The sequence below is a fragment of the Canis lupus genome, chromosome 11 (genome assembly GCF_011100685.1).
Source record: "Canis lupus familiaris isolate Mischka breed German Shepherd chromosome 11, alternate assembly UU_Cfam_GSD_1.0, whole genome shotgun sequence".
Classification (NCBI taxonomy): Eukaryota; Metazoa; Chordata; class Mammalia; order Carnivora; family Canidae; genus Canis; species Canis lupus.
The window spans coordinates 12,837,663-12,976,480 of NC_049232.1; the positions used below are offsets into that span (position 1 = coordinate 12,837,663).

At 43.4% G+C, this 138,818-nt stretch overlaps 1 protein-coding gene across 1 annotated transcript; it reads left to right on the forward strand.

Moving 5' to 3' along the window:
- Window positions 1-444: 444 nt before the first annotated feature.
- PRDM6 (PR/SET domain 6) lies at window positions 445-103,745 on the forward strand. Its single transcript, XM_038551971.1, has 8 exons — window positions 445-590; window positions 1,047-1,653; window positions 10,652-10,959; window positions 71,181-71,308; window positions 74,820-74,944; window positions 85,844-86,186; window positions 94,737-94,913; window positions 101,895-103,745. The coding sequence occupies exons 2-8, from the start codon at window positions 1,062-1,064 to the stop codon at window positions 102,007-102,009; spliced, it is 1,788 nt and encodes a 595-aa protein (XP_038407899.1). The 5' UTR covers window positions 445-590; window positions 1,047-1,061; the 3' UTR covers window positions 102,010-103,745.
- The last annotated feature ends 35,073 nt before the right edge of the window (window positions 103,746-138,818 follow it).

The following is a 138,818-nucleotide window of genomic DNA, read 5'->3' on the forward strand; positions in this document are numbered from 1 at the left end:
GATGCAGCCGAGTCAGAACTTCCCTCTTTCCCTCTCCCCTCCCCTTCGATTATTCTGGCCTGCCTCCCGCCTCCCCCCACTCCCCACCTCTCTCTCTCTCTCTCTCTCTCTCTCTCTCTCTCTCTCTCTCTCGCCCTCTCCCTCTGTCTCTGTCTCTCCCTGTCTCTCTCTGTCACACACACACACACACACACACACACACACACACACACACACACACACACTTGTATTTTGTGCTGTCGTAAAACCCACGTGTCCAGCCGGGAGGCTGCCAGAGCGCGGAGCTGAGGAACCGGGACCCGGCGGCGGCCGAGCGCAGCAGCCCAGCGCGGCTCCGGTCCGCGCCCCGCTCGGGCCGCGCTCCCCCGCGCGCTCGGCTCAAGCGCCCCGGCGCGCTCCGCCGGCCTCCGCGGGCCTCCGCTCGCCTGCCCGCCCGCCGCCCGGGAGGGTTCCGGCGGCCCGACCACATCTAGGGCTTTCCTTTCCCGCGGCGCAGGGGCATGTAGTGCACCCGGGACGCACACTCTCCCGCACGCTCACCGACACACACACACGCACGCACGCACCCGCCGGCGGCCCCGAATTTCCAGGTAAGGCGCGGCTGGTCTGGGGCCGGGGTCTGGGGCCCCGGGGACAGGAGGCTGGAGGTCCCGGGCTGGGGGCGGGGGGCGAGACTGTCCCGCCTCCTGGCGCCGGAGGCCAGCGCGGCTCCGGGGCTGCGCCACTCCGGCTCGGGTCGGCTCCGGGCGCGGGCCGCGGGCGGGGGCTGCGTCCTGCCGCCGAGTCCTGCGGGCGAGCGCCCGAGCGCCCGGCTTCCACGGTGCGAGGCGGGGTGCACGGAGCTCCCTGCGCGCCGCGCCGCGGCTCCAGAGTAAACTTTGCGCCCTAACGGAGTTGGAGAGGGGGAGCGGCGGCTCCGGGCTGCCGCAGGCGGAGCCCGGGCTCAGCCCTCGCCCCAGGGTCTGGGCGGCCATCCTCCCGCCCCTCTCGCCCCCGGCCCGGGGGCCCGGCTCAGGCGCCCTCTCCTCTCTGCCCTCTGCCCCCAGCTTGAGAGGTCGGACATGCTGAAGCCCGGAGACCCCGGCGGCTCGGCCTTCCTCAAAGTGGACCCAGCCTATCTGCAGCACTGGCAGCAACTCTTCCCGCACGGCGGCAGCGGCGGCCCGCTCAAGGGCGGCGGCGCCGCGGGTCCCCTGGGCGCGCCGCAGCCTCTCCAGCCGCCGCCGCCGCCGCCGCCGCCGCCCCCGGAGCGCGCCGAGCCTCCTCCGGACCCCTTGCGCCCGCGGCCCGCCTCGCTCTCCTCCGCCTCCTCCACTCCGGCGTCCTCCTCCACCTCGGCCTCCTCTGTCTCCTCCTGCGCCGCCGCCGCCGCCGCGCTGGCGGGTCTGTCGGCCCTGCCCGTGGCGCAGCTGCCGGTGTTCGCGCCTCTGGCCGCCACCGCCGCCGCCGTCGCCGCCGAGCCGCTGCCCGCCAAGGACCTGTGCCTGGGCGCCGCCTCGGGCCCGGGGCCCGCCAAGTGCGGCGGCAGCGGCGGAGACGTGCGGGGCGGCCCGCGCTTCCGCTGCAGCGCGGAGGAGCTGGACTATTACCTGTACGGCCAGCAGCGCATGGAGATCATCCCGCTCAACCAGCACACCAGCGACCCCAACAACCGTACGTAGCCGCAGCCCGCGCGCGCTCTCCAGGGCCGCTGGCGCCGTCGAGCGCGGGCGCCCATCCGGGAAGGGGGTCGCGGGGCCGGGCTGCAGGGGGTGGGCTGCCCCAGGCCGCGGCCCCGCACCTCCCAGACCGTCGTGGCAAAATTTTTCCAACGTTAGAGAAGGAGAGAGAACGGATGGGATGCCGGGTGGCACCTCAGGGTTACCTCTACCTCGTCCCCACCCCCCCTCCCTGCTTCGCAAGCCTTTAGACCCCAGCGGCTCGAGGACCCGGCGGACAGACCTCTGCCCTCCCGCGGGATTGTGCCCGGGGCCCGGCGGGCGCCAGCAGCGCACGCTGGGGGCTTGGCCCGGCCTCGGAGGGACGCGGGAGGGACCCTCAGCGTTTCTGGGGAGCGTGCACTCCTCCTGTCCCTCACCTCGGGAGTTAGCTACAGCAGCTCACTTTCCACCCGTGGGGTGGGCAGGGGACGCGCCGAGAGCTGCTGGCTGGCCGGGCCTCGCCCGAGTAGGAATTTTGCATGACACTGGGTCAGTCTCTCCCTGCAGGCAGGCATTATTCTTAGGTCTTCTATTTATTTAGAAAAGGAGGAGAAGAAAACTTGCAGGCTGCTTAATGAGAAAACGTTTCCGACTTCGGGGTAGGGTCATTCCCAGCGGATCCCGCGTACTCCGCGCACCCTTGGTCGTTTAAACGTTTGTTCGCAATCCGTAGGCACGCTTGATTTCCTTTTTTGTTTTTTGTTTTTTTTAATGACTCTGACAGTAGTTCTGTATTAGCAGTGTACGCTCCTTGTTCCCGAGTAAATGGCAAATGCCTAATTGAAAAATTAAGTAAGTGCCTAATTCAAGCTACACGGTTCTCCTTCCTCTAGCTTCGATTCCTGTATTCAGATTTTCAAAGGCTTCTCGCAAGTACAGCTCCGTTTTGCGGTCTTGAGACAAAACGCTAAATGAAGACCAAGAATATGTATTGCTCTGTATCCAGTCCTTTTGGTCGTATCAGAAGTTAGGATACTCTTTACACCTAAGGCATTGGTGTCAGTGCTCGATACACTTCCAGAGATCTCTGGAGAGAGTATTAAAGGTTAAGAGAGTCAAGTTGAAAGCAGTAGAGGATTTGAAAGATCAGCGCTCACTTAGCTCCTTTCATCTCATTCCCTCGTTTAGTTTCTGCATGAGGAAAGTTGATGATAAACGTGTATAATCATTCTGTTCTGAATAAGCCCCTTCTTGTAGAATGTCTACCGCTCCATGAACTTCTTAATTCGTTGTAAAAGCAAAATAACTACACATTTTAGTTAAAGGACTCTCGTTGTCACTACTTTGATGAGAAAACACTAGCCACGAGCCTAGTGATGGCGGTGGTTCAGTCTTTTCAAAAGGGATGGGGATCATTTTTCTGATGGAGATAATTATTACTAACCATAAAAAGCAGTTGTATTTACTTTTTTCTCTCCAGAGTTTGAGGGTAAAGTACTAGTTTAAAATGAGGGTTTCAACTCAAATTTGCCCTGCTGTTAGGAAGACGTTTGTATTCCAGAGTTTAGAAAATTTTATATAATGATATCGTCCTAATGGACTTCAAAAAAAATACTTCTCTTCCTCCTGAATTTCTTGAACGTGTTGTTTTCAAAGCAGTTCTTTTAAAAATGTGAATTAAAAAGACAAGAAATGCTTTGGAAAAGACAGTTCTTACTGCTAAGTGAAATACAGTCACTGTGGGCTGAGAGTACTTTATCAAACTTGCACTTTCTCTTCTGCATTAAATGATTGTTGGCAAAGATGCCAGCAGCACACCCCAAAGCCCTGGCTGTGCTCTGAGTGCCTGTATTGTTCACAATGCAATCTTGAGGTTCAGTGCATTTTCACCAGAGAAAACCCTAGATTGATCTGAGAAAGAACTGGGATAGATTGCTAATTAATATATGGCTATCGAGCCAGTTTATCATCCAGGTAACGTTTTCCTCTGACTGGAGGAAATGAATTATGATGTATTTAAATTATTCCCATTGTGTTATCTTCTGGTATCTCTTTTTGAGTCAGCTGGACTGCGTCCCCTGTGCGAAGTGCAAGGGAAAACACAGAAGGCAAAGAAAGTCAGATTGCCCTGTTAGAGTTACACTTCACATTGCTTCCTCATTAAAGGGCATTTGAGAAAGAAAATAGAAAGCTGAGGTAGCTTTGTGTAATGCTGGCCAGCCAGGCCTGCCTTTCTTGCAGAAACTTCTCTGGGCAAGAGCACACACTCGTTTGAAACCTTGGGGTGCATGTTTTGCAAAGATGGATTGAGAAGTGATTGGGTTTAATCTAATGAGGGGATCAAAACCAAACAGAAATGCAAAGGGTGGGAAACTGTTGGTCCCCCTTGGCGGGGGAAGTTGGTCTGCTGTTTGCAAGGTGGTGAAAAGCAGAGCTGCTCCCCATTCCCAGGTTGTTTGCAGGTGAGGGTGGGGGTGGGGTGGGGTGAGAGGCTGCTCAGAAGGGAAGCGCCCAGTGATTTTTATCCCTACCCCCCACCCACGTTTTCCTAGTTTCAGGTTCCTGCCATCCATCCTCTTGTAAGAGCATTCTGTGAAATGACCACTCAGCATCGCTTCCCTTTATTACTTTGTATTTAAAAGGGTGTTGAGTCATTTTCTCTTTTGCTCAGGAGGCAAAGACAGGGACCCCCTCACTTCTCTTCCCTTTAGAAGAGTCGCTCTTTGCCTGCAAGCCGCAACCCAGTAACACGTGTGAATCATTAACACCCGCTTCACCTTGAAACTTTATTGGCATCTTTGGCAAAGGCCACAGTGAAGGCATAGCGGAGGGTCCTTAAAACACACACACAAAGACTTAAAAACAGCAGACGCGGTATAAAGCTAGCCGGGTGAACTCTTCCAGTACATTGCTCTTATCTGTGTGGGTTAATTTATTCCACGGTGGAAGGACACTTTCCACGGACCCTCTGCAGGCTGCTGTGCCTCCTGCTTTCATCTCCCAAACACCGGTGGGCGGTTTGCAACAGAAAAGGACGATGGGGGTGGGGGGCTTCCTTCCCTGTCCTGTGTTACCGCCCGCACGCATTTGCTGCCTGGTTGCCTAAAGCCATTGCTTACGTCAGGCGCCTTCGCTGTGGTCTCCTCCCGGGTTCTGGGAGCCGGTGCCTTGCCTGAGACCCTGTCACTCTTCTTGGAAGATAGCGAAAGGCAGCCACAGGGCGCCCCTGGTGTTTGTAGGCGCGATACCTGGCGGTGTGTTGGGGGGCGATCACCTTTCCAGACCTTTCAGGGAAGGTGCTCCTTTTACGTATCTGGGAAGGGGTTGGGGAGCTGAGTCCTCCCGGGGTCTCCGCGGAAGCGAGACGCTTCGCAGCTTCCCCAGCTGGAGGTCTCTGCCACTTTCCGTCTCGGGGGAGCTCTGCTGCGCAGGGAACAGTGGTGGGAACAGCACGGGCAGATGCTCCGGTGTAGGAGTCGGGCGCGAGGCTCTCCGGCTGGGTAGCGCCAGCCTTTCCGAGGGCTGGGGAGGGGCTGTGGGCGAGAAGGAAATGGGGGGTTCGTCCAGCAGAGGGGTTAAAGAGGGAGCTAAGAGGAGAGCGAGTATTTTCTGACCTTCCCTAATCTCTTCGCACCCAGTTGGGAGACGCAGGTCCGGTCTTCGGGAGCCCCCGAGCCCAGCAACCCCGCAGTGGGGTCTTCCTGCCACCGAGGCACGGACTGCGTCGGCCACTCCCGCCCAGCGTCCCCGCTGTCAGCCGCCAGCGACTTAGATTCCAGACCTGGTCCCCGGTGGGAGGGAGGCTCGGAGTCAGCGTGTGGGCTTTTGTGTTGTTCTATTTTTCTTTTTCTCTTTTCTCTCTTTTTGTGTGCAGGCCCAGCCCCATCCCGTAACATACATGATTTAGCTATTTTACATCATTCGTTATCTAGCGCCCTGAAACTGAACATAGAGCCATATATTAGATTGAGGTTAGAAGAGGTGGCGACTGTTTATTTAAGGTGATAAAATGGTCCATCAGCAGTAATCTCCATCGATATGTGCCACCAGGAGATGAAGGATGAGGGGACAAGCCACAATTAATTGCCCTATAGTTTTGTAGGAGAGAGTGGAGCCAGCCCAGACCCGCTTCGATCCCCTCTCCGTCCTATTCATCATCTCCGCATTGTATACGGCGGCCTCGCCGGGGCAGGGGCTGGCCAGGTTTATCTCGGCGCAATATTCTCTCGCCCGCACGCACACCCTGGCGCTCCCATTTAATTTATTAATACGGTCCTCGGAAGACAAATAAAATCCACATTGCCTCCCCCGCCCCTCCGCTTTCTTTCCCTCCCCCTTTGTCTCTCGCCCTCGGTCCCTGGGCCAGGCCGGCAGCCAGGCGGAGCGGGGGAAGCCCAGCGCCTGTGCCATTCGCGCGGGGAGCTTTCTAGCGCCCCACGGAGAGCCCTCCCGAAGGTTCCGTGCGCCCACGGTCGGCTCCCCTTCCCCGCCGTGGCGGCGCTCAGCCCGCACGGCCTTCCGGACGCGCCTCCAGGACCCCGCGGGAGGCGAGGCCCTTGCCCGGCGGAGGCAGAGCCGCCGTGGGGGGCGGCGCGCGGGAAGGCCGGGGCCGGCAGGCGGGGGCCGGGGCCTGCGCGGTTCCGACCGGGCTGCGGGGCCTGCCGCGGGCCCGGGCCCAGCCGCCCACCCCGCCCCGTCTAGCGGCCGGCCCCGGGGCTGGCGGAGAGGGCAAGGCCGCAGCCCGGGGGCGGGATCGCGCCGACGTGCTCCGCCGGCCCCGGACCCCGCCGGGCCTCGGGACCCCGCGACCCCGCGCCCGCAGCGCGCACGGCGCGGCCAGCAGGCGGCACTCCCGGGGCGCTCGCCGGCGGGATCGATGCGCGGCCGCCCCGCCGGGCTGGCCTGCGGGGCCGGGGGCCGCCACCTCCGCGGCGGTCGGGGAGGATTTATAGCTTAGTTGTCCCTGCCGCCCGGGCGGAGAGGCAGGCTTCTCGGCTGCTCCTCGGTGTCCTTTCCAGAGGGGGCTGAGGGCAGGCGCAGGAGGCCCGGAGGCGTCGGGGAACCCAGGGTCTGGGTGTGGGGCGGGGGGGTGGGGGGCTTCCCGCGGGTCCTGGCTCCGCCGGGCCCACACGAGTCCGTCAGCCTCTGCAAACAGGGGGATAAAAAAAAAAGTCTCGAAACGTTTTAAATTTCACCTTTCCTAGAACAAGAAATGAAACACCAGAAAAGAAAACCATGCCTGTTTTGCCCCCCTTTACCTTAAAAAATAGAGCCGCTTTCAATTGCCACAGTAGTGTACGCACTTGGGGAAATACTCAAGCAATCCACGAAGATGGGAAAGAAAGAGTGGAAGTGCGCTCTTCGTGACACTTGGGCTGGCCTTCCGAAGTCAGTAGGTGGATAGGTCTGTAACCTAGAGATACCTCCTTCCCTTATTCAGGGCCACAGAAACAGGAGCCCTGACAGATCCATTCACGATGAGAGGAGGGACCATGATCTCTGATATTGCCTAATTCGAAAATGGCATTTCAAAGTATCTTGCTTGGAGAATCTGATATTTCTCACAGATAGAGAAAACACTTTCCAAAGAACAATTATGGACTTTCAGAAAATAACCCTGATTTTAGGATAATCTAGGAACATTTATTTGCTTATTCTTTATGAATACAAATACACTTGTATTATGTATTGCTTGGCGTGGAATGCTGTATGTAATGTATGCGTTTATTATGTGTGTGTGTGTATATATATACATGCACATATATAAAATACATTTGGGGGGTGCACTTTGGACATCTAGCCAGCCTTCTCCCTCCAACCTTTTCTTGTAGGCGTTTATGGCTCCTTTCTGGAAAACACTCTGCTAGGATGTTTGTCTATCTATGCCACATTTGTCAACCCCGGAGTAAGAACTTGCTTGTTTTAAGCATCCTCAAGCTCCTTTGGGACCCTGAGACACAGAGTCAGAGGCCAGTTATTTTCAATGGCAGGGGTTTTGTGTATTAAAAAACATCAGGATATAATATGTATTTGGATGTAATTGGTCAACTTCTCCAGCAGAATATTTTGATATAGCACAAAGTGGTTTATCAATTAAGACTCATGTAATTAAAGTGGATTAGCCTCCCTTACTCTCTGGACTTTACACACAGGTAGTCTTCTGTATATTGGGAGAAACTCAGCTTTTTCTTTGGCAAAATGCCACTATTAAGTTTTTCAACACCTGCTGGAGGCAACTGAAATTTAGTTGGTAGAAGAGAGTTTTAGAGGACTTCTTAGAGAAAGGGCTAGCTGTAGTTTTATCATGCATAACAAATACAGGGAGTGAGTTTGCTGTCTGTGGGATTGGTGGCTGGAGTTCCTCCTTATTTTATTACTGATGTAGTTGGGGTGATAGTGCGTGTTGTGGAGATGTTGGAAGTTGATGTAATCTCTGGTGTGGACTGGTAGGGAGTGAATACCAACTGCTTTTGCTTCTCACCATATGCCTCATTGAGCCAACCAGAAAGGGAAAGTAGCTTAAGCAGCTCCTTAGGGTGATTTGAGTTTTATTTTTACCGGACATATTGTTTTTGCTTATTGTCATTTGTTTTAAGCTATTTTTGCTAATGTGCTGAAAGGTCATCTCTGAGGGCAGAGGCTAAAATTCAAAGTTATGGACATAATCTGTTCACTTTGCAGTACATTTAACCTCCCCAAACTCACAAGCGTGGGAGAGAGATTTGGAAATTTCTGTTATTCACCGATGCTAGAGCAATTTTTGTGGCCTGCCAAATAGTGCTTTCAGTGAAATACTTCAATTGTACTGATTATGAGTTTGGATGTAAAATTTTCCCAGCTTTCATTAGTCTCCCTAGATCTTTAGATTTGGAGGCTTTGAAGTCAGGCAAACTCGACCGAGAGTCTTTCTCTACCACTTTCTGGTTTCTGATCCTTGGTCTAGCTACATTGCTCATGAAGCCTCAAATTACCTCATCTACAAAATGGGGATCATGATATGGTGATTATTCTGAGATAGGTGTCTGGAACACTATAGACACTGGGTGACTTTGAATATTTATTGTCTTTTTTTCCATTCCCCCCTTGGTCTTGAGGTAGTTATTTTCACAGTCAGAAGCAAGAGAGGATGTGTGAAGTGTATCTGGAAGGGCTGACATGTGGTAAGGGTAGGAATACTTTCTGTCTAGGCCCTAAAGGCAAAAGTAGAGCCTGACACAGTATTTACATTAGTTGGTATCACTGGGAGAGGGGGCTTTTGTGGGATGGAGGTCCAGAGCATGGGCACCTCCCCACCTGTAGAAACAGGTTGTCTCTTGTCGCTTGAGAGGCCTGGGGATATCAGAAGCTGCAGTCAGAAGGTCCTGTCATTTCCTGCCCTCTTGGGAGGAGTGTGGGAGTAGGGGACTGAGGGGAAGGCACAGCCTGCTGGAGCCTTCTCCACTGAGATAGGATGTTCACATGGTCAACCCTGGGCTTGCTTTGAAAGAAATGGCAAAACCAGGGTTTGCTCTGGGCGGCTGGGTTGCCCTTGGGGATTCCTTCCTTGTAGATTCCTCCCTGACTCACTTTGTGAAAAGTTAGGTAGGCTTGCCTCTGTTTTAGGATGGATGGAAGCACACTGAGAGTGACAGTGCCCTGTGCCCCCAACCCCAGACCTGGCGGACCTGAAGCTGGGTGCAGGTGCTAGGAGGCTTCGAGGGCCACCCGTCGCCCACCCATGCCCCAGCTCCCACCACCCACCAGTTGGTACCCATCCCACCTCCTGCTCGGTGCCCTAGGGCTCAGTTGCGTGGGGGCGCCGTGGCTCCCCAGGGAGGCTGGGCCAGGGAGGCTGGGTTGTGCTGGCCGGCGCCGAGGCTGCCTCTCTGAGGCAGGTCTGCAGGGCCGGGGCGCAGACACCGCGGCTCCGCCAGGCCCATTAATAACCCAGAGGGCGCTGCGATTCGACAGCGCGGTCGCCGCAGGCTCTGCTTCCTGCGGCCGCCTGGCTTTTTCCCATCCAGTTTGAGTCGAGGGACACTGGGCGTCCACAGCCACCCGACCCAGAGGGAGGGTGAGGATCCCCTCCTCTGGGCTGCTGGCTGCCGGGGAGGGGGGGGACGTCGGAGAGAGCCGGGTTCACGGCAGTTCTTCCCTCGCGTGTAATGCACGAGGAGGATCGCGTGCAGCCTGGGGACCCATCATCTGGGCAGCAGCCACCCTCTCCACTCAGCCATTACCCAGATCCTTAAATTCACTATGTAGTCCTTTTTGGCTTCTGGTAAGAGCTTGCACTCCAGCACAGGCACCCCAAACCCGCTAGAATGGTCCCCCTTTTTCCACCCTTTCCTCTCTGGCTGGAGTGGCCGGTGTCTGGGGTTCTGCACCACCAGGGGCCAAGGACGGCTCCCCACTTTGGTGCCGGCTGCAGGCCGTGGGGGCGGGTGCTTCCCCAGGAGTCGGGAGGGTGCTTCGTGCTGGATGGGTCGCCCGCCTGCCCCGGTGATTTTGGAAGCATCTTCTCTCATTGTCGGAAGAGGAAAACCAAATATACCCAGGCGACCAAAGTAGAATCTCTCTGGGACATAAGGTTGAGCAAGAGATAGGCTCTTTTCATGGGACAGTGATAAACACACCTGGAAACACCCTGGAGTGAGAGGACAGGGGAGAGAGTCAGAGGGAACTAGAGAGAGAAGGGAAGAGGGAGAGAGAGACACCCCCCCCCAGAAGCAGAAGGGAGCTGGGGGTTCCACAGAGACAGCCATGCCACCCACACCCAGCAACCAAGGCGTTTGGGGCGCTGGGGGCTCGACCCCTATCAGGCCGATTTGGGTGCCACGATTTCCAAGGCAGGGGTGCAGATGAACCTCTCCCCTATTCCTAGTGGCCCGGGTGCCCTGAAGGTGTCCCCTCCCTCGCAGGTGGCATACCGGGGAGGGGATGTGGTCGTCTCAGGATTGGCCCGAGGATGGGCCGCCTTGAGCGGCGGGTTAACCGTCTTCCTTCCCTCCCTCCCGCTCGTTCTCTGGCAGGTTGCGACATGTGCGCGGACAACCGCAACGGCGAGTGCCCCATGCACGGGCCGCTGCACTCGCTGCGCCGGCTTGTGGGCACCAGCAGCGCCGCGGCCGCCGCGCCCCCGCCCGAGCTGCCCGAGTGGCTCCGGGACCTGCCGCGGGAGGTGTGCTTGTGCACCAGCACCGTGCCCGGCCTGGCCTACGGCATCTGTGCGGCACAGAGGATCCAGCAGGGCACCTGGATCGGGCCCTTCCAGGGCGTCCTCCTGCCCCCGGAGAAGGTGCAGGCCGGTGCCGTGAGGAACACGCAGCATCTCTGGGAGGTAAGTCACCCATGGCTCAGCACCTCCCAACCAGAGCTTTGGCCGGCAAACAGCCTGGCCCTTGGTGGTGGGGGTGGGGCAGCTTACGGGAGAGCCTTCCCTGTTCTTCAGGGGGTAGGGGAGGATAGATTTCTCAGGTCATGCACATGCCGGGTGTCTGCCGACGTACAACTCTTAGGTGCAGAGCTTGGCCTGGCACCTCAGCAACCCAGCCAGGAAGACAGGGCCTACAGGTTCCTGAAGGTGGGATCCCCTTAACAAGCCTCTGTTCCAGCTGGGATGGATTTGATGTTTTGGTCTCCCTGGATCTTGGGAAAAAGAAAAGCCAGCTGAGGTTGATAGAGCAGAGGAGGCCTGGCATTTGGGGTGTCAGCTAGGTGAATGTCCCATTCTGAGCTCTTCCACAGTATGTTTTTTGGGCACTGGGCAAGAAGGGACATAGCATAAACAGGAGGAAGAGAGTCAGGCTCCTTTTCTCAGATAAAAACAATTTTGTAAACGCTGAGCTTAAGAGACTGGGGCATGTTTCATAACTTTCAAAGCATCCCGAGTAAGCAAATTACATCGTGAATCTGAAATCACAAATTCTGCTTCTTTTCTGACAAAGTACAATTAGGCAGCCTTCAGCAAGACAGAAAATCCAAACATAGGAAAACTTGGAGCACTTTGATATCACCCAATTCATGATAATACTTCAGTGGCACAATGTCATGTCATGCTATGATTTAAAAACAAGGAATGTATTTGAAAAATGTTCATCTGAGATTTCTTCCAGAGCTTGGTTGTTATTGAGATCCAGTTCTGAAGAGGCAGATTCTTAGCCGTAGGTAATCCCCCCACCAGGTTTAGCCACCCCTCTCACCCAGGGGGTGATTTATGAAATAGAAGATGGTGGAAGTCTTACTCTTAGGGCCATATGTAAATCTGCCTGAGGCCAGGCGGTACAATAGAGTGGGAGTAGCCAGAAAAGAAAGTCACTTAAGTGCTAGAGGCCAACTTGGCAAGGACCTTAGGTCTCCATTAATGGGTCATTTCTACAGCAGCTTGTCTCATACAAGGTTCAGTGGCCTGTCAAGATGGGCATGCTGGCTGTGAGCAGCCTCGTAGTCACTAACTAAAACTCATGGGACTTGGTAATCCACTCACATTTTTGCTGAGCGCTCTGGACGGCACTATCTTGGGCTCTGGAGACACAGTGTTGTGAAAAACAAACCTGGTCTCCACAGCCATTACATGACTGTTGGCATGGGATGCTGGGGCTGGGGCCTGTGCCTGCAAAACCTTCTTTGATGGTGTAGGAGCTACATGGTGAGCTTACAGCCCAGGAGCCCAAGATGGCCTCATGGCGGCCATGGGCTGCATAGCCTATGCTTATCTTCTGGGGCCCTGTGCCCAGGCTCCCAGGTTCTGTTTCACTTCTAAATTGGAAAAACAATTACACATTTTTAATCTCTCAGGATAGGATTCTTGAACGAGGAAGAAAACGTTGGGCATGTTTATGTCACCAAATAGTGCCCCCCCCCTTCCTTTTTTTAAACAGAATTTTTTATAGGGAAACAGGGCAGAAGAGAATGGCTCGGTACATAGAGCCAGGTTAGAAGTGAGAGCTTTTTGGATCGGAAAAACTGACAAGTGGGAAATAATCAAAGCATCTGGTTTTGAAATATTTCCCAGTTGGTTTTTGTTTCTGACTAATTAGTTGTAACCTCCAGTGCGGTTTAAAGTTTATAAAACACTTCCAGGCACTTTTCATGTTCCAGTAGTGTTATTAGGAGCTCTAATACCATACAGTTAAAGGTCTGCCAATACTTTTCTGAGGAGATTGTTAAACGATTGTTCAATGGTACAGATTCACTCTATCGGCAAATGTTAAAACCAAACACTGTTATATTGCCCTCTCATGCCCCAGGTTTTGAGCTCATCTGTTTTCACAGTACCAGGGGATGAAGCCATAAACATGAAAAAAAAATCCCATAGTTCATAGTTTTGTTATAAAGGATGTGGATGCTTGTGATGTTGGCTGGAGATCACTATGCATATAGAATATAATGATACATATTAATACTGAAAGCTGTGGAACCTTCCTTTTGTACCTTTCCTTGAGCTTGATTAAGTTAGCACTGTTGAGAGCAGGGATTGAGAGTTGTTGATACCTCAGTGGAGAGGAAATGCGTCTTACCTATTGTTTCAGGTACTGAGTTGGTTCTGTGTTAGAAAAAAGACTTGCTGGGTGTATGCATGCTTGTAGGATCTCCAGATCCCTCCTTCTGAATTCAGAACATGACCTATTTATTTTTATCATCTGTAAGAAGAGTTAGAATAAGCAAACATTTCGGGGATTGAAGGGATATTAAAACTGCAGTGGTGCAAAATGTATCAGTCTACTGGGAGATCCTATAAACTGTGACAGAGTACGGCCAGGTACCTTAGTGCCAATGTCCATTTGTTAAGATGAAACTCTCATAGGGTTTCAGGTTTTTATTAGTATGATTATTTTTAAGCTATGAAGTCTTGAGTTTTTAATTTTTAAGCATTATGATTTATTTTTTTATGAAATGTGATGATTTGAATTTAAATTTATAACAGGAGAGTCTAAATGTTGGATTGTTCCTTAAACATTAGTCTTTGCTTTCAAACCTCAATTTTATTGTGAAAAAAAGTGTAGTTATCATATTATTCATATTAGGAAAGAATCCATAGTCGGAATACAAGATAGATCTATAGGAAACTTTTGGCAATAATTGTTTAATGACTCACATAATAATTATCCATTAAAAAAAACACATTCTTTTAGATATCTTCCAGAATAGCAGGTCGACATAGAGCAGATCTTTAAAAACTTAAAAGCAGTTGAATCATTACCATTTCATTTTAAAAGTCAACTGGAAGCGTCTCTCTTCCTCACATTTTTTTAAGTCACTTGCTGATGAAGAAATGTCTTTATATTTAGAGTTCAATACTCAGGTCCTGATGGATCTTACCAGGGTTACTTATCTTTATTTCAGTACAATAAATGGATTGCTAATCTTTTCCCGTCACTGTTTCCAAGTAGATGATGGATTTTTGTTTCAGTTTACAGTTCATTGTTTTTAGTATGGCTGTACTTTATTATACACATGAAGGCTTATTACAGAAACAATCAGATTCACCTTAGTTACTCCCTTTGTTTAATCATTAAAAGCTCTCTTTGTACAAAATGACTTTTTAATATTTAACGTACCTCAGCCATTGAGAGCTTATTTGATTGTTTTGTCAGTGTGCTTTTAGTTAATATTTTCTTTGTGCTAATCATCCTGGTTCTTAAAAAATATAGCAACTTAAAGAAAGTTCAATATCATTCCATTATCTGCAGTATATTTTGACTCTTTGGGGTATCTATGGGCAATTCGAAGAGTTTTTTCTTTTTTTTCTCTTTTAAAGCAAGAAGCCCAGGGTTTTTTTTTTTGTTTTGTTTTTTCGTTTTTGTCTTTTAAGGAGATGAACAAACTGAAAGCCCGATTACTAGTCTTTTTATTGGGGGGGGGGGGTCAGTTTCTTTTAGAATCAGATTTCACTGTGTTTTACAAAAAATAATAAATTCACAGAGTCTAAAACAAAAACATTACAGGACGGATTAAACAATCACTCGTTTTGCTTATATACATTTATTCCAGCAAGACTTGGATGCATGGTATATTTCTAGCTATTTGGCCATAATGAGAAAAATCTTTCTGAATGTTTCGCAAAGAAAACATACTCTTTCTCAGCAATTAGGTCTTATTGATGAGAGTGAGATAATTTTGCTCTAATGTGTTTTCTAATAAAGAAGTGAAAAGACACGTTTGATTTCAGCATTTATGAAAACATTATCTCAATTATTAATGTGCCCTTTTTCCCTTGAGATAAATTAATCTAGTTGCACATGGTTTCCCCTTTCTGCTTAACATCAGAATTTAATATGACTGGACCTGAGGAATGTACATCGTGTAAACTTAAAATTCTAGTGGATAGAAAATACGGAAGTTTAAAATAAAGTAACAGTTTAAGATAGGCCAGAATTACCCAGGCCTTTCAAATCAAAGTCTAATTTGACAGGAAATTTTAGTGACAATGACAAAATAAATTGCACTTATTTTCATCCTAGAAAAATTATTCTGCTAATTGAAGTATGTTGTGACTTGTTAGGATTACGGTCAAGGTACTAGAAAGGGCTTTAATTTTATAGAATCTGTCTTTGCCTCTGTAAATTTGAGTGTCTCATTTTCGTTTACACTATGTGAAAACCTTCATTATTTTTCTTCAGAAAATCAAGGGGGAATAACATAATATGGGGTAGGATTTTTTTTGTGGTTTGATTTTATGCCATAATATTTTAGATTTAATAAGAGATTTGCTTTTAAGCAAATGGTCTATTTTTCATCATTACCATTTAGCTTAGGTCAAAAGACATTGATGAAACCAATATTAAAAATATATTACACATTGCTAAATGTTTATATTTCAAAACCATCATAGGAAACTGGTGCTTGGAGGAAATGATATGACTTCATATTTTAAACGCATTACTTAGGTTTTGTATAATCACCCAATTCCATGTATAGTACTGTACTCATTTGTATATAAATATTTAGATGTTAAAAAATAATTTAAAATTAATTATTTAAAATGAAATTAAAACCACTTAAAAATTTAACAGAAACCATTTTAAAATTGTTCTGGTGATAGCACTATAATTATATAGTCCATAGTTTTGCTTAATAGATTTTGGCTTGTTGGGTCTGATTCACCAAAGCACTAGGGGTTAGAATTATGTGGCTGTTCCAGTTACAGTGAAGTAGAAATTGTGCTTCTTAGTAATTTATCATTTAATATACTAGACTGCTTGTCAGCTTGGCTTTGAATATGTCAATTTCGTGAACTCCAAATAAATTCTTCCTAAAAAGAAGCCATAGTCATGTTGCTGTTATGTTTTAAATTTACAGAGGAACAGCTGGTGTATCTCTCTGGCTTTGCCTCATTTGATTTGAAGATGTCTGCGATAGTGGTGCCCATTTGATAGAGTGTGAGCATTTTGTAGTTTTACATAAACTATAAAACCATCTGCCGCCTCTTGGAATGGTTTCCAGCATTGTGTTCAAAATCAAAACTTGGTACTTAAAGTTGGCTTGGCAAAGGCCCGTTCAAGTCCTGGTTCTCTTTGGTTTATGTATCACCCTGCACAGTGCCACTCGTGGTTTTCTAAAATTCAAAAGTGATAGTGCTTTTTTTTTTTTTTTTTAAAAAAAGACATCTATTGTAGCCATTTGGAAATTCTCACACTAGTGAGGTTCAATCCAAATATGCATGTGATGAGACAGTGTTTCAGTCGCAAATACTTTATGAAGAGTGATATGTTCTGTATCTGCAGGATGATTTCTCTCATTAGTTCATTTTATCTGTTGTTTACAGATCACTTCTCTTATTGATAATATTTTGTCCATGTGGAAAAAAAAAACCTCATAAGTATTTCCTGTCACAACTGCATATTTCCTTACATCAGGTGATTCTCTCTGCCCCCCCCCCCTTCTTCCACACTGACTGGAAAAGAGGATCAAGGAATTAAAATCAGAACCTCAGTCTTCCCCACTGGTAGCCAGCGAGCCGATGAAAATGTGTTGATGGTCATGTTGGACCTGAGGAACTTGCACAGGAGACTCTTTGTTTTATTATTTTACTGTGTCACTTAAGGCACTTTGAATTATTTGATTAATCTCTTTTGTTACCCAGAAATCACTTCATGGTGGTAGGGTAATATTACGGGTCTGACAAATGTCATGGAATACAAAATGGTGCTTGGTAGTTAGCTGAAGAATCAGGCCCACCATCTCCAGATCCAGCCCCCATCTGCCGATCTGAAGAATGCTGGGCCTGGAACCATGGCGGGGACTGCCTTGCGTGCACTCTCTCTCTCTCTCTCTCTTTCTCTCTCTCTCTCTCTCTCTCTTTTTTAGAATCTTATAGACTCCCAGATTTAATGAGTTTAGACATTCCTTGTGTATTTACACAAGAAATACAGACCCCGGCATCACTACTTAGCATAAAAGCCAAGAGAAGCCAGAGCAGAATATACTTTTCCTTGTAAGCATTTGCCACCTCGCTCAGATAAGTTACAGAATTCCATTATCCAAATTGTTACACATGTGTGACAGAGGTTGACCTTTTGTCATGTCAATCCTTTTTTGTGTAGGCTCCAGGCTCCAGCCTAATGGCTCAAACCCTGATTTACTCACTGTAATAAGGGCAGGAGGTCGAGCAATTGTCAGGCTGCCTGTTCGTACTCTTCTCGGAGTCTGGTTGAAGGCTGTTAACACAAAGCTTTTCAAAGTGAATTTACAACCAGCCCCACTGACAGAGGCCAATCAGTGCACCATAAATGTCAGGTTAGTGAGATTGAGCAGTAAGTAAAGTACTGACAGTACACCATTGGCTGGAATCAATTGGCCAGGGTTTAACCCAGAAGAGCAATCTACGCGTGGCGGGTTGAGGGAAGGAGCCAAGCGTGCCGCCTGGGTGTCCAGGTGGGAGAGCATCCGTGTACCTGTTAGGGGGCATGGGAGGGTGAGGATCAGGTCTCCTCCGAGGGGCCGTGCTGCACAATGCCCTGACTTCGTGGGGGGCTGCTGGCCGAGCCTGCTGACTCCGAGGCTGGGTGGCGAGGAAGGGCTCAGCGTTAGGACAGGGAGGAGAACTGATCCAGTGTGGTGCTTTCAAAACCAGAGGACGCAGGCAGTGCCTGACTATCTAGCCAAAAGGTGACTTTTGCTGCTCAAAACTCCAAAACCGTGACCGGGATGTCCCCCGAGGCCTAGACACAGGTCAGTGGCTTCCTCCGCCCTTCCAGAGGCTGAGCAATGCGAAACTTTGGTGGAGGTCACTAATGAATGATCATGGGCTGAGGGCCTGAATATCCATGCGGTGTGGCTTCCCCACCACGCGGAATGTTTTTATCATTTTGTGTCCTGACAGCCTGGACAACAATTCATTCTGCTCTGAAGGCATCAGCATTAAAATGGAGGAATCCATTAAAATGCTGTATGCAAGGATTTATAAATTAGGCAATTTCCTTGATTATTGCAATCATTTACAAAATTGATTGTCCCAGTGTGGTATAGACAGATTTCAGCAACTGTCATTGACAACAAACACATTCTCTGATATCTATAGCTACTGGCCACTAAACCAGGTCACTGGTCCTCACTGCCCCTCCCCTGTTGTGTGTGGTCTCAAGGTCAGGCCGACTTCTAGAGAACCTTACAATGATCAAGTTTCAGTTGCCTTCAGAGGTGACTCACTTAGGCAGGCGCAGGTTCTTATAAAGGTTGTAGCATTGTTTGCACAGGTTGAGTTCAAATTTTGGAGGCAGGTGCTGAGGATCCTAATGTGCTTGGGATCAGAAGCGCAGATTCTGAAACGATGCCAGCTTAAAAGGAGATGATTTTTGCAAATTGCAGCTATAAATATTTGTTTGATTGAAGATCTGAAAGTCAATAATGTGTTTTATTCGTTGGTCCTTAGAGTTCTAATTATCCAATAGATATATCGTAGAGTCACTGGATTTTAGGTCAATTAATTCTGGAAGGCATAATAAAGACATTGTTACAAGTGTGAGGCTCTCAAAACGCTGTAGATTTTCCTATAGGGGAACACACACAGCAAGTCCACTTGGTGCTTAATCACTAACCACAAACCACAGAGTTGCCTTTATTCCTGAAATATCAGAGGTGGGCATGCCAAATGTGTCTGCAGAGCTGCGTCCAATGAAAGCTGGCCATGCGGTTTATGCTTAGTACAAAATAACTGACTTTAGACATTTGTTTTTAATCATCATTTTGTTTTTAATCATAAATTTTCCCTTTTGGAACTCTGAAGCAAAATGGGGCTTGTAAAATAATAACACTTTAGAAAATCATTTCACACTGTCGTGAAGACAAAGAAAGAAGTTTTTCAGTTTGTCCTCATTTGAATACATTAATATTTGATATTAAGGTAGTCCTTTGTTTAAAAGGGAAAAACGTCATGTTTTAGGAAGTCCCTGGGCTTGGCGACATGTCGTTGGGTTTGTGTGGGTATTGTTGTCTGAGAAGTCAGAATTTCCTTTTCATTTTTAATTAGTTGTAATATTCATGGCTTAAAAATTCAGTAGAAAGGCAGTGTTTTCATTTCAGCGTCTTGATAGTATCACCCCATTTTTATTTAAAACGTTCTCTTCCACAGGTATTTCTGATTTCTGTTAAGACTTAAAAGCCACGGGACCAGATCTGTCTTGGGTCAACTGTGAAGGGAGGCACTCACTGTTATAGATGTTTCTGCCAGTGCCCTTGCACATTTATTTAATAAACCGAAATCTCCAGCCTGCAACTGTGAAATAATGATATGGGGCTAAGCCCATTTTATTAAAATGAACAGTGTTTTTCACTCTCTGTGATCACTTTAAATTAAAGCTGCCTCAGATAATGAAGTGTCTTCTATAGAAACATTCAGTGTAATCTAATTCAGCAGAAACTTCTTAAGTGCTTTTTAATTGGAATCAAATTAAATGTAATCAAGTCATGTTTTCAGGGTCTTGTAAAGCACCGAGACCTAAGTGTTCTTAGCACACTTGGGAATATTAATGTTGATCACAAATTTAGTAAAACAGTGCTAAATTCTCACATATCCGTGCAAACTCCAAAATGGTAGATAAACCGTAAATAAATTTTTGGTTAGAGTACAGTGCTTTCGGAATCTGTTTTGTTTGTCTCCAAACTTATCTTCAAATTCATTTGTGATCTTAATTTTAAAAAAAGCACAAATCATTCCTGGAGGCAGAGAATTCTGGAAAATGTTGTACTAGTGAGAAAAGCACTTAATTTCAGTTTGTTGCAATTAATTGCAACTTAGAATTTGACCTGGATAATCTACAAAGTGGAAAAATCTAATAATGAAGCTTTAAAAAATGGAAATGAGCTTTTCTATGGAACGTAGTTTATGCTCATCTTTAAAAAATTCAAACTATATAGAAGTATAAATCAGTGGTAACTATTATGACTTAAAAAAAAAAGATTTTTTTTCTAAGTAATCTCAACCCCCCAACACAGGGCTCAAACCCATGACCCCAAGACCAAAGGTTGCGTGCTCTACCAACTGAGCCAGCCAGGTGCCACCGCCCCACCCCCACCCCCATTGTTGAGGATTTTTGTAATGGCCTTTTGAGAGATGACTTGTAATATAATACATATTTATCTGATTGAAATCACAGTTTTGGTAAAGATATTTGCTCAGTGTCCTTAGTACTACAAAACACTTTGAAGGCAGCAACCAATGACATTGTTTTCATAGGATTTTCCTCAAATGGTTAAATTTGGCTCAGCCATGAGTAGGCTTTGATTTTGGGGTCTAGTTCTATCCTCCTGTCTGTGTATTTCTCCTGGTGGGAAATTTCATTAGCGGTCTGCAGGCCCTGCTGTATTACAGAAACACTTCTGATATTTTTGTATGTTTTTAGTACGTGTCTTTAATATGACCAGAGGCTTTCTGGGGTGGATAGGGAGATTTTACCTGTCCTCAGAGAGGAAAAAATTTCTGTGTTCCTTTTTATACATGAAGGTGTTAACAAAAAAGCATCATCAGAGCTCTGAAATGCTTTTCTAAGTAGGAAGACTCATTAATTTGCCTACTTGCATGTTAGACTTTAGGGAAACTCCTAAGTTTCTTCGTGCTGCTACTTCTCCTTGTGTAAAAGAGAGTCATACTGTACTACTGTGCAATTTAGACAGTATTTATGACTTCTTAAAATAAGAGATTTTTCCCTTTTTCAACTGGGATTTTTATGGTAATTTTTAAGTCTCTAGCATATTCTGCACATAGTTATAATGCCATTATTTATCTGTTAAAACAAAAAATTGGGCAGAGTAGACCATGACACACAGTTTGAATGGATTTGATTACTTACTATAAAATCAGGCTTAAATAGTATTTAAATGTAAACTTATTTAGTGCTACTTATGCATAAGAAAAGATTATGTATTAAAGAGATCCCCATATAACATGGGTGTGAAAAAAATCATTGGATGGCTTCAACTTTTTTTAAGGTTTATTTATTGTTTTTAAAGTTTATTTTTTTTTAGTAATCTCTATACCCAGTATGGGCTCAAACTTATGACCCTGAGATCAAGAGTCATGTGTTCTTCCAGCTGAGCCAGCCAGTTGCCCCTGGATGGCTTTAATTTTTAAAACCACATTTCCAATGGAGGGCAACAAGGATAACCGTAAATATTGGACACATAAATAAAAGTTTGTAGGTGTATGATTTCACTAAGTGATTACTCTCCATCCTCATGATGAGAACCGACTTACAATATGAAATGTAAGGGGAATGACTGAGAAGCATCTAGAAAAAGTCACACAGAAGCCCCAAAACCTGAAGGTCCTTGGACCATAGACCTCAAACCAGGAACAAATCATTAGGTAGGATTGACACTGCATATTGAATTCTGAATAGAGTAGCATCTCAACGCCTAGCATATTGTGGCTTGTCAATATATATTAAATGACAGCAAATCAGCATTGTGGCACATTTGCCACTGTCCATAAAAACACGTGTGCCACTGCATGTGGACTCATTAGTACTGGTACACCATACGAATTTTGAATGTGTCAGTATAAACCCTATGAAAAGCAACGATTCTAAACTTGTTTTTTTCTTCCTTTAAAGACTTTTTATTTATATTTATTTATTTATTTATTTATTTATTTATTTATGAAAGAGGGAATGTGCACAAGTAGGGGGAGAGGCAGAGGGATAGGGAAAAGCAGAGTCCCACCTGACCATGGAGCCCATGCGGCTCGATCGCAGGACCCTGAGATATGACCTTAGCTGAGATCGAGAGTTGGCTGCTTAAGCAATGAGCCAGCCAGGTGCCCTGAAAAGGAAGAATTCTATGTGACAGTTTGCAATTAGAAAACTTTAGATGAAAAAGTCAAAATAAAACTGAAACAAAAAATAAATAAATAAAACCGAAACATATCCTAAAGAACTAAAATTTAGATTGAAACTAGTATTTTTAAAAATATATGTTTATTTCATGTTAATTCTTTCTATTTTGGTATCTAGAGTTACTACGTAGATGGCATTCTAAGCAGGGGTGATACTCAAAATATTTGACAACCAACTCAGCTCTGACTTTGCCCTGTGAACTGGGATGCCTGCCATTGGATCTGTGTCCCACAGGGTTGTGTATCAGCTCTCAATCTAGGATAGTTAGCTGAGCTTTGGCAAAACTATTAAGTAAAATCAGGAAGAATAATAATCTATAATAGGTATAGGGGTTTGGTTTTATAAGGTAAAAAGTTCGGGAGATTGGCTGCACAACCATGTGAACATACCTTATGCTACTAAACTGTACACTTAAGAATAGTTAAAATGGTAAATTGTGTGTATTTTACCCCAACTAAAAAAATAATCTACATTTTCAGCGACTTTTCTTCTAGCTCAGTAATTCTCAAACTCTAGCGTACAAAAGAATTTCCAGGTGCAGAGAGCCAAGCAAAATTCAGTCTGGGGACTTGCTGCTAAAAGATTCTGACTCAGTCATCCTCTACTGGGGCCCATCACTCTGTTTTCTTAGCAAATGTCTCACGTGGCCCTCCAGCTGCACTTTAAGAAAACGGAGTATGCCAGACCCCACCTTTCTCTACCTTACTCCTGTGGTTGTCAGCTTCTCTTCCTGCTTCTTCTCTTGTTTTGGCGCCTCTGGAGCAAACCTGGTCTCTCCCTTGCTTCGTTTCTACTCCTGGTCTAGCCTCTTCTGTTCCTGTGTTAATTCTAGTCTCGCTTTCATTCCTGCTACACCTAGGCTAATGTCCAGGTATTTTCCATCTCCTACCTTACCACCCCCGTCCAGATAGATAGATGAATAGACAGAGATAAAGATAGCTCTAAATATGGATAGAGCTAACAGACAGCAGAATGCACTACGATGACTTTCATCTTCTATATATTTTGGAAGTCTACCTGGCCAGGTGTCAGGAAGTGTCTAAAAAAGGCAGAAAGCTTTATACTACGTGTGCACTGCCGTGTGTCCTTAGCCCCTGGGTAATCAAGGTGTGTTCAGAAGGAGGCGGCCTTCTGGATGGCATTTGGTGATGTTCAGAGGGCCTGAGCTCCATCTCTCTCTGGGGCTGAGCTCTGTGACAGCAAGCTGACCTCTTAGCTCCCTCAGCTCTTACCGAACACTCCTTACCTCTCTGCCAGTCCCTTCTGTGCAGTCCCTCCACTGTGTCGAGAAACCAGATGCTCCTTGCACAACACTTGCAGTCTGTAAATTGTCCATGTACCACCTCGATCTGCAAACTTGCTGATCTTTTTCTGTCTTTCTCCTTAGTTTCCAGTTTCTGCCCATTGACCGAGATGGTCTGCGGGCCTGCAGCCTGGCTCTGGGGCTTCTCTTCTCACGCTCAGCTCACCTGTTCTTATGGTTTCAATTGCTTTCTCGGGGCGGGGGGGGATGGATCTCATGGATTTCCACCCCAATCTTTGCTAAGGCCCGTGTTTTCAGTGTTCTTTGGGACATTGCTGTTGGAAGATGTTTTCTTTTCTTTCTTTCTTTTTTTAAAAGATTTTATTTATTTATTCATGAGAAACGCCGAGAAAGAGAGGCAGAGACATAGGCAGAGACATAGGTAGAGGGAGAAGCATGTTCCCTACAGGGAGCCCCATGCAGGACTAGATCCCAGGACCCTGGGATCACAACATGAGCCACTCAGGCACCCCAGTGGGAGATGTTTCAAATTGAATTCAGTCTTTGTCCTCTGCCCCATATCTCCCGAAGTAGGTGGCTCTTTATCCTTAACTTACAGGGCTATCATAGTCCTTTTTGCCCTTTGGGCCTAAAGTTTTGCAGTCATGCTAATGGTTTTTAAAAATATTTAGATTCCATGGGGGCAGCCCGGGTGGCTCAGCGGTTTAGTGCCACCTTTAGCCCAGGGCCCGATCCTGGAGACCGGGGATTGAGTCCCATGTCAGGCTCCCTGCATGGAGCCTGCTTCTCTCTCTGCCTGTGTGTCTGTCTGTCTCTCTCTCTGTCTCTCATGAATAAATAAACAAAATCTTTAAAATAAAAAAGGAAAAGAATTTTCTTAAAAAAATATTTAGATTCCTGGAAACTAACAGTAACACACAAAAGGCACCTGTTCAACATGATCTGCTAGCAATGATAAGAACTAACACAGGTAATCTGAGATGGTGAGCCTGGTGCTCTGCTAATGAGCTTCACAGGGGTTGTCTTAACTGATCCTTAGAATAACCCAGTGAGGTAAGGACACCTGTCAGTCATTTTTCAGATGAAGAAACTTTTCAGATGTGGGCAAAAGAAGCTAAGTAACTTACCTAAGATTGTATGGAGTAAAGGTAGGATTTCCACTGTGCTGGTGTGGGCTGTAGAGTCCTTGCTCTAGACGAGTCCATTGCTATACTACCTGCCCCCTTCCCTTTTAACCTCTGGACCCCATTATATTATGGGGCTCTGATGTGTGCCAAAGACTTCTTTCTCCATGCAGCTGCCCCTAGCTTCTGGGCCTGGATGTGAGCTTTCCCTCCTGGGTAGACACTGCTTTGGTTTCTCAGACATCTACTACTTGGTCCCTTGAAATGACCAGTCTACCCTGTGTTCTAGGACCATGGGAACCATATTTATAACGCCAGAGAATTCAGACTTGCCAGCCTTCAGAGAAGTGCATTTATTGAAAAGCCTACAGGTGGGAGGTGTGGTGCAGGTCACAGAGATGGGCGCGACCAATTCTGCCCTTAAGGACCATAGTATGGTAGGGCCTTGAGGAATTCCACTTGGAAACAGGTGCAAAAAGTGCTATTGCATTGCCCAGAGGTGGCTTCCTGCTGGGAAGGCCGGGGGGGGTTGCGGGGGGGGGGGGGGGGCGCTCAAAAGGAGGAGGGAGATAAATGGTTAATACTCGGGGAGTTGGGGAATGGGTGGGAGGTGCTTCTGGGGGAAGATCAGCCCCCATCCATGGATCCAGTTTTTCTAGCCCCAGCTGTATTGTCTCTGCCTCTCCTTCCTCTCAGCAAATGGCTTCCTATTTGGTATACCTGAGTCTTGCTATTTTTCAGTGTTGTGATTTTTGCCTGAGCTGGTTCTCTACTTAGACCACACCTTTGACTTTCTTAAGAGCCATGACTCCTCTAAGAATTCATTTTAGGCTCATCGCAGTTCTCTACCACCCTATCCATGTTTCCTTGTCTTCAACCATCCCCTTGAAGGTTGTTGAAATTTTGCTTTATCACCTAATGTTACAGTTGTAGCCTCAGGTGGTAAGCTCGTATTTGGAACATACTTAAACCAAAAAATAATTGATTATCTACCTGTAATTCAACTCTGACCAGAAGTCCTGTATTTTTATTTGTTTAATTTGGCAATCGTATTGGGATGATAATTGAGGAGAGACCTCCCAGAAAAGGGGATGACCCTTGAGACTGTCAGGAAGGCCAGTATGCCGGAAACTAAGGGATTTCAGAGAGGTATGGTGGGAGATAAAGTTGGAGGGACTATGGGAAAGACTGCATTTTATTGTGGTGAAGTAGATCTTGGGCCAGAAGTATTAGGAACTGACTTAACGTTATAAAAGGGTCATGTTGGGTTCTGTGTGGAGAAGTCTGTAGTGGAGCGAGGCTGGTTGCTGATAACAGGAACCCACAGTACAAGGTAGATTTGGAGTTAATATGGTTATTTCAGTCCATAAGACTCTTTGAGCTCAACTGAGATGTGTGGGAAGGCAGCGCTTTGGCTAGAGGAAGGCTAACATGTCTCTAGTTCTATCCACCTCTGTGAATTGGATCTATTAGTCAGATGTAGATTAAGGACCGTGCAGTTCCAGCCTAACATTTGGAGAGATGTAGGTATAGTCACAGATGTCCCTCCTCTGCCAGCAATGGGACCGGTCTTTACTTTTGCCTCTCTGGTTGGCAAGGCAGTGAGGCACTAGTACAGTGATAACATAATGATGCTGCCTCTCCTGAACGTGTTGGAATCTGTGAACTGTGAGGCCATTATATGCTTCAGTTGGGGTGTATCCAGGAAGCCTTATCCCCTCATCTCTCCTACTCACAGGGAGGTATCTGCCCACGCACACAGGTACAAAGTGAACACACACATGTTCACTACTGTCCTCTTACACTTATTTTCACAATACTTCTTGTGAAGTCATTATTTTTCTGATTACAAAGGGTAAAGGGGGATCCCTGGGTGGCTCAGGGGATCCCTGGGTGGCTCAGCGGTTTAGCGCCTGCCTTTGGCCCAGGGCATGATCCTGGAGTCCTGGGATCGAGTCCCATGTCAGGCTCCTGGCATGGAGCCTGCTTCTCCCTCCTCCTGTGTCTCTGCTTCTCTCTCTCTCTCTGTCTCTCATAAATAAATAAATAAATCTTTAAAAAAACAACAACAGCTTTTTTTTTTCGCAACGGGTTTGCCGCCAGAACACAGGTGTCGTGAAAACCACCGCTAAACCTAAACCAAAATGGGAAAGGAGAAGACTCACATCAACATCGTCGTCATTGGACACGTAGATTCGGGCAAGTCTACCACTACTGGCCATCTGATCTACAAATGTGGTGGGATCGACAAAAGAACTATCGAAAAATTTGAGAAGGAGGCTGCTGAGATGGGAAAAGGCTCCTTCAAGTATGCCTGGGTCTTGGATAAACTGAAAGCTGAACGTGAACGTGGTATCACCATTGATATCTCCCTGTGGAAATTCGAGACCAGCAAGTATTATGTGACCATCATTGATGCCCCAGGACACAGAGACTTTATCAAAAACATGATTACAGGCACATCTCAGGCTGACTGTGCTGTCCTGATTGTTGCTGCTGGTGTTGGTGAATTTGAAGCAGGTATCTCCAAGAATGGGCAGACCCGTGAGCATGCCCTTCTGGCTTACACACTGGGTGTAAAACAACTAATTGTTGGTGTTAACAAAATGGATTCCACTGAACCACCCTACAGCCAGAAGAGATACGAGGAAATCGTTAAAGAAGTCAGCACCTACATTAAGAAAATTGGCTACAACCCCAACACAGTAGCATTTGTGCCAATTTCTGGTTGGAATGGTGACAACATGCTGGAGCCAAGTGCTAACATGCCTTGGTTCAAGGGATGGAAAGTCACCCGTAAAGATGGGAATGCCAGCGGAACCACACTGCTTGAAGCCCTGGATTGCATTCTGCCACCAACTCGTCCAACTGATAAGCCCTTGCGTCTGCCTCTCCAAGACGTCTACAAAATTGGTGGTATTGGTACTGTCCCAGTGGGTCGAGTGGAGACTGGTGTTCTTAAGCCTGGTATGGTGGTCACCTTTGCTCCAGTCAATGTTACAACTGAAGTAAAGTCTGTTGAAATGCACCATGAAGCTTTGAGTGAGGCTCTTCCTGGGGACAATGTGGGCTTCAATGTCAAGAACGTATCTGTCAAAGATGTTCGTCGTGGCAACGTGGCTGGTGACAGCAAAAATGACCCACCAATGGAAGCAGCTGGCTTCACAGCTCAGGTGATTATCCTGAACCATCCAGGCCAAATCAGTGCTGGATATGCACCTGTGCTGGATTGTCACACAGCTCACATTGCCTGCAAGTTTGCTGAGCTGAAGGAAAAGATAGATCGTCGTTCTGGAAAGAAGCTGGAAGATGGTCCCAAGTTCTTGAAATCTGGGGATGCTGCCATTATTGATATGGTTCCTGGCAAACCTATGTGTGTTGAGAGCTTCTCTGACTATCCTCCTCTGGGCTGTTTTGCTGTTCGTGACATGAGACAGACGGTTGCTGTGGGTGTCATCAAAGCAGTGGACAAGAAGGCAGCTGGAGCTGGCAAAGTCACCAAGTCTGCCCAGAAAGCTCAGAAGGCTAAATGAATATTATCCCCAATACCTGCCACCCCAGTCTTAATCAGTGGTGGAAGAACGGTCTCAGAACTGTTTGTGTCAATTGGCCATTTAAGTTTAATAGTAAAAGACTGGTTAATGATAACAATGCATCGTAAAACCTTCAGAAGGAAAGGAGACTGTTTTGTGGACCATTTGTTTTTTTTTTTTTTTTGTGCGTGTGTGGCAGTTTTAAGTTATTAGTTTTTAAAATCAGTACTTTTTAATGGAAACAACTTGACCAAAAATCTGTCACAGAATTTTGAGACCCATTAAAACAAAAGTTTAATGAGAAAAAAACAACAACAACAACAACAAAAAGAAACAAAGGGTAAAGAATAGGAATCTGGAAAATGCAGAAGATTATTTTTGAAGGCACGAGAAAAATGAGCTGTGAATTAATTTGGTGTCATTCTTATTGCCGTTAGGATTTTCTTTTAATATATAGATAACAATATGCTCTTTGGTCTTAGCATAGAATCACAATTGAAAATTCATAGAGTATTTAGCCAGTGATTCTTCTGGCTGTATACCCTGATGATGGTCAAATCCAGTTGTTCAGCATGTGTGTTGATCCTTCCTCCTTCTCTACCTCCATCCCTTCCTTCTTTCCTTCCTCCCTCTCTCCTTACTTTGAAGATATTACTAATCATTTGCTATCCCGAGTGTTTCAGATTGTGCTTGCCAAAATACCTGCAGGAGAAAACACACACAGAGAAACTATCTTTATACAAACAATAAGAATTCTAAGAACGACAGCAAATATTTATCCACCGCTTTGTTGACTTAAAAGAGATTTCATAATGGGCTTGCTGATTTTCTTGCTGTGCCCTGTGAGCAGGGAGCACTCTGTTCCACCTGGTGCTAGTGAGATGGGAAAGCTGGATCTATGAGGCTAGGTAGAGCTGGCTCTTTTGACCTGTGTGCTCCAGGGGAGCTTTCCATCTGTCCAAATGTTAGGCTGGAACTAAACGCCTCCACACAGTGATGAAATCCCTAACAAATGTAGTGACAACACTGAACATAAGGCCTTAATTTTTTTCAAATTGCTTGCATTTACAGTTAATTCAATTTGAAAGATAAGTCACCTCCATGCGAATGACTCATGCACTTATTATTATGAGCTTTGTTTTCTGGAGTACACAAGACTGAGAAGTTGGTTTGCAAACTGTGCAGAGCCAAGGTAATATCTCAACTGGTTTCTAGTTGAGAAAGTTGTCTCATATCTTTATGCACTGTGCATTCCAGGTCTGGAGTTACACAAGAAAACAGAAATATCTTTTAAAAGCATATTTGGACCACTGTCCGCAATGGCAGTGGACGGGATAAATATGCAAATCAAACTTAACGTAGGTCACAAAGTGAAAAACAGTGTTTTTCTCTGTTACAGAGCATTTTGCTTCAGATCAGCTGAGACCCCTTTCCCAAGTCCAGGCCTTTGGGGATCTAGAGGGGCAGATAGATTGGGCCTTGCAGACTGTGACAGAAGGGAGGAAATGATTTCAAAAGCAAATCACTTCCACGCTGTAGCAAAAGACCAGAGGGAAACAGTAAGGAAATGTCCAGAAAACAACCATATAAATAGATGATTGCTGAAATATTTGGATAATTTTGAGAATAAATGCAGGCTAACATTTTTGGACAGTGAAATCAGCTTTTCATAATAACTCTGTCTCCCAGCCAGTAATTTCCTTGTTCTCCCTAATTTACTTCACTTCTCTGTAACTGGCAAATTCCTGTGTTCTGTACCTCAAATCAACTGGCTTTCCAGCTACCAGGTTCTGTTGTGAGACGCTTGCCTCCTCTCCACCTGCTTTTAATGCACAAATTGGTTCTCATCCCTGGGCCAGGGGGCTCCAAAGCCCCTCAAAGGGGCTTTGGGCTTTCTGATGACTTTCTGCATGGCACCTTCAGGGATGCCCAGCATCCCAACACTACATTTAATTTTGGACCTAGGTCCAGAGTAACTCCTGAGTTATACAACTTGTGACAATCTTATGGCTCCTGGTAAGGGCAGTAGGGACCGGGAGAGGGTAGTCAGTATGCCCAGGCCTACTCCAGTAGGGGCTTATGGCACAAGTGGTCACTGCCAAGATTGGACTGCTGTGGAAGGCAGTGGGTCATTCCAGGTACCTTTGGATTTGGCATTTGTTTTTTTCCTGGCCCAGGGTGAGGAGCAGCAGCAGTGACTTCTCCTTCTGAAAACACTGTTCTGTGGCCCTGGCATGATGGAAATTTTCATCCTCTTGACTTTGGATGGCTTCAAGTTTGAGTCTGGAAAGTTGAAAATGGGTATTTTTAGGGACACATGAGAAAGGACTAGATAACCCATAGAAAATATGGTGGGTTACATATTGATGTCCTATGAACTTTCTTGTTTGGCTGGAGTCACTGATGGGTTTTTCCTCAGATTTACCTCATTGAGGTCAGATCGCTAATGATGGGCATTCTATTTTAAATCTTGCTGAAGCTAGAGCAAGGTGTTCTGTGTGGAGTGACCGTGGAGCATGTGGCAGGGATTGTGTGTGAAGTTCAAGCAGCATTTGCTTTGTGTAGCATGAATGGTGGCGGAGAACTGGACTGGAAATTGTGGAGTTGTGTGAAATGTTCATGGAGGCAGTCCAGGTTCTGGAGGAATGAGGAGAACCATTGATCTAGCCCTATATTTGACAAGCTTTTCCTATGTGCAAGGCACTGCACAAGGTTGATAGAGGATGGCGCTGTGTTCGAAAGACAGTGTTGCAAGGCGCCTGGGTGGCTCAGTCTGTGGAGCATCTGACTTTTGATCTCAGCTCAGATCTTGAAACTCAGGGTCGTGAGTGGGACCCATGTGGAGACCACTTAAAAAAAAGGAACAGAGACATAGTCTATGTTTGGGAGGAGCTTACAGCGTGTGAGGAAGGCCTCAAATATTCGAGAGACATATTAAGGTGAAACAAGTCCGGGGAACCTGGGTGACTTAGTGATTGAGTGTCTGCTTTTGGCTGAGGTCGTGATCCCAGGATGCCGGGATGGAGTCCCACATTGGGCTCCCCATAGGGAGCCTGCTTTCCCCTCTGCCTATGTCTCTGCCTCTCTCTGTGTGTCTCTCATGAATAAATAAATAAAAATCTTAAAAAAAAAAAAGTGAAACAAGTCCAAGAGAGTATCAGTGGACACGTGATTGTGAAGATCCAGGGGGAGATCCGAGGAGGTGAGTGAAGGTCTGGTTGGAGAGCAGAGCCCTCTTGTGCCTCCCGAGGCAGCTTTGCCAGTAGGTTTTTCAGGGAGGAGTGATACAGAGAAGAAGAGGGTGTATAAAATGGGAAGAATAGCAAGTGCAGAAGGCCAGGGGAGGGGTCCAGAAGCTATTTTTGTCCAGAAGGTCGTCTTGGTCCCTGGGTCTCTCTCAGTGGGGCAATGGAAGTCAGGCTGCAGACACAGGAGGGCACATCAGTGAGTTTCTTGAAACCCCATTACAGGGTTGAGATTTGGGGTGTGTGGAGGAAACTACAACCTGCTCTTGGGCAAGGGAACACAAAGCAGACCAGTGGCAGATGAACAGGACCTGGATTTGATTCGACAGGTCATGTTTGGATGAGCACAGCTATAGGTATCAGAAGTCTCTGGGATGCATGAGATCTCCCCTTCAGTCAGGCCGAGGATGCTGGCACTAAGGCCAGGGGCACCCCAGGACAGCAGAGGGTTGCAGTGACGAAGCCCAGTTGAGCTGACCCGCGAGTCATCAGTGACAGGGTGCAGCACCTCGAAGGCACTAGGGTCTTAGATTTGGTCCGAAACTCCAGGTGGCATCTAGTTAGGTGGACAGGGAGAGCAGGGAGGCAGGGAATGGTCCTCTACATGGGAGGGGGGCGGTCTGAGCTTTTCAAAGGTAAAGAGCAGTGCTCTGGGTTGGAAGCTTTTTGTTTCCCCCTTTATGGATGGTGATTGTAGTAGAGTCACTGACAGGTGTGTATGATTGTCTTTTAGCACAAAGATGAGTGTCTTCAGCTTTGTGCCAAATGAATGCATCTTCTTCCATTCAGGATCTCCTTGTGTCTGCCCTTAGGTGGTCTTTCAGCCAGCAGCACTGACTGAGCTGTGCAAATTTGGAGGAAGAAACCCAGCAGAAACCTAGGGAAACTCTGCTGTCTAGGAGCACAGAGTAGAAAGATGCTCATGTGTGTGGGTGTGTGGGTGTGGGGGGGGGAGGTGTTCACATGACACTTCCAGGAAAATTTGGATAAAGGACCAGTGACTCATGTGCAGCAGGCTGCATTCGTGGTTATCATTTTCTGCACACCAACACCAAAATCGAAACACCAGTTCCACAGACTCAGAGGAACAGGAGGGAATGCAAACTGCTGAGTGTGTAGAGCTCATCGGAGGGAAGACCAAAATGAGATGGATCTCAGCTGAAGGAATGAGAACAGAATGGGTGATACAGGTTAGGCATTGAGAGGGATGGGACCTGGGCAGGGGATAATCGTCTACTGAGAAGATGGAGAAAGACCAGCCGAGGTGGGGAGGACCCAGTGATAGCAGGTGGTGTGCAGGTGCCCATAGCCTCCCCCCGCCACCGCCCCCACCCCCTACCGGGGCCACCATGCCACTTCCTCAGCTGCAATTTCTTTACTCCTGCTAGAGTGACCAGAAGCTTCCTCGGTGATGCCTGGCCCTGCCCTGCCCGCCCCCCCTTGGAATTAGAGGAATGCATCTGTTTGAGGGCAGGAGATTAGAGTTTCGGGCTGAAGGGTGTACAGGGAAAGCTGCCTTTTTGGGTGGCCTCACAAGACAGGCTTCAGCCAAAGCTGATACTTCAAAACTTCCTTCTCTGATAATCTATAATATGCTGTTTTTAGAACTACATTGTCAGTGGTGTCAGAGAGACCCTTCTCAGATGATTCATCCATTTAAGACTAGCAGTAATATCTCTTGTTTGGAAATTAAGCAACAGAAAGGAATTCAAGGGGGCAAGCTCAATAACGACGTTTTAAATGAAAATATATCTGTGGTTATGCCACCAAGTTGAGCCAGATCGGTTTTATCCCAGAGTTTGTATAAGGTTAAAAGATTATATCTTAATAGCTCTTTCAATTTTTTTTTTAATTTGAAAAGCTTACGTTGAGTTAAAATTATTTTGGAAAGTCTTTCCCTTCCCGCGTCTCCTCTCTTGTAGATACACATTCAGCATCTTGTGAAGAGTTTATGGTTAGTTTTGAGTATCTTTAGTTTTGTTAGAGACCTTTGTTTAGCCTCTGTTCACCTTGTTCCAGAAAAGTGGCTCTGGGAAAGTCTGAGTTTAGAGATGAGCAGGTGTTTCAGATGAAACTGGGCAATTCGAAATAGAAACAAAGGTGCATAATTTAAACATATTTAAGAAACTTTTTGATGCTGGGATGTGTTATATCCATACAGTGTTGTTTTGGCCTGGTTCCTTGATGGATGCCTTCTCCAGGAGTTTTGTTGTCTGTGGGTTTGTGTGTAGGATGGATATGTTGTTAGCATGATGTGATGTTTTGCTCCATCATCTGGACCCATTGAAACAGCAGTAGAGTGAGATGTGCAGTCTCAGACTGAGATCTCATTCTGTGGGCCTTAGCTGACAAGTTGTTACAATGCTGGGTTTCTTTCTTCAATTGTTATTTTTGTCTTAAACAAATAACTGGTGCTATTATCAAAAACTGAGAAAATACAGAAAAAAATTAAATTCTCATAATCCACTACCTAGAGACAAACCCCTCTTATACAATTTTACATGTATTTTTTCTAGAAAATTAGATATCCAGTCATATGTGTATATTCTTCTGAGAACCTTTTTTACTTAAAATTATTAGCTAAACATGTCCTATATGATTAATTCTTGGTAATCATCCTCTTGGACATATTGTCCATCAAATGAATGAGTCAAAATTTGCTTAACTATTTCCTGATCATTAGACGCTTAGTGTTTGTGTTGCTTACAGTTTTCATTATTTTAGCGAACATATTAAGAAATGTTACCTCATCTTTGGGAGTCATAATTTGGACTTTTCTCTCTATTGGGAATTATTTTTCTCTTTTAGGGGTTATAGTAATAATGAATAAAGTAATACATGATAAACAAATGCCTATGAAATATAGGTCCCGTTTTTAATATAATAGGACTGTCTTTAGTAGGTGGAGTTGACATTTATAAACATTAAGTCATTGATGTTTTACAAATGATAATCCCCAAAATGTGAAGTTTCATACTTTGTGCAACACATTTGTTAATATCATCTAATTTCCGTATTCCATTATTTCCTCCCCTACATCTTTCTTACAGTTGGAGGTTTGAATAACAGTCAAAACAGGATCTGCACATTGCATTTTGTTGAAATATGTCTTAAGTCTCTTTTCATTTCTAATAATTCAGTAGTCGGGGAGCTTTTTTATTTTTAATGAGAATTCTTGAGTCTCACCTTGAAGCTACGAAATCAGGATTATCAGGAATGTGGTCTGATGGTCTGATTTTATAAAAGCTCTAGTGGTGATTCTGACTGACAAACAGCTTTGAGGACCTCTGCACAGAGGAACATTACTTTAAAACACCTTAGGAATGAATATTTTAGTAGAGAAGTAAATTGGAAATATAAATAATCACCCTCCTTGTTTCCTAGTTTATTTATTTTATAAATGTGAACCTTTTCTTTATTGGATTTCCCCCAAATGGGACTCCCTTTTTGCATGGATGGTAGTTGAGATGCCTTGTGGCTTTTTTCTATGATGGCTTCTTTTTCTTCTGGTGATATGCCTTGTTGTGGGTGTTTTTACTGATTTCTGTTGAGAACTCTATGATAAATTTCTCAGCCTATTTGCATCAGAACTGTAGTTACTTGTCTTCACTTGGCAAGAAATTTTAGAACTGAAAATATGCGGGGAAGTAGGAAGAGATAAAAACTACCTACAATCTCTCTGCTTAGAGGTAACCACTGTTAGTAGTTTCACTGTGTTTCATTATGATCTTTTACTATGACAATAAAAAACATGGGGCACCTGAGTGACTCACTCAGTTAAGCATCTCAGTCTTGGTTTTGGCTCAGGTCATGGTCCCAGGGTTGTGAGATCGAGCCACGTCTCAGGCTCCATGCTGGGCGTGGAGCCTGCTTGGGATTCTCTTTCCCTCTGCTTATTCCTCTCAAAAATGAAAAATTAATAAAAACAAAGTCTAAACTCTGACTTTGAAAATTTTTGTGACTTTCACACATAATATATTACAGGCGTGTTTTTGGTGACTAAACATTCTTTATTGTATGTTCAATGGCTATCTAGTATTCCAGCATATAGGTGTGGTCTAACTTTGGATATTTGTCTTAAATTTTTTCTCTTGGGACACCTGGGTGCTCAAAGGATGAGTGTCTGCCTTCGGATCAGGGCATGATCCCGGGGTCCTGGGATCGAGTCCCACATCAGGCTCCCCGTGGGGGGCCTGCTTCTCCTTCTTCCTATGTCTCTGCCTCTCTCTGTGTGTCTCTCATGAATAAATAAATAAAATCTTTAAAAATTTGTTTTCTCTTGTATTGATAACACTCTGAGAATCCATATAGGGTTTTTTTGTTGTTGTTTTGGGGTTTTTTTTTCTTGCACATCTCTGATTATATTCCTGATTTAAATTTCTCTATTTCTGAGATAAAATGTTGATTCGTTTTAACAGCCGTTATTTAACTTTGCCTAATTTGCCTTCTAACGGATTCAGTCAGTTTACATTTATCAGAGTGGCAGAGGGAGTGTTTATTTCGCTGATTTCTCCTCTATACTGTGCTCCTTCTCACTGTGTAATTTTCGTGTGTCCTTCCCTCTTTAATATTAATGGTTTTTAATATAGCCGCTTCATTATGCTCTCAAGTCACATCACATCTGATGATGCATATTTGGCCCTTCTGACTATGTGAGTGTTAGGAAAACACACTTTGGAGGTCTGGGAAACCACCCGTGGTCAGTTCAAAAGCCCTCAGCTCTCATTACAGGGATCAAAGATGATCAGAACCATGTAGCTGGCTAAGGAAGTTTTTTTTCCATCGACTTTGAGTATTTTAGATACTACATTATTGGCCGAGATCATGAAATGTCCAGGTTCTTACAGGTGGCTGCACTTCGTGGGTAAGCAAAGTGAATCCAGAATAAATACATTTTGTCAGTTACCTTTAGGATCCTTGGGGGTCCAGGTTTTTAGAACAAATATTTTATAGTTGGTTGTATTACTTTCATTTTTGTTGCCCTTTGTTCTTTTTCTGCATTTACACTGATGCTTTAGTAACTGTGTAATCTCTCTCTCTTCCCAGGCAAACTCCGATACCATTCTGATAAAGTTTGAAACTTTAGCTCCATTTAATACAGACCCTTAGATGTGCCTCCTGATTTCTTGTCTGATTTTTCTGGCTGCCTCTGGTCGGGTCTCTTGTCTGAGATGGGAGCTCTGTGGGCTCTCATTACTAAAAAAAAGAGTAACGTGGAGAAAAAAGGGACAACCAGCCAAAGTTTTGGTGGGGAAAGGCAGAGCTAGAATATTTGAATATTTTGGAAAAATGGGAAAAATCCATGGTTTTGTGTGAAAATAGCCCCTTCAACAGAACTCACCAGAGTGGAATGGCAGGGTCAGAGAAGATAGGATCCCTGGCAGATTCCAACCCGGCCCCGGAATGAGCAGCCTTTGAGACTGACCTGCCAGGCTGAGCAGCTGCTCTTTCTACGTTGAGGGCAAGTTGAGTGGTACGTCTCTGTTCTGTGCTGCGATAGTCCTGAGCAGCCACACCAGAATGCTTCACATTTGTGACTGTTTATGTAGCACAACAGGAAGAGCCAATCTGGTGGTTTTCTAAATAATTATTTCAGGGTAGATGGCCAGCAGGATAATTCAGACGCCAATGGAAATGATTTTATCTTAAATTGTCCACTTTAGGCATTCACATTGGTAGAACGAATGTTGCCAAATTGCAGTTTACTTTTGTGCTGTTTAGACACACTTCATATGGTGCTTTGTTTAAAAGACCTCAAAGTATTTTTTTATGGAAGTATTTACAGGAAGTTTGGTTCTCAAGGGCTAAGGCAAAAATACTATTACCTCATTGGTAAATGTATTTATCCACATCTGCTTTATAAGACAATAGCACAACTTTGACTCTAGCATTAAGTAGAATGGCTCAGGTCTTTCACAGATACAGTGTCTAATTCAGAAACTTTGCTGTTTTTGGCACTCACACTGCCTTGATTTAGGTGGGACAGAGATCAGGGATTAAAATGGCTCTACCCAGGAGGAAAGGAGACAAGTTTGACAGCACTGAAAGCCAAGACATTGCTGCATCCAGGAAATTTATGGTTAAGACTAGGGAAGTCTGGAAAGTTAGACAACTCTGTCATTTATTGATTTATCAGCCTGCACAACATGTTTTACTTTAGAAGACTGATCTATGACCTCTGAAAGGATATGTCTTCAAGCTCAGTTTTGTTTTTCTTCATATAAAATAAGGATAGTCTACATACAGTTTTCTAAAACAGAAAAGTAAGGGAAAATGGGAGCTGTACTTTTGCATCCAGATCTGTGAAAAAACTATACTTTTCCTCCATTCACATTTTATATACTCCAAAGTTTTGATGGCAAAACCTCATCATTACAGATATTTCTCCGGAGACAGAGTACAGGCGACTTGTACATTTTTTTGTTTTGTTTTTTAGCTTTATGTTGCATTTTCCTAAAGATTCTTTCCTATACCCTGCCCAGTCCACATAACTTCACACACACACACACACACACACACACACACACACACAGGAGCCCAGAGACTCTTTAGCTCTGGGTACCTTTTGCACTACTCACCCAGCTGGGCTTGTAGGACATTTTAGATTTTGGTGATTCAGACTCTTATTTGTTTTGATGCCTCATTTGCATTGTGGTATCATAAATCACTCCATTTTTTAATCATTTGAGCAGCAAACACCCCAAAGCATTAAAGTTAAACAATGTTAATGGGGATTTACTTTGGATGCCATTGTTTTAATATGACAAATGGCCATGCATCAAGCTGCGTAGCACGGTTTATTTATGCAGACATAATTAGGCCTTTGAAATGAAATATACAGTGAGCCATTTGCCAGAAATTCAAAGCCTACTTGACTTGGTCCCTCCTCTGATCTTCCTTCTCCTGTATGCTTGACAGCTCTCAAGCAAAATGTAAACTAGATGAATACTCTTGGTTGGGACAAAGTGTAATTTGGCTCAGGAGAGAAATCACCTGGTCTTCAGAATGGAATGCTTCCTCCTCTGTAGCTTTGGCCTTCATTTGGTGACTTCTAGTGGGAGAGAATTGAAAGTTAGAAGGAAAAAAAAATGTTTTTGGCTTCAGGTATCCAAAAAAGAGGCATTTTCCCAAAGTGGTCTCACTGAGGAGAAGGGTCATTTCAGGCTTTAAAGGACCCTGAGCCAAGACATGTGAGTCCTAGAAAGAAACTACAGGACGCACTTTCTCGGATCTTTCTCAGAAATCTAGAACAGCATGTGTGTGTGCCTTTTTGGGTCTTTGTCAAGGTTCTAAAGGGTCCTTGTCTCCACAATTGTATGTTGATAGTCTGCTGTGCTTATGTGTGGGTGAGAAGGGTTAGAGATGTAGTAGTACATTTAGTGCTGGGTAGATATTACTTTAAGGTCCTAGTCACTTACACTTTGGGAGCTGGCAGGTGGGGACTCAGTTGGCCCAGCAGACAAGGCCTGGGAGTGGGGAGCCAGCCCTCAGGGAAGGAATTCTCACAAATTCCTGTCGGTTTCTCACTCTTGTTCATGCATAACTAGGTCTCATCTTCCTCATTCTGAGAAGAACTACAATTCCATGAGTTATAGCACATCTGTGGCAATTACTGTTTCTCTTGCTTGGCGTGGAACATCAAGGAAGTGGGTGACTGCTTCAGATTCTGCAAGCAGGGAGTTGTTGACCTTACTGGATCATGGTATTTCTGGTGAAGTTTCGAATGTAGTATCTCTGTAGTGATATAGAGCTGAGATCCCTGGCAGGGACCAGGGGAACCAGCACTCTTTGGGTGGAATGAGCATTTTTTCTAGGCTTAGCTAATTAGTTCTGGAAATGGTCTCATGTCAGCCTCAACCACTTAGTGTGGTACATTTTACTGAAAAGCTAGACTCCCAAAATGTCAGCCACCACCAGTGTCTCAGACTCCACTTTAACCAAGTTTTGGCTGTTTAAGCAGGATGTATGCCCTGGACAACAGATGATACATGTTCTTCCATGGTCTTAGAATGTAAGGAATAAGATTAATTTAAAGGAGAATATTTCTAGCCAATCACATATTCCTAGCCAATCATAAGAATTACCCCTGTCCCTACCTTGGTTTTTGAGAAAGAACTCTCCCTGCCACTCCACCTGATTCTAGCTTCCAAAGACTCATCATGACCATAATCACTAATAAGCCTTTCGTGTTTTATAATGTGATTCAAAGTGGCTTCTACTGTTGACGTGAGGAGAATCCATGAATGTTTTTCGCTTTTATTGTTTTGGTACAAAAGACTTAGTGGCCTCTTGAGCTGAAAAGACAGATTCTGAAAATTTAGGGAAAGAACCCCCCCCCCCTCCACTCTCAACACTTACTTTCTCTTACTCCTGTTTCCTAGAATCCCTGAGAAAATCTCACAGTTGAGGTGGAAGAAAAAAATTGAGAGGTTGGGAAGAAATTCCCATTTCCAAACCTTAGGACTGTAAATTTGAGGGGAAAAGATCTGGTCTCTTTTCTCAGTATAAAAAGATGGTGTCTGCAGCATCACTTAGAGAAGTAAATGGAGAAGTGACTTTTTGGGGTTGAAAAAAAATGAAAACGTTGTTAGTTATGAAACATAGCCCTTTTTAAAATTTGTTAACTCCTCAATCTGTGCCTGGAAAAATCTGTGAATGAAAATAAAGCCAAAGAATTTGATCTTGAAAATGGAACTTTTAGAGAAATGATTTTCTAAGGGATTTCTCAGGTAATATGTGAGTATGAAGCCATTTAGCATCACATTGAACCCAGGACTTGGTATATAGATTATTAATAATAAAACAGCATCTTCAAATGCAGGGAGAACCTTCTGGGGTATTCATTGAAGGGGTAGGTATACCCTAACCCTGCTGAGGCCAGCTCACTGATGACACCTTGCATTGTAAACAAGCACGACAGCATTTGAGGATATTTTAAAAAGGTTTTGTTGGTCTTCCATGCATCTTCTGGTGCTGCATAGAGAATAAATCTTCATGTGAAAGAAGCTCTGTGGGATAATACAATGAATAAAGCCTTAGCAGCCATACCTCTTCTTTCAAACCCTAACTACTTCGTGGGACCCAGACAAGTCTCTTTTAACTTTCCTTAGCTTCATTTTTCTCACGTGTAAGATGAGGAACACCAATCTTATCTAACTTTGATGATGCTGTAATATGAACTTCACAGCCTGTTGTTTATCACATAGTAGGTTCACTGTAAATTTTTCTTTTTCTCTATTGCATTAGAAAAAAAAATCTGGAGTATGAAGTTCTGTTCCATGTAGGATCTAAGCCAGAGAGAATCAGAAAATCCAGGATTCCAAACCAAGCAGTTCTTGTTTATTTATTTTTAAATTTAAAGATTTTATTTATTAGAGAGGGAATGAGAGTGGGGAGGGGCAGAGAGAGGGAGAGACAAAGAGGCAGACTCCCTACTGTGCAGGAAGCCTGATGTGGGGCTTGGTCCCAGGACCCACCCCAGGATCTGGAGATCATGACCTGAGTCCAAGGCAGATGCTTAACCACTTAACCCACTGAGCCACCAGGTGCCCCAAGCAATTTCTATGTATAAAAACAGCCTCTGAACAAACTGCCTGCATTTCCTCCTCCCCTTCACTGTCTCCTCCTCCCTCCCTTCTCCTCTTTTCTCTTTAGTTGTTTCTCAATAGCAGTTAGCCCTGGCACATGTTTTAAGTATCAAGAAATCCTCAAGCATGGGGAGTAACTAATTTCCAAATACACTCAGTGGTGCTTGTATGATTTTGGCTTAGAATCGGACCCACAGGGTCTCCTTTCGTAATGGCTTTATTTAAATTCTCTCATTTATTTCGGGATATTTTTCAAACAATAAAGTCCATGTGTTTCTTTCATGGGTTTATTTCATTAAGAGATCAAAATTACACTTGAGCCAAATGATGGGGAATAAGCACTTGTTAATTCTCTCAAGAAGTGGTCTCAGAGGTTGATACAGCTACAGTTCCGTTCTTACCAGCACATATTTCCTGCTACTCTGTTTATTATGTTAAAAATTATCCTTATTTGTATTAACAGCATTTACCATGTGCCAGGCATTGTTCTCTGTGCTTTGCACACACCATCCATCCTAATCCTTGAACCTTCCCTTTGAGAGTGGTTTAATTATTCCCATTTTACACATCCATGACTGAGGCCTTGAGAGGCTATACCTGTCATGATGCTGTGCTGCATTTTCATCATAAACTTCACTATCTGTGTTTCTCAGGAGATGGAATGAAAGGAACTTGAGGTCAGAGGTCATGTTTGCCTCAAATGCATATGCTCCTGTTGTGATACATAGTTGTTGAATGAACAGTGGCGGAGAATGATTTCTCGATATTGAGTGCTTCCTGTGTGCCTGGGACAGTGTTAGCTGTTTTGCATTCAGAATGACGTGGACAGGGGCATGGTTCAGGGTTCAGCTTTGTTCCCTGGTAGGAGGATGTCCTGGGGTGTTGCTCAGGCTTCCGGTGTCACAGGTCCCTCAGAAGCAACATGGACATCATTATAGTATCTTTTCTGTAGAGCAGTTTGGAGAGTAAGTGAGTTAACACAAAAAGCACTTAAAACAGGACCTAGTACAGAGCGAGCAGCCTACAGATATCACCCATCATTATTGTTTCCATCTCGGGCACATCTCATTCTGAGGTATGCCTCACCTGTTTTTCTCTGAAAAAGTTTATGTAATATGTGAGGCATACAACAGGATAATTCAGTATGCGTAGACGGAGTGAAATGATGCCTGTAGGCCAGCCAGCACATCACTACCTTCCACAGCAACATGGTATGTATGTGAATGAGCACTCTTGAAATATCTCTCAGTGCGTTTCCACTGTTCAGAATGGTGTTATTATTAAGTATGCTCACCATGCCTGCTCATTTGCTTTCTTAATGTCCTAATCAAATATGTGGATGCAGAGAGAGCCAAACTTCCTTTGTCTCATTACTGGAGCAAAATTCCTACGTTGTGGTCTCTTTAGCACCTAGAATCTCATCCATTCACACATGGAGTGCATAAGTGTGGAGAGACACCTCAGGCCTTTCAAAATTAGAATTATTGCGGCTCAGCCTTCATATAAGCAGTATAAACACAGTCCCCTGTCCAAGTAACCATGAGGTATGTGGCTTCTCTTGTTTGTTTCTCCTTCCTCACTTATCACAGAGAAGCTTCCAGATCCTGAATGCTCTGTAAGTACTTTCTAATGGGTTTCCTTGTTTAGTTTTTCACAAGAGCAGGTATATCATCCTCATATCTTTGGTGGAACGCTCTCAAAGCGTGTTGACATTTCAGGAAGCCTTGGATGTTTCTAAATGCATCAGTGTTTGAGGCTGAGGGGTTGGCCTAGATTCTGAGAACTGTGTCTACACAAGATTGTTTCCAAGTATGATCTCTGACACGATACAGTTGTGGTTGCAGGTCCGTGTGTGTGTGTGTGTGTGTGTGTGTGTGTGTGTGTGCAGGTGTGTGTGTGTACCAGTCCATACCTTTTACGGACCCCTGCCCCGCTTCCTTTTTCTTAACATTATTATTTTAGACGTTTTAATTATATATAAAAATATATTCTCTCCCAGATATGTTAGCTTTTTGTTCATGTTTTTTAAAATTTTTCCCAGCATGTAAGTTTTCTAACTTTCCATTTTTTGAAGTTTGGAAGACTCTTACATGTTGTCTTTAACCAATATTACCTAGAAGACTGTTTTCTGACAAACAGGGCATTTCATCCATTCACTTCTCGTAGCCCATGCAGGTAGAGTAGTCCTGTAATTGTCACTCCAGTAAGGGGCCTGTAAGGAGAAGGACACGCTGATACAGATAACACAATTTATGTTCTGGGAAAGAGAAAATCAGGAACACCAAGTACGGGAAGGCTGTGAGACACAGAAGTAAAAAGAAAATAGGACATGGTCGCAGAAATCGTGTAAATCACCTTTGTCAGAATCTTTTTCATTGAAAACAAAGTATTCTCATTATCATAGGTTATGCATTTTGCCAAACTGAGAGAGTCGTAGAAATCTCATAAATTCCTACTACAAGTGTGTGTGTGTTGCCTGTAAGTGAGGGAAATAATCTTTGTTGATAGCACTAGTATTCTTCTACTTTTAAAATGAAATCAGACTGAGAAATTCCATCCTAGAAAAGGAGGGGAAAAAATAGTTCTGGTAGCTTGTTGCACTTTCCTTGGGGAGGAAAAAAAAAAAAAAAAAGACAAAGGAACAAAACACAACCAAAATATTTTTTTTCATTAAAAGTCAGAATTAGCATTGCAAATACAATCCAGAACTTCAGAGCTGTCACTTAGGGTGAACCTTTTGATAAATTAGATCTTGATATTTACAAAATCTATTAAAATACAACCAATAGTGTGTTTGTTTATATGTTGACAAGATGATATACACCCTGAAGGTCAAGGGTGATGTGAACTGTTATAGTGTTCTTGTCAAAGTAGCTAAAAAAGAGGGGGGCTATTTAAAGAGTTTTGATGGAATGATGGTTTCACCGCGCGTGACAGCAAATGCAAGAATCATTGTGAAAAAGTTCGATTGATTTGAAACAAAATCTGTGATGTTTATCAATCAAAAAAAAAAAAAAAGGAGAGAAACTTTCTCTTCCTTCTGTAACATGTTAAAAAATTGGCAGCTTAAATGGAAAAACAAATAGTGAAATTAAACAGAAAAGCATTGATTTAACTTCTTGGGTGGTTTATCAAAATGCCACAATGAACTTTTCGTTCTTCTTGTCATTTATTAATTATCATCTTTTAATCAAACCAGTTAAGGATCACTTTACAAATTTTGGGACTACTTCTATATAAATAGTTCCAAAACTGAAAGTCACTTTGTCTTTTCTTTTTCCTTTTCTTTTTCCTTTTCTTTCTTTCTTTCTTTCTTTCTTTCTTTCTTTCTTTCTTTCTTTCTTTCTTTCTTTCTTTTTCTTCTTTCTTTCTTTCTTTTTTTTTTTTTTTTTTTTTTTTTACCAAATATCTTACTCTAATTGTTAGCCAAGTTGTAGTTCTTTTTCCCTTGGAAAAACTCAAAATGTATCCGAGAAATAAATGCGAAGTTTGCGTAAGATTTTTCCTAGCATGATTTTGCCACTGCATTTGGGTTCCTTATTCTTTTCTCCTTAACAGTTGTAATGGCCTTAATTATTGGAGACTTTAGTTCTAAAATGTCACACCAGAAAGGACATAGATGCATTCAAAGTCGGTTAAGTTTTTCAGTAGAGGTCTTTATTTTGTACTTCAAACTAGAAGAAACAGTAAAAATTGTTCATGGTAACTTCAAGGGAATAGATGAAGCTTTAAAAAATAGGGTTTGTTAACAGGCTGTTAACAAAATGTGAACTGGTATAGGGAGGTAGACTTAGATGTTAGATCTCCTTGTATTTAGAAATCATTTTAATTTTTACATATTTTAGGTTATAGTAGCACATACAGAAAGCCATTTATTTAATGGGCACCTTTGAATTTGTTTTTGAAAGGAGCTGAACTTTTCCATGTGTCTGCCATAAAATGGATTAATTAAATGAAATTAAGCCCAAATAACTGAAAACAGGCATAAAAATTATTAACCTCATATCTCCACTGTTTTCACTCTAAGATTTCTGCTAAACAGATTTCTGCCCCCTCGGGAATTAATTCTTTGAGAACTTTTCAATAAACCGATTCATCTCGAGTTACTGCTCTCAGCATGCAGAGATGTGTAATAGGATGTTATATAAGGCATCAGTGTTTTAAGAAGCTAATCATATTGCAGTGCAGGGACATTTAACCTGCAGTGGTTGACACATTCAGCTTCTATGGGCAACAAGGACAAACAGATCTCAGCAAAATAAATGCAAGAAAAAGAGCAAAAATAGGCTTTAAGAAATACTGATCTGTGTTCTCCTTAAGTTAATTAAAAACTTTTGCTGAAAACAAATTTCTCTGGTTGTGTTCATCTAAAAGAACGTGGTTAACTCAGAATTAGCAATTGTTAGATGGTTTATACAGGCTGCTAGCCATAGTGAGGTCAATTATATGCAATTATTTTGAAACTAACAAAGTCCTACACAAGTGTTACCATTTGAACAAGGAGTGAAGCCACCTTTGTGTGCATTTCAAAACATATTACTCATCCTATCAGATGAAGTTTTAGAAATCAACAACTCAGATGAAAGGGTTAGTGGAAGATCTTTAAGGCAGTATAGGATTGTGAAAGTCACATGCTGAAAAAGCTAAGGTGGTTCTCCAAAAGAAAACAAAACAAAACAGAAAGACATCACAGGCTGCAAGAGTGGATGTAGGAGTCCATCCCCCCCCACCCCTCTGGTGGCTCCACTCTTCCTACATGCCCCAGGGCTGCAATTCAGCTTCATATTTAAAGACCTGTGGATTTTAAAACTTTACAGTGTGTCCACTAATGGTTGCTATAGATGGGATGTTGGTAACGCAACATTACCCCAAACCCCTAAACTAAGCCACTAAGCTATTACTAAAGCTGATTAATCACCCCTGACTGCTTTGAAATAAAACAAATGATTTAAGAATTAAAGTTTCTGTATCCCATTATCAAACTCATTAAGTCATCTCAAACTGCCGAATTTTGGATGAATTTCTAAATTCCTAAGAATATATTCATGCACATTCATCACCCCCCCAAACACACACACACACACACACACACACACACACACACACACACATTACACAAATACTAAAATAACCAAACCAATCCATTTGGACAGCACAGTTCAACAATTATTTTAGAGTTTCATTAGTTTGTTTTGTTAACTGTCCCATTGCATTGGGATATTAAAAAAATGTTTTTAATACTTTTTCACTCCAAGTAGAGGAAATTAAAGTATTAAAATTATGTTTGCAGATGGTCTCAGATCTTACCAAAAAAACAAAACTTTCTTGTTAGGCCAAGCCTCACCGTTTTGCTGGGTGTGCGTAGGTTTTGGAGAGTTCTTGGTGAAGTGGAAGTGACTAGATTTTTCATGAGAGTTTCAAGGAGGATTTAAAAGAAAAGGCCATCTTTTTGAAAAGCCCTGTCCCACTTGGAAGTCAAACATTTATCTCCTTTTGGAAATCATTCTACTTATGCGTTTCAAGACTATGATCGTATGGTTCCAGCTTTGAATGTATTCCTTGGCACATAGCATGGTGTAACGTGAACCACATAGGCCTAACATGAACCACACCACTCCTATTTTATTTCTGCCCTGACCATTTTACTGTGTTTATGGGGTTCATGCTGGCCGCGAACAGCAGTGAGCTATAGAAGGTTGTTCACCCAGCACAGTAGACTATTTTACAAAGTAGATGTCCAAGAGGCCCACATGTTTCCGATTGTTGTTACTTGCTGTTCTTGTGTAGAAAGAATGAAAGTGTAAAAAGAAAGAACAACCTAATTGGAAATTACTTAAGTAGCCAATCTAAGAGATTACAAATAGAATTTTGGTACACTCGACTCAATTTGGCAACATTTGCACCACAGTTTTTTATTTTTTAAAGATTCTTATTTATTCACGAGAGACACAGAGAGGCAGAAACATAGGCAGAGGGAGCAGGCTCCCTCTGGGGAGCCCGACATGGGACTCGATCCCAGGACTCCCGGGATCACAATCTGAGCTGAAGGTAGATGCTCAACCAATAAGCCACACGGGCGTCCTTGGATCACAGTTTTTTAAAATTTAATCTTTTTGGGGGAAGAGGCTGGGGATATAATGTGATTTGGATGGTTTCAGTTTGAGTTTTGGTTGTTTGTAGTGCTGTCCAAAGGTTTAATTCTGCTGATGTTATGTATGCAAATTTATGCAGAGTAATACATGTTGTACTAGAATTTTTCTTTCTAGTTTTCCTTCTTGTTTTCCAGGTGCTGTTCACTTTCCATATTATTTTTGGTGTTCTTTCTCTCTGCCTCCCACTGCTCTACTCACATCTTCAGAGTTGCCACCAAAGTGTGCATGGGAACCTTAGCAGCTGAGGGGCACCCCAAATCCATAGTGTGCTATGGTGACAAAAGCCCACACTCTGTGGCCAGGCCCTGGGGGGCCCAGATTCCCAGCTATGTCGCTTCCAAAACAACCCTATTATCTTGCACAAATTACTTCTTTTACCTCAGTTTCCTATCTGTGAAATAGGTTAAGAGATAGTTTGTTTTTTTTTTAAGAGATAGTTTTTAAGACTAAGTGACATAACACATGATCGTGTCTTTGCAAACACCCCTGGAGCAGGGCACGTGCTAGATATGCATTTGCTGTCAGTGTGCTCATTTCCAAATCACTTGCATATTTGTGTGCACAGTAGGAGGAGAACAAAAGTGCACCAAATTGGGAGTCCAGAAACCCGAGAGTCAGATCTGGTTCTATCCTGATTTACTGTGCAAGGTGACTGTCACCAGATGTTCTGGGAATGTCACATTTTAGAATTTAGAAGACTTCTCAGGTTACCCTATGTTCCACTTATGAATGAGCAAAGCAGGAGATCTGCAGCACTTGAAATGACTGGCCCCATGTCACACGTACCTAGGGCACGACTGGCTCTGGACGTCCTTGAGGTATTCTTATTTCTTAAGCCAGCCTCTCCCAAAGTGGGGCATGTTGTTGTATTCAAAATAATTTTAGGTCATCTGCAGAAAAGTGGTTTTAATGTATCTAGTACCTCAAACCCACAATTTTATAAACATTACTGCTTTTGATGATGCCAACGTGAACAGACTGATTTAAAATCATTTCAAGAAGAGGGATCCCTGGGTGGCTCAGCAGTTTAGAACCTGCCTTTGGCCCAGGGTATGATCCTGGGGTCCCAGGATCGAGTCCCATATCAGACTCCTTGCATCGAGCCTGCTTCTCCCTCTGCCTGTGTCTCTGCTTCTCTCCCTCTCCCTGTGTCTCTCATGAATAAATAAATTAAAATCTTTAAAAAAAATCATTTCAAGAAGAATATGAAGTATGTAACGGTACAGGTTGTGTAAAGATAAAGGAAAGCTCTTCAGTGTTGATGCTCAAGTGTAGGAAATCCTGCCTGGTCCCGGGGCAGCCTCGTCCCTTGCACATACTAAGAGAGGCCAGAACTCTGTGACAGCCCAAAGCTTTTTCTATGATTTAAGATTTTTTTTTCCAGTCATGATTCTATGTCCAGAGATCAAAATCTTTCAGGCTTGAGGAGTTTTTCCTGGTCTCATAACTTTTTGTTTTGTTTTGCTTTGTTTCTTTTAAATGAGAGCATAAGTGAATATTGGTTCACTGGATGACATACACTTCTGGAATCCTAAGTGCAAAGGGAAGCAGTAGTTTTTGGCAATGGCACCGAGCTGAGTGAAAGTGTGAAACGCACTTTAGAAGAAAAAAGGCAGATATGAAAACCAAAATGTCAGGAATGGTTCTGATAGTGGTTATCTTATCACATGCATATGAAAGTTTGCCCATTCACTTTCAGCAAAGATTGTCCAGAGCCTCTATGGTCTCATCTGTGTCTACACACAGGTAGACCTCATTTCACACCTAGCTGTATTTTTGAAATGTTGTAAATACACTGAATTGTTTTTCTTCGAGTCATACTTTAGAGCTCCTGGGAAGTCAGATGGTTTAAGGAACTTGAGTAAAGCATTTTGTCAGGCAGAGTCACCTCTTTATCTCTGGTAAATTTGGATTTTGCTCTGTCACATTTTCTTAAAGCAAAGCAAGCATAATCAGAACTCAGAGTTTGGGGCCTATTAGATAGCAGGTGTCTGGTTTTGGTGCAGTTGTTTGTGTTTGTTGTTTATTTTTGGAGGCATGGAGGGAAGCCATTGGGAATGTCAGCTGGTCTTGGGGAGAGGAGAGGCAGGGACTCTTAAGCACCATGCTCCCTCCGTCCACCACCTTTCAAGTGCACTCCAAGGTCATTTTTTTAGATGAATTGGAGTTCTAACATTAAATTGCAGTTCTTTGACAAATAAGAAAAAAAAGTTTCTTTATTTTTTTTAAGATTTTATTCATTCATTCATTCATTCATTCATTCATTCGAGAGACAGAGAGGCAGGCTCCATGCAGGGAGCCTGATGTGGGACTCGATCCCAGGACTCCAGGATCACGCCCTGAGCCAAAGGCAAACGCTTAACCACTGAGCCACCCAGGTGTCCCAAGAAATTTCTTTAAAAAGAAAAAAAAGATTTTATTTATTTATAAGAGACACAGAGAGAGGCAGAGACATAGGCAGAGGGAGAAGCAGGCTCCCTGTGGGGAGCCCGATGCGGGCTTGATACCACGACCCCAGGATCACATCCTGGGCTGAAGGCAGACGCTCAACCACTGAGCCACCCAGGGATCCTGAAGAAGAAGTTTCTTATGTCTCAAGCTAGAGAAATAGCCTGGCTGAAATGAGCTTTAAAGGATGCCATGGAGGGATGCCTGGGTGGCTCAGCGGTCGAGCGTCTGCCTTTGGCTCAGGTAGTGATCCTGGGGTCCCGGGATCGAGTCCCACATCAGGCTCCCCACAGGGAGCCTGCTTCTCCCTCTGCCTGTGTCTCTGCCTCTCTCTCTCTGTGTCTCTCATAAATAAATAAATAAAATCTTTAACAAAAAAATGAAAGATGCCATGGAATGTCTTGGTGGATGCTGAGTGCCATTCCTTTTGAGGGTGGTCTGTGAGCTAATCTCATGTGGACAGTTTAGAAGGAGCAGAGCTCCTAATTACAGATAATACTTAGTGAAGTTTTGGTCTCACAGCTGCGTTGTTAAATTAGCATCCATTCCGTGTGTGTGAGGCTTGGTATGCTAAGCTTGAGAGGAGGAGGATGTGGACAATGTGGGCCATAGAATCTAGGATCTTTTGCTCTTCTTGAAAAGTTCTTTGGAGAACTTTTTCATTCCTGGCATATGCTGAACCCATCTTTGGGGACACCAGCTTCAGTCAGTGCAGGCAGGCTCTACTGACCCTGGTGACTTATTTCTATAGAAATCCGCCACATGTGGGCCACCTGTGTGGTCATGTCAGTTAAGTATCTGCCTTCAGCTCAGGTCATGATCCCAGGGTCCTAAGATTGAGCCCTGTGTCAGGCTCCCCACTCAGTAGGGAGCCTGCTTCTCCCTCTCCCTCTGCAGTTCCCCCTGCTTGTGCTTGCTCTCTTTCTCTCAAATGAATGAATAAAATCATAGGGGAAAAAAAGGAAGCCCACCACATCTAGTGTTTTGATTTCATTGATTCATCCAATCAGTCCTTAAAATGTGCAGATTTGGACTTTGGGTCCAAAGTTGAATTGAAAAAAGGCAGAGATTCTGGAATCCACATGAGCTGAACTAAATAGAAGTTTGTGGGATGGGCTGGGTGACAGAGGAGGGGGAAGGACCTGTGGCCAAGAGGATGCTGCAGGAATGGCCTCCATTTGACATAAATGCTGTTATAATTTGTTTGTGAAAAGATGCTGACATAACCGTAGCCCTTATTTCAAACTGCGGTAAGCCCTGCATCTGATTTTTTTTTTTTTTTAAAGAAAGGAACTGTGGTATCAGTCATCACAGTTTTTATGAAACCATTAAAAAATACTCTAAGCACTATTTGTGAGCTCCTAAGACTGTCTAAGTGACATCATAATTTCAGATCTTAATTATATCATAATTACTGCAATTGATGAAAAAAATGGGCTGAGTTCTAAGATACTATAACATCTTTAATCTGAAATTATCTGTGCTGGCCAAATTGGCTTGCCTGTATTTTCTTTCCCAAAACATTTGGTCTCAATTGTAGTTTTCTTTCTTTTTTTTTTTAAAAAAAAAGGTCAGAAAAAGTTCAAAATGACATGATGGAATATATATTTGTTTGGAAAAATGATCTGGTTATTGCCATGGCAGCTATATTAAATTTTTAGGGTTATGTGATATAGTTTTTATATTAATACCATCTTTGAAATTTATTTACATGATGTAACAGCTCTGATGGTTACATTACATCCTTGAAAGCAAAAATGTACAAACTAGCCAAGATTTATGCAGCTTCTTAGCAGGAGACAATTATTCAATTTTAAAGGGAAAAAAAGGTATTTGTTGGGTTTTAATTATACCATTGAGAAGATGGCATGTATTTAATTTATTGCCAAAGAAATGCAAAGATGGTTTATAGAAAAAAAAAATTCTTACCTAGTAAAAGATGTCTTAGTAAAGCTATATTTTGCTTTGTAATGAAAGCAGTTGTCTGAGGAATGGGTTTCATGAGCAAGACAGTCTTTGTAGTCATTCCTCCCTCTCGTATGTGGAATTGTTATATGTGTTTACTCTTGCTGGGACTTGGGTTTTTAAAGAGCTTACTGATCAAGAGAAGCCAAATTGTTAGGACACCTGGGTGGCTCAGTGGTTGAGCATTGGTCTTCTACTCAGGTTGTGATCCTCGGGTCCCGGGATCAAGTTCCTCATCAGACTCCCCATATGGACCCTGCTTCTCCCTCCACCTGTGTCTCTGCCGCTCTCTCTCTGTGTCTTTTATGAAGAAATAAATAAAATCTTTTTTTTAAAGGAGAAACCAAATTATTAATTCTTAAATAGAGTATAATTATAGGTGTTAGTGTTTCTAAAGTTGTTTATTGGCTTCTTTCAGACACATCTCCCCTTTTAAATTGAACTTTAGATTCTGAGTTTAAAACATTTTTTAAAAAGAAGTCTTAATTTTAGGGTTAATTTTAATAGTCATTACAAGGGTGATCATAGAAAATGAAATATTGCTGATAGAAAAGTATACATTTTCTGAAGTTTCTCATTATTATCCTTCCTAGGTTTTATAACCCAGTTTTGAGTGATTATACCCCAAGAGCAAAATTTTTCTATAAAATAAATATATCCATTTTTTGACGAGATAGAAGTAATGTTATTTTCCCCCTTTAAACTGTTATTTTAACTTAAGAGGAAATACTGTATGAGCCACTGAGCTAAAACTGAGACGATTTGGAAATTCAGTTTCAAGTTGAAATGTGCCTCAGTTAATATTTATAAACATTATTGGTATTTATGTTTTTAATTAGTAACTATTTTTAAATTAACAAACGATTGTATAGAGGTTTTTCAAAATTTGTTATGGTTTGACACTTTCAGTATTTAAGGTAGTGGGGTCACTGGGCTACAGAAAAAAATGGATTTTTATTTTTCTAGGAATTCTTTTTGTAGCTGCATGTGAGGCACTATCTTAACCCCATTATAGCCTTATTTTCCTTAATCCTTACACACCCTGTGGGGTGGTTATTCTCTTTTTACACCTGAGAAAACAGAGAAATTAAGTAATGTGCCCAAAGTCACATGGCTGAGGTTCCCGATTCCTGCCTGGCCCAATTCCACTTAACACATAACACCTGAGGGTTGAAAAGTATGTCATTTTTTTTCTGTACGTAGTTTTTTAGAAGTATTAAAGTGGATGGACATTTGTTTTGGAAAGGAAAACCCAAACCCTCCAGTAAAAAAAACAATGAAAATGGTGTGCCTTATTGAGCACTTACTATGTTTGAGGCATTTATATGGATTCTCTTATTTCATCCTCATGGAAACCCTTGGAAGTTGCACAAACATCTTCCCCATCTTACAGGTGAGATAAATGTTTTGCTCAGGATGACACAGCTCATCACTGCCGAATCCAAAATTTGTACCCAGATGGGTAATTCTACTCTTACCATGGCTCCTTTACACTAAAATCTAAATGTATTCAATTACATATTTGTGTAATTGAATTCACTTTCAATTACGTGGAACTTAAAAGAATATAACTGTGTAAAAGCTTATTCTTGGTTCTATTCTACCACTTGGAAAGGATCAATTGTAATTAAATTTGCACAGGTGTAATAGAAAAGCATGTGACTTTAAGGAGGGCATGTGACGTACCGAGCACAGGGTGTTATATGAGACTGATGAATCGCTGATCTCTCCCTCTGAAACCAATAATACATTATATGTTAATTACCTGAATTTAAATAAAATTTAAAAATTTAATTTAAAAAGAAAAGCATGTAATTTATGTTTATGTTGTTCTGTCTCCCCTATTGGGCGTCAAAATATTTTTGTGTATGCTTGAAATGGTTGTATTATGGTTTTTACCCTTTTGGATTCCAGCTGCCACATATTTATATGTGAGACATATTTTTACATAGCTGTCATTTCACAGGATCAAAGAAGTTGGGCTGGAGCATCCTGAAGATCATCTAATTTAATGTCCCTGCCTCTTATTGGAGGACGTGGAGAAGAGTCAGATGAAGTGATTTACTGACACACAAAGTTAGTACTGCCCAAGTTAGAATTAGAACCCAGTATTCTTAATCTGTAGCTCATCTATTGATGTACCTACTAGGAAATATAAAGACAGAAGCCAAAGGAAGATAATCATTGCTTTCACTTATAAAAATTTTACAGCTTACAAAGCAAGTGGTTCTACAGGGTCGACTGATTCAATGTGAGTATGTACTTTCTTTTTAGTAGGAAAAAATGGCAACATCAAAGGGTTTGATCCAAGCTGGAAGGGAATGCTTTGGAGTATTAATAACTATTAACTCACTAAATCCAGCAACAGGGCAGTGTTTAATGTTCACAAGGCTTGAAAACACTGAGCTGCCTGATGTAATCTGGTCCACTCACATGATCTCTCCTCTAAAAATATCTGTCTTAGGAACTAAACCAACCTAAGGACTCTATTCCAGTTTACTTTTCTAGTGCTCCTGAAAATATGGTCCAAGATCTGAGCAAAACCAATACATCAAAACACATCTGCTGTCAAATACAAAATGAAAGTACTGTAAAAAGGAACATAGGAAGCCCGAAGTCTGTAGACCTGGAAAGAAAGAAATGAGAGTGAAATAGGGTGCTTTGGAGACCCAGAAGTCTGAGTCTGAAGAGAACTTTCTTAGAAGCACATAACCCATGCTAAGAATTCTAGCTCATTTGCTGGTGTTCTCCTCTCTGTTTCTCCATTCAGTACTATCCTAGCTGAAAGTGTGGAATTGGCAGTAGTTTTGTGTGTTTGGGGCAGGGGGAGTAATATGTGTAGTGTGTGTATATCGTATGTATGAGTGCTGTGTGTGTGGTTGTATTCTGTGAGTGTGGTTATATAGGATGATGTGTCGTCTGTGGTTATATAGTATGTTGTGTGTGTGTGTGTGTGTGTGTGTGTGTGTGTGTGTAAACACACCCCTTTGAGAATGCCATGAGAGCTCTGAGACTTCCTCCCAAAGTTGATCCAGATGCACATACACCATCTTCTTGAAGCTTTCGGGTATTCATAGCCTCGCCTGAAACCCCTCCACAGATCCCACTGTGAGAGAGCTTGACATTCTTTCATTTTGGCCTGCAGATGCTTCCTGTGGAAAGAAGGGACTCTAAGTCTTGTCTAAAAATGAGGAAGTGTGCAGGTCATCACAAGGTGGTAATTAGGTGGTGGCTTTCTTTGGGTGTTGATGTTAGTTATACCTTTGCTCACCAGAGGTTTGGCACACCTCATGCCTGAGACATTGAGGTTTACTGGATCTCTGGGTTGGATTTCCGGGGAATCATGCCTTGTGGACTTGACTGCCTCCCCAGGCACACAGGGCTGTGTCTCAGTGAGAAAAGTCTGCGTCCCTTCCCCGGCTGCACACCGGCCAGCCCTCTGGAGTGACGGTGTGCATGGGGCTTTATTAACAAGCCCAGACCAGGGCTCTATAGAGGCCGGGCCACTTCCATGTCTTGAGACCCTTAATATATCGAAAGATGAAAAAAAGCCACGACGGGGTTACAAAAACAGTAGTACACTTTAAATGTTTACCTTTCACAACTTAATGCTTTTAATACCAGAAACGTAGAATTGTGCTATTCATAAGTTAATTACAGGATTTTTTTTTAATTACAGGATTTATAAAAATGTTAATATATGTCTAACTGCAGGCGTGTGGTCCTGTCAGGGGACCCGGTTGAAAGTATGCAGGGAAGGTCTCTCAATCTTCCCGGTCTGTTTCCGGGATTGTGTGCATAACCTCATTTGGAAGGGACTTCAGAGATCTCCATTGGAGGCTCTTTATGACCCTGAGGCTGAATGGCCCTGCTGGCATGCCCTGGGGAGGATCCACAGCATCCTGTTGTGCAGGAGGCACTGGGTTGCCCCTGTCACCAGAGTCTCCTCTGAGCTTCTTCAGGTGCCTGTGCTCCTGTCCCAGAGCCGAGACCCTGTAGTGGCCTCGCCCTGTGTCTCTATGAGGACCCACCAGGGATCCTCAATGCCACAGGAGGGATGTCAGGAATGGTCATCTGTCCCCACCTGCCCCCCGCCCCCCCCCCCCAGGGTGACTTCAGCCTTTGCTATAATGTTTAAATTCCTTTAAAAGGATACACCCATGTTCAAGGCTTGCTTGGAGACAAAGCTCAAAATGCAACAATTCTTCCCGGAATAATACCTTGACCTAGGTTCATGCTCCCAGAATCCTGATGAGGGGAACCCTGGCCCTAGAAGTGAAAGGTCGGAACCTGATGAGAGGAGAACAAGAATTACCCCAAGGGAAGACTGGGGAGAGTGACCATCGTCAGCAGGGGGCAGGTTTGGGGTTGGAATGTCCGGAGGAACCAACATTTGCAGAGAGCCGGGTGCTCCAAGCTCAGGTAGTCTCCGGCCTTGCCATTGGCTGAAATCTCCATCTAGCTGCTCTGCAGCTGCCTCCCCTCTGCAGAGACTCTTGGGAATTTTTAAAGAAAATAGTAATTTTAGCCAGGCATCTTTTAAAATACTCACAGTTGGGTTCAGCTCTGCTTTTGCTGTGTGAGTCTTCCCAGAGAACAGATGGACATGGTGCAGCACTTAATGCTTAGGTACCTAGAAGGTATCCTATGCTTTCATCTATATTCTTCTGGCTGTCTTCGCATTCATCTTACCTGCCATCCCTACCTCTATGCACACATGCATCCACACCTCTATCCACACGTGTCCACACTTCCATCCACACCTCTATCCACACCTCCATCCATACCTCCATCTACACCTCCATGCACACATGCACCCACACCTCCATCCTACCTCCATCTACACCTCCATGCACACATGCACCCACACCTCCATCCTACCTCCATCTACACCTCCATGCACACATGCACCCACACCTCCATCCTACCTCCATCTACACCTCCATGCACACATGCACCCACACCTCCTCTAAACCTCCATCCACACCTCTATCCATGCATGCATCCACACCTCTAGGTACACCTCCATCCACACATGCATCCACACCTCCATCTATCCACACATGCATCCACCTTCCCATCCACTCATGCATCCGTACCTCCCGTCAACATCTCCATCCATACAACCAGCCAGGTAGTCAGACAACCAACCAAGGGACATTTCTTGAAAACTAAGCTCTGTGTCAATGAGTAAAGATACAATGGCAAATATGGCAGACTTTATGTTCACCTTCCTCAAGGTTATAGTCTGGTAGGTTTTAATCCAATGTTTGTTTAATGCTGCCTTCACAGTCCAGAATTTGGTAAAATAACTCATTTTAACTCTCTAAGTCCTGATGTCCTTTTTTATCTTTGGCAAAATAGTAATGGATTGCCCTTCCTACACCCAGCAATGCCATTATGGACATAAAATGTCCCCAAGATTGTGTGGAAAAATCTATAGATTGTAGTGCAAGAATAAATGTCTTCTGATTTGCTTCTGTGTGTATGTCTCCTGTTGAAGTATAAATTCCTTTTTTTTAAAAAAAGATTTTATTCATTTATTTGACAGAGATGGAGTACAAGCAAGGGGAGCAGCAGACAGAGGCAGAGGGAAAAGCAGGCTCCATGCTGAGCAGGGAGCCTGATGCGGGGCCTGATCCCAGGACCCCTGGGATCATGATCTGAGCCGAAGGCAGATGCTCACCCAGCTGAGCCACCCAGGTGCCCCTGAACTGTAAATTCCTTGAGGCCAGGGACTGGGTCTTAAGTTTTTTAATGCCTTGCATCACATGCAGTGGCTGGCACATAGTAGCTGCTTACTAAATGTTGGTTAAAACAGTGCTGCCTGGGAGGTTGGGTGGTCACATTTGAGTATCACCATTACTGACATCGCCTTCTGTCCTTGGTGTCTCATCTCCTGGATACTGATGGGAAAGAGACCTGTGACAAACCACTGGATTCATTCAGTCCTCTGTGCAACTGTGTAGCCCTTCCTTTAAGAAAAATGGTCCTGGGGAACCTGGGTGGCTGAGTCAGTTAAGCGTCTGCCTTTGGCTCAGGTCATGGTATTAGGGTCTTGGGATTGAGCCCCATATCAGGCTCCCTGCTCAATGGGGAGTCTGCTTCTCCCTCTTCTTCTACCTCTCCTTCTTGCTCTCTCCCTCAAATGAATAAATAAAAAATTTTTTTAAGATTTTATTTATTTATTCATGAGACACACACACACACACACACACACACACACACACACACACAGAGGGGCAGGCAAAGGGAGAAGCAGGCTCCATACAGGGAGCCCGACATGAGACTCGATCCCGGGTCTCCAGGATCACACCCTGGGCTGAAGGCGGCGCTAAACCGCTGAGCCATCTGGGCTGCCCTAAAAATCTTTTTTTTTAAAAAGGAAAGAGAAATGCTTCTAAGAAGCCAAAATCCATCCCTCTCCCATGTCTCTTGCTCTAGGACAGACTTAGATTTCATGAGGATTTTTCCCTGTGAGCAGTTATCTTTGGAAGACAGCTGTCTAAGGGTCCCAATCTGGGGGCTGTGCTGGGTCTCCACCATGCACACATGGCCACTCCCACACTTTACAGTCTTAAGTGGCCTGAATTGGAGGATTTACTCTGTCTCTACCATTGTTCTATGATCAAGGGCAAGATGGTATAAACTGAGTGCTTGCTAAGCACTGCCCTAACTTGACGTAAGGAATGTCTCTCCTAAATTATATAAGATCTGAAAATATGTTTTCACTCTGGACAGATGGTCATTTTCCCCTTATAAAGTGTGTCTGACAATCACACTTTATTGGTGTGGTTAGGAAAAGAATGTCGTAGACTTGGGAAAACATAATAATTTAAGGAGTGACACATTTCAGCAAAGAAATAAAGCCGTAGACCATCGGAAAACCATTACTTCATTGGGACAAACATTCAGTGTCTTCAGAAAGTTCTTACTAAAAAAAAAACAGGTGAGCTCTAGGGCCTGGTGTGTGTTTGACTACACATACATGGAAGTAGCCTCTCTCTCAGGGACATTCCCTTTACAAACATTCCCTACTTAGTACCTTGTTAAGTATTTAATATGATTGCTAACATCGCCGTTTGCACCAGGCTCTGGTCCAAGCAGCTTCTTGGAAATCATATTCTTCAGTAGCTACCACGCTGAGCTGTAAAATTAGTAATAGTTTCAGCAGGGCCTATATGGTGTCAGACCCAGTAGAATTTGTAAACCCGAAATCTCTCCTACAGCAAGGGTTAAGTCGTATTCCGTAAGATATATTGCATGAACCATGTGGAGATTTCACATGTATACCACAGTGTAATAACTTGAATGTGTTATTTTACAGTTCTCAAATATTGAACTATTCAGTATCCTCTTTTAGTTTGTAAATCCTTCAATTCACCCTGGTGTTATTTGTGGGCTTATTTTAATAACATAATGGTCCTCTTTCCTGTTTGGTGGAAAGCAAAGGCTTTGGTTTTCCAAGTGGAGGAGCACGTTAATTCATATTTCCCTGTAATTTTCTTTTATTTTATTTATTTTTATTTGTTTTTTAAAAGATTTTATTTATTCATGAGAGACACAGAGAGGCAGAGACATAGGCAGAGGGAGCCCAATGCGGGACCTGATCCCAGGACCTCGGGATCACCACCTGAGCTGAAAACAGACGTTCAACCATTGAGCCCCCCAGCTGGCCCTGTAATTTGTTTTTAAAAACTGATGCTTTCTCACATGCAGCACATCATTGTCATTTTTGATATTTTTTTTTGAAATCCCCCTTTCATTTATGTGAGAAAGGATGGCAAGTAGCTGAGTGTGTTTGCCAGCCAGGTTCTGGAGTCAGCCCCGTGGCCCTATTCTCTGATGCTGGGTGCTGAGATCCAGTTCTGCTGATCCATTTCCACCTCCGCAGAAATGCAAATTTGAGAGAGGAGCAGGAAAGGAGAGGGAAGCTGGAAACTGTGGTGTCATTACTCATTCATTTCAGTATATGGAGAAAAACATGGTCATAACATGCGTCGCCCTTTGTTTATAGCACACACAATTCATGGCAGCAGGCTTTATAACCCCCCACCGGCACTTAATAACTAGGAGAAGATACAGGTTTTCTTGATTACGTAGATCTAAATGTTTATTCAAACTTTCACGAGAGTTTTTCTTCATTTACACAGAGTTCTCTCTGCTGAATGAATATCCATTTTAAAATGTGGGCTCTGTGCATACGAAACACATTTTCATGGCATCCAGATTCATTTCGTTTGTAAATATATTTAGTGGAGGTCAGGACTTCTTGTCGGTTGCTTTGATTAAAACTGGATTTCTTTTTTTTAAACTGAACTGAAGCAGTTTTTAAATGGGTAGGTCGTGTCAAAGCATTTTACAGTTTATGAGAGACATTAGTGCTAATATTTTAGCAAAAAAAAAAAAAAAAAGGAAAGGAAGAAAAGAAATAGCCGCATGAAAATACTTGCAAGGCTTTTTCTCAGCACCGGAGGATTAGCCGTATTTTCCTTTTCAGTGTTGATGTTGTTTGGGCACTGGAGACAGTGTTGCACTGTGGATATTATTGCTGTGACGGAGGAGAGATAGCATTGCAGCAGAGCCCGTGGATGGCACCAAGCCAGTGCCCTGAAAAATGGCAAATATGTCACAGCTAACAGCTGGATGCAGAAATATTTCTCTTTAATTTGGACGGATAAAATTTTTTTCACAGCAGGGCACTCTCCAAAGAGTCCAACATCAAAGAGGGCGGGTCTCACCAGTCAGACATCAGCTGGCTCCGGGATGGAGCAAAATGAATGAACTGTCAGGACTTTTCCAGCGTATATGCTTCTGCCAAGTGAAAAGTTAAAGGTTCAGTGGCTTGTTCAGATCACAGACAAAGTCCTGATAATGGGAGCCCGATTCCCCACCAAAGTCTTCCTCTGATCAACAGACAGAGGATGTCTGAAGAAGACTCCAGATTGATGGATGGCAGGCTTCCTATTGACGGCCGCCACCGCAGTCCTCAGAGATAAGTAGGATTCCCCAAATGCTCTCCAGCTCCCAGGAGTTCTCGGGCCTCCGGGCGGGGATCCTCCCAGCACCCCCCACCCAAAACGCACACACACACACACACACACACATACACACACACATTGTCTTCTGCTCCACTGACACTTAGCAGCAGCTGCCCCACCGTGGGACCAACACACCCGATTCTGTTTCTTCACATGGCCGGCTCTCTGATGCAGGCTTCGCCAACACCACCCCGGGTGTTTTACAGTTTATTGACACTTTTCAACTGTTTTTCTGATTACCATATTTCAGTCTTGACTTATATGTTAGTATTATCTGCAAGCTCAACATAAACCTCTAATGATTTTCTAATATTTCTGGAACTTGATGAATGTGAATTGACATAGTACAGTATATAGCTTTATATCAGCATTACTGAAAATACAACAACGGTGTATATAACCATTACTCATTTATTTTATGGGGCATTTATTATGTGACCTTTGAGGCCGCATCTTAAAATCTCGGCATTCCAGACATTCCCAAATATGCCAAACCCAAGGAGAAGGAAAGGGTTTTCCTGTTTGAAAGAACAACAACAAAGTAGGTAAATTCTAATGGAGGAAGGAGAAATTATTGAAACAAGACAACCCATGGGTATATATCTGAGATAAAAGTTGAAAAACTGAACACACATAAATATGGGCACACTGGCTGGTGTGTACTTTAATGAAGCAGCTTGCATTGTAAAATCTGCTGCTTCCTCTGTAGGCTTAATGTCCCTACCGTTTTTGATGTTTCAGGTCATTATTGCCAGGGCAAGGAGAGTGATTTTTCATAGAGCTGGGGGGGTTGTACCTTTCTTCAGTTGCATGCTTGCTTTGTGCAAATTTTACCAACACATTAAGTAATTCTTGTTAAATGGGCATGTGCTCTGAAAATAGGAGTTTATTTCATGCGTGGCATTATTAATCATTATGAACATTTTTATGACCCTCACTTGGAGAATTTCAGATGCTTTTAAAGAAAAAGCTCTACATTTCTCCCTGATTGGACAGATGGGATATGATGGAAAAAAGCAATAATGAGGTGGCCTATGATTGTGGGGCAGGGGGGGTGGGAGGGGGAAGGGAGTTTATCCTTGTCACACTCACCTATCAACCGTATGACTGTGGACAAGTCATTTAACCCTTCTTAGCCTGTGGTTTTTATCTGTAAAATGGAGTAACATTCTAGCCTACCTTGTAGGTCAGTCGTGAGGATCCGGTGAGCTCGAAAAAGTATGTTGTAAGCTAAAATGCCACACGCACGTGTGTGACCTAGCCATTCACTGCTGCTCCTTCATTGTGTTAAGGTGGAGGCGGATGCTCTCATTTTAAAAATGCTGCTCTGTGGTATCTTTTCTCAAGCTCTGTTCCGAATGTTCATGAGCGGAGAGGTTAGGAGCCCACAGTGGTGTGGATCTTGCTGTCTACCTCTCTAGCCTGGGAGGATGGTGTTCCCAGCCCATCCGATGCTCCAGGCTGCCATCTACAGATGTTCCCTGCTTCTCATCCAGGACATTTGATTGCTCAGACAGCTCACCTACCTTGAACATGTTCAGGGCTCGTAGAGAAATGAGGCAGTGTAAGTCAGGGCCTCCTGTGGCCAAATAATGTCACTGACTTCAGAGGTCAAGCAATGCTATGTCATAGGTGATATTCACTGAGGTGGTTTTGGGGTTGTGAAGCCACAGTTCATTAAAATGCATGTAATGACTGCCACTTTGTTATAAATATGCCCCAGATATGTTCTTAAGAATATGCTGGGTACTTGTGTCTTTCAAATGACATTTTAATTTTATTTTATTATTTATTTTAAAGATTTTATTTATTCATGAGAGACACACAGAGAGAGGCAGAGACATAGGCAGAGGGAGAAGCAGGCCCCCCACGGGGAGCCCAATGGGACTTGATCCCAGGACCTCAGGATCACGACCTGAACCAAAGGCTGACACTCAACCACGGAGCCACCCAGGCGGCCCTTGAGTGACATTTTTATAACACTGCCCTAAATGGAAGACTGAGGAAGTTTAGGAAATGGGAAATGTAGAATGGAAGAGATACTTCTCTACTGTTTTCTAGATGGTGTTCATGTCCATGCAGCATTTTAGAATATTTTGTTTTATCCTGTAATAGCTTCATCTGGGGGATGGAAATACAAACTAGAATGACTGTTTTACTTGCACATCTCCCTCGTGTCATTTCAAATCCTTTTCCCCTCTCTCTCTCTTTTTCTCTTTGGACAGAAGTTGATTCCCTGGTATATACAGAGATGTGTGTAAGGTACCTCTGGGGAAAGTTAAAAAGTGAATACAGTGTATTCCTGTCCTCAATGGGCTTGGGGTCTGGGAACCACCTCCATAGTCATGAGTTTGCTTAGATTGCACGTATTATCCTGTGGTCAAAGTGTCCCCCAGCAGGTTGGTTGATTTGATGACATTCAGGCTGATGTTTCCTATTTAATTATAGCGATGGCCTGAGCGTAGCTAATATTCTTGGGGCTTCTACTGGGTGCCCAGCTCGAATTTAAAGACTTCCCATATACTAGCCCATCTGATTTTTCTGTTAGCCCTTTGATGTAGGAACTGTCATTAGCATCACCTTTTCAAAGAAGACCTTTCAGCTTCTTCAAGAGGTTCAGCAACCATCCAGAGTCACTTGGCCACCCAAGGTGGAATCACGCTATCAGCTCACCCACAGCGGAGCTCACAGCCACATGGCCTCGGTGGTCGCTCCTGACTTTAGTGACTTCTGTGGTGTGCTTTCATTGGTAATACTGAAGAAAGCCTCCTGAACAATCCTACTGTCTTTTAAAAGAAAGTAAAAGCTTGTATTTAGCAACAGGTACATTCTGGTTTTTAAGCTTTCTCAGTCACAACAAGTCAAGAATTACTCTTTGGTGGCAGTGATCATGCAGATCTCCTCGGGCCACAAAGATTCTGTGCCCTCCCCCTCTGACACACAGGAATCCCACAGTGAAACATTATTATCCATCTTGGCGAATAATATATGTTTTCAGTGAAGATTCTCAAATTCCTAATACACTTGATTATTGCAACCCTGCTTTTCTGAATTTTATAGAAAGATGAGACCGTATTAAGGCGCTCTGGAGAATAGGTAAAGGAGAGAGGAGAAACCATCTTTCTCTCTGCTCTTCCCTGGCTCTTGGCTCCTCTAGATGCTGTAGAAGCACATAAAACAGTGCTGGGCTTTCAGGTCGAAACTGGAAAACTGCTGAAGACCACTTCTTGGCCCTTTCTGTGGGAAGTGTTTATTAACATTTGAACCAGCGCGTGAAACTCATCGCTGCATTTCATACAATTAAGAAAAGTTAGATTCAAGGAGGATGTTGTATTTTCTTTCATGAGCCCTGGGGGTTTGTGAAATCTTAGGATGGAGTTTTAATTATTGTGAGGCTTCATTTCAGCTCACTTCAGTATGTGTTGAGGTCCTCCTATGTGCCAGGCCCTGGGTTAGATGTTTGCGCCTTAAGAACCGAGGGCAACTGGCATTTCAGCACAAGACTGTCTGGGGCCTTGGCACAGGGACAGACCCAAGTGTAGAAATGAAGATGAGGGGGCCGCAGATGTCTCCATACTCAGGGACAATTGGCCAATCCTTTTCATTTATTTATTTTTTCTTTTTCTCCATACCCAAATTCAAGGACCCAGGTTCTAGGAGGTACAGATCAGAGTTTAAGCTGTAAAGTGAGTTCCTTTTGTGTAGTGTCATGGGCTTTCTTCAGTGACTTGTGAGAGTAGAGGAGGTGGGGAAGGCTCGGCACACTCCCAGTGGGAAGGCAGAGGGATGGAGGGTGGCAGGAGGCCTGGAAATGTCCTCTCCCCACCACTGGCTAGTAGTCTCATTTTGTCTAAGTCACCAACTTTTGAAGCCCCCATTTCATTGTGATGGAAATGATTAGGTTGGGACAGATGGTCTGTGAGGTCTCTTTCAAACTGATTATCCTGGGGGCTATATTTATTTATTTAATATATAAAGATTATTTATTTATTTATTTATTTATCTATCTATTTATTTATTTTTAAAAGGTTTATTTATTTGAAACAGAGAGAGAGAGAGAGAGTGCACGCATGCACGGGGGGCGGGGGGAGAGGCAGAGGGAGAGAATCTCAAGCAGACTCCACCTTGAGCATAGAGTGCCACTCAGGACTTGATCTTACGACCCTGGGATCATGAACCTGAGCCGAGACCAAGAGTTGGACACTCAACCAACTGAGCCACCCAGGTGCCCCTGTAAAGATTTTTTTTTTTAAACAGGACAAAAATATGGGGAACCTGGATGGCTCAGTCAGTTAAGCATCCGAATTTCAATCTCAGGTCTTTCTTTTGTTTTTCATTTAAATTCAGTTTGTCAACATAAAGTATAACACCCAGTGCTCATCCCCTTAAGTGTCCTCCTTAGTGCTGGGCTCTAAATTTAGCCAAGGGTACTCAGCATTGTAGCAGAGGAATGGTGACTAAAATCTTCCCAGAAGCCCAACCACCAAAGGAAGTGCTCTGCCTGAGGCTTTTAAAATAGGGTCCCTCTAGTTCACCCTGGGCCCTTGGTGATATCCCCACAACCACCTCTTAGAGGAAGCCTGAGGTGAGCTGATTCGGCGCTTTTTCTGGTGGGCTTTTCTTTTTCTCTGTTTTTATAGTGGAATTCCTTTTACAACTTCTTTGAGTTAAAGGGGAGCTTTGCTTAAGAAGATCACTGAAAGCCTCCACTGGTAAAACTGAAAGAGCTGAACTCTGCTCTCTCACTCCTTGGAAAACTGCAGTCCAGAAAGCTTGAGTCTCAGCCAGATGGGAGCTTCTGGGCAGCATAGGAGGAATGAATGTTTGCAGTGTTTCCAGGTTATCAGTTCAAAAGATTTTCCTTGAACGCCTCCTAGCTATCACAGGCTGATGTTTAGTGGTAACAATAATTTCTTTAAGGCTAGGACTACCTAGCCTACCTTAAATGCTTAATGAGGCCAAGCAGGTAAGTAAAGGAGTGAAGTGTGGAGAGTGCAAGACAATTGGGAGGGGTAGGGACTGTGGGGAAATGGAATAGCACATGGCTGATCTAAAGGGAGTGACCTTCTTTCCTCTGCTTCAGCGGGTTATTGCCAGAGATTGGGGACTCACGTTTTGATTTTTTTTTTTGAGAACAATTATAAATGACAGAAAATTTCCAAATTTTTAATACATTGTGGAGGAAAAACAAAGTTGATCAATTGCCTGAGTTCAGCCCAAGAGCCCCTGGTTTGCAAATCTCGCTTTAGAGAAAGACATTGCTCAGAGCTGCCAATATACACAAATTACTATCGTTCAGAAGATGGTTTTCCTACCTTATGTGAAAATAAGCCCAACTTAGTTGCTGGCTTACACTGTGGCTGTGATTATTATCCTGAACGCAAATTGGCAAATTCATAAATGACAAAGCTGTGGACCAGCTACTCAGGATTAGTGTTTAGAACACAACACAGGGTGTATTTTTTTACTTACGCTGTTCTTATTCAAAGTAGATTCTTGTTCTAGGAAAGGAAGGTCATGGGAGGCAGTGGTGCTTCCTGATACCCAGGATTGTAATAAATGTGTGGCTTACACATGGTGGTTTTCAGTTAATGCCACGCAAGGTTCATAATAAGCAAGAATGTGTGATCATTATTTCAACCACGTGTGTGGTGTCCCAATAAATATTATTGCATTGAAAACTGCAAAAATCCCTGTAAAACGGTAAGAATTAGCTTTCCCCCTTACTTATCTCTCCAGTCCCATTGATAAAAGAGAAAAGAGAAAGTGCCGACCAAAAACAATGGTTTTAAAACAGGAACAACAACATCATAAAAGAAATCAGTGGCTGATAATGTAGTGATACATATTACAAATATTTTCCTAGAAGGATAACACAGAGTTTTTAACCTTGGGTGAGATAATCTTGCTTCTCTATTTCAACAACGCATGCAAAAGCCAAACTACAAGGACATAAATGTCTAGGTTTTCAGTGGTTTTTCTCTCTTTGATTTTTTTTTTTTAGAAAAACAATCAGAAAAGCACAAAGTATAATATATAAATGTCAATATATAGGCCAGCAAAAAAGTGAATGTTTAAGTGTTTGCCATATTCTTTTCAGATTTTTTAAAGAAAAATGAAGCTTTTCAGATAAAGCTTCAGATAAATTCCCTTTATTTTGCCGGCATTCCTTTTCCCCCCAAGGCCAGTGCTCTCATAATGTTATCAAGTACCTTATCAATGTCTTTTCAGAATTTACTGTATGTATAGTTAATTACATGTATATTACAATATACACTGTTATAAAATATACTGTTGACTGTTATTTTGTATATTTTGAAATGTTAACAAATGGTATCAATCTGCACTCTGTTTTTCTCAATCCGCTCTCTGTTCTTGATGTTTATCCTTATCAACCAGATCTGAATACAAACAGATCCACATGTTCATTTTTTTAAGTGTTTTATACTGTTTTATTGGATAATTAAAGCATAATTTATTTATTCTTATGATGATGGATAGTTCCATCATTTCTCATTATTTACTTTTACAAACAATGCTACAGTGAATGCCCTTGGATTTGTCTCCTTGGTTTCAGTGGAATCATTTCCTAGAAGTGATATTGCTGAGTCCTAGGATTTATGCATCATCAGCTTTCTTTCGATGTTACCAAAGTGTTTCCCAATATGACTGTGCTTTCTTACCCTCTGTTTCAGCAAAGCTGGAGCTAGCTTGCTTTCTTTCATCCCTTTTTAAATAATTGTTATTATTTTAAACTAGGTTTTCTAGAATCAATATGCTAGATATACTTCCTATAGTTTTGAGTTGTCTACTGTAAAATTTTATCTTTTTCCCCACCAAGTATCCTGTGTGTTTCTTTACATATATTTCCCCCATTTTCACAGGGTTCTTTCTTTGCTTCTTTAGAAAGAACTGAGCAAATATGAAACCTTCAGTTGTTCATGTTCATTCAGAACAAAGCGCAAAGTTTAAAGCAAAACTATGCTTTATTCAAGCGTTCTTCCCAAATGAATCTTCCTCTAAATATAAATTTCACTGTCTTGCCTTCATTGTCATTATTTGTTTTTTTTTTTTCATTGTCATTATTTGAATGAATAAAATTACTGACGTTGTTGACATCTTCAAAGATCCTGAGAGGATTGTCTTAGTACTTTGTGTATGAGTTTTGATATTTTCCTGCTTATTTTAAATTTTTTGAAAGGAAATGAAAACAAAATGAATATCAGCATCAGCCTTAATTCAGCTCCTTAACTTCTTTAAGTTTTTTTAGACCTACTAGGTATCTAACTTAGAATTTCATTTGTGTCACACAAATGTAGGTATTAATATGACTGCCAAAAAAAACCTTCCTGAAATTAAAATTGTTGCTGTAGCCTGAAACTTATTGAAATACTTCCTTACTTATAGTTCCTTCTGTCTTGAAGGAAGGAAGTCAGCCCCTGTCCAGTAGAGTAGATGGATATGGGCACAGTGTTCAGTTACATGAGGAATTTTATATATATATCCCCCTTTTTATTTTTTTTTAAATTTTTTTAGAGAGGGAGAGAAGTGAGGAGGGGCCAAGGGAGAGGGAGAGAGAGAATCTTAAGCAGGCTTCACACCCAGTGTGGAGCCTGATGTAGGGTTCAATCTCACGACCCTGAGATCATGACCCTAGCTGAAATCAAGAGTCAGACACTCAACTGACTGAGCCACCCAGGTGCCCCCACATATTCCCTTTTTAAAAACACTGAACTCTTAATTGAACTTAAATTTTAAAATGTAAAAAACAAATAAACACAGAACTCTTAAACGGAAACAAAGTTGGACTGATGATGAAAGTTAAGGATAGGGTCCAGACAAGTACCTTGAGCTTTTCTGAGGAGATCATCCTTAGTTCCTGTTTAGGATCACCTTTGAGTATCCTGGTTTTCCCACTATTATTCTCCTTTTACCAGAGGAATGAACAGAAGTAAGCATCAGTAATACCTCCTGGCCCATTGTTCCTCTTTCAAGAAACACTGAGTTTAACTGTTAGCTCTTAACAGCACAGAGCAGAAAGGGTTCAGGATCGTCGTGAGCCAAGTACTCAGGCCTACATTTTTGGCCTCTCTAAATAACTTTGATAGGTAGTGCTGGTCTTATTAGCATGTTGAGCCCAATTGAGGAAGTGCCACATGTACAAACATCTGTTGTCATGACTTGACATTTTATGACATTCGTGATGCATTTATTTTGAGGAGGGGACCTGAGTGAAAAGGATGTAATCAGATTTGTTTTTTGAAAGTGCAGTTTGGCTGTGGTGTAGAGACTGGGTTGGAGGGACCTGGGGAAGGTGTAGGGAGGTCTGTGGGGAGCCAGATGCAGTGCCACAGGTGCTCAAGGAAGCCCGCCCCAGCTGGAAGGGTGACAAGGCAAGGGGAGAGATGGATGCACTTGAGAAACATTTAGGGGGTGGTGAATTGAACTGGATTTGGTGGTAGCCAGGCACTGGGGACTGCGGGAGAAAACAACATCAGGATCAAATGAGTTTCTTACACTTTGATTTGGTGCACAGCTATGGAATCTAACAGGGTACCTGAAATTTCCATCACCATTCCATGTGAAATAGTGTAAAATCAGTATTAGCTGAAGGCAGGGAGGCACATCCTCATGTCCTATGCTACATTTTGTGATGCTTGGAAAAAACCTTGGAAATAGCCATCTACTTTTCCTCAAGGCAGGTAACAAGAAGGCAAAAATGGTAGGATTCCTGTAGTTACACGCTGTGTAGATTGAGGAGATTTTTGCTGAAACAGGAGTGTAGGAAGAAACCTCTTCATACTCATTTTCAAGACTGACTGGCTAGTGTCTGGTGTTCAGATGTGCCATCATTCAAGGCAGCACCCGCTGCACGCAAAGGTTAGAGAGTTTTATGTGCCGTTCATGACATTGGCTAGAAGCACAGAGGAGAATTGTTCTTCTCAAAATGCTTTGTAATTATTTTCAGCAGCAGCTCTCAAGGAAAGTTTGTTCATTGGGGAAGGATAGGGCAGAGGGCTGGGTCATCAACATTTTTGGCTCCATTTTAGATAAACATTGGTGTCTGAAGAACTGATGGCTTTTGTTCAATGTCGCATGGACTGTCAACAGCCGACTCAGGGTTGAGACTTTGAATCTTAGAGCTTCCTAGAAGGGACACAAAAGCAAAAAGTACAATGGAATACCCTAACCTAAATGCAAAATCTCTCATTAGTTTGCTCAGGTGGCAGATGTGTCCACCCCGTGAAAGGATTCCACTCTGTGCCACGATCCTCAAACTAGGAATTTAGAGAAGCCATTAATCTTTAATATAATTTAATTCAGGAATCTCTTTATTCTTCTCAGGCAGCATTGATTATCAGCTGTGATCACGCTGGCAAGCCATCCAGTCAAAGCTTCTCCAACCATTGCTGTCATTAGATTGATGTCTGCCTTTTATTTGGGGGTGGGGTGGTTCGTGTAAAGGTTGGGAGTGGAGACAAATGAGTTGAAGAAAAGTAAAAAAAAAAAAAAAAAAAAAAGTCAGCTGTTTGAAAATGACTGGAGATAATAAAAGAAACTGTCATCACTAAGCCCTCTGGCCCCCAGAACAGAAATACTGAGCTAAATTAATATGAATGACGATACTAATTTTAGGGTCTAATGTAACCAGTGAGTCTCTCTGTAAGACGAACTCTCCATTTCTGTTTGGAAGAGAACAGTGGAAAGGCTGATCAGAGAGTAAGAAAATGATTTGTCAGGATGCTCTGGGGAACACCTCAGCAGTCACCAGGATCCCATCACTGATTTTATTTGAAAGGGACCAGCCATGCCGTGGTCCTTCTGATGACTCTACCCCTTATGTCTCAGATACCCCTAGGACTGGGACTCCCTTCTGGAGTTGTTGTACATATGTAAGCCCCTGGTCTCCCACTCATCGAGATACCACATCCTACAAGGTGCCCAGGGCTGACCTGGTTTCTGGAAGTGGGAGCCCATTACCTCTGTGGTCGGCGCTGACTCCCGGGTATCTGGACTGGCTAGCGTTATGCATGAGACTTTTTGTCGCATGCTCTTTGCTCTGAAGCACATTTCATTTCCTTGAGTATGATCTGAAAAGAAAATTTGCATAAGATGACCGTAAGCAATCATTATCAGACCAACCTCAGTTAAGACATAGAAAATCCATAGGAAACAATTTTTTCTATTTTTGAGGGTCTTTCTTTTTTTTGGGGGGGGGGGGGTCTTTCTTTTTTGATGGTCCTCCTTAGAGTTTCAGGTTCTGACAGCTGAAGTCCCACATCCTCTGTGACACGAGAGTCCATTAATTTCATTTGAATCAGGGGAGGGGTTTGGGGTTTTTTTGGGGGGGGTTGTCTGTTTTTTCACCAGTTCTGTACATTTCCACACCGCTCCACCTGCCTTCCGCTGGGTGTCACCGAGCTTGTCTAGCAGATGGCTACTGCCTCCTGAATGCCTTCAAACAGTTACGTGTTTTGAGCTCAGGGGCCCGTCGTGTGGACGTTCCAGCCATGTCAGCGTGGCCTCTCTCTTCAGCTTGCTTTGTTTATCTGGCAGCTCATTACTTAAGAGTAGCCTGTCAAAATAGGTTTAAATATCCTTTGGGAAACATGGTCACTCACATCCTTGAGATACCAGAAATATGTTGAATACAGGGAAGATTGGCTTGATAAGAAAAACACGATCGGCTTGCATCACCAAAAAATATTTTCCCGTTATTCCGGTTGAGTTTCCACAAACATCAGTAAGTGCTCACAAACCTACAGGCAATACATTTCTGCAGCCGACACATGAAGACACCGAGGGAAGCAGGGAAAATGATTGCTGATGATTCGTTCTAACTACTTGACCTTCTGACCTCTTCTCTAGATATATGACCAAGATGGGACACTACAGCACTTTATTGATGGTGGGGAACCTAGTAAGTCGAGCTGGATGAGGTATATCCGATGTGCAAGGCACTGTGGAGAACAGAATCTAACAGTAGTTCAGTACAGGTAAAGTATATCTTGATTTACCACTTACAGAGCTGAAGCCCTTTGGCTTGCATTTACGAATCCAGGCTTGCTGCTAGTTTTGAAAAAAATCCTGCAGAGAGTCCTACAGACCCCTGTGGGAACTGGCAGGAAGTTTTCACTAGGTTTCTGGAATCTCCTTAGTTCTTGCAACAGTAATGCCGTGAGAATTCAGGAATCAAGATGCTAGTGGAAGGCCTCTTCCTCGGTGCACATGGTCAGGCTCCTCCCAGGTCACTTCCCCGAACATTCACAACTGCCTGAATGAGCCTGGAAACCCCAAGGGGGGGAGGGTGAGTCTCCCCTCAACCGCAGCACATGTGTACACGCACATAAATCACAGTGCAGAGATGCAGCCTTGGATCCCCTACAGCCCGTCATCTTCAGGCTTGCTGCCTCAGGAAACTGTCATTCGCACACAAAGGCGTGGGAAACGGAGGACAAACGCTCACCCTGCCCCGGGCTGCTGAGCCTGATTAACCTCTCCCCTCCATCGAAAGGTGCCAAAGGGTTTGGCTTTGGCTCTTGGACAATTCAGAATATGTTTTAGGTGACGAGGCAGTTTTAGGTGTTGAGAAGTTTGCTCAAAGCCCAAAAGGTAGCAAAGACGAGGCACGGCCACCCTCATTTCCCAGAATCCCATGTGGGGGGTGCAGAGGAGCAAGGTGGACTCCCAGATCCCCGCCGCATCCGCTCAGCGCACCTGTTCGTCCAGCATTTCCACTTAGTGCCAAAGAAGGCAGGAGGGGAGACGGGGGCCCAAAAACAGATCACATAGGGAAAAAGCCCTTTTTGCAAAATCCCTCGAAAACACGTGCCATATAAATATATGACCTCAGTTATAAACAGCCGTGTTCCCTTTAGAATCAGAAGCAACTGTTTCGCTTTATTAGGCACCACAGACACATCAAAGCAGAAGGCCCTGTACTCGGCAACTTGGAGCCCTGCCCCTGGCTATTTATTTTCTTTCTTTTTTTTTTTTTTTCTTTTTTAAACACGGAGCCTTATAAAGGGAAAAAAGGGGGGGGGTGTTTTATCCCCCTTATAGGTTAAAGGCTGCACAAATCTGGCTGGCTCTCCGAAGGTCTCCAGTTCAAAAGGAACATATTTGGGCAGCGTGTGACTCACTGCCATGGTTTCTTGTGCAGTTCTATTTCATTAAATAATGGTTTCAGTGAAATAGTGCATGACGGTATTTGGTTACACTGCCATGTGCAGGCTTTACCCACCTTTATTGCAGCCGCATTTCTGCCATGAAGGTTTTGTTTTGTTTTCTTTTCTTTATGAAACTCGAGGCTCGAACATTAGTAAACATCGTGCTTGTCCATTCAGCAAGAAACCATTTGGCTGGTTCTGTCATGAGCACCCGGGGAGATCTCGAGGCAAATTCTGAATTGGGGGAAGCAAGACGCCCCTAGGGGGGAGGTGGGCCGGGGTAAGGCAGTCACCTCTCTGTCAATAATAAGTGGATTTTACAGCTCCCCTTTCGTGATGGCGCTGAGACTTCTAGATCTCCATGCCGATCTGTTTTCGATTACTTCGGATCTTTCTAAAATGAACTACAAAAACACAATTTAAAAAAAAAAAAAAAACTGGCATCCATCACCAGTGACCACGTCCAAGAGTAAGAAAATAGAAAAGTTGGACTCTGAAGAGCCAGCTTAATTTTTATTGTACATGAATGTCCTCTTCACGAAGAGTCAGCTGGTTTAGATTCATTCTGTTATGATTTGTAATATCTAAATGGTATTTTCTTCAAAGCGCCCTTGATTGATTGACCCTTTGCTGAACGTTTTGTTTTTATTTTGAGGCTGACAATAATGTTTGTTGGCATGTGTTCTGCTTCAACTGCGTTGGGACGCCATGAAGCTATCTTTATGAGTCATCCAACCACAATACTAAATACATGTCAGCAAAGGAAATATTATCTGAAAAGGGAAAAATCCCTTTGATGTGCTCCAACATGCAGAGATTTCTGCGAGTTTTGGAAGCTCTGCCCTCTTGTAAGGAACGGTGTACGCTTACACGGGTTTTTTTTTTTTTTTCTCCCCCTCTCGGCCTACTCCGAGCCTCAGAAGACCACCCATTGCTCGAAAACAGTTCTGCTCTTTCAGCGGCAAAGTGTGTCATTTGGTTTTAGCACATTCATTTGCCGGGCGCTGTGTTTATATTAAGGGAAGCCAAACGGAGAGATGAAATGTTACAAGGGTGAAGTCCAAAGTCGACTCAATTTTTCTCAAGTTAGGAGATGCCAGTGATTTATAGCTCGGCTCCAATTTTGATTTTTTTTTTTTTTTATGTAGCAGTGGAAAGAATTAATAAAATGCACAGCTCTTGGAGTTGCGCAGGGAGGAGGGTAGTGAGGTCTGGACAACTGGCTGGAGTTTTTGTCAGATATTCATAGAATGTTGGGAAAAACATTCTGCTTAGCTAGCAGTGCCCTCGTGAGACAGAATGGCAGCAAGTAAGGAAAATAACAAGATAAATGAAATTTTTGCAGCTGCAAGTAAAATATTGAGAATCTGCACTTTTTTATTGATCTTTATGATCCTATTGCCAAGAGCCACTTTGTGGTGACAAAATATGTTGACAAGTGCATATCTCACTGCCATGAAAAATGTGGTGAAGGATTCACCTTATGTCTGCAGTGTTATACAAGGAACAAATTGCCCCACTACAGCCAATTCCTTGCAGAAAGGCTAAATTTAAGGCCCACCAACCCTAAACACTTTTATCTTGAACTTGAGGCTAATATTTGTAGCAATTCCTCATTGAGGAAGCCGGTCACGGTCTCATTTTTTTTTTTTAATCTGTAGGTTTTTCTTTATAGTACCAAAGCTGTTATAAAAAATGTTTATTTCTTGGTGCGTTCACTCTATCATTTCAGAGGGTAATCTTTCAGCTAGAGTAAAGTGCTCCCCTTGTATTTATTGAATTTCCATTCGTTCCCCGTAAGAGGGGTTTTCTCTTCTCTTGTGTCAAACTTTAGAAGACAGGCAATGGGGGGAGATTTTTTTTTTTTGCTTCCCTCCATCCTTCTGTCACAAAGCAGCTTGATTTTACTGCAAATTTGGGGACTGCCAGTGCCAAGGCGCAGGAATACGTGTAATGCTTTTCCTTCAAATAAGAAATCAATAACATTAATTTATATATGAGGGTGAGGCACCGGTGTCTGCAATTTGCCAAGAGACAGAATTTTCTCATTAGTGTGAGATGGAATTTTTTTTTTTTTTTTTAATGAGCCCTGGCTTTCTGCTATCTCCTGGGCCCCATATCTGTCTCTCCAGCCACGATGTTCTGTGGAGGGACACTGTAGACATAAACTGGAAGGTGTTTATCACTCTGGGGTACAGGCTCTAATTGGTTGCTGGGAATAATAAGGGGTGGTGGTACAGATTTTATTACAAACTGTGTAGATGGAGCTGGGCACAAGTTTTTCGGGGCAATAACAATGTACCTCTTACTAAGCTGGGTTTTCTTTTGTTTTGAATAGGTCGAATATATTCTACCGAGCCTGTATAGATATCCCCAGGGGTACCGAGCTTCTGGTGTGGTACAATGACAGCTATACGTCTTTCTTTGGGATCCCCTTACAATGCATTGCCCAGGATGAAAACTGTAAGAATTTATTTTAGCTCTGCATTCACCTCTCAAAATACCTCTTTGAAAGCTAACGTTTTAAGAGTGTTGCTTGAGACTCCTGAAATATGATTCGCTCTGATACGTGATGCAAATGTGCACGAGTCTGTTCCCTCGATTTCTTTTCCCCTCTGTTGTGCTTTGCTTTTTCACAGGGCATCTCGACTTACACAGGCCAGTCCTTTCTTCACCTGTTTACGATTTCAAAACCGTTGTCAGACTTCTAAATGATCGGTGGTAGCGATGTGAAGGCAGCTGGTATTTATCAAGCACCTACTATGTGTCTGGTTCTGTGCTTGCCGCCTTATGGGGTTACTAGAGCCGCACAAGGTACAGCTCCTGCTCTGAAGGGATGTATGGTCTCGCCAGAGGCACATTATATGCAAAAATGAAATAATGAGAAAACAGTGCTATGGAATTAGGAGTAAAAGCCCTCTGGTTAATTGGGTGTGCCTCCTCCTAAGTAGTCATCGGGATGAGAAACAGCAACACTCGTAGACCTACGACTGAGGAATTTGTCTAAGTTTCTTAGTCTAAAATAAACCATGTGACTTTCTTCTATCTTTATGACCATGGCAATCACTATCTCTCAAAAAATCATCTGACGTCTAGGCACATCCTAACTTGAAGCCATTTTTTGCTCAAAACTTTTATTTATGTTTTATCAGTTCTTTGGAAAATATTGTAAGGTGGTTTCCAGAATTTGGAACAGAATTAAGGCATTCTGCTGTGTTTCAGTGATGTCATTTTTGCCTTGGCACTCAACTGGCAACGGATAATTGCGATGAGCTAATAATTTGAGATTATGTAACAGGAAAGACCCAGAGAGAACAGATCTGTTGAAGAAATTTCATTTTGAAAAAGAAGTTTTATTTTTCCTTTTCTGCTTACTTTCTCCCGTGCCCCCCGCCCCAAACTCCACTAAAAAATATTCATGTTACTACTGAGGAAAATTCTGATCAGACATTTCTTTTCCACGTTGTCTTTATTTTCCTTGCAAAAAATTAGAATCCTCAAAAAACATGTTACTGTCAACTTTCCCTTTCTACTTTACCCTAACCCCAAACCAATCTCAAATCAAAAAATGAATCTTTGGACGTATAGTACATTCCTCTTGCTTCCCAAGTTTCTACTGGAAAGTTCTTTTCTGCAGTCATTCTCATGTTTGAGGGAGTGTCTGTTTTCATAGGAGAAAATCTCAGTGTTGGACATGAGTGTGCGGTTGCCGCTAGAAGCAGATATGGACAGGACACCAGTACATGCTGTCTTCCCACAATGGCTCCAGGCCCTTGTTCTACTAAAACTAGACCAAAGTCCCTATACAGAAGGACTCTACTACCCGACCCCCTGACCTGCTGAAATAGGCCTGTCTTCTGAATCTTTGATGTACCCTCACCTTCTGGAATGTGGAATCGATCCAACAGCATTTCTGAAATCCTGTACAGTCCTCTGTTTCCTCCATTAACAAAACCCACTACAGACTCTGAAGACGTTATTGTGGTATATGTGTCCAGAAATATCTGCGAATAAGCCTATCAAAGCCTAGAGTTCTGATGTACCTAGCACATAGTCCAAGGATTTATTCATTCATTGCTCACATATTTATTGAACACCTTCAGGGGCCAGTGTCTTTGTAGGTGCTACATATATAGAGCCAAAAAAGCGGATGAGAATTTCGGCCCTTGTGGAGCTTATGTTCTAGTGGAGGGAGACATATTAATAAATGAATAAAAAAATGAGTAAATAAATGGTTTGTTAGGTGGTACGTTTTGTAGAGAGATGGAAGCAGAGAAGGGATGATGCATGCCAGGAGTTGGGAGTTGCAGTTTTTGAGAGTGATCAGGGTGGGCCCCACTGGGACTGTGGCCTTTGCGATGAGATTTGAGGAGGGGAAGGAGCAGCCACATTTCCACATTTGTTATTTGGGAGAAGGGTGTTCCAGGTGACGTGATGAAAAGTGTAACGGCCCTATGATGGGATGTTCCTGGCCTGTTGGAAGAGTGTCATGGAGTTTAACATGGGTGTTTTGGAGTGAGTGAGGTGAGGAGAAGTTAGGTAGAGCACAAGCAAGGACAAGTTAGATGTCAGGGCATGAGCAAGGACCTCATGGGGCCCAGGAGGCCCCTGTCAGGAGCCTGGCTTTTCCTCTGTGTGGGCCTCTGTGTAGCAAAGGGTGCTACAGCTGAATTTTGAAAAGAAGAGTGATATGTTCTGGCTGCCTTTGTAAGAGGATTACTCTGGCCACTGAGTGGAGACCAGACAGTAGGGGCTAAGGGTAGAGCAGAGAATCCAGTCCCAGGCTCTTGTAGGAATCCAAGGGAGAGATAATGGTAGTTTGGGCCAGTATAGACATGGTGGAGGTGGTGAGAAGTGGTTGGATTCTGGATGCATTTCGAAAGTAAAGTCAACAGCATTTGCTGACACCTTGGGTGTCGAGTGAGAGAAAAAGGAATCAAGGATAACTCTAGGTCTCTGGTCTGAGGAGCTGGAAGGATGGAATGGCCATTTACTGAGTTATGAGTCAGAAATGGAAACCACCGTGTAATGACTTCTTAGGGAATGCATTTCAAACCCTTGATGTGATCTCTGAGGTGGAAGTCATACATTTGCACCATTGCTTCCACCTCATGATGTTGTTATATGGATGAGACAGATTTAAGGATTGGGCTGGAGGATTTTGGGGTCTTGTGTGCCATTCACAGCCACCTGACAATAGGTGTCTGAGAGCGTACCATCTGGTTTTTAGATTCAGTGCCGACGTGTCATCAAAAGGGTAGTTTCTGGAAGCACCAGATGCTTTGCTTTTTAATCCCTCTCTCTCCTAGAATCTGACTGTGTAAAGCACTCTTGAGGTTGCTTGTTAGAGTATTCCATTAACTCTCCCAGGGCATATGTTATATCATTTAGCACCTGAAACCCTTGGGAGACAATTTGAAAATGGTTAGCAGGTAAAATATTGTGGAGCAGCTCTTTTGCATTGAGTTCCAAGCTCAAAGTGAGGGTGGAGGGAGAAGTTTAAAGAAAATTAAGCCATTGACCAAAATGCTCCACAGTGACAATCCCCCCCTTCCCCCTAAGGGTATTATAGGAATTTTATTTCAGTTCCCGTCTCAAAGTCATATATCTGTCATGTGATTGGCCACCCAAGGAACCAGCAGAATGCTTCATCAGATAGCATAGGGGAGATATATGACTTGAACTCTAAGATGGATTCTCATTCCACATGATTCACTGAGAGAGCTGGAAATGCTTTATAATGAGGGTCCCTTATTCTGTGCAGAGAAAATACTCTGTGTGATTTAAAAGCACAAATGTGTGAAAGGGCAGGGCAGATAATTTAACAGGTCCCTTCCATAGCCCTGAGTAATTTAAATCTTCTCAACCAGATTAGCAATTCCAAGAAAATTTTTATCCCACTGAACTGGCTACAAAATAAATGCGGTACCTTAAAAAAGAAGCTTCTTGATACCAGAGACGTATTTGACAAAAATGCTTCCACAGAGCCCCCTCATAGTGCTACACACGCACCAATTAATAAATGCCCACTGGATGTATATCAAGAATCTCATCCTATGATTTGGAGGAATTAAACATTTCAGCCTGGTTTTCCTTTTGCTGATGACACGGATATGTGGCCCAAGACAACATTCAAGGGAAATATGATTTCATTGAGCGAATAACACTAATTAAGCACTTGCATTTATTAAAATCTCATTTTTCTCCCATTGTTCTTTCAACGGCGAAAGCACACGTTTCCTCCTGAGCGTGTGTGGTAGGTCGAGGCTTGAGTGACCATCCCCCCTCGCGGCGCCCGTCGAGTGGTGGGCACACTCCGGGGCCCAGACAAGCCACTGAAAGCCGCCGAGCCTCAAGGCGAGGGCTGCCTTTCACACAGGCATTTGGGCTCTGGAAGCAATTCCTCTGTTATTTTCTTTTTTAAGAAACCGGGCTTACAAATGTAATAGAGCCCCAGGGAGAGAGCTGCTCCATCCACCGTGGGCCTTTCAGGAGATCCCGGAGGAAAGCCGGTGTCGACAGATTGCATCCGTGAGGAGGAATGAGGCTCCCCGAAGCTTCCAGTGGGGGATTAGCTCCTGCGGAGTGTAAAGAGCATCGTGTGTTCATATTCCTTTCAGAGGAAATTAAAAAGGAAAAAAACAGGGAATAAATGTTCAACAAGTCTTCCTGCGGCTCTCTCTGTCTTGGCATGTGACGCTGAGGTAGGCAGAATGTGGAACTCAGTGGCCCCACGGCAGTTCCCACACTGACGTAACCTCTGCCTCTTCCTCTTGATCCTCCAGAGCAGAGAACAAAAAGGGGCACTTCTGCATAGAGCCCCTCACCCTTGCTACCCTACCAACAGGGAGGAGCTAAAAGAGCTAGGCCCAGGCTCACGCCTTACCTCCAGGAAGGAGAGGCTTGCAGTAGAGCTGGGTCCAGCAGGACCGGCTGTGCGCTGAGCCCTGTTACAAGCCATAGAAACTCAGGCCCTGTCCTCACATCTAGAAGAAGGCACACAAGCATGCAGTTGCAAACCACACACAACACAGGAACCAGGTGACATGACCATGGCAGTGAGCCTGAGACAGGGGGATTGGGCCAAGTACTAATGCAGTTGAGGGGAGTAAAGGTTCCAGGCCCCTTGTGTACTGTAGGAAGTTGGGATTGGACTCCTCACATAAGTCCAGGCACCGGAAGTTACTGTTCTGTCACTGACAGTGGACTAGAAAAATATTATCTGGTCAGTAAGCCAAGGAACTGCCTATCTCAGGCCACTGGGCACAACCAACTGATACTCTCTAAAAATAAGCCCCGGCCTCTGGGATGCTGTGGAGCTTGATTTCGTACTACCTGCCAGGTTTAGAAGCCTTGAGCCAACAAACAAAGATTGATTCAGAACCACAGAAACCTGTAGAGTGCTATCAGGAGCAAAGAGAAGTCACCCCATAGGGATCCTCTGTATCAGCATAGGACTCCCAACAGAAGGCACTGCCCACTGAAAATGCACCCATAGCAAGAAATGACAGAAAACATAGGGAAATCCACTATCGTGAAAGATCTGATCTGTTCGGGTGCTTTGGGATGCTGGGGCGTGCCACCTAGATCACAACCATGTTGTCAGCTTGATGCACTCATTCTCCCAGTTTGTGGGAGAAGAAGGGGTTACCAGCTTTCAGATCAGTTTGTCCCCAGGAGTTACCTTCTGCCTAAGAAAGCCACTTTGCCCTTGTTTGTGCTCCTCTTCTGCAAAGCCCGTGTCCAGTGACTGGTTGGTGTGGGGGCTGCCAAAGACTGCTGACCTTGTCCCAGAGCAGGACAGCAGTGAAGGATCTCCCCGAGCTCTGGAGCTGCCAGTCTCCTCCATGGACATGGTCCTCCTGTGTCACTCTCCACGAGATGTTAATCCCAGGAGCACTCCTCAGTAAATCTCCTGCACACAAGACTGCAAATCTCCATTTCAGAGTCTTTTCCCAGGGGACCCAGATTTGCATTTCCAATCCAGATCTCTCTACTGAGCCCCATACTCTTATCCAGTTGTCTGCTCCACCTCTGCCTTTGGCATCTTCCCAGAGTGTCCGACTCAGCATATACAGCTGAAACCATTCTGCCTCTCTCCCAGTTCAGTAGCTCACCCCCATTCATCCAGTTGTTATTTCTAGAAACCCTGACCCTCTCTCTAAATCACCTTTCTATCCAGGTACAAAGCCCTGTTGATTGTGTATTCTTAGGTACACTTCTCTTTACTTCTTCTGCCACCCCTTGGTCAACATGAGCATCAGCTTAAGCACGGATCACTGCCGTAGTCTCCTCCTGCATGTCACATTTTCCTTGGTGGCATCACAGCAGCCAAACTGAAATCTTCTTCATTGGCTTATTGTATTGTTTCAGGTCATTTGCATGTTTTGTTAATAGGTAATTTGGTTCCATAGATCAAAATCTAGAAGATACTGTGGTCATATAATTCCGCTGAGAAGTCAGTTGATAGATTCCCAGGTTTCTTTCTAGACTTTTTTTTTTTTTTTTTTTGGCCTACTCTATTCGAGCATGTTCTCCCCCTCTTTCTCTGGCTCTCACTCTGCCCTTTCTGCAGACAGCAGCATACTGTACACATTGCTCTGCACCTCACTTTTTCATTTAGCAGTATAGAATGATGATGCGTTTAAAGCATAAATCTCATCACCTCACACCCTAACTTAAATCCCTTTTTTTGGTTTGTCTTACTCTTATAATGAATCCCCAGTTCTTTAATATGATAGCCCATGGGCTGTATAGAGTCTCCAGAAAGTATTTTGTATAGCTCACATAGTGTTAATACAGAATTAGAGCTCGAGCATCATTGGATCTGGCCCCGTTTAGTTTGTTACAGACCCTACATCCTCTGTCAAGCTCTGTCCCAACTTGGCATCCACACACACCCTATGGCAGACCTGCCCATGTTTCATCTTCTTGTATTGCCTTTTTCCCCCTTCCCACCTGTCTGACTACCTGTGTGCCCTACAGGACTCACATTCAGGATCACTGCCTTAGGACATCTGCCCCTCACACCCTAACTGTAGCCATCCTGCATATATGCTTGCTGGGCACCACTTCGTCTCTCTCATAGCACGTATCACACTTGTAGCAACTATGTATTGTAAAGAATGGAATTTTAGATGTGATGAAAAAACCCGAGTAAATACTTACTCTTAAGAACATTCGTTTGCTATCTATCTCATTAGAGTGTAAGTGGCATGAGGACAGGGGCTGGGGTTTGCTTGTTCCCACCCTCCCCACTCCCAAACCACCCCCAAACCCACAGTACCAGTGGTGTCAGGCATGGAGTAGACATGCTCCCTAAGTATTTGTGGACTGAACAAATGGGACCGAAGGTTCTTTTATGGCTTTTGCATTTGCCGCTCTCACTGTTTTAATTTTCCAGGATTTGATGAGTCCGTGGCTTTGAGAGTTTGCCCTCTACCCCTTCATCTTTGTCTGGTGGATGGAAGAGGTTTTACCAGCTCCTGTGTCTTCATGTAGAAACCACTTCATCTTCTAGGTCACATCAGTCATCTTTGGGCCTTTTGCAGTTGTCTGTATGGGCTGTCCCCTTTCTGATCATTTGCTGTGTTTTGTTAATACTTTTGATTATCATAGCCAGTGAGGCTACAATTTAGGAAGAACAGTGTTCTGGGTCCAATAAGTCCTGCTTTAAAAAGCTATACTTTGTACATCTTTAGGGTCCTATGGAAGTGCACAGGAGCTCTGCAGGGCAGCGTAGAAATCAATTATGGTTGCTTTTGTGATACTTATTTCTTCCTATCCTTAACTTTTTCTTCTCTCTCCATTGCCTGCTCATTTAACTTAGTGGGATTGAACTGAGTCACACTTATAGTAATGGAGCATACCAAAAGTAGAGTGTCATTGTTGCTACTTATGTGTTGAAACCATATTACCTTTGCTCTGAGGTGTCCCAGAGAGAGGGAAATAATGAGACAGGGCATAATTTTATTCCAACTGTCTGCACCGTTATTGCCTAATATTATTACTACCCCAGATCCCATATATCCCAGATTATTTTACAAACTGGTATAAATTTTTCTTTATTACCATGTTGACATTGAGCATTAAAGTTAAATTCGTTTGCTCACCAGTTCTCATGATTCATATAAAGGTGACGGGACCTTAAACAGTTTTTGAAAATTAATGTATTAGGTTATTTTTCAGGAGAAGTGAGAAGTCAGAATTTATAATCTATACTTAAAGTCTCCTTTGCGTTAATTTCCCCCAAAGGTGTTACAGTCCTCTTCCCACAGTGAAGCTTCTGGCTGGTGCTCCTGCTCTCAGACATGTTGATGACATCTCCATTCGATGATCTTTTCACTGTGTCTTCCCATTAGTCTGGGATTTCACACCCCACAAGAGCCTAGCATTGCCTGAAAATGTGTGGGTTTCCCTGTGCTTTGTTTCTTCTGGATTAGTTCTAAACAGGCTACACAAAACGGATTCTGCCCTGATCCGTGACAATGCTGCTGTTATTTCTCACTAAAAAAGTGCCAAACCATGGTAAAACATTCCTCTTAATCTTTTGATTCTTATTTAAAAAGAGTAGCATTCTGTGTGCAATGTTTTTTTTTTTTGGAAGCCTAGAATGTGCCGACAGATTTCATATGGATTATATACTGTTGCCTCAGAAGTCGAAATTCCGTGTAAATATTTGTGTATAAAATAAAGATATGCACATAAATGTGTATAGGTATATATATGTATATATCGCATATATATGCTATATATGTTTATACACATAAGATATGGTATTAGCTATAAGATTTTCCTTTAATTTTTGAAGTACAGCTGGTAAGCAGTGATGAGATAGGAATATGGCCAGAGAAAAAATGCCTTGGAAGTTAAAAGGCTAAAGCTTCTAGCTCAGCTGTGTCCTTGACCACATGTGTGACCCTGGGCAAGTTCCAGTATTGGACCTTCTGGGACTTCAGATTTTTTTATTTGTAGTAAGAGAGGATTGACTTAGATCAGTGATTCTGGAACCTGATTGTCCATGAGAGGCATTTGGGGGAGCTTCTAAGAGTGCAGATGTCCAGGTCCTATCAAGAGATTCCGATTCCCTGTGAGTATAATGTATGTTCAACTCTTCCCAGGTGTGCAAGACTCTTGCTTTCTTTTCCCATCCTAAGACAGGATGGGCCACGCTGACAGAGCCCTGTAGACAGAGCTGTTCCTTTTGGTAGATTTGTGTAATAGCTGTGGTTATGCCAAACACTCTCTGGGTTGGAGTCGCTAATGGCAACACACCATTCCCTCTGTGTCTCCACCACTCATGGCATCTCCCTGTCCACTCAAGCACAGAGCCTCCTGGTGGTCATGGTCCAATACCATTTGCTCTTTGTAGTTGAGCTTGCATGCTGCATAGGCATCTCAGCGGGGGTCCGTGGCAGGGAAGGATGAGAGCCCCCAGGTCATTTGTGTCCTTCTGTGTGGACATGAACCAGTGGCCAAGGGCCATCATTTACTTCTCATCACCAGTCTTTTTTCCCATCAACTTCTTCAAATTTGGGGGTCTCTAATTTTCTTCTCTTGCCTGCTCTATGACTGTTAGTCCTTCTGACCCCTGAAATAACCAATAAATACATTTTATTGACACAGTAGTTACTAAAACAAGAATGGTAGTTTTAAATCATACTAAGTTATGTTCACTTCTATGGCTGTGGGTTGACCAGTGAGTGCATGAGATAGATTGTTAACACCATAATGACTTTAAAAACGAAAACTATTTCACATATATTAGGTTCCCTTCCTTGGAAATGTTTCTTACTTCTAGTTCTTTCCCCACCATTGCAGTTAACATATCTTCCTTCATTCTAGACTCTTCTCTATAATAAGAGTGATGGCTGCCTTGTTGATAGGAGGCCCTGTGATGGATACTTTCATTTGCTCATTTATGTGTTATCACAGGGGATTTACAGATGAAGCCAGTGCTCCTAGGACTCAACATTTATGGAGTGGTAGCCATGGCATTTCTACTTACTATCTATGCATTGACTCACTCAATTCTTAGGGTGACCGTTTTACAATTCACCAAGGACAAAATTGTGGATTTCAACTTCTGTACTTGCCAGCAGTCCCCAAGCCCATATAAATGTAGAATTAAGACAGAGGCAGGATCCCCGGGTGGTGCCGCGGTTTAGCGCCTGCCTTTGGCCCAGGGCGCGATCCTGGAGACCCAGGATCAAATCCCATGTCAGGCTCCCAGTGCATGGAGCCTGCTTCTCCCTCTGCCTGTGTCTCTGCCTCTCTCTCTCTCTCACTGTGTGCCTATCATAAATAAATAAAAATTTAAAAAAATTTAAAAAGAAAGACAGAGGCCATGTCAACCACTTAGCCATGCTGCTGTTACTTTGGAGATCGTTACTCCCACTGTCCTCACTTTACAGATGGAGAAACTGAGGCACCAAGCTATATATATATTTTTTATGATTTGCCTAGGATCACCAAGCTAATGAAAGGTAGAATCAGGATTTGAGCCTTGGTCTTCCTGATTCCAAAACCCAAGTTGCCAGCACCATATACTCTTTTGCCCCTCACAAAGGGGCTGCACCCCACCTGTAAATCACACCTGACTCAGACCTACCCTGCACACATTTCTCTTGCCATTTTCTTGCTTTTTTTTCCCTTGCTATTTCTGTACAGAGACACTCTGTGTCTATATCCTAGGTCTGACATCCTTTCTTTACTTATTTGGACTTTAAAGAGCCTCTGAGGCCTACCCCCTCTTACACTCCTTATTCCCACAGTGTTGAGAACCCATGCCCTGCTTGGCCAGCCTGTCTCCATCGCCATCCTACCAAGAAGGTGCCAGACTTCCATCTCTAGGTGTCTTTCACATTGTTCCCTTCATCTTGTAGTCAGTTTTTCTGGAATTTCCTGGGCTGGCAAGGTCCTGTGGAGGGCCTGAAACCCTGAGAGCTTGGATCTCTGCCTTCTCAACATTGCTCGGGGTTAGCCTCTGTGGCTAACCACCCATTCTCTCCTGTTCTTTTGCGAATTTTCCCTTCTGAGCTCCCTCTAAACTTAGGGCATAGTGTGGAGCCTCGTTATGGAGTCCTTATGTCTCAGCTCGTAAGTGAACTCTGGGAGGCAAAGACAATGTGTGAACGATCCTGAGCATATAGTATTTGCTAAATAAACAGGCATTGAGTGAGAGAGTAATCTATGGCTGTCGTGCTTTCCCTCTCAAGTCAAATAGGCTATTACTATGTTAATTTGGAGTCCAGAAAAAATTTTTAAATCTTGTTGATATATGGGATTTTTTAAGTGTGTGTTGTTGTGCTTATTTTAAAAGCTAACAAAACTGATCTTCTAATACTATTACTGTTCTCCCAGTAAATGTCCCGTCAACGGTCATGGAAGCCATGTGCAGACAGGACGCCCTGCAGCCTTTCAGCAAGAGCAGCAAACTGTCCCCAGCAGCCCAGCAGCGCTCTGTGGTTTTCCCGCAGACCCCCTGCAGCAGGAACTTCTCTCTCCTGGATAAGTCTGGGCCCATGGAATCGGGATTTAACCAGATCAACGTGAAAAACCAGCGAGTCCTTGCGAGCCCGACTTCCACGAGCCAGCTCCACTCGGAGTTCAGTGACTGGCATCTCTGGAAATGCGGGCAGTGCTTTAAGACTTTCACACAGCGGATCCTCTTACAGATGCACGTGTGCACCCAGAACCCCGACAGGTAACCCCGACTCTCCCTGCTCCCCACGTGTCTGCTTAGTGAGACCCACTGCTTGCCTTCCACCAGGCTCTGGGTACCTCTCCTCAGGGCAGTGGGGGAGGAGTGGAGGCCCTATGATGGGAGGTGTGTGCGTCCTGGAAGGACGGAGATTAATGGTGGGGCCACTGCTCCACTTTTTCGTTGAGACGGGCTATGGGAACGGGAATGACAGTGGTTGCAGGGAGGACTCTGCTCTTGCCTTCCAGGTGGTTCTGTCCAGGTCCAAAGGAGAGCAAAGTAGACAACACATTTCTGAATATCATAGATGGAAAAATGAGGTCAGGATAATCAGAATCCTCTCTGTCTTCCTAAGATAATATAGCTGGCTGCTCTGCTTGCTGTCACGGGCATTTCAGGGTTCACCTCCAGTGTGCCGTGGGTATGAACTTAATTAAGTACTAAGAGGTAATGAATTGGAATTTTTTGCTTAGTACTATTTTTCTTCAGAGCATGCAAAGCCATAAATCCTGCAAAGCTGTCAAAAGGAAATACCTACTCTGCTAGTGATGTGGAGGAAAACAGATGCCACTTATTCAATAAACTAATATCCACACAGAAGAAAAATGTTGACTAGATACCTCAGAGTCAAAGTTGGTTTGAAAGTTTGTCAATAAAGAATTTTATGGCCATGAACTGAGGATGAAATTTAGCTGAACAAGTGAATTAAAATTTCAGGTACTCTGACGAGTGGCACAGTAGATATAATGGAACTATTATTTATGAATCAAAACTGGTTTATTCGACAGTCTTGATAGCTGGGAGCGCAAAAGACAAAAATCAAAATAATTCAATAAGAAAGGATTGTGTTTTCTCTTTCATGTCCTATGAAAATTTGATTAAACCCAAAATATCTAAGAATAGCCTTGAAAATGCACTTTGAATGGAAAAGTGGAAGAGGATTTTTGGAAGGAAGATAGGACACTTAGGAAAAAAAGTCTTCTGAATTATTTTCTTAATTTGGCTACTGATTAACTTAAGCCACTCAAGCTCTCTTTGCCTTATATTCTACACCTAGCCGTCTGCTCCCAGCCGTGCAGAAAACCCAGCCAGGGATACAGAGTGGAAGTGTGCTGGAGAGGGGGTGGAAGTCATCTAAAATAATAAAAAGAGGGCAGCCCAGGTGGCTCAGCAGTTTAGCGCTGCCTTCAGCACGGGGCGTGATCCTGGAGACCTGGGATCTGGTCCCAGGTCTGGCTCCCTGCGGGGAGCCTGCTTCTCCCTCTGCCTATGTCTCTGCTTCTCTCTCTGTGTGGCTCTCATGAATAAATAAATAAAATCTTTTAAAAAAAATAATAAAAAGAATCCCTTTTAGTGTACATGTACACATATATACATGTGTACAAGAATCCCTTTTAGTGTACATGTACACATTATATATGTGCATATGTTTTTATTTGTGCCTTTCTAGAAACCACTTGCTTAGCATCAAGCATTGTTGTAATTAATTAGTGTTGAAATGGTTGCATTAGGGCTGTTATGGCACGTGGGTCTTTACAATCTTTTATTTTCCATAGGAAAAGTGAAAAGTAAAAGTAAAGTCTGGTGAAAATATCATCATACCTCCAAACATCATAGTACTTTTGGGTTTAGAGGTGATACAAAAGTTTCTAAAATGTTTTCCTCACTCTGAAGGAGTTTTCTTAGAAAATTCCTCTCTCTTGCAAGTATACATAGGGCTTCAAGATCTATCTATTCAAAGTTTACAATGCATTTTAGTAGTTTAAGTATAAAAGATATATTAAATTGTATTATCAAATTGCTTTCTAAATTGAGTGCATTCAGATGTATGGATCTGTTATTTGCATGGGTGCACTGTTGTCATAGGAATTGAACATGCGAAGTAAAATGACATGATGGTTGGGAGTTTCTGGATACTGGAACACAAAGCTTAGCTTTGAGTATGATATGACTTCATGCTGAGTATCACATAAAGCAATGAAAATATGTTACGGTAAATTGATACTAAGACTATTTTGTCTGACCCAGGTACACTTAGAAAACCATATGTGTGTTATGGTTTGATTCCCTACAAAGTCTGTCCCATAAAATAATAGTGTCATAATTTGCAAAACATCTATGTAGACCATCAAAAACATGTCTGACAAATGGACAAATGTACATATACAAAATACATTCCTATGAGAGACCATTGGGTCAATGCTGATTCCAAGCTAATTTAGAGCTATTGGCAAAAATCCCAGTGGTATGAGATTTCCGTCCTGTGTTAGGCTCTGATGGGTTTATTTGACTCAGATGCTCAGGTGTGGTGTGGCCAACCTTCCCAGATAAGGTGGAGTGATGGGTGCTGGTTACCTAGGTAGCTAGCCAGAGTGGGATCAGATTACTCAAGAGGTGGGTTCCTTCTCCCTTCCCTGTGCTTTGTTGGTGACCTCTTGAGAGGTGATCACCAGCTTTCATGCATCAGTTCAGTTTACAATTTATGACTTCAAAAAAATTAGACTCTTTACAGGGAAAGTAATAAAGTACAATGTTTCTGAGTAATGAGGAGGAGATGCTTGAAATACCCCAATCATATTCCAGATTGATTATTGGAGGCAAGGGGCAAATAGTGGAAGATACCCACTCACTCTGATGCACTTGTTTCTCTCTAGATACCTAATATGCTGTTAGCCTCTAGGACTGGAATAGGTCTTTTCTCTTGTAGAACCTGGAATGCTGTCTTTGTGCCAGCAAGTTTGGAAAGTAAAAGATACTCTCCATAATACTTAACCACATAAGTGACTTGCTAAATAGGAGAAATGTATAGAACTATATTGGAGCATCAAATTTCTCTCTGATGGTCAGGAAACTTGAAGCCTCTTATTATCCACATGGAGAATTACAACTGCAGAATGTACATATTTTCTTTAGTTATTGACTTCATAAATCAGCTGGCTTTTCGTCTTTGGCAGTTTGCACCCATTCAGCCCTATACCAAGCTTAGAACCCGCCAGTCTGACACCATTTCCCCTCTATTTGCAAGACTCAAACGCTTTTATTTTGATAGGAAAACCTTGCTAGAACCAGAGGCAAAAAAGAGAGACACCGAAGACAAAGTCAGAAGGTAAACAGGTTAGAGTTTCAAACAGATCCAAATTTGAAACAGGCCTCTGAATCCGAGGTCCAAAAGATTTTTCACTCAACGGATGGAGTATTTGGCCATGAAACCCAAGACATTTGAACCTTCATCAAAGAGACTATATTCGTGAGCTTTTCCATGTGAGAGACCATCAAAAGGTCTCTGCTTTGATATAAAAGAAAAGGATCTGGGGACACCTAGGGTTGCCAGCATTACCATTTTTCATTACTACATTATTTATACTCAATGCAGAAAGAAATTCCAGTTGACCTGGCCAGGTAAAAATTAGCACTAAAGGTAAAAGCACATCCATGAGGGTCCAGAATTATTGTTTCTTATTTTGTTCTGTTAATATTAAACAAACCCATAGTTCTCGTCTTCCTTTTTCCCAAGCTACTGACTTTTTCTCTTCCTGAGTAAATTCAAAGGGAAGAAGATGTTAGGATCTAGATCCACCAAGATTTTTCTTTAGGGACCTCATAAACATGTGGGGTTTTGCGTTAGCTTATGACCTGGGCTAGGACAGCTTAAACCCCTTTTGCTTGAACCAGGAGTTAGAAATCCCTTTTCTCTTCTCTTCTGTTTTTCTGCTGCAGAAACTTTCAACCATCCCACTGGGGGGGCTCCAGAAAGGGGTAAGCAAACCCTTCACTCTTGGTGGATTATTTTCTTGGATGAACATGTGTTCTTTTTATTTTCTGCAGAAAGTGTCTTTATAATGCTTATCTTTATGTTGTGTCCTTTTCTTTTCTTCTGTTTGATTTTTGCGTGGCACATGTTTGCCTGTTAGCCTCCTGGGTACCTGGTCAGCTGCTCATGTTTGTGTTGTTTTAAGTATCATTGTTTGTGATCGGATATGGTGGCATCAGGGGACAAGGTGACCCTGGAAGGTGCTGTTTGGTGGGAGGAGCCTGGAGATAATCCATCCCGTAATAGTTTCTTTGCAATGTGTCAGTGTTCTTGTGTTTCACCATCCTCATCCACCATCACCCCCCAACGCCCCCTGCCACCTCCCTCCCACCCCGCCCGCGAGTGTGAAACTTCTCTTCTTTCTAGGGCTCCATGTTCTCCAGATCCTTTGGCTCTGCGCTTTTGCCACTTTCCTGAAATCTTTCCTCCTTCCATAGAGCTGCATTCTTTTCTCACTCCACCCAGCCCCGGCCGTGACCTAAGTAGAGCTCCCTTTGAAGTCTTGGAAGGTTTGCACGTGGGAAGACTTGACGCGGGGCAAGGAGAGAACGTGGACCCCGCCGATCAACTTTTGTCCCGGAGGCTTTCGTTGCCATGAAAGAAAAATCAAAGGATTAATATTTTAAACCAAAGCACACTTAATTTTGTTAAATGTTTCATCCTTTTTCTCTGTGTACACCAAACCAATTACAGACTCAAAGTAAATGAATTGCACATTGCGCCGGCGAGTAATCTTTGGCAGCGCTACTTACTGCCAGTTACAGAGTGCCAGGGGGTGTACGAAACTGTCTCGCCTCTCTCTCTGCTTAAAAATGTACCAACAGTAATAGATGTTAACTGACTCGACCTAGGCCTTTGTCTGTTTTTCAGTTTTTTTGTTTGTTTGTTTGTTTGTTTGTTTTGTTTTGTTTTATTTTTTACTGAGTACTGGGCACCTTCTCATTTTTCATGAAGCCTTGACATATCTGTGTTGGAACTAGTCACACACAGGCTAGGTACATTTTTTTTTTTTTTTTGAGGCTAGGTACATTTAAAGCAAAATTAAGTAAAATAGCACATCCCTTTCTCAGCCACCCTAATAACCACATTTCAAGAGCTAAACATGAGCTGTGTGGCTCCTGGCTTCCTTATTGGATAGGATGGATAAAGAACGTCTCCAGCATCGACAACAGTGCTATAGATGCCTCGAGTAGTAAAAGAGCAAGAAGTTTCTCTGGTTTGGAGATGTCCCCTGGTGAGGAATGCTGGTTGCGTTTGTTTGGCAAATAATGGAAATATGGTCTGTATGCGGTGACTTGGGAGAATCAGGGTGCTCTAGAAAGGAGGTTCCAATTTAGCTGGGAATCTGGAAAGAGAGGATCTAAGCACAGAGACTGCTAATGTCAACTCTTCCGAGCTTCTGCTGGTAGGACACATCGGAGGGAAGGGAGGAAGAACTTTGGAGTGGAAACTGATTGTATCTACAAGTTTAGTAAAGTAAGACTTACCTTTTGGCCAGACCCTGACAAGTGAATGAGAATGTTAGTCATCAGAATACAAAGCCTAGCGATGGCAACAAATCCCAAGCCTTCAAAACCCTTAACTCCTGTGGCCACTTGTTCCAAGGAAGATTCCATAGTGGTGATAAGTGTTTTCTAAACCCTACCCTCGGGCTTGGAGATTTCCTTTTGCCTTGAATGTATGCCTTTGTCCTTAGGTGAAACCCAATAAAGCAGTCGGTGTTAACATTCCTTTTGGATCATTTCCTTTTATTCATTTTTTAGGAAATAGTGAAAATCCAGGGAAAGAAGGACTCTTGTCCACTTGCTGTATGACTTTGTACTTTCTCAAGGCTGACTTTCTATAAATTTCTAGGCTGAGAGACAAACTGTTATTATAGTGGCAGCTGGAGTACACACTTCAGTTTAGAATTCTTCATAAAGTCAGCTTCTGCAAAGATGAATGTAACCATGTGGTGTAAAATCTTATCCTTCGAGGTACCTAAGAATGAAAGAATATCAGTTTGTTTCTTGAGAGCAGTTAAAGTAAGGTTTGGGTCTACATTTTGGTGCCAAATTTTCTTGTTGCCTTGATTCTCAACTGTATACTAAGTAAGTTTAAATCGTTCATGTTCTAAGCATGCACACACACGCACACACACACACACACACAAACCATAAAAGACTCTGTGTCCAGGGAACTGGCTGGTACACAAAATAGAAGATGGAGGTCAGATTGTTGTTGCTGTGTCTCATGGGGGGCTACATCTTGGACAGATCCTCCAGCATTGATTATCTGGAAGCAGGAACAGAGCATGATGGGATGCCAGAGAACAGCTAGTTCAGTCTATCCCTCTTAGAACAGCTAGTTCAGTCTATCTCTTCTTAGAGAAGTAAGACAATAATCAGGAAGTCAAGTTGATTTGTCCAAGTCCCACAGCCACCTAATGCTAGTGGCTGAAGCAAGACTCTTCTTTGCTATCTTCCCTTTAGTCTAGACCCTTCCATTCAGTCAAGCTAAATTCCACCAAGTTTTTAAACCTGTGCCTTAGGTCACTGGATACCTAGCAAAGGGGATGTGTGAGGATCCTATTTGCCTGTCCTCAGAATTACCTGGATATGAGAGTTCAAGATAAGCCTCTCTCTATTTATTTCTGCTCTTCTGTGTGCAAATCTTTGCCACCGAGACTATGAACATCAAAAGAATGGATTGACTTCTGACTGTAGAAAATAAATCACCCCAACTTTTGACAGCAGAGTTAGAAAAAAAGAAAAGATTAATTGGCTTTATTTAGTGGCTTATTGTTTATTGTGATAGCTATTAAAAATAGATAACCAGAGGCTAATAACTTTTAATGGTCCCTTCACCATTAGAAAAATCAATTGTCAGGGAATATAGCATATATTAATAAATTATTTTGTTTATTATCTTCCATAACATTTTACAAAGCTCACTCCTGAGAGGATTTCTTCTTGAGGAACACTAAGGTTAACGGTTACTACAAAAAAAAAAAAACAGACTTGGCAGGAGGACATTTGCATTTACGTACAATTTTAATGGCTTTCAAGGCATTATTTAATCATTGCAATCACATGCACGTGTAATTTATCAAGATTGATAAACTCCTTACCAAGGACGCTTATATATATTTTTTGAAACTTGTTTGAGAGCAGTTAAATAGATTTCTAAATGTAAGTAATTAAAATTGTATAGTATTGAGTTATTGACCAATCCTGGACTATTAATCAAGCTAAAAAATTCTACAATCAGAGCTCAGTGTGCTGAAGCCTAGTAAAATAATAGTATTTGTGTTCAGTGAGGCAAGTAGCCACAATTAAGCACTTCGCTTGACAAATGAGAGGGTACACTTTATTTTGCACTTAATTGAATCGTTGTACAGGCTCGCTCACCATTGTCTTCTAGCCCTTCGTTTTGGTTTCTGGTCTTTGGTGCTTATGCATTTGTGGGAGGCAGAGCAATTAAGTCTCCCTCTGCCATTGGCTTTCTCAGCGTAGTCAGAAATGTCCAGGCCACAAACCAAGGGCTTTGTGAGCACTGTTCATTCCCTCATGACACATTATTAATTTTCTTAACAAAAATTTTGATAAACAAATTAGAGCGCTGTCAAAAAATGATGTGAAGTAGCTTCTAATGGGGGGAAAACTCCAGGTTTTCTATCACTCACCGGATTCTGCTTAAGTCAGCAGCAGAACTTCGGTGGAGAAGAACAGAATTTTAATCTATTTTATGAAAACCCCAAATTGATTTCCTTCTCATGAGCTGGAAAGAATGTTCTCTGATAATCTTGCTAATTATCAGGTATTTGTCACAACTTCCTTCCATTTGCTCTCACATCACCATCATCCCTTCTGTGAACATAGTGACATCCCGTCATTTCTGTGCTGCTATAAATCATTGTTTGCCACCAAATTAAACTGGGGAGCTGAAGTTTAAGGAAAAAGACCCAGTGGATAGATGTATGTGTGTGTGTGTGTGTGTGTGTGAGAGAGTGTGATTGTGTGTGTGTTTGAAGAGTAAGCGCAAGTCAGGATTGCTTTTACAAAGAGACAGATCTGGGTACTCACCTGTGTCAGTCCACACACTCTCAGATGACCCCCAGTTGAGGTCCTGCTTGCAGACCCCAAGGCAAGTGAGCATATCTTTAAACCCGCATGCCGCTTGCTGACTTCTCTGCACAGTTTGCCTCAAGGTAACGTCCACACCCCCTACAGTGACCTTGGCCTTAAGAACTCGTTTCCAACTTGTTACCAATGAGGACCATTTATCCTCAGTTTTCTGAACTGGAAGAGATAGTGACAGATGCTTTTTCCGTACCCAGGAGGATTAGCATGAAGGTGAAAGTGGGTAATTGATGAAGCGCTTTGAAAAGTTTAAAGTGCCACAGAATCAGGAGCAATAGTTATGTATCTCCTCTTGTAACCTGCTTAGCCAGGGCTCCCAGAAGCCTGCTAACATCTGCCTCGGGTGGGGGTAAAACCAGGAAAGTAAGGGTTCTTGAAATGGCAGGGTTAATACCAGAAAGGAATACTCGTCTGGGAACTAATGTGCCTCGGAAGCTCTGTGAATTGTGTTCCCGTGGCAACAAGCACGGGGTCCTCGGGTACCCAACAGCCAGAGCCCGAGATGCCGTTTGCAAAACTGAGGAAGTATCACCAGAAAGTTCTGGCCCTTGCCTCGTGATGCTGATTTGCCCTGATGGACACAGGCCAGGAATGACCAGGCAGTCTCTTTATTTGTTTCAGACCTTATCAGTGCGGTCACTGCTCCCAGTCGTTTTCACAACCATCTGAGCTGCGGAACCACGTGGTTACTCACTCCAGTGATCGGCCTTTCAAGTGTGGCTACTGTGGTCGCGCCTTCGCCGGGGCCACCACCCTCAACAACCACATCCGAACCCACACTGGAGAAAAACCCTTCAAGTAAGTAGAGCCTGACCCTGGAACCTCGTTTCCCCTCAGCCTTTTCTGAGAGCTACCAGATGAGCCGGCACAGTGCTGCTCGGTTCAGCCAGGGGGTGGAGAATGCTGCTTGGGAGCTCAGCGTCCAGGCTACAAGAGAACCTACCTGGTTAGTGATGGGCATTTAGGAAGCGAAGTCAAGAAACCTATATACTGATCCTGGCTGAAGCTGTGCAGCCATGGACACAGAACGATCTTTCTGGATCTGTTTTCTCATCAGTGACATCAGCAAGTAGGAGTAAGTCATTTTAAGATTCTTTCTAGTTCCTGAGAATCTGTGCTTCTAGAATTTAAGCTGGGAGCCCCTACCAGGTGCCACCTTTTGGCCACCAGCAAGCCCATGACCATCAGTGAGGTGACCCCCACGTTTAGGACATATAAATAGTCATCCCTTGGGAAACTTGAATGTTGTAGGATTCTGGTGGACTCTTTCCTCCTCTTTCCTACTGTTAAAGTGGTTTAAATCTGTGATAGCAGCCAATTTGTGGCTTTTATGGTGTGACCTTCTGATCTCAGAATTACTATGTTGTGACCCAAAGCAAAATGAAACACACCCACATAGAGGGCACTTCCCAATTCTTGAGGGTCCAGGGAATGTGGAAAAAGATAGGACTGGACTCCAAGGACTTTGACAAAGTAAGGGCACCTGAACGGGAGATTCTTTCTAGATATACAGTCATGAAAACAGTGGACATCTGATTCATGCAAGGTGGCCTGTTCCTTCACTCATTCATTTATTCATGTGTGTGTCATCCACTCAGCAGATACTTACTGAGCATCTCCTTTTGTACTGGGTACCCAGCAAGGTGCAAAAGATACAAAGGTGAATGAGACCTTGCTCCCCCAGTCTTTGAAGACCACACAGTTTATAGGGAAGCCCAGTTAATAAACTAGTGTTACAACATAGGATGTAAAGTATAAAAGTGAAGAACAGTAAGACATATACATACAGAGCTGCAAGGTAGCACAGAAATGAAGTCATCTGTTCTGTCTGGGAGACGTGATGTTCAAGATGTGTTTTGAAGGATGACTAGGAGTTTTCCAGACATACAAAGGAAAGAGGCATTTCTGGCAGCCCAAGCCACATGTGGAAAGACTTGGGGAGCATGAACCAGTACATGTGACATGATCGGTTGTCTCAAAGCCACTTCCACTGTCTGTGTAATCGACTCTTTTCTCTTCACCCCTCTGCATATCTCTTTACTCATTTACTATTTGGTGTTCCCTGGTTCAGAAGGAAAATTCAAAGATTTGAATTTTTGATTCTACACGTAGATGTGTAGCCTATTTATTTTCTTTAGGACAAGATCAAGCAAGAAGGGAGGTGACTTCAGGTAGTAGGAGATGAATCCCCTTGCTCAGTCTCAGCCTGTGAGTCTTTGTAGAGTCTTACTACCCATGGTTTTCCTCTTGGACCTAGTGGCATGGTACATTGTTGCCCTGGTGCTCGACCTGAGGCTAGGTTTGTCTCAGGGTAACAGTCCTCGGGCCTGGGTCCTGCCTGCCTTGGTGTTTGCCATCAGAGGGAGGAACTCATAAAAGGTTGTCAACTTCACTTACCACCCCAAGAATTAGTTACCTTTGTTTATTATCCTTAACTAGTTTCATCATGGTTTAATCTATGATGTTAATAGTAAAAGGAGTTTTAATTTTTGTCCACGTACATGGGTGCAGCTTGTTCACTGCACAAAAAGCATCTGGCCAAATGGACAGGAAGAGGTCTAAAATAAAGCCTGTGCTACACCAGCCAAGCTGGACCCTCTAGAGCTGTGATAGCCCAAAGGGGCCACTTTTTTCTAATTTGCCTTAAGGGCCAGTGGTTAGCACAGGTACTGGAGTTGCTATTACAGGTGTTTGCATCCTGCACAGTAGACTTTGTCATCACCCTCAGGCCTGACTCTCAGGGGGTTCACAGATTCTACTTCATCACTGCTCTGGAAGTGGAAGAGGACAGTGGCCCAAGTCCCATGCCTTTGAGCAAAAGAGCTTTTCAAAAGCAAAGATGCAGGAGGATTGACGATCCTTCTGGCCCCCTTACATTAGAGAGGGCAGCCCGACAGACACAGTGCCAGGAATCAGATTGATTTTTATCTTGTTGCTGTGTAAATAGATTTTAGTAATTAATTGAAGAGGTTCCAGGGTCAAAATGGGAAATAGATTTCTATTAATGTTAAGGTGTTACTTATGTGTAACCTCGTTGACTCCACTCAATTTTTTTTCTCTAACATCCTATTTTTGTCATGTTTCCAATAGAGTTGCCGTTTTAACTTACTTTTAATTCATCAGATTAATATCTGAGGGGCTTTAATAATTGCATCTTCTTCCTTTCATAAAATGTGTTTTTGTGACCATCACCTAATTTCATCTAGAAAATGAATTAAGGAAAACCAAGAGTTGGTTAAATTAGAGGCTGCGTACACCCTTTGGTTCGTTCTACTTCTACTGTTATTTGGATAGCTACATGCTGTATGTAGGGTAGGGTAGGGTTGTTTGTTTTTTTTTCCTTTTGGTTTATCAAATATATATTCCCAGGGGAGAACTGAGTGTACACCCATTTTAATAGTGTAAGAGTTAAACATCTTCTAGGACATGGAAAGCTAAATCCTTCAGTGTATGCAATCTGATCGTTCAGGATTGAACTATCCCAAGGGAGTTTTGGGAAGCTTCTCACCATAGCTCACAGATCTCCATCCCACGGACATTTGTAAATATTATGAAGATACCCTTTTACAAGCTCATAAAACAAACATTCAAAAAACTTTTGTTGCAGATTAGTCAATAAAACAGATTTCACCGCAACAGTTAATTTTACTACCCCAACTAATGGGCATTGGCTTAAACAATGTTACAAAGAAAGGAAAAGACCTCATAAAAATGTGGAATGCTAAACTGTATGCCTCAGGCAGCTTCCACAGAGATGCCCCAAATGGTCAGCCCCCAAATTGTCCCATCCACCCAGGGCCCAGCAGGCTTTCACAGAATTCTTAGGGGCCTGCCATGACTGGGGAGGGCCCTTGCCAACATCTAAAATCTTAAGATGGGATGTAGGTGTAGGCAGATCAAGATCACTGCCATCCAGAGAAGGCTGGAGAAGATCCGACATTAAGAGATCAGAGTCTCAGTCCAGGCTTTGCCTCACAATCTGATTGGCTGCGGTCCCACAGGAATACTCCACCCCCATGAGGCAGGTAGATCATGGGCCTGTGGGCAGGCAACTTAGCTGTAAAGTTAGAACTTCCAAAGTAAGCACATAGGAAAAATTCCTACCAAAGGGGCATAAGGAAGGCCTTGGCTTTCAGTTTGTACGGTGAGACTGGAAGTGATGGACAGGAAGGAACAAAAGCAAGACATCATTTCATTTAGTGGCAATTGCCAGCTCTTTACTGAAAAGAGGACAGAAAGAAGGAGGGAAGGAAGGAAGGCAATTAATTGGCATATAAAACTTACTCTTTGTAGCGAGGACTCCTTTCTGCTTCTCTTCCTCAATATAATCTCTGAAGATTTCAAGGGGCTGGGGCTGCTCTGCTCTGATGGGTCCATGTGAACTGCTTGATGCCCAGCTTTGGAGCATGGGAAGACCACCAGGTCTTCCCATAGGAGAGGCTCATCTCTTCATGTTTGTTAGAAGCAGGGGAAAATACTCATCAGTATGTTTTTGCCTTAAGTCAAGACAGATTGGCTCACTATTTAAAACAACAACAACAACAACAACAACAACAACAACAAAGGATATTCCAAAAAGCATCTAATATTTTAACAAGATTTAGGCAACAGAGCAAAGAAAAACAGCACATCAGTAAATATGCCTTGAGCACATCATATGCATAAGCCCTGTGCAACTGGGTTCAATCCAAGAAGTATTTGGTGACAGGCTGCAGACGCACAAAAAAAAACCTTGTGGGTTTTCTCTGTATTGGAACTTGACATCATTTTGGCCTCTCAGTTTCAGGAGGTGATTTTTAGGCTCCCTGTACCTATAATTTACCCAGCCATCACATTAAGTAAGGAATGACTTCAAATCTAAAAGGAAACCATATCTAACTAAGCTACCCCTACTCATATAAACTTGGGGGCTCTCTCTATGCCAGAGTATTCGGGTGACTTATACCTCAGCATTCCTGTGACGTACCCTTCAAGGCTGTGACATCCCCAAGATGAGGAAGACCTGTATGCAAGAGCATTTCTTTGCTCCTGCTCCTTCCCCTCATCCTTTTCTTCTTCTTCTTTTTTTAAATAATAAATTTATTTTTTATTGGTGTTCAATTTGCCAACATACAGAATAACACCCAGTGCTCATCCCGTCAAGTGCCCCCCTCAGTGCCCGTCACCCATTCACGGCCACCCCCCGCCCTCCTCCCCTTCTACCACCCCTAGTTCGTTTCCCAGAGTTGGGAGTCTTCATGTTCTGTCTCCCTTTCTGATATTTCCTACCCATTTCTTCTCCCTTCCCTTTTTTTCTTCTTATTCTGCTTGCCACTGCATGAAGTGCGGGGTTACAGGTTCCCAGTCACTTGACAGGGTTGGAGCTCAGGGGTCATTCAGTGCCAACCCAGAGGAAATCTAGCTCTGACTTGCAAGAACCCAGGTATTTGCCTGGAGTCTTTCTAAGGAGTTTCATTGAGCTATAAAAATAACTCATAAAGGAAATTTTTCCAAAATTAAAGGCAATGAGCATAAAATGGAGGCTCTTCCTTCATTTAAACGGATATTTTTTTCTGTCTAGCTCTCTTCGCCTCGTTGTTTGGTAAGGAAGCAACCCCCATAGATACACATACCTGCACTTGTTTCCATTCTGCCTTGGAGCAGATGGCACTGGCGATGATATTTGGGTGAGGGTCCAGACAGACCAGACTTGGTGGATTTCCTTATTTTGGGAGTGTGAGCCCGTTAGGCACACTGCTTGAGAGAAACAGAGATCTGAAGATCTCTGTCCCGTCAGGATATTTAATGATCACATAGAGACATACACTTTGCCTTATGCGAAGGATGAAACTTCCTACCTACGAATTTTTCATATTCTAATACCCAAGATTTTGAGAAGTGTGGAAATGTGACACGGGTAAAAGGGCTTTCTTCCTAATTGTTCCAACAGTTCTCTTTGAAATTGATTCTAAAGCTTCAGAGGTTTTTTTATTTTTTTAAAGGAATATAATAATTTGAAAGTTTGTCAGCAGTGAAAGGTAGTATATTTTGACACACCGATCTGGTAACTAATCAGTTTTCTAATAAACAATCAGCCGTTCGCTAACATGTCATCAGCACCTCAGGAGCTCTGGAGAGAGGATGAGCTGCCCGTGGACGTTAATGAATACACCAAAAATCATTAGCTGATCAATACTTCTGAGTTATTTTCATTGAGCTGATAGGTCTGATACATTAAAGCTGACATTATACATTTGTCAAGATCACAGTGCAGTTTTTAACAGTAAAACAGGCCGCTAAAAATATTCCCAGGAAGACAATCAAAGAAACACAACTTCTTCACCCTGACACATTCAGCTGGCACAGGCGCTCTGAAAAATCCAAGCATGGTAGTCAAGTCCCCAGCCTCCCAACATTAAAAAAAAATACACAAGAACCCCCAAAGTGGATGGATGCATTCTGGTCTTTTTAAGGTAATTATCTCTGTGGCAAGGCACTTTGTGTGATGTACTTTAAAAAAGTAGAGAGAAGAGAGGACTGTCCACCAGATGATGTGGCGCACAATGGAGCAGTGAGGACTTTGTCTGGAGAGCTCTAGCACAACCCAGTAGCACAGAGACCTGAGACCAAAGGTTGCTTCATTTGAAAGAGAGACAAGTCTGTGCAGCGCTCCTGAGTATCTTTTCCTTCAAAGGATTGAGGAGAAGGCATTGAGGGGATGGCTGTGGTGGCCTCTCTCCCTAGTGCGTGCTTGGCTAGTGCTGCACACAGCCCAGACATGCAGAATCGTGTCATGGAAGTCACCGTCTGTGCCACTTGCTGCTACAGTTTGCCTGTGTGCATAATTGTAGACAACCAGAATCACAGCCACCCCAGAAAAACTAGAAGCCACCATTGGATGTGTGCATGTGTGTACACGAGTTAGTTTTTTTTTGTAGATTGAGTCCCCATCGAGCTAGTAAGTGTGTTGCATGGGAAGTGGGTCGAGCTCACGGTCTCTAGGTTACAATCCTTGTTTTTTTTTTTTTTTTTTTTTTTTTTTTTTAAGTGAAAGACAAAAGATGTTCTTGAAGCAGGATGCCAGTTTTCTCCTCATCAGACACACTGACCCTTAATTATGGCATACAGGTACATTCTTTACTGTACCTTCCAGAAGGGATGAACTTCTAGAGCCAAATATGTGTTAACTGTGAATTTTTCTGTCTGCCACCCCACTCTGCAAACACTCCTTTGGCTCTGCGTTTTGGTCACGCTGTCATACTTTTGCACAAAGGCAGCCTCCCGCACCCACCCACACCGCCCCCCAGTCCCGCAGACTGATGGACTGCTTCCTGAAGATTCCACATTCGGAGGTGGTGGCTCTTAGGCCGCTGTGCTGAGGGGAGGAGAATGCTCAATTCTAAATTAGCAGCAGGTGAAATTCTATTTGTCATCAATTTCTCTTTGGGGTTACGGAGCAGGAAACTGCAGACAAGCTGCTGCTTTGATGGCTCACTCCTAAAAATCTCTTTTTGTTCTTTATCTATTTGAACTGACAGTGATCAGAGCTGCAGCAGGACAGGACTCTCTGGAGAAATCACCTTCCCCCTGCCTATTGACAGATCCCTCTGTTCCGCATCAGACGGGCTTTGTCCCATTCCAGGCATCCAGGCCTTGGAAGGAGCCACCAATTAAACCTCTTGAGCCGGTAAAATCTGAAGCCACTTTGGAGTGTCTGTTCTCATTAGGCAGGATGAGAGGAAGCCCATCACCCTGCAGGCCCTGCTCCCCGGTCTCAATTTTCTCTCTTGCCTCCACCAGGTGCGAGAGGTGTGAGAGGAGCTTCACGCAGGCCACGCAGCTGAGCCGGCACCAGCGGATGCCCAATGAGTGCAAGCCAATAACCGAGAGCCCAGAATCAATTGAAGTGGATTAACTGATTGACTGGTTGGAATTAAACTGCAAGGAAAGTCATGATTAAATGTCATGGACACTTAAGCAAAACCAAAGATTTCCTCTGAGTAACTTTCAATCAGTCCCAGAAAACCAAAAGCAGTAATAAAATAAGTAAGATGTTCAGAGATATTGATCCTGGCGTGGAAGTCAGACCAGGAAAGAGATTATTTATTTATGACTAGGGATGAGACTTGTTTCGGTGGACAGTGAACCCGGGACGGCGCCCCATTTCCCGTCCCACTGCGTATTTGCTTTGTTTCTAAAAAGCTTTTTTAAACTGTTATTTAATACCAAAGGGAGGAATCCTGTGGGTTCTACGGCCCACACTTGTGACTAAGAACTCACAGGGACTTCTTTCTCGTTGCACCTTTTTTTAGTAGCATGATTCAAGGATACCCATTGTACAGACCACCCCCACCTCCACCCCACTCCCTGCCACTTGGGTGCGTGTGGCCTGTCACGGCTGCCCCACCAGGACCACAGGACCAGAAGCCAGAGCCTCCGGCCGGGTCAACATCCCTCGAGGACCCTGAGGGGGGTCTGTTTCTGTGTTTTCCTATGCACTTTCTACGTCACTTCTTCCATCCACCACCCTGGTCTTGATGCAGAAGAGCCTGGAAGAGGCAGGAAACGAGGTTCAGTTTCAAAATTCAAGGAAGAGAAGTGGGGGACCTCACTTTGGCCTCTCAACATCTCAAAAACATTGAAAATGTACAGAGCTTCATAATGCAGTATATTGTTCCAAAGTGGCTAGTTGAGAAGATTTTGTTTTCAGTAACATTTTAGCTTAAAAAAAAAAACAAAAACAAAAAATAAAGTTCTTCGGTATGAAGGTGACATAGAAGGTATGAGGCTTCAAGGAATTTTTTCGTTGTGTCCCTGGAGGTGTTGAATATGCGAGCAGAAAGGGTGCCCTGCCCCACTGTCAGTGCCCTGGTTCTGGCCCTTTGCTCTTCTGTCCTCCTGTAGGTGAAGCCCAGGACACCCCTTTGCCTTCCCCTGAGTGTCAGGGGAGCATTTCTGCAGGAATAAGTGACAGTAGCCCAGACCAGGAAACAGTGTGAGAGGAGGAGCCCCGGAGGGGGCTATAATAGAACAGACTGAGCAAGAAATCACTCCCTTGTATCAATTGGACTTACTTTTTCCTGTCCTCTGGCCCTTGACAGGGCTCTTCTTTCATCACCAATCTACTGAAAGAGGAAGGATGGAGTCCCTAATTTCAGTGTTCTTTGATTGAGTGCAAGGAGAGCGGGTGAACGTCAGCTAGCCTGCTAGCAGTTCAACAGCGGTGCCTGGTCATGTCCCATAAAATGATCCGTGACCCAGGAGGAACTGGTGGCTTCTGTGCTCTTGTCCATTAGCTGCCAGCATCATGGCAGGGACCCGGTCTACCTTGTAGATGTCTTGATCACCTGATAGCGTAACACAGTTCCTTTAAAGGAACTCCTAGTCTTTCAGCCCTCCCATGGTCTTCCCTTAACACATAGACAAGACACAGGACTGGCTACTGGAAGCAGGGGTACTTGGTGGTTCACTTGAGTTGGTCCTCATGGCTTTGGCTCTCAGAAAAATTCTTCCTTCCCTTTATAATTTTGCTTTCCTGTCCCTGAGCTCCCACCTGCTACATTTCAGGTGAGGTAAAACGGGGCCTCATTGATTGTGTTTGTAATTCATTTATATATATACTGTTAAAAAAAAAAAACTGAATCAAGTAAATTTGTAGATCTGATTGGTTTTATTAAAGGATTCATGGGTTGGGCCACATCCTATCTGGCAAGCAGAGAGATGCTCCCCAGAGTTGGATTAAGTAGGAGGTTTTCATAGGAAGGAGGGTAGGGCAAGGAAGGTGTCAGCAAAAGAAAAGGAAGGATTCTTTTAGGCCAGGACATCATCTTTTTTATGGGGGGGCAGGGAACTGGCAGGATTTTTATCATGCAGGGGTTACCTCCCTAGTGCCAGTCAGGAAATTCCAGATTGACTCTTAAAAGGTTATGTTCATGGGACAGTTTGAAACTGTAGTTAAAGTCTTGGTTGCCTCTTGTAGGGGGCAAGTGACTCCATTTTGGGCTTGTTGTTTATCTTTTTTCATAATATGTTTATATTTCAAAATAATCTCTAAGATTGTGAGCTCCAAAGAGGAACTTGAACAGTCCTGACCCCCGAAGTCCACAAAGCCTAGAATGTTCCCTGCCTCCATTCTTTTTGGGCTCTTGGTCACAGAACTCATAAGCACTCTGTGCTCCTCTGTAACTGCTGCTGATTGAAAATATTCCATGTAGTACGTAGGAATGTCTTCCATTTTATAGTTACTTTTCTTAAATGGTAGAGACATGTGCCAACAATGTGTGCCATTGGGAGGGGTGGAAAGAACATGGAGCCATATGAACTGGAAACCTGTAAGAAAATAGCAGGTTGGCCGTACAGAGGAGCAGGTGGTTTCATTTATTAAGGCTGAACCATTTGCTTGTACATTTTGAACATGATAGTAAGGGACTCACCTGTATGTTCCTAACGCTTTCTTCAGTGAGAAGGATCAGTTCTGCCATTGGCCACATTTCAGTATTAGATGTGAGTGCACTCTCTGTTCCCGGGAGCTCCACATGCAAGAATGAGAGGACTTCACTCCTCCCTTGATGTCTGCCTTGGGAAGTTTCTTTCTTTTTTTTTTTTTTTTTAAAGATTTTATTTATTTATTCATGAGAGAGAGAGAGAGAAAGAGAGAGGCAGAGACACAGGCAGAGGGAGAAGCAGGCTCCATGCAGGGAGCCTGATGTGGGACTTGATCCTGGGACTCCAGGATCATGCCCTGAGCCGAAGGCAGACGCGCAACCACTGAGCCACTCAGGTGTCCCGAGAAGTTTCCATAACAGTGTTCTGTGTCACTCTTCATGGTTTTGCCAGCTGACCCCCAAGTTCTACTTAGTATGGTGGTAGCCTTTCTTTTCTTTTTTTCTTTTCTTTTCCTTTCTTTTTTTTCTTTTCTTGTCTTTTTTCTTTCTTTCTTTCTTTTTTTTTTTTTTTTTTTTTGGTGGTAGCCTTTCTAAACCAGAAAGTTCTTCTTGCTTTCTTCTCTGTTTAAGTTCAGCTTCCCCTCTAATTAGTAAGGGAAGCTTTTGGCATGTATTTTCTACCAAACTTGGTCCGAAATATTTTCTCTTTAACAAATAGAAAACTGGGGGCATGCCTTCTGGTCACGTTGCTGAGCCATTACCTATTTCTAGCAGACTGACATAGGCTGGCTGGCTGTCCATAAGACAGGCCTCCACCTGTAAATTGACTTGTAGCCCTGATGCAGGTCCTGACTTCGTGTGGGTCCCAAAGCCTTTTAGTTGAAGTATGTGCTGCAGAAGGGGTTTCTCCTTAAAATCGTCCAACTATTCCTTTACTCTTTTTATTTTAAATTGACAGGTACTCAGCGCAGGCCTCTGCAAATGGCTGGCAGAAAGTGCAGTCATAAAAATTTGCTAGTTTCCCGTAGGAGTAACTTCCTAACTCATTATAGGATAAAGAGAGTAAAAGCTCTGAATCACTGCACTGGGGGAGGCATCAGCTGAGGTGGTATTTGACTCCTGGAGTGTTCTCTCTTTGCCCTCTTCTCTCCATGGGGATCTTTTTCTTTTTCTTTTTCTTTTTTTTCCAGAATAGGATGTACTATCCTCTCACATGCTCATTTGTCTCACTAAGAGTCTAAGCCAAAGGGTAATGCCAGGTGGGGCTGCAAACATCACATTTCTAGAAAAATCTCAGTAACCTGAAGTAAAGCTGAATATTTTCCCCAGGAAATGTGTGTGAATTTTTTTTTTAAGAGAAGCATTTTGTTTTGGTTGTTTTTAATCTTTAAAAGTTGCTTTTTTTTTTTTTGAGTTTTTAATTTTCTTTCTTTTTTTTTTTTATTGGTGTTCAATTTACTAACATACAGAATAACCCCCAGTGCCCGTCACCCATTCACTCCCACCCCCCGCCCTCCTCCCCTTCTACCACCCCTAGTTCGTTTCCCAGAGTTAGCAGTCTTTACGTTCTGTCTCCCTTTCTGATATTTCCCACACATTTCTTCTCCCTTCCCTTATATTCCCTTTCACTATTATTTATATTCCCCAAATGAATGAGAACATATAATGTTTGTCCTTCTCCGACTGACTTACTTCACTCAGCATAATACCCTCCAGTTCCATCCACGTTGAAGCAAATGGTGGGTATTTGTCGTTTCTAATAGCTGAGTAATATTCCATTGTATACATAAACCACATCTTCTTTATCCATTCATCTTTTGTTGGACACCGAGGCTCCTTCCACAGTTTGGCTATCGTGGCCATTGCTGCTATAAACATCGGGGTGCAGGTGTCCCGGCGTTTCATTGCATTTGTCTCTTTGGGGTAAATCCCCAACAGTGCAATTGCTGGGTCGTAGGGCAGGTATATTTTTAACTGTTTGAGGAACCTCCACACAGTGTTCCAGAGTGGCTGCACCAGTTCACATTCCCACCAACAGTGTATGAGGGTTCCCTTTTCTCCGCATCCTCTCCAGCATTTGTTGTTTCCTGCCTTGTTAATTTTCCCCATTCTCACTGGTGTGAGGTGGTATCTCATTGTGGTTTTGATTTGTATTTCCCTGATGGCAAGTGATGCAGAGCATTTTCTCATATGCATGTTGGCCATGTCTATGTCTTCCTCTGTGAGATTTCTGTTCATGTCTTTTGCCCATTTCATGATTGGATTGTTTGTTTCTTTGGTGTTGAGTTTAATAAGTTCTTTATAGATCTTGGAAACTAGCCCTTTATCTGATATGTCATTTGCAAATATCTTCTCCCATTCTGTAGGTTGTCTTTGAGTTTTGTTGACTGTATCCTTTGCTGTGCAAAAGCTTCTTATCTTGATGAAGTCCCAATAGTTCATTTTTGCTTTTGTTTCTTTTGCCTTCGTGGATGTATCTTGCAAGAAGTTACTATGGCCGAGTTCAAAAAGGGTGTTGCCTGTGTTCTTCTCTAGGATTTTGATGGAATCTTGTCTCACATTTAGATCTTTCATCCATTTTGAGTTTATCTTTGTGTATGGTGAAAGAGAGTGGTCTAGTTTCATTCTTCTGCATGTGGATGTCCAATTTTCCCAGCACCATTTATTGAAGAGACTGTCTTTCTTCCAATGGATAGTCTTTCCTCCTTTATCGAATATTAGTTGCCCATAAAGTTCAGGGTCCACTTCTGGATTCTCTATTCTGTTCCACTGATCTATGTGTCTGTTTTTCTGCCAGTACCACACTGTCTTGATGACCACAGCTTTGTAGTACAACCTGAAATCTGGCATTGTGATGCCCCCAGATATGGTTTTCTTTTTTAAAATTCCCCTGGCTATTCGGGGTCTTTTCTGATTCCACACAAATCTTAAAATAATTTGTTCTAACTCTCTGAAGAAAGTCCATGGTATTTTGATAGGGATTGCATTAAACGTGTATATTGCCCTGGGTAACATTTTCACAATATTGACATTTTCACAATATTAATTGACATTTTCACAATATTAATTCTGCCAATCCATGAGCATGGAATATTTTTCCATCTCTTTGTGTCTTCCTCAATTTCTTTCAGAAGTGTTCTATAGTTTTGAGGGTATAGATCCTTTACATCTTTGGTTAGGTTTATTCCTAGGTATCTTATGCTTTTGGGTGCAATTGTAAATGGGATTGACTCCTTAATTTCTCTTTCTTCAGTCTCATTGTTAGTGTATAGAAATGCCACTGATTTCTGGGCATTGATTTTGTATCCTGCCACGCTACCGAATTGCTGTATGAGTTCTAGCAATCTTGGGGTGGAGACTTTTGGGTTTTCTATGTAGAGTATCATGTCATCGGCGAAGAGGGAGAGTTTGACTTCTTCTTTGCCAATTTGAATGCCTTTAATGTCTTTTTGTTGTCTGATTGCTGAGGCTAGGACTTCCAGTACTATGTTGAACAGCAGTGGTGAGAGTGGACATCCCTGTCTTGTTCCTGATCTTAGGGGAAAGGCTCCCAGTGCTTCCCCATTGAGAATGATATTTGCTGTGGGCTTTTCATAGATGGCTTTTAAGATGTCGAGGAATGTTCCCTCTATCCCTACACTCTGAAGAGTTTTGATCAGGAATGGATGCTGTATTTTGTCAAATGCTTTCTCTGCATCCAATGAGAGGATCATATGGTTCTTGGTTTTTCTCTTGCTGATATGATGAATCACATTGATTGTTTTACGGGTGTTGAACCAGCCTTGTGTCCCAGGGATAAATCCTACTTGGTCATGGTGAATAATTTTCTTAATGTACTGTTGGATCCTATTGGCCAGTATCTTGTGGAGAATTTTTGCATCCATGTTCATCAGGGATATTGGTCTGTAATTCTCCTTTTTGGTGGGGTCTTTGTCTGGTTTTGGAATTAAGGTGATGCTGGCCTCATAGAACGAATTTGGAAGTACTCCATCTCTTTCTATCTTTCCAAACAGCTTTAGGAGAATAGGTATGGTTTCTTCTTTAAACGTTTGATAAAATTCCCCTGGGAAGCCATCTGGCCCTGGACTCTTGTGTCTTGGGAGGTTTTTGATGACTGCTTCAATTTCCTCCCTGGTTATTGGCCTGTTCAGGTTTTCTATTTCTTCCTGTTCCAGTTTTGGTAGTTTGTGGCTTTCCAGGAATGCGTCCATTTCTTCTAGATTGCCTAATTTATTGGCGTATAGCTGTTCATAATATGTTTTTAAAATCGTTTGTATTTCCTTGGTGTTGGTAGTGATCTCTCCTTTCTCATTCATGATTTTATTAATTTGAGTCTTCTCTCTCTTCTTTTTAATAAGGCTGGCTAATGGTTTATCTATCTTATTAATTCTTTCAAAGAACCAACTCCTGGTTCTGTTGATCTGTTCCACAGTTCTTCTGGTCTCAATTTCGTTGAGTTCTGCTCGAATCTTTATTAACTCCCTTCTTCTCTTGGGTGTAGGATCTATTTGCTGTTTTTTCTCTAGCTCCTTTATGTGTAAGGTTAGCTTTTGTATTTGAGTTCTCTCCAGTTTTTGAATGGATGCTTGTATTGCGATGTATTTCCCCCTTAGGACTGCTTTTGCTGCATCCCAAAGATTTTGAACGGTTGTATCTTCATTCTCATTAGTTTCCATGAATCTTTTTAATTCTTCCTTAATTTCCTGGTTGACCCTTTTATCTTTTAGCAGGATGGTCCTTAACCTCCACGTGCTTGAGGTCCTTCCAAACTTCTTGTTGTGATTTAGTTCTAATTTCAAGGCATTATGGTCTGAGAATATGCAGGGGACAATCCCAATCTTTTGGTATCGGTTCAGACCCGATTTGTGACCCAGTATGTGGTCTATTCTGGAGAAAGTTCCATGTGCGCTTGAGAAGAATGTGTATTCAGTTGAGTTTGGATGTAAAGTTCTGTAGATACCTGTGAAATCCATCTGGTCCAGTGTATCATTTAAAGCTCTCGTTTCTTTGGAGATGTTGTGCTTAGAAGACCTATCGAGTATAGAAAGAGCTAGATTGAAGTCACCAAGTATAAGTGTATTATCATCTAAGTATTTCTTCACTTTGGTTAATAATTGATTTATATACTTGGCAGCTCCCACATTCGGGGCATATATATTGAGGATTGTTAAGTCCTCTTGTTGAATAGATCCTTGAAGTATGATATAGTGTCCCTCTTCATCTCTCAGTACAGTCTTTGGGGTAAATTTTAGTTTATCTGATATAAGGATGGCTACCCCTGCTTTCTTTTGAGGACCATTTGAATGGTAAATGGTTCTCCAACCTTTTATTTTCAGGCTGTAGGTGTCCTTCTGTCTAAAATGAGTCTCTTGTAGACAGCAAATAGATGGGTCCTGCTTTTTTATCCAGTCTGAAACCCTGCGCCTTTTGATGGGGTCATTAAGCCCGTTCACATTCAGAGTTACTATTGAGAGATATGAGTTTAGTGTCATCATGATATCTATTCAGTCCTTGTTTTTGTGGACTGTTCCACTGAACTTCTTCTTAAAGGGGAATTTTAAGAGTCCCCCTTAAAATTTCTTGCAGAGCTGGTTTGGAGGTCACATATTCTTTTAGTTGCTGCCTGTCTTGGAAGCTCTTTATCTCTCCTTCCATTTTGAATGAGAGCCTTGCTGGATAAAGTATTCTTGGTTGCATGTTCTTCTCATTTAGGACCCTGAATATATCCTGCCAGCCCTTTCTGGCCTGCCAGGTCTCTGTGGAGAGGTCTGCTGTTACCCTAATACTCCTCCCCATAAAAGTCAGGGATTTCTTGTCTCTTGCTGCTTTAAGGATCTTCTCTTTATCTTTGGAATTTGCAAGCTTCACTATTAAATGTCGAGGTGTTGAACGGTTTTTATTGATTTTAGGGGGGGATCTCTCTATTTCCTGGATCTGAATGCCTGTTTCCCTTCCCAGATTAGGAAAGTTTTCAGCTAGAATTTGTTCAAATACATATTCTGGCCCTCTGTCCCTTTCGGCGCCCTCGGGAACCCCAATTAAACGTAGGTTTTTCTTTCTCAGGCTGTCGTTTATTTCCCTTAATCTATCTTCATGGTCTTTTAATTGTTTGTCTCTTTTTTCCTCAGTTTCCCTCTTTGCTATCAACTTGTCTTCTATGTCACTCACTCGTTCTTCCACCTCGTTAACCCTCGTCGTTAGGACTTCTAGTTTGGATTGCATCTCATTCAATTGATTTTTAATTTCTGCCTGATTAGCTCTAAATTCTGCAGTCATGAAGTCTCTTGAGTCCTTTATACTTTTTTCTAGAGCCACCAGTAGCTGTATAATAGTGCTTCTGAATTGGCTTCCTGACATTGAATTGTAATCCAGATTTTGTAACTCTGTGGGAGAGAGGACTGTTTCTGATTCTTTCTTTTGAGGTGAGGTTTTCCTTCTAGTCATTTTGCTCAGTGCAGAGTGGCCAAAAGCAAGTTGTATTGGGAAAAAGAGAAAAAGAGAGGAGAGAAAGAAGGAAAGAAAAGAGAAAGAGAAAAAAAAAAGGGAAGAAAAAAAAAACGAAAAAAATAAAGAAGAAAAAGAGAAAGAAAAAGAAAGGAGAAAAAAGGGGGTGGGGGAAGGAAACAAATCAAAAAGCAAAAAAAAAAAAAAAAAAAAGAACCACGGGGGAGTATCTTCTGATTCTGTGTACTTTAAGTCCCTTGGCTTCTACTGGAAGTTTTCAGTCAGTCTGGCTGGTGTTCTGGGGGAGGGGCCTGCTGTGCTGATTTTCAGGTGTTAGCAGTTGGGGGAGCTGCTGTGCCCCTGCCTGGTGCAGGGCTCAGTGGGGGTTGTTTACCCCGTGAGGCCCCAGGAGCAACAGCCCCAGTGGCGGGGCAGCTCTGGAAACCTGGATTCAGCTCCGGCAGGAACTCCGGAGCTCTCGGTCTGCAGGGCCTGGAGGCTCCGGGGCGGGGCCGCTGATCTGCTCAGCTGGGGCAGGAGCGTCCTCGCTGTCCTGGGCCCTCCCGGCCTCTGCCTGTCCCGGGGGAGGCGGGATCCTGGGCTGTGTCCCGGCGCCCTGTGCTCCGGGGCCTGCGCTGGTGGATTCGCGCTCCCGGGCCCCGCAGCCCCCTCCGCGGAGCTGCCGCCCGAGCCCCTCCGAGCTGCTCCTGGAACCGCGCAGCCCCCTCCGCACGGAGCCTCTTCCTCTGCCCGAGCCCCTCCAAGCTGCTCCCGGGGCCGCGCAGCCCCCTCCGCGGAGCCGCCCCCGAGCCCCCCCGAGCTGCTCCGGGTCCCTCCGTGCGCTGCAGCCCTTAGGGAGCTCGGCGCACTCTCCTGGGCGCGGAGTTGCTGTTACTGTCCCCGGGAGCCCGAGGGCATCCCCGCCCTCCTGGGTCCTGCTCCAACTCCCCGCGAGCCCCTTTCCCCCGGGAAGGTCGGTGCAGCTCCTGCTCCTCCGGGACGGGGCTCTCCTGTCCTGGGGACCCTCGCCCCAGCCTCAGCCCGGCTCCTCGCGGGGCCCCTCCCCCTTGGAGGCTTTTTATTTCTTTATTTCTTTTTCCCCGTCTTCCTACCTTGATGGAAGCGCGAACTCTTCTCACTGTTGCATTCCAGCTGGTCTCTCTTTAAATCTCAGGCCGAATTGATAGATTTTCAGGATAATTTGAAGGTTTTCTAGGTAATTTGGTGGAGACAGGTGATTTGGGGACCCTACTCTTCCGCCATCTTGCTCCTCCCCCGAGTTTTTTTTTCTAAAAGTGGCTTTTTTAAAAAAAAGGGGGGGGGGGAGATACACTTTTACAGAGTTACTGTATGGATAATTAAAGTTGTAAAACTAAATCTTGTATAATTTGTAAAATTTGATTCCGTTAGTAAATATTTATTGAATGTCCATTCAAGTGTAACTTTTTTGGGGGGGAGAAAGATTTCCAGTGTAACATAACAGAAAAAGATGATGCTACCCCTTTTTTCCTCACAGGGCTTAGAGTTTATTGAATTCTATTTTGGATAAAAACCTCATTCTAGTCCAGATATACAAATATTTATTAACATTTGCCAACTCATCAACTTTTCCATCAATTAACTGGTTCCTGGTTTCATTCATTTACTCAACAAATATTTAGTGAACTCTTCTTTGGGATAAAGACCCCATTTTAGGAATTTGCTGTAAGTGATATTATTTAAGCAACTTTGGTGAGAAAATGTTATTTTCCTCGTATGTGGCTGGCTAGTGGTGTGGGGATTTTCGTCCTTTCCACTGTTATTTTTAGTGAAGGCCTAGAGATTGCTACATCTGAAAATTAGAGAGATGTAAACACAGCTGGGGACCAGAAGGTGTAGTATATTTCAAGACAAATTAACATGTACCACCACATTGTCTTTGGTTGACCCACTGGACTAGTGGTTCTTAGCATCCATACCAAGATACCAGGAGTAGAGTGAGAGTCTTAAGCTTTTATGACTCTGTTCCAGTGACAAAGGCAACAAATAGAGGTAAGGCTGGAGGTGCTCAGGGAAGGAAGCATGCAGACCCTGTGTGGTGGGTGACAAGCCTTGGCATTGTGTCCTCTGTCCCCAGTGTGTGGCCATACTGCTCTCAGAGGTGGGGCCCCTAGATTGTACTCAGGTGTTTCAGAGAGCATGTCAGCATGGATATTCACCTCTGGTTTAAGGAGAGCAGTTGTTGGTTAAGTGTGTTCTTGAATCTCACTGTCAAGCTCTTAATGCACCCAAACTGGAGAGTCTTCCCCTTCAGTGGCACCACTTTCCAAGGCCCCAGGTCTCTGGTGTATCGTCGCAAAACTAATTGCTAGTTATTGGCTGTAAGAGTTGTACATGTAAGAAACTAACATTTCATTGCTTCTCATGGTAGAAGTAGCATCATTGCTTGTATTTGTACTGTTTTAAAAAACACACACACACACACACAAGTATCAGCTGAGTTGTTTAAAATGGAAAACATGGTGCATCTCCCAAAGCAGAGCATTTCTGGAACAGCACAGGGTCAGTGGGTCACTCTGAGGAGGCCTGGCAGCCTTGTGTTTAAAAGCAAATCTGTCATTTTCTGATTAAGCCTATATATGCCCAAAGAAGTCAGGCACACAGCACGCATGTTTTCAGAAAAGTTAGTTTCTATTTTCCTTCCTTGACGTGAATTTAATTTTACTTCCCATAACCTTTACCAATTCCTGACATCAAATCCTGAAAGATCCTAAGAGGTATGCTTCTTTAAGGGATAAACAGCACATTCCAGAAATGTCATTCATTTGTCAGGAGCTTTTCAAGGCAAAGAGGTTTGGAGACACTTTACAATGTGACATGACGTTTGGGTGCTTATCTACCCAAGGGTTTGAGGTTTCTCCATCACTAATACTTATCTGAACTATGGCAGAATACAACATAGAGTCCCGGGAAGATCCACATTTCAGACCTTCTCAAGATTAAATTCTACAAACCCAACGATGAGCTGTCAGGGACAACTGGCTGGAGAGAGGCAAACTGAGAAGGTTATTGCTTTACCTGTGGAAGCCTTCCCACAGATGGTTAGCCTGTAATTCATGGTTGTGTTTAACATCAAAAATGTTTCCTTCCTTCTTTTAAGTAATGGAGGTCAGATATTTCATCAGATCAATAGGAAAAATGACAAGAAACATTTGGATGTCAGAAAACAGGGCAAAGACTTAAACCTATTGAATTATCTTCCCTCCAAATTGGGATGCTACCATATTTGCTTAAAAGAATCTGTTGAGGGGTGCCTGGGTGGCTCTGTCGGTTAAGCGTCCAACTCTTGATTTCCACTCAGGTCATGATCTCAGGTCGTGAGATTGAGCCCCGTGTCGGGCTCCACACTCAGTGGGGAGCCTGCTTGAGATTCTCTCTCTCTTCCTCTCCCTCTGCTCCTCCCCCCCTTAAAAAAAAGAATCTGTTGAACAAATTTTAATAGAAAAACAAAGTGAGTTTATTCTCCAGACGTTGGCAGGGATGACACTGTGCAGTCACTGGCAGGCACTGTTCTAACTGCTTGACATGGATTATCTAATTTAATCCTCAGTAACTCTATCACAAAGATACTGTCACTATCCAGTTCTTATATATATCTTAGCAGCTGCTTTACCTTCCCACTCTCCCACCCATCGGCTTCAAAATCACAAAAATGACAACAGTCATTTTTTTTTTTTACAAGGGAAAAACCTTTATTCAAATTGCTTTTTTGAGAACAAGAGTTTTTGTAAAATAAAAAGACACAAGCATCCTGTGTTTATAAAAAGTGTTTCTGGAAACAATGCTGAGATAGTCTTAAAATATATACATTGGAGTTGCTGATTTTATCATCCCCAAATCTCCGCTGCTGGGCAGCAGAATTTCAAATGTCCCATTGCTGGCAGGCTTTGTTTCTGTTTTTCTAAACATGCAACTAAAATTCCACATTAAAAGCAAAAAAGAATCCCCTCAAGCCTGTGCTACACATTGGAGACAAATGGCAACAGGCAGGAAGGCAGATTATGTTGGGCAGTGGCCAAAACAGAGCTAGGCTAGAACACTATTGACAGGCGAAAACACATCCCAAGCAGGGCTAAGTGAAATCTAGTTTTCTTCCTTTGTTCTGAACGAGATGCTAAGTGAGTTACTTTTCAGGTATCAATGGAGTAATTATGTAGTTGTGTCCATTAAGAATATGAGCTTATGTGGTTAGTCTGTTGGTGTAGAGCAGTGAGGTAGAAAGATTGGAGTCCTTATGGGTTCGGTTTGTCACAAACAACGTAGTTACAAGTGTAAGGTACTTAAGAAACCAGGTCACGTTCTTAGGCACCATCTAGAGACTCTTTGTGAGGTTTGTTCAAAATGTAAGTTTACAGGGGCGCCGGGTGGCTCAGTGGTTGAGGGTCTGCCTTTGGTTGAGGGTCTGCCTTTGGCTCATGATCCTGGGGTCCTGGGATCGAGTTCCGCATCAGGCTCCCAGCAGGGAGCCTGCTTCTCCCTCTGCCTGTGTCTCTGCCTCTCTCTGTGTGTCTCTCATGAATAAGTAAATAAAATGTTTTTTTAAAAAGTACGTTTACAGAATTTCTTCATGAACTACCTTTATTACAAGACAATTCTTGATCATGGTGTTGAAACCACAGGGTATACGCCTTTTTTTCCAAAATTCAGATTCTAACAGGCACATTTGTTTGTCAAAGGATGAACACGTTTTCCCCATCAGTCAAATCCAGTGGGTTCCAGTTGGTATTTCCTTTCTTGCAAGATGTCTTTATTGTTGCCTTTCTCCCCCAAAGCCTGGCGTGTCACTCCTCACTGAAAACGGTCTTGATAGAAACTTCAACCAACTGGAGGTAGGTCTCCGTAGCAGAACTCTGTGTTTTGTTTTTCTTTTTCTTTTTTAAAAATCATATCACAGAAGTGATCACCACATGTGAGGGAGAGCAGCCACGTAGATTTGATGTCGGTCTCCTCGCACTGTTGACCCCATTCAAGCACTGTCTCATGCCAAAAAGCAACACTCATAGACTCACTGTCTCTGAACGATCCAGCATGCATACTCAAGTTTTTCCCAACTTGGAGATGATGAAGTAGCAAAACCAGAGGCAAAATTCTTCTCCTGGGACGTTCTAAGTACTCCATGAAAGACACTTCATCTGGTATAAACACCAAGGCCAATGTGGTAACTCTAATATTAAGAGTTTTGGGCTCACATCAGCAAAATTATTTTGGAAACCTGGTGTCCCCAAGTTAATTTATTTTGTTCTGCACAGGGAAGGCATCCAACTTTGTAGCATGCTGATAGAAGTGTGATATTTAAGGGGCTATCAGGGCACTGTGTAAACTTCCTCGATATGCTAATTTTAAATTTCTTGTGAAAAAATAAATGTATTGGGAATGCTCCCCAATGGAATAGAAATATGTCTCTCTCCAACTTCCCACCAAATAAAATGGTTAGGGTTAGCACTTCATTTCGGTTCTTCTTTTTGAGGTTTGGGAAGTTTAAACAAGTCAGTCGATGGAATGAGGAGAAACTCACTGTGGTGTTGAATGCTTGTTGTAAGGGCCAGTGATCTGACAGTTATGACTGATTAACTTGCACTTAAAATGGCAAGCAATTTGTATATTATGCTTTTAAATCTTTTTTTTTTAAGATTTTATTTATGAGAGAGAGAGAGAGAGAGAAGCAGACTCCCTGCTGAGCAGGGAGCCCAACGCCGGGCTCGATCCCAAGACCCTGGGATCACGACCTGAGCCAAAGGCAGATGCATAACCAGCCGAGGCACCCAGGCACCTCTATGCTTTTAAATCTTATTGAATTCACATCTTAAAAAAAACAAAAAACAAAAAACAAAAAAACTACTAAAGACCAATGAGATCATGCATGCAGCTGGATTCTTATGATAGAATCTACCGGGATTATACTGTGTTTAAATGAAAAGCAGGCACACATTGAGAGATAATCGGCCAAGGAATGTAAATATATTTGATTCATAAAACATTCCTATGCTAACCTGATCCGCCTGTGGGTTCTGCCTTTCTGTCCCACGATGGCCATTTTCCCAAGGGCCAGCTCTTCGATTCTAGAATCAGTCCTGAAGCTGATGGGGTAGGAGGTGTCAATGGATTCTTCCCGGGAAAGCAGAAGCTAGAAAATGGAATGAGGAAGTTCCTGAAACCAGCTAGCCCAGTGGCTGTCCTAACTCAGCCCCGTGGTTTATTTGGGTATTTTCACAATTGCCTTTCCCTCACTCCTGTGCACACACACTCACAGGCCCCAACTGAGTCGGGGCCACCAGCCAGGGAACTCATGTGGAGAGGCCCAGCCACAGTTCTGTGACAGGCTGGACTGGGCTTTTTATCTCTGGCCTCCATCAGCCTTAGAGAAGAACAGAGAGCTCTTGCTCTAAGGGTAGCCTAGGACTGTGATCCTTCTGAGTCGCCAGGGCCATGGGCTGACAGTCCACTGGTTGATTTGCCTCTTGTTCTGCTAGGAAATCAAGTTCTACGTAACTCGGAAAAAGCGTGTGAGCTTCAGGGAGCATCAACGAAAGCACCTGGGCTAGAGTGGAACAAGAGATGGGGAGATGGTAGGGGAAAAGGGCAGCGAGGCAGGGTGAGCTGGACCATGGGAGCCCTGAGGGCTGCTCGGGAGAACCCAAACTTCTTTCTCCTGAGCAAGGTGGGGAAGCTGGCTTTGAGCAGATATAGGGCAAGGTCCATTTGGAAAGGGGTCATTCTGGCTGTCCTGTGAACCACCACCTGTAAGGGAGCATGGGCTGAAGGTGGGAGTTGGTTAGGAGGATGTCTCACTCAGGTGGGAGATGGTGGTGTCTGCACACAAGGGGAGTGGCGGGAAAGGCGACGGGAGGTTATTGAATTCTGGGCACGCAGTGATTGATGATCGACAGGATTTGCGGCTGGATTGGACATGGAATGTTGGATAAGGAGGGGACCCCAAGGACAACTCCAAGGGTTTTTGGCCTAAGCACCTGCAAGATGGAGTTTTTCGGTTTGGGGTCTTATGTGTGTTTTTTAGGGCACGCACCCTCTCCATAGGCGTCAACAGCGTTCTTATATAATAAATGTGGACATGATCACGCATGACAGGTGGCTCTGCGGTGAGGTTGCTGACTCTCTGTGTGTGGCTAGGTCTCAGCAGCCATCCCCAACCTGGAGACCAGGCGGTGGAATGATGCCCTGCTTCTTTTGTCACACCACGTGGGTATTCCGTTGCTCAGGAATGACATGCAGATACTTCTTGAGAAAAAGAATACATCAGAAGTGAGGGTCTACTTTCAAAATAGCAGTACCAAAACAAAACAAAACAAAATAGCAGTACCCTGCTGCCAGGGGACATCTGAGTCTCCTTCTGGAGGTTCTTTAAGGCAGGTGTGCTCCGGGAATACACGTGGGGACCACATTCCTGTGTGGCTTGGTTCTCTGGTCCGGCTATAGGGTCAGATCAGTGCCTCTTGGTCAGGGAGAGCAGGGCCAGCCAGGGATGGGGGGAATTGGGTTGTGGGTTTTCAGCCTCCTGGTGGGGACACTTCTAAGCAGCTTTAATGGGACTTCTAGTCATTATGCAACTCACATTTGTCATTCATCCATTCGTGCACACAGCCACTTAACAGATATTTTTAAAAGATGCTTATATACAAAATCGAATGGGACATGGGGGATAAAATCTAGAAGGAAGAGAAACATAGGCAACCAAGTAGAATGGCAGGGGGTAGGAGGCCATGCAGAAACCAGCGGGGACAGATTTGAAGGAGTAGTCAGTTCTCTCTGGAGGAGGCAATCAGGCAAGTCTAGGGAATTGCTTTGTGAGATGTGTGGAGATGGAGACAAGGGTTTGGATTCCCTACCGGACATTTGTGTCATATTTGAATCAAAGTTTTTTTTTTTTCTTTTAATTGAATCTTTACCCTTGTTTCCATCCCCTGTGCAGAGAGTAGTTTTGCACCTGGAAACTAGATAACTTGTCAATAGTCAACAACAAACCAATGGTTCATAGCTGTGAGCTGACCTGTGGATCTTTCTTACCTTCTTGGGTCAGTGGATTTCTTTGAGAATGTGACTACTTCACAGAAAAATCCACAAACACACCAAACTGTGTGTCGAATTTCAGGGAGGAGAGCCCGCATTTCAACTTAAGAACTCCCAACTCTTAAGATCTTGCATTTGGAAAGGTGCCTTCCAGTCATGAATTATACCTTCAAAAGATTGATTGGAAATGAAAGCAAAAGACTCCTAGCTGATAATGAAGACGTGTATCTCTTGCTTCTCTACTACACGCAGGTTCTAGGTAATGAGGAAGAACAAGCAGGATTGGTTGGTTCACTCTTCTAGCAGGAGCGACAAGGGGCTTGGGTGTGTGTCACTCTGCTCAAGAGCTTCTCTCTTTCTGTAGGATTTGGCATGAGGTCCGTAGAGACCTAGAAAGAAAGCTGGGCCAAACCAACAGGTTAAAGAGGTCATTTTGTTCACATTTAAAAGGGCAACTTACAGCCAGGTGGGGATTCTTCCCACCTATTATCCCAGATTATTCTTTTTTTCCTTTTCCCAAATTAAAACCAAATCTTTGGGGGATCTCTGGGTGGCTCAGTGGTTTGGCCCCTGCCTTTGGCCCAGGGCGTGATCCTGGAGACCCGAGATCAAGTCCCACATCAGGCTCCCTGCATGGAGCCTGCTTCTCCCTCTGCCTGTGTCTCTGCCTCTCTCTCTGTGTCTCTCATGAATAAATAAATAAAATCTTTAAAAAAAAACAAATCTTTGTATGTAAAAATTATATACCACATGCATACAATAGTAAGGGAATACTAGTTATTTGGAATCCCAGTCACAACCAAAGTCACTTAGTATCTATCAGAGCAGGTACAATAGAGTTGGTAGTTTCAAATCACCAAATAATAAAGTGGAGAGAGATCTTCTAAGACCTTCCCGTCAATATTTCTGCCTTCAGGTAGCCAGTGGGTATGTGCGTGCATGATAATGATCTATTTCATCTTTAACATCCTTAACAAAAGAATTTCAAGCTTCCATATGTGCTGTCTTCTGAGTTTGCCCATCCTCTTTCCCATTTGTAGGGAGTTGAATGGTACATGTTCCTAGACCCTGACCATCCCCTCAAAATGTCTGCCCAGATCTGTGAATTTGACCTTACTTTGGAAAAGGGTCTTCACAGGTGTAATTAAGGACCTTGAGGTCATCCTCAATTATCCACGTGGGTCTTAAATCCGAAGGCACCCAGAGAAGGCCATGTGAAGACAGAGGCAGAGGTTGGAGAGATGCATCCACAAGCCAAGGACAGCTTGGAACTCCCAGAAATGGAGAGTCAAAGATTCTCCCCTAGAGCCCTTAGAGGGAGCATGACTGTGCTTTCACCTTGATCCCAGACCCTTGGAGCCCCCAGACCTGTGAGAGGATAAATGTCTATTGTTTGAAGCCACCAAGTTAGTGCGGATTCGTTCCTGCAGCTGTAGGAAACTAATACACTACATCATTCCTAACCTGGCTTCTTGAAATAGTGAGCAATCAGATTTACCTTTGGGAAATTCTCTCACCAAGATAATATAATTTGCTCTTATTCTCAGTGGTCAGTAAGTCTTGTCACTTTTGCAATGCAGAATGACAACATTTTCTAATGATAACTGTTCTGGAATTAGTGAAGTACCTTTGGTTTTACAGAATCTGTATTCTGCTGACTCAGGATTGGCAGGTGTTTTCAGACTTTGGCTAACCACTCCTTGCTTTTCAAACTTTTATCATCTACAGGGCATATGATGGCAAAGAGCATACATGTAACCCACTGATTTTAGGTATATTTCAAAAGAATTGTCATAATTTTGAAATAATAAGATATTTTAAAAATTTAAGACAATTTTTAAAATGTCAAGTATAGGAATGATAATGTCAAATATACGAATAATAAATCTTTCTCCATGTTATCTTCCTGAAAATTAATCTCATCATCTGGCTCCATGGTGGATAGCTTGAGGCATCGGTCTATTTCCATCCTTCATCAGTTTTTTTTCCCTTTATCTTTCCTTTCACTTAGCAACACTTAATTCCAATTTTAAGTTGTTGGCAATGACAACAGGTATTTGATGGCTTTGTCAGAGTCGTCAACATTCAGGTAACACACAGACCCAGGAATTAAGAATTCTTTTCACTGAAAATTACCTTTGGAACTGTGTCAAAATCTAACGTGAAGAAAATATACCATTTCAAAGTTGGAAATTTGAAATTCCAACTCAAAAGAGTTAAAAGCAAATGGTGTCCAATCCACTCTGGCTGTGCATGTAGCTGTGGAAAGTGTTTCTGCCTGTTCTGTTGTAGTATCTGTTTGTGATTTTAAGATGTGCCCAATAATACCTCATTAGGTTTTTTCCTCCAACAAATGATAAAAATGATCGAGTATCAGAAAAGCTCTTAGCTATTAGACATTTGCATTCCAGTGTTGTCTTATTAAGAAATTATGGTTTTGCCTTAAGAATCATGATATCTTAGGCCTTACCGTAGAATTAGAGTGTTCTCAAATTGCAGGGCATGTTATGAGCAGTTCATAAAAATACAGCCCACCAATTTTTAAGTACGTTTAAAAAAAATGCATCTCTTGGAGAATAAATCTTGGGGGAAAGCATTTTTAGTCACCGAAATGGTCTTCTATGTTGCCTGTCTTTGTGTTCATTCCCTTTTTTCCTGTGAGTTTGGAATTGAGGCCACTAAAGAGATTGGGTGTATTTCCCCCACGTCTCCAGAACGGTTGGCTTTTACCTTATTGTCAATAGTGTGCTGTAGAAGTGAGCGTGTGCCAGTTCTGAACCTGGCCCTCAAGAAATTCTGTGTGCTTCTGCTTGCCAGATTCAACAGAGCTGCCAAGCTAATCCCCAGATGATTCCAGCTGCACGAGCAAAACAAGTATTGTAGTAAGCCATAGAGGTTTTGTGATTCTTTGTGACATGGACTAACGGTAGCCACAGATAATCAGTGCAATAGTCAACAGAGCTCCACCATGTACAAGCTCCACTTGTATTCGCCTCTTCTTCATACTGAATGTCAAGAAGCCAGTCGGTGACTGTAAGCTCATTATATTTACACTTTTCATAATTTCCTTCTCAACATATAATTAAGATGGAGAGGCAGATTTTTGGCCACACACTGTTCTGTGGGAATAAGACTGGGTACGGATTGACACTTATGTAATAATTGACCTATTAATTTAGTCTTTTATTCTTGGCACACACATAGTTTTTAGCACCCTGCCAATACTCAAGTGAGTGTGCCTTTTCTATTCATGTCCTAACTCATCAAATAATGATTAACCAAAAAATCCCTTCGTCTGTGGTATTTTACTTTCAATGGGAATGAGAACAAAAGTCTTTCTACGTTTCTCCCTCATATACGCACATATATGTATTACGTTGTACATCAGCATCTTTGTCTGACCGTAAGGTGGGAATATCTTTTAGCCCGCATTATGTGTACTTACTTGACAAACGTTTATTTCATAATGAGTACCGTGCACTGGCCCCTGCCCTGAGGGCTTTGCATTATTGGTTTACTTAATCCTTTTAGCAGCTTGGAGGCAGTACTTTTATAATCTGTGTTTTCCACATGAAGAAACTGAGGCACAGAAGGAGAAGAACCTTGCCCAAGGTCCCACTGCCAGCAAGGGGGAGGACTGGGAGGTGGAGTTAGGCATTCTGGCTCTGGATTCTGTGTTCTTGATCATGATCTCTGATAAAAATTGTCCTTCCACGTTTTATGTCATGGTTATTATGTGACACCTACAGTGCCATTCGAGAAGCGAGCTTCTCCAGGGCTTGCTCTGATTTCTTGCCAAAAACGATGATCAGTCAGTGAATATATCGCTGGCTTTACAAACTTACTGGTGATGATGTGACTTGTTTTGCTGTTGGGTGCCACTTTTAAATGATGCTTCTGTACTTTTGGTCTTTCCTGGGCCTCAGCAACATGTTTGTTAATCTCTTACTGTACATTATTTTGTACTTATTCTAGAAAGATTCTGTTGGTTTCTCAGAAAGGTGGTTGTGCTGTGTTACAAGTAAGGGGAAGGCTTGAGATGCCTCCTAACCCCATATGACAAAATATCGTCATGTAATGTACTAGGTAAATGGATAGATAATCATACAAAATCTAATTTTCAGATATTATATACTGGGATTCACTCACCCCAGCCCACATAGATACATATTTTACATTGGTACTTGAGTTCTGATGATCATTTACATTCATGACACTATCCTGAATTGTATATTTTTATTACTTCTTTTGCTCTTTAGCATATATACTGCTGTGGAGTTCGTGTGTGTGTGTGTGTGTGTGTGTGTGTGTGTGAATTGGTAATAAAATGAGGCATAATTGAGAAGCAGCAGAGGTCAGAGTCCATGGTCTCAAACCAGATTGCCTGAGGTCAGATTCCAGATCCAACACTTAAGAATTATGTGACCATGAGCTAGATACTTAATCTCTCTCTGACTCAGTTTTTTCACCTACAAAATGGGAATAGTAATAATACCTGCCTTCTGGAATCAGTCTGAAGAATAAAGTATTCACTTGCAATAGTGCATGGCATATAATAAGTGCTTTGTTAATTATTTGCCATCTAACCAATAAAAATGCATGTATAACAAAAATGAAAATACGAATTTAGCTTTTGTAAATATTAACACGCAAATGTCATGAGAGACTGTCCCTTTGTTAACTGAAAGGTAGCCATGACACATTGGCTACATGTAATCCTAATGGTGCATGGGTAACTTTTAAGATTATGATGGTTACTGAGGACAGAAAGGGATTTTTGCAAAAACCATAATCAAGGTTACATTGCAGATTTGTGCCCTGAATATAAACAAAGTTGTTTCCTCACCTTTTCCACTGAAATCGCCAAACTACCAAGGGAGCACACTCCAGCTATGTTGCTGGATAATCACTTATCCCAAAACTCAGTGACTCAAAATGATCTTTTAATTTTGCTCACAGATTTGTGGATGAGGAGTTTGGGAAGGGCTCTGCTGAGCAGTTCATGTATGGAATCTGTCAAGCAATTGCAGCCAGTACGTGCGTGGGGCTGGGTCAGCTGAAGCTTCACTGGGCTGGCCGTCCAGCATGTTCTGTGGTGTGGCTGACTCACGGGGAGCTCAGCTGGGGCTGTGGACCAGAGCACTTGGACATGGCCTCTCTAGCATGGCAGTCTTAGGAGAGTTTGACATGTTACTCTGGCTTCCCCCAGGGTGAACATCCCAAGAGAACCAGCGTTGGAATTCTTTTGGTTGAAGCTCTTACAGACCTGACCAGATTCAAGGATGGGGACACTGACCCCACTTCTCAATGGGAGGAATGTCAAAGAATTTGGATGTCACATTTTTAAAGTGCCACACACCACTTAATTGAAGTCCAGCAACTGCAGAAACCTGCAGAAACATTTCTCTGCAATATGTATGTCTAGATTATTCAATTCCAGTTTCTTTAATTTTTTGTTAAAGGGCTAAGATTTTAACCTTTGAACCATTCACAGAGATTTATTCTGGGGCTTTCATAATAGAAATAGCCCAGAGCCGAACAAAGAGAACTTAGAAATCAGCTAAAACTTTGAAAGTGTGAGGAGAGCCTGGTGGAATTTCTTGAAAGTCACTGGTAGTGTAGCCATCTGTCTCAGAGCTAGGAGCTCTCACTGGTCCTACAACCACAGGGCGTTTAAAGCTCCCTGTGTGGACTACATTGAATTGACTCAGCGGTGTTGAAACATTACCTTTCCTTAGACGTGGGCAACGAATTGCTGTTTCGTGGCCCTGCTGCCTCTCTGAGTGAATTTTGTACATGACTCTGGAAAATTAATTCCGCCTTCACACCACACTCCAATTTGTTCCCCATCATGTACTGCCCACCCCTCTGGGCACTCCTATGTGAAGTTTCCCTGGCTCTGAGTCTTAAAGTGCCTCTTGGCTGAGCCTTCCTTTTTTAGGTGTAGAGAGGGACCTGACCCACTGAGTGCCAAGTATGAGGGCACCATCCACATAAAACAGGCCAGAAAACAACTGCTCTAAGAGAAATTATTCTTAGATGAATCCATATGGAAACGGGCCCAAACATACAGCTGGATGAATTCTGTTTTCAGATTTAGAAATAGTTTGTTCTCTGAAAGCTGACATTGTCCATGAGACAAATATATTTGGCATCTTCCTTTGCTGTTGACTGGGGGCAACTTAGATATATTTGCTTTGGGCCTGATAACAAAACGCCACTCATCCCTCAAATGAGGAAAATAAACTGTGTAGAGGTTCCTTGGGTCTCACAAGGTGAGGTTAGAAGAATCATGGATAGGTTTGGTTCATCTTCTTTGAAAAAACCATTTCCCATAGTGAAGAGCTTGCTTCCAGTATCCCAGTCTACCTCGTCTTCCCTTTAAGATGACTTTCTCCAGGGCACCTGGGTGGCTCAGTGGTTGAGCATCTGCCTTTGGCTCAAGTCCTGATCCCGGGGTCCTGGAATAGAGTCCCGCATCGGGCTCCCCATGGAGCCTGCTTCTCCCTCTGCCTCTCTCTTTGTGTCTCTTGTTAATAAATAAACAAAATCTTAAAAAAAAAAAAAAAGACTTTCCCAGATGGCACTGTTTTCATGTGCCCCTGGACCCCAACCTAGTGGGGTGTGTTACTCTTCCATGAGCTATATCTCTGTGAACGGGAGCCAGGCAACCAAGAGGCAAGGCCCCAATCTGGCCTCCTGCACTCCCCTGCTTTTGGCAGGAGAAGATTTAAGGGGTTAGAACTCAGCTCAGCTCATTTTCAAGTACCCAGAGAATCTCTGACTTTCTTTCTACAGAATTTTCTTACTGCCCTTCTTTGAGCCAAGTTTCGAAAGTGCTCACACTCCACAGGCCTGAGCCTGGGATATGAACTTGAGTCTTCCTAGCTTAGTGGTCTTCTAGTCAATCACGAAGCCTCCTCCCATTAAAAACAAAGGAGATAAGAGGCTAAGAGTCTCTTGCACATCAACCAGAATTTCAAGGCAACATTTCAGAAAGTGCTAGTGTCTCAGGCCAGATGGATTTCATGTCCCTGAAAGAGACAAGAGTATCTGGGAAAGCAGGAAGTGAAGCCCATGCAGACCAGTGTCTTTGGGTTTTCCAGACTCCAGCCTCACCGCACACATCATCAGGCTTCATCCTGTCCTCTCTCCTCACCCATCTACTTGCCCTCAGCCATTCTTCAGAGTAACCAGACCCGACCCATATGGCGTCTTCAAATGGGGAGTGGCATCCTCAGCCTCTCTTCATTTCCAAAATGCATTTATTCAAAGTAAATCTTTTATTTTATTTTCATGATTTTTAACTGTCGTGAAACATATATATCAGCTGCCTGAATCAACTGCAAGTGTACAATTCAGAAGCATTAAGCTCATTCCTATTGTCATGCAACCATCACCACCATCTGTCTTTAGAACTTCTTTTCATCTCACACTGACACTCTGTGCCCAATTAACACGAACCCCTACTCCTTTCTCCTCCTAGCCCCTGGCAACCAGCGCTTCACTTTGCCTCTCTATGAATTTGACTACCTTCAGTTCTTACCAATGAGTGAAATCATGTAGTGTTTTGTCTTTTTGTGACTGGCTGATTTGACTTAGCATAATGCCTTCACGTTTCATTCATGTTGTAGCACGTGTTAAAATGTCCTTCCTTTTGGAGGCTAATCATACTTCATTGTACTTACATGTTACATTTCTTTTTTTTAACCATTTGTCCACTGATGGACATCTGGGTTGCTTCTACCTTTTGGCTATTGTAAATGATGCTGATGGGTGTGCGAATATCTCTTAAAGATTCTGGTTTGAATTCCTTTGGGTATATACCCAGAAGTGGAATGCTAGATCCTGTGGCGATTCTGTTTTAATTTTTTGATGAATTGCCATGCTGTTTTCCATTGTGATGGCATCTTCTATGCTGCCACCAGCAGCGCATAAGGGTTACAAATGATCACATCCTCTCCAACACTTGTTCTTTTCTGCTTTTCTGATAATAGCCATCTTACTGGTGTAAAGTGATATCTCATTATAATTCTGATGTGCATTTATCTCCCTAATGGTTAGTGATGTTAAGCACCATTACATGTGCTTATTGTCCATGTGTTATATCTTCTTTGGAGACATGTCTATTCAAATCCTTTGCCCATCTTTAAACTGGGTTAGTTTTCTTATTGTTAAGTTATTAGAGTTTGGGATATTATGGGTGTTAACCCCTTACCAGATATATGATATATGATTTGCACATATTTTCTCTCATTGCTTGGGTTGCCTTTCCACTCTGTTAATGCTTCTTGAGATATGAAAATTTAAAAAAAATTTTTAAAGTCCAATTTATCTATTTTTTTCCTCTTGTTGCCTGTGTCTTTGGTGTCACATTGAGGAAATCATTGCTAAATCTAATGTTATGAAACTTTCCCCTATGTGTTCTAAGAGTTTCATAGTGTTAGCTTTTATGTTTAAGTTTTTGATCCATTTTTTTTTAAAGATTCTTTTATTTTGAGAGAGAGAGAGAGCATGAGTGGAAGGGGCAGAGGGAAGAAGAATCCCAAGCAAACTCCATGCTGAGCATGGAGCCTGACCTAGGGCTCGATCTCACAATGCTGAGATCATGACCTGAGCTGAAACCAGGAGTCATACGCTTAACTGAATGCACCACCCACGTGCCCTTATCTTTGATCCATTTTGAGTTAATGTTTATTGTGCTATAAGGTAAGGGTCCAAGTTCACTCTTTTGCATCTGGATTTCCAGTTTCCTTAGCACCATTTGCTGAAGATTGTCCTTTCCACATGCAATGGCTTTGACACCATTGCTGAAAATCATTTGACCATATATATGAGGGCTTATTTCTGCGATCTTGAAGTAATTCTTGACTTATGGGTTGGTTTTTTTTTTTTTTAATTTTTATTTATTTACGATAGTCACAGAGAGAGAGAGAGAGAGGCAGAGACATAGGCAGAGGGAGAAGCAGGCTCCATGCACCGGGAGCCCGATGTGGGACTCGATCCTGGGTCTCCAGAATCGCGCCCTGGGCCAAAGGCAGGCGTCAAACCGCTGCGCCACCCAGGGATCCCAACTTATGGGTTGTTGATGTTGATGTTGATCATCTGTTGATGATCACAGAATTCCCTCCTGCTCCTTCAGACCAGAGACCAGACACTGAGGCCCACAGCGTGTCCTAAAATACTTGATTCAGTATCACCAGTCCCTTTGCCAATCAGCGAAATATATCCTCGGCTCTTTCAAATGCATGGGCAGCTTTGGAGGGCATAGCACTTCCTCCCGTATGAAAGATGTATACTGCGTTTTCTAAGACAATGAGTTAGCACAGCCCTGAAAACGCTAGTGGTCTGCGGTAGGAGGGAGTGTAACGAACAAGCCAACATATATGTGATGAGTGTCAGAAAGTGGGAAACAATGGATGCCTTCATGGTAGGTGGTGGCATGGAATTTGGGGAGGTTTCCCTGACCGTGTGAAGTCCAATCTGAAAGCTGAAGGACAGTCAGAATTACTTGTCTGAAGAGTTAAAAGAAAATGTTTCAGGCAAGGAAACAATGCGTTATTGACTCTTCTCTGGCCTTCTGAAGATGTTTCACATTATACCAAGAGCCCCACAGAATGAGAATGATGTTTCCTTACATGTCTCCCTCCCTAGACCTGAGGTTCCCTGAGGCAGGACTGTGTGATATCCACCTTTGCATCTTGAGCACTGAGCACGGAGACCCTGCCCACAGTGGGAGTGTGGTACGTGCTTATTGATCGGTGAATACTGAGCATATGCCATTGGCATCTGACAGCTCTTAAGCTAGACATCGCTGTCAAACAAAACATTGCCTTTCGTGAGGTCTCTGATTTTGTCCTCAGAGCTACCTTGTGAGGTAGGCACTGTTGTCAAGTTTAGAGATAAGAAAACCAAAGCACTAGAAAGTACTTTGTCTAAGATGACGTAGTCGTTAAGTGGAAAAAGCAGGATTTGGATCCAGATCTGATTGGCCTCACAGGTCATTTTTTTTTCTTTCTTTCTCTCTCTCTCTCTCTCTCTCTCTTTTTTTTAAAAAGACTGGTTGATTGATTGATTGATTGATTGATGAGAGACACACAGAGAGAGGCAGAGCCATAGGCAGAGGGAGAAGCAGACTCCCTGCGGGGAATCCGGTGAAGGACTCAATCCCAGGACCTGAGCCAAAGGCAGATGCTCAACCCCTGAGCCACCCAGGTGCCCCAGGTCATGTTCTTACAATTAAATTTCATGCTGCTTCATTTTATATCTGCCCAAGTAACTCAGAATTGTGCGGAGGGAAACTAGCTTTCACTGAGAGCCTAGATGTCATGCAAGGGGCTTGACATGTGCCATGATAATTGATAACTTTGAGCACTTAGCATATCCTCAGCTCTTCCAAACACACGCATGTCTTTTCTCATTGGATTCTCAAAACAGTCGCATAAGGCAGGGGCTTTAATGATCAGTCTTTTTTTTTTTTTTAAGATTTTATATATTTATTCATGAGAGACAGAGAGAGGTAGGGACACAGGCAAAGGGACAAGTACGCTCCCTGCAGGAGCCCATTGCGGAGCTCGATCCCCGGGCCCCGGGATCATGACCTGAGCAAAGGCAGATGCTCAACCGCTGAGCCACCCAGGCGTCCCAGTCAGAGAAGTTGAGGGCCAAAGAGCCTGAGCATCACACAGCGTGCTGGACTGCTGCCCTCTGAGTCCTCTCAGCGATGCTAGGAGGTGGTTATTACTACCTTTATTTTAAAGAGGAACGATCTCAGAAGGGTTGATATTGACCGTCTTTGCTCGTGGCTTTAAGTCATTTGTATTATATGGATTTTTCCCCCCTGTCAGTCCCTTATCTGCCTGCAAATAATCAGAAAAATCACTCAGGATGGGGCAGGATCTCTAAGAAATTCCTTCTCTCCCGCAGAGGCTGAGTCATTTATACCAGCAGTCCCTCTTTGGGGTCTCAGTTGTTTGATGTTTGGTCTGCCTTCGGAGGGCTGATTAAGAGCCCAGCAAAAAGAGAGGCTTCAGAGCGTCTATGCTCTGAAAGGGTCCCTTGACCCCGGGCACCCCAGCGGCTGGGTCAGACACGGTGACCATGATTTATAGATCAATAAACAGAGCCCTTCCAAACCTACATTTCCCCTCCTTCAAGTGGTGAGCCCTGAACCGTCTGCATGTCAAACTTCTCTTTGTGGAGTGTTTTTGTTTGTTATTGAGAAAAGGCCTTCATGCTGGGCGTGGGAGTGGAGGCCGGTGGTCATGGGCACAAGGGAGAAGGCGAAGAATCTAGAATCTAGACCAAAAAAGAGACCCCGAATGCACACAGGCACAGACACATGTTGACCTGGGAGGTTGTACCCAGGCCAACATTTGTGTTCGTTTTGTTCCCCTGCAAACAGACAGTGGCTGCGGGTTAGAGCGCTCCCCCAAGGAGAGGGATACGCGAGTTAGGAAATGAGATTCACCTCCCCCTTCCCATGCTGTCTCCACCCCTGGCCCCCTGGGGGGGTGGGTGGTAGTCACCACACTTCGTCTGAGCTTCATGATGCAATGTGATTTTTTTTTTTTTCTGGACAGAGAAGCAGCCGTTTTTTTCTTTCTCAACTACTTTTTGTTCCAAGACCTCACAAGGCGTGAGGACAGTAACTTCCTGAGGGAAAAAAGCGTTTGACTGTCTGCATCTAAAGATATACAGACCCAAGAACTTAATGGGAGTAGGGTGGAGACAAGAGCGAAAGAAAACAAAAGAAAGTCATTCCTGCTACAGGGCAGTTAGAAACCACATTTGTTTTGTTTCCTTCCTTCCTTCCTTCTTCCTTCCTTCCTTCTTCTCTTCTTGCCCTCCTTCATTTCTTCTTCCTTTCTTCTTTCTTTCTCTCTTTCTTCCTCCCTCCTGCCTCCCCCCTTCCTTTTCTTCCACTATCCCCTACATCTATAAATAACTCTATACACTTTTACATACGTTCAGCTTTCTTTGAGCCTGAAAAACATTCCAAGGCATTCTTTTCTTTTCCTTTTAAAGATCTGGGTCACTGATTATGGAAGTTGGGATATGGAAGATTCTTAAGATATGTTATTCTAATAAATTCTAGCCTGACTTGTTGTGAAATTATAAATTCTTTTAAGGCATGTTTCCCCCCGGTTTCCACCCGGGTGAGTTTTCCCTGGCTGAAATGCTCAGATTACACACAAGCGAGCACTAAAGTGGAGACGGCGGGGAGGAGGGTAGATAAGGGGTAAGCGTCATATCCAGAAAATTCCTATAGCCGCGAACCTTCGGGGCGGACAATTAGCAGGCTTCCCGGGAAAGGTTATACATCATGTCTAGGACTTTACATTAAAATGACTTTTTACTTGAGTCATTTGTTAGTCCATGGCCAGCTTTCATATCAGATTGCATTTCACCTTGTATTAAAGCGAGGTAGTCTTGCGTGTTGAAGCGGACTCCTCCGTGGCCCTTCCCGCTCCGGGCAAGGTGGAGATTCCGCGATGGGCAGATAGAGGCCGGATCGTGCTGGTTTTTCTCTTTAGGGTCCAACTCATTGTCCTCCAACTCCAGTCCTAAAAGGATCTGAAATTGAGGGACTCCGTTGCTAATCCTTCATAGTGCCAAACGCAAAAAGCAGAAGAGAGACTGCACTCCGCACAGAGGAGCAGAGGAAGCCTGTGTGTTAAAAAATAAATAAATAAATAAAATTAAATAAATAAAATAAAATAAAAAAGCAAAACCCATGTCCTTCTGCTTTGAGGCCGCGTGGATCTTCCTTATATGAGGACTTAACTCCATTTCCAAGCAGTGTGTCCTTTTATGGGGGCACGGGGGAGGGCTGCTTAATTACCAAGACTTCACTGGTAGGAAAACTGAGCCTCCGTATAATTCACATTATTTATTGCACGAGGGGACTGTTCGGTTTTTGTACCGCCCGTGACACGAATGGCCACAGTGTTGGAGTGAAATCCTGCCCTCCACGGGCCAGGACCGCATGTGTCACATCAATTATGTTCCTAATACTCTTCCCCGGTCCCCCTGTGTTTCCAGAGGCTTAATGCACCTATGAGTAAATGATTTCTTTCCACTGCTCCTTAAAGTGCCAGAAGGCAAGAGAAATTTAAACAGACCTAAGATCAACATTGTGAGTTTACTTGGCCTCCCCATCTAGCAACACTGCCATAAATTTCTTCGGCTTCTTCGTTGGGAATTTAAAAGGCCTATAGTCTTGGCAAGGTTTATATAACAATGTTTCTTCTATATGGATTACAAACTCGCAAAATCCCAAGCAGTGCTTGGGGTATCGTATTTGGTCAGTGGGTCAACCTGAAAAGCCAACGGGCAAACTCAACACCAGGCCCAGCCAAACGCTTTTTCTGGCTTTTTCTGGGTTGGTGGAGCCCAAACAGCTCGTTGGGCTCCGTCTCTGGAAAGGTCAGGAGCCTAGGTCTTGAGAGGCTTTTTCTTTTTTCCTGTGGGGTTTGGTACACTTACAGCCTTGTCTTCCATGGCCCTTGCAGAGCCAGTGGCCCCAAGCAGTGCCATAGCTGGAAGGCCCCGTTAGGAATGCTTCACTGGAACATAGTATGCTCCAGTGTGGTGAGTCTGTCCTCAGAGTGCAGGAATGCTCGAGAACAGGAACGGTGTGCTGGTTTGTGCTGAGGGTGACCCTGGGGGGTGTGGGGCTCATCAACCAGTCAAGTGTGCTTGATTTTATCAAAGGAGCCTTTGTGATAATGCCTGACCACATTTTCTTAGTCAGATTGACCTGCTCCGGGAGTTCCATATGCCTCTTTTCCCAGATGTACCATCGTTGGTGCAGAACATTCTCACACAGGACTAGCAGGTAGATCTTAGAAGTGACTTAGCTCCAAGGCTTCTGCAAGTGTCCCTCACTAAAACCAAAGAGCATTTCCTTCATGAGAAACAATCTTTTTCAAATGAAGCTCTGCCCTCAAAACACTACGTTTTTGGACTCGTCTGGGGAGACTCAGTAAAATAGTCTCAGCGTTGAGCACGATTCCTCGTGTGCCAAGAGCTATGTGTTAGGGGCTGAAGGCCAAAAGTGTAAAAAAACTAACCAGCAAGTGATGAGCTTCAGTATCGAAGCACCAGAGTGATAGAGGTACTCACAGAAGACTTCGTCTTTCTCTGCTGCCCAGGAGAAAACACAACTATGAGACTTGACTCTAACTTTGGAAGGACGTTTGAGCTCTATCCTCTTAGCCAGAAGAATGGTGAAGACTGACCTCCTCTTTCTCATGGGTCATCCAAAATGGGCTGCAAAGGGAGTTTCCCACCAGCCAGTCTGAGCAGCAAGAAGGGAAGGGAAGGCTGGAAAGTTCTTGGCTTGAAGAACAGACGGCGGTGAACTTTGCATTGTACCTGACCTTACCTTCTCAGAAGGAACCCAAAGCATAAAGGTATGACAGTGATGCAGAAGACTAATAGAAGTTCTTGGTTTACCGTGTTTGGCCAGAGTGAGACGTGTCAGGAGAGGAATGACAGACACGAAGGAATGCCTGCTCACACAGGTGTTTCTGGTTTATTCGCTCATAATTCAAGGCCCGGACAGTATTCTGTTAAGTCAAAGGCTTCCATTGAAGGTCGATTCAAAGTTATCCTCTTGATGCATCATCCAGCTGGGAACCTCATTGCCTAGGGTTATTATTTAGGTCAAAGTGAGAAAGAAAAAAATTAATAATAGGGAGTGCAGTGTAGATCAAGAATTTTTATACTTTAAGAAAAAAACAGTCAAGCTGTTGAAACACTGAATTCTTAAAAAAAAATCCTAATATATAAAGCAGATAAAAGTGGAAATCTTTTGGTCAGAGGAGCACCCACTGGCCTCCTCTTTGCCTATTGAAATACCGATGGTCCATAGGAATGAATACAGAAACTGGTGTTTTAGATCAATGTTTTTAAAACTTAATCAGTACGGAAGCGCTGGAGCATGTATCCTCGATAAACCAGTTCCCCAGGGGCCATAGGTAGCAAAGCTTATAGCCTCAGCATTTCCAGAGATGAAGCTTCTGGGCTTGATTTTGCTGTGCCTGATGGTGTCATGAGTGAACAGAATCAAGGCTACCAGCCACTGTAATTTCCTACGTGCCTCCCTTGTAATACGGAGGTTCCTCTGTGCACCAACATGCCAGCAGCATGAAAACTGGGCAGTGGCCATTCTCTTAAGTCTGTCCCTCACTAGGAATACCTGTTAGGGTCACTCTCCAATTCCTGAATTTCCTGGTGTTTGGTAGGAACCAGTCTGAAAGGTATCAGAAACAGATTTGGTCACAATTTTGCCTACTGAAAATGTCAATAGTAATGCCATCTCACTGAACTCATGGAACTATTCTCACCAAAAAAAATCACTTAGATCTGCGGAGACTGTTACCAAAGCAAAAGAGGACATTTGGGACTGACTTCTGACGTCCTGCGTGCATGATCCCTCCCTGAGGATAGCATGTCTATCTCCCTCATTTAGGATGGGATTAAAATGGGTTGATTTGCAAATCGAATACCTCTGCCCTGTGTCAGCCCTCAGTTGTGTATGTGATGGTTACTCACCTTAGCTTCTGTTTGACTTGTGAAGCCAATGCTTCTGGAAGCCAATTTCCTGTGGATTTTGAGAATACAAATTTAGCCCTGGAATTGGGTTAGCTGGAAGGGAAATAAACAGGTTAGCCAAGGAGGTACAAATCTTAAAGCTCTATAAATCGAGTGTGGATTTTCACTTCCAGGTAAAATTGGAAGCAACTTATCTCCCCAAAGGTAGGTAAATATGGATAAGATGACCCTACTTTAGAGGAGCCCATGATTTCTTTCATATTTAAGATTTTATTCGACTTCACCAGAATTGACTATTAAAACATGTCAAGAAGTTCCGTTGTATGTGGCGATTTGACTCCAAAGTCAGTATTTGAGGCAAGAAATGGATGTAGTGTAATCATCCTCAACAACCACTTACAATATACATACAAAGTACGGTAATATGTATGGATAAAAGTTGCTTGTATAGTAAGACAATATATGATAAATATTGCACATGCAAGAAACAGTTGTATGACGTTTCTAATTGCACGAGTGGACAGATGTGGTTAAACTCACAGCGGTGAAAAAATCGACCACCAGCCAACATGGCAGTTCAGGGGAATTATTTGAGATCTCAAGTGAGCTTTTGCATCTTGGATCTCAAGGGTGGACGGTTTGAATGACCTGTAAACTTGCTGCTAAGAACTCTTGTTGCCTTTGGAACTGACTTCTCCATGTTTCTGTTGCTCAGAAAGAAAGTCAAGATATGGTACATTTATACAGTGTTTTGCAGCCTGAGAGGCACTTTCACATGCTTTTCCTTATTTGACCTTCCCCATGACCCTGTGCAAGTCATTGTGGGGTAGAGTTGCTACTCCCTCTTTACAGATGAGAAAACAGAGTCTCAGAAAGACCAAGTGGCTCCCCCATTCCACAGCTAGGGAGTGGTGGGGCTGAGGCTGGAACCCCAGCCCTCCGGTGACTTCCCACCCCCAGGCAAACTTTGAATTTATGACTTTCAGAAATCTGCCTCTTTTGTATACGTTGTTTATGTTGTGTGTGCAGACAATAAGGAGAAATTTGTTTCGTACAGCGCTCACGTATTTCTCAGGCTACAGACTTGCAAGAATTATGGCTCTGTTCCTTGGATTCCATTTCTCTCTTTATCTAACAGCCAAAATACCAGTCTAGTCAATTCTCACATTGGATCAGGAATTTTAAGGTTAGAGTCAGTCACTTAAGGGTTGTGTCTACATTGTCTGGCTTCTGCTAAGATGTGCCATGTTCCTGGGAGCTTAGCTGGTCTTCCTTTCTCGAGAATGGCATTTGATGAAGGCCCAGGCCATCGTCCTCCTGCACTGGCTAGTTTGCCCTGGCCTCCAGACCTCCTAAACACTTATTTCTCTTCCCTCTCTCATTCCCATTGACTGCTGTACCGGCATCTAGCTTGCTTTCCAGAGGCACAGAGACAAAAGGAATTTTGGAGGGTGGGTGATTGGCCACCTCCCAGTACTCATGATGGGAAACAGGCCCAACTCTCTGCACTCAATTGCCCAGCCCCCAGCCTGGGCAAAGCATCCACCCTTATCTTATGACCACTCATGAATTTCTCAGTGCTCTCTCTCTTCTCTCTTTCACCAGCTCTGAGGATCACTGTTTTGGGTGGGGGTGAGAGATTAGTTCGGTTTGATTCTCATCACTTCTTCTGTCATACTCAAGGATAAACAGCTTTTGAATTTAAAAACTCATCTTTGCCTCTTTGTTCACCCATCTCCTCTGAAATTACTCTCCAGTGGAGGCCAGATGGCTAATGGTCCTAGAGTGAGATGCTCACAGGGTCACAGCGCTAAACACACACACACATGCGCGTGCACACAAAGGAAAAACCTACCATTGCCTAATATATCAAATTATTATCCCACCGCAGTAAGAAGTGTACAGAGATTTGATACATGGCTATTAAATCGAAAACATACATGATCACATATTTTCCCTTCTCCAAAAGCCAAAGACAAATGGTCCATCAAAAGGTCTATAAAGTTACAGCTCAAACAGTCTTCAGATAATATGTGCCCAAGGAACCATTACAACATGCATCATTTTAAGGGCATTCTACAAAGTGGAACCCTCAGAAGTGAATTTCACTTTTGGTGAAACCTCCACATCGTAAGTTGAAAAGTGGGGTAGCTCCAAGTCACCAAGCTTCAGTGCTAATCGCTTTTGCAATAGCAGTGTTTAAAAACTGTTAGTAGCTTGTCAACCCTCAGAGTGGATTTTTAATGTTAGGGAAGCAATTTCCCAACACTTAAAGATGGAAATCTATGACATATGTATCTCTAAATAAAAAAAATGCAGAATGTCATTTTTGAGGCATACTGATTGGTGCAAAACTGACTCAGATAAATGCAGTTTATGCTATCTTCCAGCAAGTGCTTTCGATGCTAAAGAGTTGTATACAATAGATTCCCATTTTCAAAATCACATCATTTTTATGTAGAGCATTTCTGAAAACAGGTACAGCCACTTTGAATCAGCTGCCTGGCGATAATTTAAGATTCTCTTTCCACTAGGTTGTGAAAGTTTGACCAATGCACAGAACTTCATTGCTTTAGTGTCTTGATCTAGAAATCACTGTTTCCAAGGCTGCCAAGGATTGTGCCGCCAGTTGCCAGGGGATGAAGTGGGGGGCGGGGGGAGCCCACCCCAAACTTTTCCTGGAGTTTAGCCACATAATTTGGAAAAGAGAGTGAGGTTGTGGGCCAAACTTCCTTCCATGACTATACATTTGGAATAGGAAGCTTCTCTATGGCTGGAGAACTGACTGATTGCTTGATGTTTATTGAGGACCTGTGGTGGGTTTGGTTCTCAATGAATAGGAACACGTCAATCGTTTTCTTTCTCAACCAGAAACATGATGCCTCAAGATGCCACCTCAGGTACTTTCCAATCTGTTCTACGTGGAATCCTTCCAATCAGGATGCGTATCAACAACAAATTAAGTAAATGTAGTCTTATTGAAAGTCTACTGTCCTTCACCTACTGACCTCAAATATGCTTCAGTCCTGAGTTCCACCTCTGACTAGGAGGTTGAATTGCCTTTTGTCATCAGCCAGATCTATGGGAGCCAATCCCTCCCTGACCTCCATGCCAACCATTGGTATATTTCAGAGCTGACGTCTTCTGGAATCCAGAGGAATCCTACCATTTCTACCACCGACGGGAACAAAAGCCCCATGCTTGGCAAACCCAGTGGATGGTCTGTGCTTCCAAAATGACTGCCCAGGCAGATTGCTCTCCCCTGGGCTAGATGATTTCATTAATTGGTGTCTAACTCACAAGTCTGAGTTATTTATTGTAAAACCAAATAGGGACCATATGACTTTGAAGATCTGATCAGACCGGGCTGTGTGGGCCAGATACTGAGCAGAGCAAGCCTCCCAGCATTAATCTGTCACAGCCCATTTTTCACTCGCTAAATCAGCTTTATGCAAATATTCCCCAAGTGGGGGCTCACCCATTCGGGGACTCCCCTCCCTCACCTCCAACATCTGTGGATGTTTTTGAGATATGGGCACATAAACTTCAGTCTTCAGATGAGCACTTAGAATTCTAGAGTGGAAAGAAATATAGCAGTCATCTTGTGTAAGCCCCGATTTCACATATGGTGAAATGGAGGGGAAGTGACTTGCCCAAGATCACAGGCCAGGATGACACCAACAGAAGAGCGCTAGAGCACCAGTTACACAGCTGCAGTGTGGAAAAAAAAGCTCAATGCCTTATCTATCCTTTGGAAAACACCCATCGCCTCCCAGAAAATCTTGCCACCTTTCTGCCCAACTCACCTTATTGGGTAGGTTATTAAAGGAAAACCTATTGTAAACAAACCAGCAAGCAAAAAGTAATTTACATCTTGGGACCCAGAATTAACTACTGTTAACTAGTACTGTTACTAGTTTGATGCTTGTACTTCCACTCTCTTTTGAACTGAGGCATGGAAGACATTTTGACTTTTTACAATATTGGGAAAATTGGTGAAAGTCATGGGATTAGCTATGAGATTTCTTGAGTTCTTTCAACGAATTCCACTGAGATTTTGCACTTGTTAAATTAACTCCAGGGCTATTTGGGACACAGACCTGCCTCTGGTATATGTAAACATGGAGTTCTTCTGTGGGTCCTGATTCTTTTATGAAGAACTCAGGTCTCTGGATTTACAAATCGCATCTTTCTGTCATGATCTTGTCCTGTGCATATCTGCTCTACTGCAGCGATATCTAACTATCCAGAGTCAGACTTTTCAGGTTGA

What these genes read in the sequence shown, in the direction of transcription:
- PRDM6 (XM_038551971.1), top strand. Translation starts at nt 1,062, where the DNA reads ATGCTGAAGCCCGGAGACCCCGGCGGCTCGGCCTTCCTCAAAGTGGAC. An exon ending in CACCAGCGACCCCAACAACC is followed by an intron (nt 1,654 to 10,651) that starts GTACGTAGCCGC and finishes GTTCTCTGGCAG; the next exon opens with GTTGCGACATGTGCGCGGAC. An exon ending in CTAACAGTAGTTCAGTACAG is followed by an intron (nt 71,309 to 74,819) that starts GTAAAGTATATC and finishes TGTTTTGAATAG; the next exon opens with GTCGAATATATTCTACCGAG.